The sequence below is a fragment of the Wolffia australiana genome, chromosome 3 (genome assembly GCF_029677425.1).
Source record: "Wolffia australiana isolate 7733 chromosome 3, ASM2967742v1".
Taxonomy (NCBI): domain Eukaryota; kingdom Viridiplantae; phylum Streptophyta; class Magnoliopsida; order Alismatales; family Araceae; genus Wolffia; species Wolffia australiana.
Genome location: NC_135837.1, coordinates 1048699 through 1191589, shown reverse-complemented (window position 1 = coordinate 1191589; position 142891 = coordinate 1048699). Strand labels below are relative to the sequence as shown.

The 142891-nt window shown below is 39.8% G+C and overlaps 9 protein-coding genes across 20 annotated transcripts in view; 1 reads left to right on the top strand and 8 right to left on the bottom strand.

Annotated features, from left to right (window-relative positions):
• LOC144701465 (pectate lyase-like) overlaps positions 1 to 1522 on the bottom strand; it is a 2782-nt gene extending 1260 nt beyond the window's left edge. Inside the window, exons 1-2 of the mRNA XM_078573272.1 lie at positions 834 to 1522; positions 1 to 4 (exon numbers count right to left, since the gene is read on the bottom strand). The exon at positions 1 to 4 is cut by the window's left edge and continues 239 nt beyond it. Coding sequence (XP_078429398.1) covers positions 1 to 4; positions 834 to 1454 — 625 coding nt within the window. The 5' untranslated portion in view covers positions 1455 to 1522. The remainder of the gene's footprint in view (positions 5 to 833) is intronic.
• A 21740-nt stretch (positions 1523 to 23262) lies between these two features.
• On the bottom strand, positions 23263 to 30751 carry LOC144700552 (ABC transporter A family member 7-like). The gene is made up of 17 exons (XM_078571982.1): positions 30483 to 30751; positions 29668 to 30046; positions 29505 to 29584; positions 29267 to 29414; positions 28386 to 28505; positions 28170 to 28297; positions 27905 to 28063; positions 27572 to 27734; positions 27363 to 27488; positions 27196 to 27279; positions 26756 to 27120; positions 26475 to 26675; positions 26081 to 26190; positions 25914 to 25998; positions 25010 to 25244; positions 24837 to 24925; positions 23263 to 23702 (listed from the first exon to the last, which is right to left on the bottom strand). The coding sequence occupies exons 1-17, from the start codon at positions 30711 to 30713 to the stop codon at positions 23397 to 23399; spliced, it is 3009 nt and encodes a 1002-aa protein (XP_078428108.1). The 5' UTR covers positions 30714 to 30751; the 3' UTR covers positions 23263 to 23396.
• A 612-nt stretch (positions 30752 to 31363) lies between these two features.
• On the top strand, positions 31364 to 36776 carry LOC144700551 (ABC transporter A family member 2-like). Its single transcript, XM_078571981.1, has 16 exons — positions 31364 to 31802; positions 32056 to 32287; positions 32404 to 32573; positions 32658 to 32843; positions 32912 to 33007; positions 33092 to 33292; positions 33382 to 33541; positions 33607 to 33830; positions 33900 to 34017; positions 34086 to 34162; positions 34238 to 34327; positions 34395 to 34538; positions 34613 to 34924; positions 35570 to 35650; positions 35740 to 35913; positions 36380 to 36776. Exons 1-16 carry the CDS (start codon positions 31395 to 31397, stop codon positions 36641 to 36643), a joined length of 2937 nt encoding a protein of 978 aa, XP_078428107.1. The 5' UTR covers positions 31364 to 31394; the 3' UTR covers positions 36644 to 36776.
• Positions 36777 to 42326: 5550 nt separating this feature from the next.
• LOC144700550 (ABC transporter A family member 7-like) lies at positions 42327 to 52665 on the bottom strand. Its single transcript, XM_078571980.1, has 18 exons — positions 52355 to 52665; positions 52064 to 52232; positions 51084 to 51462; positions 50919 to 50998; positions 50688 to 50835; positions 47314 to 47433; positions 47111 to 47238; positions 46443 to 46601; positions 46107 to 46269; positions 45907 to 46032; positions 45734 to 45817; positions 45294 to 45658; positions 45006 to 45206; positions 44332 to 44441; positions 44170 to 44254; positions 43868 to 44102; positions 43661 to 43749; positions 42327 to 42741 (listed from the first exon to the last, which is right to left on the bottom strand). Exons 2-18 carry the CDS (start codon positions 52124 to 52126, stop codon positions 42439 to 42441), a joined length of 2838 nt encoding a protein of 945 aa, XP_078428106.1. The 5' UTR covers positions 52127 to 52232; positions 52355 to 52665; the 3' UTR covers positions 42327 to 42438.
• A 16550-nt stretch (positions 52666 to 69215) lies between these two features.
• On the bottom strand, positions 69216 to 82916 carry LOC144700548 (2-oxoglutarate (2OG) and Fe(II)-dependent oxygenase superfamily protein). 12 transcript variants are annotated; one of them, XR_013580788.1, is made up of 18 exons: positions 82627 to 82883; positions 82248 to 82496; positions 82059 to 82136; positions 81773 to 81822; positions 81632 to 81685; positions 81466 to 81518; positions 81128 to 81200; positions 80829 to 80890; positions 80505 to 80573; positions 80311 to 80416; positions 80055 to 80125; positions 79835 to 79935; positions 78825 to 78920; positions 78511 to 78578; positions 78300 to 78345; positions 78048 to 78211; positions 69503 to 69684; positions 69216 to 69404 (listed from the first exon to the last, which is right to left on the bottom strand). XR_013580788.1 is itself a non-coding variant. In XM_078571978.1 (17 exons), exons 2-16 carry the CDS (start codon positions 82317 to 82319, stop codon positions 78080 to 78082), a joined length of 1119 nt encoding a protein of 372 aa, XP_078428104.1. In that variant the 5' UTR covers positions 82320 to 82496; positions 82627 to 82914; the 3' UTR covers positions 74813 to 75059; positions 78048 to 78079. The 12 variants fall into 12 exon arrangements, 10 of the variants coding, with proteins under 10 accessions (XP_078428104.1, XP_078428096.1, XP_078428095.1 ...); XR_013580787.1 differs by lacking the exons at positions 69216 to 69404; positions 69503 to 69684 and adding exons at positions 74720 to 74798; positions 74968 to 75059 and having other exon boundaries at positions 82627 to 82878; XM_078571978.1 differs by lacking the exons at positions 69216 to 69404; positions 69503 to 69684 and adding an exon at positions 74813 to 75059 and having other exon boundaries at positions 78825 to 78908; positions 82627 to 82914.
• A 785-nt stretch (positions 82917 to 83701) lies between these two features.
• Positions 83702 to 88625, bottom strand: LOC144700547 (uncharacterized). The gene is made up of 6 exons (XM_078571968.1): positions 88430 to 88625; positions 86261 to 86479; positions 85018 to 86177; positions 84793 to 84913; positions 84528 to 84587; positions 83702 to 84441 (listed from the first exon to the last, which is right to left on the bottom strand). Exons 2-6 carry the CDS (start codon positions 86477 to 86479, stop codon positions 83764 to 83766), a joined length of 2238 nt encoding a protein of 745 aa, XP_078428094.1. The 5' UTR covers positions 88430 to 88625; the 3' UTR covers positions 83702 to 83763.
• Positions 88626 to 97254: 8629 nt separating this feature from the next.
• On the bottom strand, positions 97255 to 99775 carry LOC144700465 (palmitoyl-acyl carrier protein thioesterase, chloroplastic-like). The gene is made up of 6 exons (XM_078571863.1): positions 99653 to 99775; positions 99388 to 99521; positions 99161 to 99274; positions 97922 to 98093; positions 97726 to 97794; positions 97255 to 97572 (listed from the first exon to the last, which is right to left on the bottom strand). The coding sequence occupies exons 1-6, from the start codon at positions 99773 to 99775 to the stop codon at positions 97321 to 97323; spliced, it is 864 nt and encodes a 287-aa protein (XP_078427989.1). The 3' UTR covers positions 97255 to 97320.
• A 15245-nt stretch (positions 99776 to 115020) lies between these two features.
• LOC144701464 (palmitoyl-acyl carrier protein thioesterase, chloroplastic-like) lies at positions 115021 to 117573 on the bottom strand. Its single transcript, XM_078573271.1, has 6 exons — positions 117472 to 117573; positions 117203 to 117336; positions 116976 to 117089; positions 115766 to 115937; positions 115474 to 115542; positions 115021 to 115316 (listed from the first exon to the last, which is right to left on the bottom strand). The coding sequence occupies exons 1-6, from the start codon at positions 117496 to 117498 to the stop codon at positions 115065 to 115067; spliced, it is 768 nt and encodes a 255-aa protein (XP_078429397.1). The 5' UTR covers positions 117499 to 117573; the 3' UTR covers positions 115021 to 115064.
• A 15282-nt stretch (positions 117574 to 132855) lies between these two features.
• LOC144701463 (palmitoyl-acyl carrier protein thioesterase, chloroplastic-like) lies at positions 132856 to 136474 on the bottom strand. Its single transcript, XM_078573270.1, has 7 exons — positions 136008 to 136474; positions 135366 to 135767; positions 135097 to 135230; positions 134870 to 134983; positions 133664 to 133835; positions 133352 to 133420; positions 132856 to 133192 (listed from the first exon to the last, which is right to left on the bottom strand). The coding sequence occupies exons 2-7, from the start codon at positions 135747 to 135749 to the stop codon at positions 132941 to 132943; spliced, it is 1125 nt and encodes a 374-aa protein (XP_078429396.1). The 5' UTR covers positions 135750 to 135767; positions 136008 to 136474; the 3' UTR covers positions 132856 to 132940.
• Between the last annotated feature and the right edge of the window lie 6417 nt (positions 136475 to 142891).

Sequence of the window (142891 nt, the reverse complement as noted above, 5' to 3'; positions counted from 1 at the left end):
TCACCTGAACAAAACCCACTTCTCTCTTGTCAGTCCAACGTATCAATCACTCATAAACTTGGCCGTTCTGTTCTGTTCGTTTTAAACAAACAGAAAATTCGCCCAAAAGAGCCGCACTGGGCCTTTTTCAAAAACGAAGTAAACAAAAGAAAACAAAAGAACCGCACACAGGTGCATGTGATGTTCTGTTAGAATTTATTTTTGTTTTGTTCGGAAAACCGTACAGAACGAACACTTCGCATAAACTCGCACAAAAAGAACAGAACGATGTTGACCAGCTGGAGCTCTCAGGCTCCTACTTGACTCCCCCAGACATGACGGGATGAAGATCACCCCGTCCTACATCCCAATATTTAAAGGTTTGTCCGAATCGTCCCATCCAGAGTTCATCCCATCCCAAATATTTTCATCCACGTCCCACATCCACAACACCTGTGTTGGCCAGCTGGAGCTCTCAGGCTCCTAATTGACTCCCTGGGGACACATACACCGTCCCATCGGTCATCCAAAGCCCCAGACGGGACAATTATTTCATCCGCAAACAAAAAAATCTTCCCATCCAGAGACCGGCGGACAATTCTACGTCCAATCATTCGTCCAAACTCCCAGACGGGGTGATTTTTTTGTCCACAGACGAAATAACCATCCCATCCGCATCCGTGCACTATATTCTAACGAAGCAGAGTTTGATGGACGAATGGAACGGAACAGAAATCGGCAAGAGATTTCCTTTCAGTTTCCGTTCCAATATCAACACGGACGAAATTAGAAAAACTAAAAATCATAAAACCAAAGAAGATAAAAAAAAAAAGAAGGGTCTGTGAGGAGAGAACCTCGTTGTGGCGGGTGAAGTGGTTGTTGGAGATGGTGATGGCGGTGGAGGCGTTGATGGCATCGATCAGACCATCCATGCAATTGGACATGGAAACATGATCAATCCAGATATTAGAGGCGCCGAAGAGGGAAATACCATCGCCGTCGCTCCTCGTGCGGAGGCCAAAGTGATGGGCAGAGTCTCTGATCAGACCGCCATTGCCGGCCTTGATATCATGGATATGAACGCCGTGGACGATGACGTTCTGGACGAACTGAAGAGTGAGGCCGGCGCCGCCGGCGATGTGAACGTTGGCGCCGCGGCCGTCGATGGTTTTATTGCTGTTGATGATCAGCTCTTGGGTTAATCTGATGATCATGTCGCGGGCGAAGATGATCCAGAGAGGCTCGTCTTGGACGACGCCGTAGCGGAGAGTGCCGGGTTTGGGGTTGACGAGGTCGGAGTCGGACGGGTCGGTGACGACGTAGAAGCGGCCGAGGAGGCCGCCGGTGGTGCGGCGGCCGAACCCGAGGACGCACCGGACGAGCCGCTTGCGGTCGGCGGCCCAGTTGGACCGGCAGCGCCAGCACCGGTCGATGGGGTTCGTCGCCATGCACCGCTCCCCTCTGTGCTTACCCATCAGCTGCCTCCTCGTCGTCGTGTTCCCCGCCAACGCCCTATCACGTACAGAGGAAAAAATTAACTGCGGAAGGATGACGGATGAGTTAGTGTGGGATGAGCCTTTTTCTTGAGTTATGGCTAAATTTGGAAGACTGGAGAGAAGTAGATGCTCTAAATTTTTTGTTTGAAAAGAATAGTTGTGGATGAAGGATGACGGGATGACGAATGAATTAGTGTGGGATGAGCCTTTTTTCTTGGGTTATGGCTAAATTTGGAAGACTGGAGAGAAGTAGATGCTCTAAATTTTGTTTGAAAAGAATAGTTGTGGATGACGGATGACGGGATGATGAATGAATTAGTGTGGGATAGCCTTTTTTTCTTGGGTCATGGCTAAATTTGGAAGAATGGAGACAAGTGGATGACAGATGACGAATGAGTTAGGGTGGGGTGACCCGTTTTTTCTTGGGTCATGGCTAAATTTTGAAGAATGGAGACAAGTAGATGACGGATGACGAATGAGTTAGGGTGGGGTGAGCCATTTTTTCTTGGGTCATGGCTAAATTTTGAAGAATGGAGACAAGTTGATGACGGATGACGAATGAATTAGGGTGGGGTGAGCCGTTTTTCTTGGGTCATGGCTAAATTTTGAAGGATGGAGACAAGTAGATGAGGGATGACGAATGAATTAGTGTGGGTGAGCCTTTTTTCTTGGGTTATGGCTAAATTTGGAAGAATGGAAAGAAGTAGATGACAGATGACGAATGAATTAGTGTGAGATGAGCCTTTTTTTCTTGGGTTATGGCTAACTTTTGAAGAATGGAGGGAAGTAGATGTTCTGTAAGTTTTATAAGTTGTCTTTTTTGAGTCTGAAGTTTCTTTTTTTGAAAAGTATAGTTGTGGAGGTGGTTTGAGAAGTTTGTAACCAGTGGAGTAAGATAAGGATGACGGGACGCATGACGAATAAATAGGATGGTTGAGGTTTTTTTCTTGGGTTATGGCAAAGTTTGGAGGAATGGAGAGAAGTAGATGGTCTCAATTTTGTTTGAAAAGTATAGTTGTGGAGGTGCTTTGAGAAGTTGTAACCAGTGGAGTAACCTAAGGATGACGTGACAGATGAGGGGATGGATGAGGATTGTAGAGGATGTTGAGCCTCTTTTGTAGATTTATGGCCAAAATTGGATGAATGAACATAAGTAAATGTTCATAAAGTTTTAGAGGTTGAGTCTTTCAATACTCTAAAAGTTTGTTTGGTAGTGTAGCTGTGATGAGGGTGCTTTGAGAAGTTGTAACCAATGGAGTATAAATTATATATTACCGTGTGGATGAATGTTATGATGTTCTTTCATTTATGTAATATATCACAGTCTCTTTTGTCTTCTATTTTATGTGTAAATCAATAAGGACATACACCATTTAGAATAAGGGATAAGTCTGTAGGATGAAGAGACAGTAAAATAGTCTGAACTTGGAACAATGGTTAGACGTAGATGTTCTATAAGTTTTAGAAGCTACTTCTTTCATAACTTTAAAAGTTCTCTAAAAAGTAAACTTATAAAGGTACTTTCAGAAGCTGTAATAAATGGACTACAAATATGCATAGCATGTGTTTGATGAATGTAGTGAAGTTCTTTTTCTAACATGAAAACTAGCCAATTATGAAGGGATAAGTCTTCAAAAACATGCCATGTACATTTATAGTCCACTGGTTACAACTTTTAAAAGCACCTTTAAATGTAGACTTTCCAAAGACTGGAAATTACAACTTCCCAAATTCCTAGGGCTCAAATTCTTCAGAAAACATCTAAAACAAAGGAATTTTGCACAAATTTAGTAGAACTTGTCCCTTCATCTCTAAAGGGACAAGTAATACGCAAAAAAGTTGAGCCCGCCAAATACATACAAAAACTTACATTGTAATCACAATAGCCATAGTTTGATAACGAATCAAAACATACCAATAATAAATGACAGATAATTAATTAACTAGCCTGAATAAAAATAAAAACGGTAAATGAAACAATCTTATCCAGATCGGAAACGAATGGACAACAATAATTCACCGAAGCAATAAATAGGCAGAGACTGAGTCATGTATATTTGTGGACTTTTAATGAAATTAATGATTTATTCTTGCTCTTTATGGATTTAATAAGTTATGTTTCTACGCGTTGAATGAGTACTTGATCATTAATAGAGCATAATAATGAAGGGTATGAAGGCATTCATGTTTTTATTCTTCGCATGCGTGCATGATCATTTATATTGGAAGATGCCGATGATGAGTATACATGGCATGCATGTTTCACGTGCCACATTCATACATGATCATTTATAGTGGATGACGACAAAGGGTATGCATGGAATGCATTGTTCTACATGTATGAACATTTATATAGGATGATGATGATGATGATGATGATGAGGGGTATGCATGGCATGCATGTTTCTACGTAAAGCGTGCGTACTTGATCATTGGCTGAGGATTATAACGATGACGGGAATGCATGGCATGCATGTTTTTATTTGTCGTATGCATGGATGATCATTTATAGAGGATTACAATGAAGGATATGCGTGGGATTCATGTTTTAACGTATCGCCCACATAAGTGATCTTTTATAGAGGATTATAATGATTCATCGAGGGTATGAATGACTCTACTTTTCGCATGAGTGCACGATCATTTCTTAAGGACGATGATGCTGGCGGCTATGCATGGCATGCATGTTTCTACGTGCCGCATGTATACTTGATCATTTGTAGATGATTATAATGAAAGGTATGCAATCCGTGCATAATTCTACATGTCATATGCCTGCATGATCATTTCTAGAGGATGATAATGATGATGATGATGATGATGATGATGAGGATGCTGATGAGAGGATGCAGGTTTGTGTTGGAGAGTAGCGTACTCGTTGACTTAGGCGTTGAGCTCGTCGATTATAATGAAGGGTATGCAAGGCATGAGTAATTCTACTTGTCATACACGCGCATGATCATTTCTAGAGCATGACGACGATGATGATGATGAAGGGTATGCAAGGCATGCGTAATTCTACACGTCATATACGCGCAGGATCATTTCTAGAGAATGACGACGACGACGATGATGATGAAGGGTATGCAAGGCATGCGAAATTCTACATGTCATATACGCGCACGATCATTTCTAGAGCATGACGATCATGATGATGATAATGAAGGGTATGCAAGGCATGCGTAATTCTACATGTCATATACGCGTACTCTCATTTCTGGAGCGCGCACGATCATTTCTAGAGCATGACGATGATGATGATGTTGATGAGAATGATGATGGTGATGATGATGATGATAATGGGGATGGATGTTTTGTGGAGGAGAGTCGCGTACGCGTTGACTTTTGCGTTGAGCTCGTCGTTGATGGATTCGGGGTTGGGGTGGAAGGCGTCGGCGGCAGCGGCGCGGGCCTGCTCAGCGCGGCGGCGCCACTCCTCGTCGAAGTCGGCGATGTGGGCATGGCAATGCAACAACGCCCACGACCCCACCAACACCACCAGAAGATACAAACTTTGGAACTTCATCGACAGAGATCTCCCCATCTCTCTCTCTATCTTTTCCTATCTTTCTATATCTCTCTCTCTCTCTCTCTTTTCATATCTCTCTATCTCTCTGGCGAGAAGAGGGAGGAGACGGGGTAAAACGAGGGATAGCGAGGGTGGGTAAAGAGAAAGAAAGGATGTATCGTTTTCTCTTTCTCTCTCTCTCTGGTTGTGTCTATATCTATCTGTCTGTGCTGGGGAAATGCGTTTCGTTGAGCATGAGAGGAGACGCGGAAGAAACGGGGCGGAGGAATCATTTTGAGAGGGGTCTTCAGAAAGGAAAACTGGTTATCTCTCTCTCTCTCTCTCTCTCTCTCTCTCTCTCTCTCTCTCTCCCTCTCCCTTTCTCGATCTTTCTCTCTCCTTCCCCCTCTCGATTTTTCTTTTCTCTCTATTTCTTACTCATTCTCTCTCTCTCTATGTTTTTTTTGTCACTCTCGTTTTCTCTCTCTCTCTCCCTTTCCCTCTCTCTTTCTCCCTCAATCTTTATTCGTCTATTTATCTATCTCTATCTATAAATAAATTTGGATGTCGTACTCTCTGATTTATTCAGTTATACAAGAGAGGAGAAGCGGATTAAACGGGGGACGTACGATAGAGAGAGGAGGATACAGAGAAACAGACAGACTTGGACTTCTCTCTCACTGCATTCATCTATCTATTTATCTACGGTTTATTTAGATTTACTCGAGAGATTAAGCAGACAGAGAGGACAGGAAAGGCTGTCGGAATGAGCCCTTTTTAAGTACATGGACTGTCATTTCTCTGTACATAAATAGGTAAGGGTATATTATATGGAAATGGGAATAGGTAGGAAGGTAGGCACTGTTGGAAAGTCAAGGCTGTCTCCTTGTTTCCACCCAGAACAAGACAGACAAGACAGTAAGGGAAATAAGAGAAATGTAAGAACTTTACTTTTTTCAACTAGACATTACATGCAAATTCATAGTGTATAGATACAAATTTTCAAATCAACCTTACAAAGAAATTCTAAAGAAATGAAATAGAAACCTTCTGAAATTACAGGAAGACTTGAAACTCTCCATCCTGACTTTTCAAACCCTTAAATGTCACCTAAACTGCCGTTTTATGCATAAAGATTATATTAATTCAACAGGCACCAGCAAAGTTTTAAGAGTGTACAGAGGAGAGATGAACTGGTACCAATTGCATCACCTAGAATGGGTTGGCCTGTGTGAAACACAAACATTTGAAGAGAGAGAGAGAGAGAGAAAATGAGATAGAAATAGAGCAAGACCTCTGTTGAGAAAAGACAATCTAGATATCAACACATCAGTACAGTCTTCAGCTTCTTTCCCAATTTCTAACACTCAACCTTTCTTCCTCTTACTCTGTCTCTCAATTTTGGTTTTTTCACTCAATCAAGACTATGATTGAGAATTCCGATGGATGGGAACAAGGAGATCATGATCAAATGGTATAATATCATAAGCATGATTAAATGAACTGGAATAGATCCTAAGTCAAATCCTCAAAGCCTTGATCTACAAGACCATCTGTGAACTGAATTCACAAAACAATCAACCTGATGGGGGACCATTGCGATGACACCGACAGCGCCACGGGACGTGTTCGACCTCTCCGAGCCGCTCGTGCCGACGCACGCCACCCCGAATTCAAGTATTCTTCGTAAGTCTTTTATTATTTGCTTATTTGCTTATTTGTGATAAACATTCGGACCTCGCCGTGTTAGGCCTCGTCCGTCCTTTTACGCCTTGTTCTCTTTCATTACGTGTAAAGAGGAGGGCCACGTCAAGCGACGGCCTCTTGGCACCCTTCCCCCTCCCATATAAGGGGAAGGCATGCCCAAGGGCAGGGGCAGAGAACCTTTTGAGAAAAGAAACAATGTCCCGTTCATTTCCCCTTTCTTAGTTAAAAAAATAGTAAGTTCATTTTTCCTGTCATCCTCTTCCTCCAGCCGACTGCTCGTCTCCCCACCTCCATTCCCCTGCGGCCCCAGGTACGAAGCTAGCGCCGCCACCCACCACTCGGATCGCCCGTACGTGGAGGTCTCGTCAGGTCGGTCTCACGGGGACGAATCCGGCCGCTCGTCGTGACCTCCCCTCGCCGGTAGCGCGGCCTTGAGACGTTCCGCCGCCCCTGGAAGAGCACTCCGCCGGTTGTTCCCAGCCCCGGCGCTGCTCCTGTGTTCCCCACGGCCTACTCCAGCAGGCGCCGCCGTGTGGTCGACCGGCCCGAGCCGGTCCCTCGCCCCTCGAGCCCGCAGTCGCCATTGTCCCTCGGGCGTTTGTACGCGCGCGGTGGTTGACCGCCGCAAGTCCTCGACCCCGCCCCTTCCGCGCACGCGCGCCCGGCTTTCCACCACCAGTCGCTCGCCCTCTCCGCTCGTAGCTGCACTCGCTCCCGACGGCGCAGCCCAGAGTCGCGCACCTGCCTAGCGGTCAACGCCTGCGTCTGCGCGCGCCCGTGGCCGACTGATCCGCCTTGGCGCGCGCACGTACCTCTCGACGATCGGCGCTGTGACTGACTCTGCGATCGTCCCCTGTCACTCCTCCGGCGCCACGAGCCCCTCCAGACTTGGAGCGACGCCTCTTACCTCCTGCCGATCACTCGCCCAGCGCCACTATTCCCCAAGAATTCGAAGTGGTTATTCCAGGTACCTACTCGTTCACCCCTCCTCTTTCACAGTATCATTATTTTCTCCAGTACCGTCTTTCTCTATCGAATCCCGCCGCCGATTATTATCGCTCAAGTACGGATAGGTTAGCCACTTCACGTCGAGAGGTAGGATATTCTCGAGATTGACAACTGATCATTGTCGTCGTGGGTGAACTCTGCCGGGCCGTCAAACGCCCCTCACATCGTGCTCGATCGTGAGATTCCATGGGTCACTTGGAGTCGACCCGGACCTGTTCGTCCCTCGTAGGATTCACTGTGCCCTCGCCCCACCGTCAGACCATCCTCGTAGCTCTTGAGACTTTTAAAAGGTGCATTCATTACCATAATCGTACTCGCGTCGTGCATCATTGTGACGTAATACGAGCCGTCGATCCCGGCGTTACCGTATTACATCATATTGGTATCAGAGCCGATCGTGCTAACCTCCGTGCTTAGCACTGTCGGTCCGGAAAAAAAAGAAAAAATAAATAATACAAAAAAAATTATTTATCTCTTTCATCTTTACACATCTTGCACGCATTCATATTTTCAAAATTCATAGCATGTGCATTCATACGTATACTCGTCATCTCATCATTTAGTAGGAGTCCCCTACCCTTTCCGTAGTAACTGGCCATGACGATGGTTCGTACTCATAGTGGTGCTCAAGAGGACTTCCCGTTGGCTCAGGATTGTGAGAATGACGCTTGTATTTACGACCTTCCTTTAGAAGATCAGGTTTCCACTCATCGTCTCGGCACCTACCTTGAAGATGATGGTCTAGACACCCATCCTGAGGATAGGGAATCCTATTTATGTGATTGAAGCACGCCTCTGAGACAGAGACAGCCTCGCCGGAAACCACCGCCGCTATCGCCGGAAACTGCCGTCTCCACCACCGTCGCCGGAATTCCGACGACCGTTCCTAAGGTTGCCCAGCGCCGCCAGCTGCCCCTCCGGGCCACCAGCGGCCGCCGAGGGTCGCCAGCAGCCGCCCACGGCCACCAGCGACCGCCCACGGTCGCCACGGCCGCCAGCGGCAACGCGGCCGCCAGGCGTCGCAGCGCCAGGGCGTCCGCAGCCGCCAGGGCCAACTGCGCCGCCGAGCCTCGCGCCGCCCGAGCCACCGCTGACACCCGAGCCACGCGGCGCCTCAGGCCTCCGCGGCCGCCAGGGCCGACTGCGGCCGCCTGCCGTCGCGGCCGCCCCAACGCGGCGCCGGTGGCATCCGCAGCCGCCAGGGCCAACCGCGGCTGCCCGAGCCTCCGCGGCCGCCCAAGCCACCGTTGCTGCCCCAAGCCTCCCCTGCGCCAGCGGCGACCGCGGCCGCCCAAACTTCCGCGTCCACCAAGCCAACCGCGCCTGCCAGGGCCGACCGTGGACGCCGTCCCTAGATCGCCAGGCCCGCAACTGCCCCTCGGCCATCCGGGCGCCGTCCTCTCGGAGGTGCCGTCCAATCCTGCAGGCACCCCACAGTCTCCCTTTGGACGCCTCGTGCCCGCCCCGCGAGTTGCGCCTCGGTCAGCCCCAGCATACAATCTCGGCTGATCGTGGTACCGCCGCACCTTGTTGCTCGCCTTCCACGGTTGCCGAAGAAGACACCCCCAAGCCTATCATTCCTGGTACGCTCTTTGACTTCCCCATCGGCGTTATATTATTTCTTTCAGTGCCTCCGAACGTTTTCTCCACTGCCGGGGCTAGACTAGTGATAGATAGGATTCAAACTCTGAGGGTTAGGATTTCCTTCGAGACTTCCTTGGTTGGGACCGTCGAGGGTGTGTGCAAAAGTGGCATTAGCCGAGCTCGCACCGTCGGCTTTCAACCTGATATCCGGATCATCGGGAGCCTAGTGGCATTCCCAGGTCCTGCTTGCCGTAGCCTAGTGGGTGTTGGCGCTTGTCGACACCGAATTCATACTTCTCATCGAGTTTATTGTCGTATTATCATTAACATGACATCATCATTACTCGTCCCTGCTCTATGATATAACCGCACTAATCCTTCCTTTGGTGTAACACGAGTCGTTCGATCCAAGAACCTGATCATGTTACATCACAACCTTAACCCTTGAGTAACCAAAAATATTGATATGTCCATGAGTCTTAAAGGAAGGTGGGCGTAAAAAGAGAAGAACCAGTAATAAAACCCATAGAAGGAGAAAAAAGCTCGATGAAGGAAATAAGTAATGAATCCTTAACCTAATTTTTCTATTTCATAATTTTTCTAGGTAAAATTAGGGCCCTCAATAAAATAGAGTTTGGATTACTTATCGGATTGAATATTGGTGTGTGTAGATGGAACTGGGTGTCTGATCTAATCAACTTGTTGAGAATATGATAGGCGCCAAATAAATATCCAGTAAGCTGATCTCTTATTTTACCTATCCTAGACAGTCAATAATTATCCAAAGGTATCTATTATCTACAGACGTATAGGTTGAGGTGGGGTCATGTGGTTGGATACCCCAGAGTCTTATACCAAAATGATCACATCAAAAGTAGATGAATGAGTTGGGATAAAATTGGAAAGAAATGATGAATCATAAATTTTAGTATACTCACGTTGCGATTGCAAAGGATTCAGCAATGATAGTGATGATTGGTTCTTGATCTTCCCCAGTTTTCTAAGCTCATTTTTAATAAATAAATGAATATAACTAAAATCTTGAATTTCCTAATAACATCATATTTCTAATCTTGAGTGTCCTAAAAACTAAAATCTTGAATTTCAGTAGGAACATCATATCTATAATCACTAATCTCATAGCCAAGAAATATCTTCCCATATATCCTTGATTTTCCGCTGATTTTCAGGATCCCTCTCTATCAAGTCTTTGATGCTGACGGTAATCACACCAAATGGCATCCTTCGGATCTAAACTTTTGCTTTCAAAAAAATATAAGAACATCATTTTTCCTTCTCTATGGTTGATTTTTCAACTTCTATTCCATAATTTGCATTAACAAGTGGAATTGAATCACTGCAAATAAGTTATCTTGAGGCACTGTAAGTCAGTTTACTCAATCATTTTTTGTCATTAGGATTTGAATCTGACACTGAAATAACAGGTTTTGGAATTGAATCTTCACAGATGGCCTTAGCTAGATGAATGCTAAACAGATCTTGGAACAATAAATATTCCAATTATCTGATTTAATTAGGTATTTCTAATCACAAAGTGTCAAATCCAACAATTTGTGAAAAAATCATGTCTTTTGTACCATTTAGCGCATGAATTTAGAGCATCCTTAAAATAGAAGAGCACAAAGACAGTAAAATTTTAGGAAAGTAAAATCTGACCTCGCCAGTAGTATGGTAAACATTTCATTCCGTTGCTAGTATCAAGAATTCAAAACTAGAACATCATATTATAAAGAATGTAAATAAACTCTCGTTCTATGGATTATAATTCATGTCTTATCATCCAATGTAATAATATCATACAAATCCCAAAAGCTATCTCAAGTTCTCGAGTAGAGAATATACAAATTCACGGTTTTTATCTCTTCATGGGGTACCCAAGAATAGCCCCTAAATGGCTTTAAAACATCTTCCCCGTATGTTTTTAAGTACAAACTGAACTTCACATCTACACATTTACACTTACAAATAGAAGAGCACAAAGACAGTAAAATTTTAGGAAAGTAAAATCTGACCTCGCCAGTAGTATGGTAAACATTTCATTCCGTTGCTAGTATCAAGAATTCAAAACTAGAACATCATATTATAAAGAATGTAAATAAACTCTCGTTCTATGGATTATAATTCATGTCTTATCATCCAATGTAATAATATCATACAAATCCCAAAAGCTATCTCAAGTTCTCGAGTAGAGAATATACAAATTCACGGTTTTTATCTCTTCATGGGGTACCCAAGAATCGCCCCAGATCGACTTTCAAACACTTCCCGCCTCTGTTTTGAAGTACAAACTGAACTTCACATCTACACATTTACACTTACAAATAGAAGAGCACAAAGACAGTAAAATTTTAGGAAAGTAAAATCTGACCTGCCAGTAGTATGGTAAACATTTCATTCCGTTGCTAGTATCAAGAATTCAAAACTAGAACATCATATTATAAAGAATGTAAATAAACTCTCGTTCTATGGATTATAATTCATGTCTTATCATCCAATGTAATAATATCATACAAATCCCAAAAGCTATCTCAAGTTCTCGAGTAGAGAATATACAAATTCACGGTTTTTATCTCTTCATGGGGTACCCAAGAATAGCCCCTAAATGGCTTTAAAACATCTTCCCCGTATGTTTTTAAGTACAAACTGAACTTCACATCTACACATTTACACTTACAAATAGAAGAGCACAAAGACAGTAAAATTTTAGGAAAGTAAAATCTGACCTCGCCAGTAGTATGGTAAACATTTCATTCCGTTGCTAGTATCAAGAATTCAAAACTAGAACATCATATTATAAAGAATGTAAATAAACTCGTTCTATGGATTATAATTCATGTCTTATCATCCAATGTAATAATATCATACAAATCCCAAAAGCTATCTCAAGTTCTCGAGTAGAGAATATACAAATTCACGGTTTTTATCTCTTCATGGGGTACCCAAGAATAGCCCCTAAATGGCTTTAAAACATCTTCCGTATGTTTTTAAGTACAAACTGAACTTCACATCTACACATTTACACTTACAAATAGAAGAGCACAAAGACAGTAAAATTTTAGGAAAGTAAAATCTGACCTGCCAGTAGTATGGTAAACATTTCATTCCGTTGCTAGTATCAAGAATTCAAAACTAGAACATCATATTATAAAGAATGTAAATAAACTCTCGTTCTATGGATTATAATTCATGTCTTATCATCCAATGTAATAATATCATACAAATCCCAAAAGCTATCTCAAGTTCTCGAGTAGAGAATATACAAATTCACGGTTTTTATCTCTTCATGGGGTACCCAAGAATAGCCCCTAAATGGCTTTAAAACATCTTCCCCGTATGTTTTTAAGTACAAACTGAACTTCACATCTACACATTTACACTTACAAATAGAAGAGCACAAAGACAGTAAAATTTTAGGAAAGTAAAATCTGACCTCGCCAGTAGTATGGTAAACATTTCATTCCGTTGCTAGTATCAAGAATTCAAAACTAGAACATCATATTATAAAGAATGTAAATAAACTCTCGTTCTATGGATTATAATTCATGTCTTATCATCCAATGTAATAATATCATACAAATCCCAAAAGCTATCTCAAGTTCTCGAGTAGAGAATATACAAATTCACCGGTTTTATCTCTTCATGGGGTACCCAAGAATAGCCCCTAAATGGCTTTAAAACATCTTCCCCGTATGTTTTTAAGTACAAACTGAACTTCACATCTACACATTTACACTTACAAATAGAAGAGCACAAAGACAGTAAAATTTTAGGAAAGTAAAATCTGACCTCGCCAGTAGTATGGTAAACATTTCATTCCGTTGCTAGTATCAAGAATTCAAAACTAGAACATCATATTATAAAGAATGTAAATAAACTCTCGTTCTATGGATTATAATTCATGTCTTATCATCCAATGTAATAATATCATACAAATCCCAAAAGCTATCTCAAGTTCTCGAGTAGAGAATATACAAATTCACGGTTTTTATCTCTTCATGGGGTACCCAAGAATAGCCCCTAAATGGCTTTAAAACATCTTCCCCGTATGTTTTTAAGTACAAACTGAACTTCACATCTACACATTTACACTTACACATCGAACACCACAAACACAGCAATATCCCAGCAAAGCGCTCTTCCGACCCGCCAGTAGTATGGTAAACATTTCATTCCGTTGCTAGTATCAAGAATTCAAAACTAGAACATCATATTATAAAGAATGTAAATAAACTCGTTCTATGGATTATAATTCATGTCTTATCATCCAATGTAATAATATCATACAAATCCCAAAAGCTATCTCAAGTTCTCGAGTAGAGAATATACAAATTCATGGTTTTATCTCTTAAGAATAGCCCCTAAATGGCTTTAAAACATCTTCCCGTATGTTTTTAAGTACAAACTGAACTTCACATCTACACATTTACACTTACAAATAGAAGAGCACAAAGACAGTAAAATTTTAGGAAAGTAAAATCGACCTCGCCAGTAGTATGGTAAACATTTCATTCCGTTGCTAGTATCAAGAATTCAAAACTAGAACATCATATTATAAAGAATGTAAATAAACTCGTTCTATGGATTATAATTCATGTCTTATCATCCAATGTAATAATATCATACAAATCCCAAAAGCTATCTCAAGTTCTCGAGTAGAGAATATACAAATTATCTCTTCATGGGTACCCAGAATAGCCCCTAAATGGCTTTAAAACATCTTCCCCGTATGTTTTTAAGTACAAACTGAACTTCACATCTACACATTTACACTTACAAATAGAAGAGCACAAAGACAGTAAAATTTTAGGAAAGTAAAATCTGACAGTAGTATGGTAAACATTTCATTCCGTTGCTAGTATCAAGAATTCAAAACTAGAACATCATATTATAAAGAATGTAAATAAACTCGTTCTATGGATTATAATTCATGTCTTATCATCCAATGTAATAATATCATACAAATCCCAAAAGCTATCTCAAGTTCTCGAGTAGAGAATATACAAATTCACGGTTTTTATCTCTTCAAGAATAGCCCCTAAATGGCTTTAAAACATCTTCCCGTATGTTTTTAAGTACAAACTGAACTTCACATCTACACATTTACACTTACAAATAGAAGAGCACAAAGACAGTAAAATTTTAGGAAAGTAAAATCTGACAGTATGGTAAACATTTCATTCCGTTGCTAGTATCAAGAATTCAAAACTAGAACATCATATTATAAAGAATGTAAATAAACTCGTTCTATGGATTATAATTCATGTCTTATCATCCAATGTAATAATATCATACAAATCCCAAAAGCTATCTCAAGTTCTCGAGTAGAGAATATACAAATTCAATCTCTTCATGGAGAATAGCCCCTAAATGGCTTTAAAACATCTTCCCGTATGTTTTTAAGTACAAACTGAACTTCACATCTACACATTTACACTTACAAATAGAAGAGCACAAAGACAGTAAAATTTTAGGAAAGTAAAATCTGACCTAGTATGGTAAACATTTCATTGCTAGTATCAAGAATTCAAAACTAGAACATCATATTATAAAGAATGTAAATAAACTTTATAATTCATGTCTTATCATCCAATGTAATAATATCATACAAATCCCAAAGCTATCTCAAGTTCATCTCTTCATAGACCCAAAGATAGCCCCTAAATGGCTTTAAAACATCTTCCAAGTACAAACTGAACTTCACATCTACACATTTACACTTACAAATAGAAGACACAAAGACAGTAAAATTTTAGGAAAGTAAAATCAGTATGGTAAACATTTCATGTATCAAGAATTCAAAACTAGAACATCATATTATAAAGAATGTAAATAAACTCTCGTTCTATGGATTATAATTCATGTCTTATCATCCAATGTAATAATATCATACAAATCCCAAAAGCTATCTCAAGTTCTCGAGTAGAGAATATACAAATTCACGGTTTTTATCTCTTCATGGGTACCCAAGAATAGCCCCTAAATGGCTTTAAAACATCTTCCCGTATGTTTTTAAGTACAAACTGAACTTCACATCTACACATTTACACTTACAAATAGAAGAGCACAAAGACAGTAAAATTTTAGGAAAGTAAAATCTGACCTCGCCAGTAGTATGGTAAACATTTCATTCCGTGCTAGTATCAAGAATTCAAAACTAGAACATCATATTATAAAGAATGTAAATAAACTCGTTCTATGGATTATAATTCATGTCTTATCATCCAATGTAATAATATCATACAAATCCCAAAAGCTATCTCAAGTTCTCGAGTAGAGAATATACAAATTATCTCTTCATGGGGTACCCAAGAATAGCCCTAAATGGCTTTAAAACATCTTCCCGTATGTTTTTAAGTACAAACTGAACTTCACATCTACACATTTACACTTACAAATAGAAGAGCACAAAGACAGTAAAATTTTAGGAAAGTAAAATCTGACCTCGCCAGTCCTCGCCAGTAGTATGGTAAACATTTCATTCCGTTGCTAGTATCAAGAATTCAAAACTAGAACATCATATTATAAAGAATGTAAATAAACTCTCGTTCTATGGATTATAATTCATGTCTTATCATCCAATGTAATAATATCATACAAATCCCAAAAGCTATCTCAAGTTCTCGAGTAGAGAATATACAAATTCACGGTTTTTATCTCTTCATGGTACCCAAGAATATCCTCTAAACGGCCTTAAACAATCTTCCCCGTATGTTTTTAAGTACAAACTGAACTTCACATCTACACATTTACACTTACAAATAGAAGAGCACAAAGACAGTAAAATTTTAGGAAAGTAAAATCTGACCTCGCCAGTAGTATGGTAAACATTTCATTCCGTTGCTAGTATCAAGAATTCAAAACTAGAACATCATATTATAAAGAATGTAAATAAACTCTCGTTCTATGGATTATAATTCATGTCTTATCATCCAATGTAATAATATCATACAAATCCCAAAAGCTATCTCAAGTTCTCGAGTAGAGAATATACAAATTCACGGTTTTATCTCTTCATGGGGTACCCAAGAATAGCCCCTAAATGGCTTTAAAACATCTTCCCGTATGTTTTAAGTACAAACTGAACTTCACATCTACACATTTACACTTACAAATAGAAGAGCACAAAGACAGTAAAATTTTAGGAAAGTAAAATCTGACCTCGCCAGTAGTATGGTAAACATTTCATTCCGTTGCTAGTATCAAGAATTCAAAACTAGAACATCATATTATAAAGAATGTAAATAAACTCTCGTTCTATGGATTATAATTCATGTCTTATCATCCAATGTAATAATATCATACAAATCCCAAAAGCTATCTCAAGTTCTCGAGTAGAGAATATACAAATTCACGGTTTTTATCTCTTCATGGGGTACCCAAGAATAGCCCCTAAATGGCTTTAAAACATCTTCCCCGTATGTTTTTAAGTACAAACTGAACTTCACATCTACACATTTACACTTACAAATAGAAGAGCACAAAGACAGTAAAATTTTAGGAAAGTAAAATCTGACCTCGCCAGTAGTATGGTAAACATTTCATTCCGTTGCTAGTATCAAGAATTCAAAACTAGAACATCATATTATAAAGAATGTAAATAAACTCTCGTTCTATGGATTATAATTCATGTCTTATCATCCAATGTAATAATATCATACAAATCCCAAAAGCTATCTCAAGTTCTCGAGTAGAGAATATACAAATTCACGGTTTTTATCTCTTCATGGGGTACCCAAGAATAGCCCCTAAATGGCTTTAAAACATCTTCCCCGTATGTTTTTAAGTACAAACTGAACTTCACATCTACACATTTACACTTACAAATAGAAGAGCACAAAGACAGTAAAATTTTAGGAAAGTAAAATCTGACCTCGCCAGTAGTATGGTAAACATTTCATTCCGTTAGTATCAAGAATTCAAAACTAGAACATCATATTATAAAGAATGTAAATAAACTCTCGTTCTATGGATTATAATTCATGTCTTATCATCCAATGTAATAATATCATACAAATCCCAAAAGCTATCTCAAGTTCTCGAGTAGAGAATATACAAATTCAGTTTTTATCTCTTCATGGGGTACCCAAGAATAGCCCCTAAATGGCTTTAAAACATCTTCCCCGTATGTTTTTAAGTACAAACTGAACTTCACATCTACACATTTACACTTACAAATAGAAGAGCACAAAGACAGTAAAATTTTAGGAAAGTAAAATCTGACCTCGCCAGTAGTATGGTAAACATTTCATTCCGTTGCTAGTATCAAGAATTCAAAACTAGAACATCATATTATAAAGAATGTAAATAAACTCGTTCTATGGATTATAATTCATGTCTTATCATCCAATGTAATAATATCATACAAATCCCAAAAGCTATCTCAAGTTCTCGAGTAGAGAATATACAAATTCAGTTTTTATCTCTTCATGGGTACCCAAGAATAGCCCCTAAATGGCTTTAAAACATCTTCCCCGTATGTTTTTAAGTACAAACTGAACTTCACATCTACACATTTACACTTACAAATAGAAGAGCACAAAGACAGTAAAATTTTAGGAAAGTAAAATCTGACCTCGCCAGTAGTATGGTAAACATTTCATTCCGTTGCTAGTATCAAGAATTCAAAACTAGAACATCATATTATAAAGAATGTAAATAAACTCTCGTTCTATGGATTATAATTCATGTCTTATCATCCAATGTAATAATATCATACAAATCCCAAAAGCTATCTCAAGTTCTCGAGTAGAGAATATACAAATTCACGGTTTTTATCTCTTCATGGGGTACCCAAGAATAGCCCCTAAATGGCTTTAAAACATCTTCCCCGTATGTTTTTAAGTACAAACTGAACTTCACATCTACACATTTACACTTACAAATAGAAGAGCACAAAGACAGTAAAATTTTAGGAAAGTAAAATCTGACCTCGCCAGTAGTATGGTAAACATTTCATTCCGTTGCTAGTATCAAGAATTCAAAACTAGAACATCATATTATAAAGAATGTAAATAAACTCTCGTTCTATGGATTATAATTCATGTCTTATCATCCAATGTAATAATATCATACAAATCCCAAAAGCTATCTCAAGTTCTCGAGTAGAGAATATACAAATTCACGGTTTTTATCTCTTCATGGGGTACCCAAGAATAGCCCCTAAATGGCTTTAAAACATCTTCCCCGTATGTTTTTAAGTACAAACTGAACTTCACATCTACACATTTACACTTACAAATAGAAGAGCACAAAGACAGTAAAATTTTAGGAAAGTAAAATCTGACCTCGCCAGTAGTATGGTAAACATTTCATTCCGTTGCTAGTATCAAGAATTCAAAACTAGAACATCATATTATAAAGAATGTAAATAAACTCTCGTTCTATGGATTATAATTCATGTCTTATCATCCAATGTAATAATATCATACAAATCCCAAAAGCTATCTCAAGTTCTCGAGTAGAGAATATACAAATTCACGGTTTTTATCTCTTCATGGGGTACCCAAGAATAGCCCCTAAATGGCTTTAAAACATCTTCCCCGTATGTTTTTAAGTACAAACTGAACTTCACATCTACACATTTACACTTATGAACTTACTCTAAAAGTTTCTTCTCAACTCTTAGTCACGACTCCTCTTCGAAATATCATCTTCACCCAATCATCTTTGTCACTCACATTAACACAATGTGATACTTCTGATGCAGCGCATGCCACATGTCAAAGACAAGCCAGTATTTAGCATGATAAAAGGGTTGAAAATATTTTCAAGACCTAGAACTAAATGTAAATTTGGATTGTTAATTTGTAAATTGAGATTGTTTGTGTTCTGTGAGATGCGTTATTAATCTTCATTGCATACACCATCCAAATGGAATGCCGCTATGTTAACTTGTATGATAATTTCAAATGGACTTTGTGTCATTATTTTAATCTAGACTTTAAAAAATATCTAGGATATTTTTTCACTAAATCCTCTAAAAATAATATACATTAATGTAGGTCCTCTCAACTCAAAACTTCAATAGCACTACTTTTCTAAGCTTACGTGTGAAAATAATATTTTTAGAAAAACGTTTTGGTGTTTTGAAGAATGTATATTTCAACTAAAGAATAAAAACTAATTATGCTAAATATATTCATTATTTTAAAGGAAATATATATTTATTTCTTTCAAGAAGTTTGATTGCTAATTAATATTTTGAAGTCCAAGGCATCCATAAGGTTTGAGGAATTAAATTAAATGACAATGAATGGGCTGCAGGACTCCATGTGATTTTTAAAGCTATTTAGCTAGGCTAGTGGGCCAAACTGGAGAAATTTTGGTTTTTGGGTTTCATATGAAAATTTTTAGGGTTGTGGGCCCTGTCCTAGACCCCTCCAAAATTCTTTTTTAACTTTCAATTTAAAGAGTAACATGAAAGTCTAATGAAAAACCTTGAAGTGTTCAGACTCAACCAAAGAGAAAGGAGGAAAACATAGTAATGCCCACAAATGAGGGTTAGTTAAAATGAAGGATGCTTAGTTAAAAACAAATATTTATGTGAAGTTGTATTGGTTAACAATGCCCAGCATTTGCATCAAGCAAGTTTTCAATAATATTCATAAGGATTTTAAATGTTATAGCTCATAACATGATATATTCAATATCTACATGCTCAAATTCATGTAAGATACATGTAGTCATAGTCACATTTATCATATTATCATGCCTCAATATCTATGAATTCTTTCATCAGTTTCATTTCTACGTACACATCCTGAGCAAATCGATGCTTGACATTTTTCCTACCACGATATGGTTGTACCAAATTCATAGAATCATAACAAAAATTTTATTTTTATGTTTATTTATTTATTTTAGATTTAAATTACATTTTGATCGGAATTGTATCATTCCAAGATACAACTTTCTTGATAAACGTGTTGTTATAAATAAATGGGAAACCTATTACCTGTATTTCAGGATTTTTGAAATTGATAAGGGTAGGATACTGAGTCACTCTATTCGGTGATGAAAATCTTACTTCCATATTGGACTGGTTAGACATATCTAGACATTCAAGAAAAATAAATTTAGGTTGACCTCTGAGTTTTAAGCTAAATGACCCATTAAGGCAGATAGGGCACCAGGAGGTTTAAATTTTTTTGGTGTGATTCTGAGTAAGGTAATTTGTGTTAAATATTGAATGGCTCAAAATATGTGAGTCTCTTTCATTATCTTATGTTGAATCAAAGCTCTCTGTTGTCGTCACCATATGGTTGATGAAAGGAAAATGTGTTTGTAAATTTCCATTTCAACACAAGATTCTGGTTAGATTAATCCATTACTAAAAACTCATTTAGTTAACATCATATTCTAGTAAAACATTTATAATTCGAATTCTGTTGTAAATATTGTATTAATCTGAGCTGTATTTCTGAAAACATTAACTGCTAAAGGTCTAAAAGTTCTTTTGTTTTGACTTTTTGTAATAATTAGGGAATGATATTTTTCTTTTATATATGTCAATATGTGTGGAAAAAAATCTGAGTTCTATTTTCTCTGATTGGAAAAAACTCTAAATTGCTTCATGAGTAGAAATCATTCTTCTGTTTAACGCATATATTTCATGTCTTATATGAAATTTTCTTATAAACAATACATATGATTTGAGTAAAATTCTCTCCATTAGAATTTATAAATTTATTTTTTTGAATCATGTACCTAATGTTGCTCGATTACGGTACAAATATTGATTCTATCTGCCAGATATTTCAGTAGTAATGATAATATTTCCATAAAATTCAAAACTCATGAGGTCAAAGATCTATTCCAATTCTGACTAAAAAATTCTTATTTTCCTTTTATAGTTTATTTGAAAACTCGTTAATAAATGAACTTGAGAATACTACTGTTTAGATTTCATATGGAATACAAAGCCCAATCAACTGATTTTGTATAATAAATCCATATTTTCATATTTTTTTTGAATTTCATATTTTTCTATATAATAAACCCAATCAATTGATTTTATTTTTTTGAATTCATTTACTTTAAGAGACTTTGGTACATTATTTTACTGTAATAATATTTTTTGTTTTCATACATAAATGCATTTGAATAGCAGAACAGCAATAGTAGCTAAAATTTGATGAGCTGTGTTGGATTGATCAGTTATGCACATACTTTTGATCCGTTTCTCTGGACTGGAATTAAATTATTCCGTTAGATTACTTTATAATTATGTATCTCTAGAAAATAAATTAATTAGAACTTTTGGAAAATAAATTGATGTATCAATATCTAATAAGATAAACATATGTATTTATGAATACCCAGTCCTTGATCAAAATTTTGCTTAATATTATTTCTCAATGTAGTAAAATATTGGTCATCCCTTCAATTCACAAGAGATGTATTTCAATATTGAATACTAATTGTTTTATTATAATTAAATTACTATTGAAAATGAGAAGAACATACTTCTGAATCATTAATTATAGTCATATTTGATTATAAACTAAGCTTTTTTTTAAAATTTCTGACTCATACTTGAATTCGAACCAAGGAAAAGATATAAAATATCCATACAAAGGAAAAAGAGTGTTCAGAGTTCAGGGACGACACATAAAGATTAAGAAGGCTTATTCATAAGAGACTTATGAGGATTTAGGGGGTGCAAGAACTTCAGGGACTAGCCAACATCAGGACGGGAGTAAGGAGCAGCTAAATTTGCTTGTGAATGTGACCCAATTTAGGCAGTTGCGGATGTTTTTCTCCAATTGACATTCTGAACAGCATTACAAGATGATAGTGGGCAGTTGCACAGATTCTGTAGCGAAATTGTATAATCACTTAGGATTTTCTAAATGTTGAGTGATGTTGGTTTGACCTATTAGAGTGGTCCTCAAACCTGGATTAAGCCTCTTTATCAATTTAGGAATTGGATCACAGATTTAGAACAATAAAAGGATATTAATAAAATCAATTCAATCCCCTTCTTATTTTGTTCATTATAAGTCAAAGACACCCAGTAGAACCCATGACTAGTTTATTGAAAAACATAAGTTATCTTAATCATCAGAACTAGAATTCCATTAAAATCTGAGACTATGTCTCCTATGTTAGTAGAAATCATGATAACCCGAAAGCCATCTCACAAAATAACTTGACGAAATTATTGAAGAGACACATGAACAACAAGAATCCCGGGCATATTTGGTCATAATGATGCATATTAATAAAAAATTAACAATTCATAGACCTACTATTGAATTAACTATTATACTCATCTATCAGCTCGGCTAGACAATTTTCCTGATTGAAAAGTATTACAAATCACATTAACAAACACGGTTGGATCTTGACCATACAATTGATCAATATTTGCGGGCACTTTGATCCATCAGCTGATAGTTTGCCAAACAAATAAAAAATAATTCCAATTTATGAATTTGTGATCTTAATAGTTCTTAGTGGAAAATTATTGAAAGGGATACAATGATGAACTCAGATGTGCTCTTCAGTATCCAAAATTAGGGTTATTCATGCAATCGGGCGGCAAATTATTTGATTTGATGAATTTTATTTTAACCATAAAAGGCACTTGAGTGATGAGCAGGGCAATTAGATTAACAGCTCAGGCAATATGTGGTGGCATCAGAGGGACCAAAAACATAAAAAGATAGAGAGAGAAAGAATGAGAAACAGTCAGTCGATCAACAAGACCAATATCTATTTATTCCCAAAAGCACCTGATGAGTGGGATCCGAGTGTAATTGGGATATTTGTGCTCGCTCCAGGCCTATTAACACTTGTAAATAATCTATTTAATCTATAAAATACCCCCATGGTGGCGTCCAGGGCACGGCTCGTTCGGTCGACAGGCACAACCACAGGGTTGGTCGTACCCGACACGGTGATTTTGCCAATTTTATAAAAAAAAGGGAAAAAAAATCTAAGATCACAAATGAGTGATGATAAAGAGGAAAACAATACTCATCAGATTATGTACAGTAAAAGTATCTAAGAAGGCTTATTAAATAGAAACAAACTACATGCTGGAACTGAGAGGTCTGGGGGAGTATGCATGCAAGAGTCAGAGAAGTGTTTTATGATAGGAGAGAGGACTGGGAAGAGGAGGAAGAGAGTGCAACTCTGATGAAGACGTCTTCGAGGGTCGTGTCGGCGATGCCCCAGGCTTGTACAGGCATGCGAGATTTGGCCGCCTCCACGGCGTGGAAGACGTCGGATATGCGGACATCATTCTTTGGGAGCTCAAAGCGCTGGGTGCCGGCAATGTGGTACACTTTGGTGGCGCCACCTGAAAGCCCCGCCGCTATGTTGTCCACCTCTGCTTCGTGCTCCAATGACGTCGTCATCGTGAACACATACGAACCCCCGTACCTTGCCTTCAACTGTCTCACCAACCAGCATGGGTTTATGTGAGTTGAAGAGACAAAGAGAATTGTAGAAGGGAAGTAGACAGAGATAGAGACAGACATTGATGCAAAAAGAGAGAGGGAAAAGGAAAGAGACAGGCTGAGACAGAGTGAGAGACAGAGAGATAAATCAAAGATATAAAAACAGAGGAAGAATGATAGAGAGAAGAAGAGAGAGAATGGCAGAAGGAAAGAGTATATTAGTGAGATGCAGAGAGTTTGTGTGACAGAGAGAGTGGGAGACAAAGAGATATAGAGAAATATAGATGCGAATGATGAGAGGGAGAAGAAAAAAAGAAAGACTGAGACAGAGTGAGAGACGCAGAGAAAATCAAAGCTATAAAAACAGAAGAATAATAGAGAGAGAAAGTTAGAGAGTGACAGACGGAAAGTGTCTATGAGTGAGATGCAGAGCGATAATCAAAGATATAAAAACAGAAGAAGAATGATAGAGAGAAAAAGAGAGAGAATGGCAGAAGGAAAGTGTATATTAGTGAGATGTAGACAGTGTGTGTGGGAGAGAGAGTGGGAGACAAAGAGAGAGAGAGAGAAATATAGATGCGAATAATGAGAGGAAGAAGGAAAGAGACAGGCTGAGAAAGAGTAAGAGACAGAGAGATAAATCAAAGATATAAAAACAGAAGAAGACTGATAGAGAGAAAAGAGAGAGAATGGCAGAAGGAAAGTGTATATTAGTGAGATGCAGAGAGAGTGTGTGCCAGAGAGAGGGTGGGAGACAAAGAGATAGAGAGAAATATAGATGCGAATAATGAGAGGGAGAGGAAAAAAGAAAGACTGAGATAGAGTGAGAGACAGAGAGATAATCAAAGATATAAAAACAGAATAAGAAGAAGAAGAAGAATAGAGAGAGAAAGTCAGAGACTGGCAGACGGAAAGTGTCGATGAGTGAGACAAATATAGATGCATAAAAGACAGACAAGGACTGAGAGAGAGAGGGAGAGAGAGAATAAAAGATATAAAGACAGAAGCAAAAGAAATAGAGAGAGAAAGGCACACAAGCACCTGTCTTGAAAAAATTATGTGGTAAATACACAAAGAGGGAGAGACTATTGCCATGGATTTAGAGAAGGCATATCGTGAGAACGTTACCTCTTTAGGGTTGCCTATGCACTGCAAGCTGCCATCTACAAAGATGCCAAGCCTATCACAGAGAACTTCTGCTTCTTCCATCGAGTGTGCTGGAGATGGCATGGGATGATAAAGGTAAGAGAAGAGAGATAAATAAGAGAGAGAAAGAACCTAGAGAGAGAGAGGATCCATACTTGTGAGGATGATGGCACGGTCCTTCTTGGCCTGTTTCACAACTTTCCAGAGGTTGTTCCTCGAAGCAGGGTCAAGGCCCGTGCTGGGTTCATCCATATACACAACCTTTGGATCGCCAATTAGAGAGATAGCCACACTTAGCCTTCTCTTCATTCCCCCGCTGTACTTGCCCGCCTGTTTATCCCCTACCCCGCCATAGAACAAGTTGACGCTCTTCAGAGACTCCTCTACTGCCTGCAGGACCAGTAAAACATCAAAATTTAACTATAAATTTCTTTGTAGAGAGAAAACAATGTACGAATGGAGTATAGTTCCGGATCGTCCTGGACGTGGACGATGCACAGGACGGGATGAATTTCGTCTCGTCTGACGTCCGGAGTAAGTTCAGGGACAAAGGACGGGACGGTTTTTTGTCCAACGATTAAAAAACTGTGCAGTCCAATCATACCTGGACGGGTTTTCGTCCGGAAATTCGTCTCGGATGAAAAAACCCATTTTATATTTTTAGTATGCTAATATAGATTTTTTCAAGTTTTTTAAGGAATTACTGAGGAGATAGAATGCAAAGGGACATATGTACAAGTATTTCTGAGTGGCGTCCATTTGCACGCGCGTAAAAATACAGGGACTTTGATGCAAATTGTCATAGCGAGGCCACGTGGCAACATCTCAACCGTCGGATGTGAATCCGGCGGTTCTTCCGTCCAGATTCGTCCGTCCATCGTCCGAGACCTCTGGACGGACAGTTTTTTCGTCCCACGGGACGAAAACCGCCCGTCTGGTGGTCCCCGGGACGGATTTCGTCCCAAAATTTGTCCGTATCCTCGGACGGGACGATTTGTTTCGTCCCGAGATGAAAAAATCGTTCCGTCCATGTCCCTGCACTATAGAATGGAGTCTCACCTGGGTCAGCTCAGGGCCCTTGAGATTCTTCAGCCTCCCGTAGAACAGCAAGTGCTCTCTCCCAGTCAACGTCTCCCACAGCATGCTGAAAGTCAACGATCAATTGTCAAAGGTCAGAATTTCTTCATCTCTCAAAGAGTTCTTTTTGGTGGGATTGAGTTGCGCACTCATGCTGGGGGCAGACGCCCATGCTGGTGTAGACTTTGTTCATTTCTGTCTCTATGTCAAATCCTCGTACGCAAGCGTTTCCTGATGTCGGCTTCGTCAGCCCAATCATCTATTAATAAACAAGAAATATTTGAATGGAGTCATCGTCTCAAAAAGGAAGAGATAGACATGGAGAGAAAAGAGATAATAAACTGTAGAATGGGGAATAAGGAGACAAGTAGAAGAGGATGAATAATTATCAAGAAGATGAAGAAGCTGAAGATGATGATGAATGAGAAGATGAGTATGAAGAGGGAGAAGAAAAGGATGAATATTAAGATGAAGATGAATTATAAGAGGTGGAGAAATGGAGGCAGAGAGAGGAGAGATATTATGGGAGCGGGGAAGATGTACCATATTGATGAATGAGGTCTTGCCAGCCCCGTTGGGCCCGAGCATGCCAAAGCATTCTCCAACAGGCAGAGCTAAGGACACGCCTTGGACGGCAAGCTTTTCTGGGTTTCCATCCCTCCCCGGATAAACTTTCTTCAAATTGTTGCAAACAACAGCATAATCGCTGCTAGGCTCTACAAGAAGCTGCTGAACCACCTCCCTCTGATAATTCCAAAAAAGTAAATTTGAGTGAAAAATCCCAACTTTGAGAGGAGCTGATTGAGTAAATGGAGTTTGCGTACTTCCTGGACAACATCTGCTTTTTCCATTTCAACATAGACTTTGGAATCCTGTCTGCCAAGGTTTGGTCTTTGCTGCGGCATTGGGATCTTCCCACGGGCATATTTGAGAAAAGATAGTGGACTGCTGATACGGTTTCCCACGGAGGAAGCTTGATCGATGTAGTACGCTATCGGAAGGAGGACCGCCCATTCAACAAACATGATGATCAAAACCTCCCGCATTCCATTAGAATCATCGTTAAGGCTGCTCCACTTCATTCCAGAGATATTCAGGTAACTTCCAATGAAGGCATATTGACCAAATTCATAAAGGCCGCGGTAAAGTGCGAAGGCAGGGAATATTTCCATGACTATTGTCCAAACCCCTGCAACATCAATGCCATGGTGTCAGGAAAAGAATCAAAACACTCAACTCGACATGCAGTATAAAGTTAACTCACTGGGAAAGGAAGCATCCTGGACAAAAGGCACAAACAGGAAGGCAGCAAGAAGGCCAGACCCAAAGATATAGACGTAAGAGATTGCTGCAGAAAAGGTATGTATCCACGGAATATTGCATCAAATTGTAATTTTTTTAATTATAATATAGAAAGGAGATGACACAAACCTTGGGCTGTTCTGACATCTGAAAAAGATGGGGTCACAAGATATGCAAGTACGATCTGCAAGTTGATGTACAGGAAATAGAACACAAATTGTATGCCATAGTCGTTCGACCTGAAGAACTTCAATCCTGGATGGAAAGAAGAGTAACCATATGAAATGACATTAAATGCATTGTAATCAAGTAATCATCCCCGGTGTGAGGTTTCTTACCAATAATGGAAGCGAATATGATCAAAAGCAGCATGTAAACAAAGGATAATACAAGAAAATAAGAGTATGAGATGACCCAGTAAGGTCTATCCCCTAGTCCATGCATCTTCATCATAAGTCTCAGCTTGTATTGCTTCTCGTAAACCAGATATGTCAATATAACCTTCATGGAAAGAGAGTTTTAGAAAAACCCCTGAAAAAATACACTGATTGGTTTTCACAAAATTATGCAAAAAATTATTTTTTCAATGTACCGACTCGGTTGCATGTTCATTTAATATTTTAATAGATTTCCAAAATGTGAAGAAGATGTAAAGCCCTGGGCATGCATACCGGCAGAAGAAAAGACACGACCCATAAATAGAAGGTAGGCCCGATAATAGAAGAAAAGTCTAAAACTAGTCTTGTAGCAGGTTTCGGCATCTCCTTTATGAACTCTAGCTGCAAATTCGCATCATCACCGACCAAGTACTGGAGATAAGCATTGGAAATCTGAAATAACACAAGAAAAACTAAAGTCAACTGCTTTGTGCCACATTTCAATATTTTTAGAATACCACATTTGAAATAAATTAAAAATAGAATAATAAATACTTACCACATTTAGAGACCGGGCTACGCGGACAATTCCATAAGGCATCTGGAATGAGGACTCGTTCCTGAATGTTGAGTTGTACCAAATTCTCACATTATAATTCTTGGCATCCGAATCCAAGAAATCATAAGCTGAAAAAGTAACATGATGCTTCAGATTTGTCAATAGTGATAAATAAAACAATCTATTTAGTGCTAAAAGTTGAAGATAACGCCAAACCTGTCAGGATTTCGTTGTTTTTCCTCCCCGGATTCCCCTGTCGGAACCCCTTATACAGTTCATCATTAACTGCTGAGCTACTGTTGCGCCATAGAGTCAATCCTTCAACACATTTGACCTCTGTTTCAAGTCATCACCGTCATTCTGAATTCCAATCTCCTCAAGTTTTAAAATAATATCTCCCAAGTGAACTCTTAAGAAATTCATTTCATAGTAAGCTAATGGCGTAAATTTGAATAAATGGGATAAATACTGCCTAATTCATTTGATATTCTAAATTTTAAGCTTTGTCATCTCGTCAAACATCAAATATAATCCCCTTCGTCTCCCTAAAAGACTGCATCTTTCCGATGTATAAAACCAAATTAAATGTCACCGGGGCACATGCAAGGGAACCAAGAGATCAAATAAATCCATGGAAAGTGATATATTATGAAGTTGCGAGCTACACTGAAAGCATGGAGTAATCAAACCAATGGATAGTCAAGTGAGATAAAGAAATGGTCAAATGATTTAATGATTTAATGAGGTGTGAAATCAATATTATGTGCCCAAAGAATTACAAAAATATTACAGGATCTAAAGTAAATAGTCTTTTCCTAATCTTTCTCCAAACCCCACCTCGAATAAGAACGTTTATAGGTTTGAATATCATATCTATACATGCCAAAACAGGGAAAGAGTCATATTTATCCAGACAGCGTCAAATGCTCTTTGGGTACATAATATTGATTTCACTTAGTTTAATTCTAAAAGGCAGAAACTTAGAGTTGACCGTTTTGGAGCGTCAGAGTTAACCAGATGGCGTCAAAGGCTTCTTAACTAAGAGAAAAAATGTAAATCATGTATTTTATTAGAATTAATTAGTTACAGAACCATACCTTTTTGTGAAAAAATAAAATTTCCAACTCCAAATGGAATCTGAAATGTTGCGTTCAGGAGACATCGATTCTGGATAGTAAATAAATCTCTGCTTGAGAAAAAACCAGGTTCAAGGAAATTAACAGACTTTGCAGCCGCATTTGTGCCCTGTAAAAATGAAAAAAAAAATCAATGGAATGGAATTTCGAGACATATAATATCCATAATTCAAATTAAATTCTTTGAATAAACACTCACCGAAACAACAGCAGACAAACTACTCAAGTAATCGGAACTATTTTTGGGGAGAGTGCGAGAGAAGAATTTCGAGGCCACGTCTGATGAGAAGCAAAAATAGGAAAAGCGTTCAAAACTGAATTGTGGAAAGTTGAAAGTAAAAATCCACAAGGATTTCGCATACCCTGAGATAGAGATCTGTTCCCCCCAGTGAACAGCACAGTCGCAGGGCACGACTGTGTTCTCCTGCAAGATTCATCTGGATAGTCTGTAAATGGAAACCCATCTGTCCTGACTGCTCGAAATTCTTGGCTGGGCACTTGTAGCAGAGCAGGCCACTTTGGCGGGCTAGGAATTTCACACCTGAATACTTGATCTATGGTTGAGTATTGAGCCCCACATACCTTATTGCATGACCCATTTCCCGTTGGTATGCATCTACAACCGCACTGATTTTCAGGCTTATTGAACTGGCTGTCAATAAGCTTCTGTATAACTACCAGCAGCAGGCAGATCCCCACGGGGAATAGGACAATGAAAAAGTTCTTTTTTTTGTTCCGTTTCTGCAGAGAAGAAAAGGGGACGATAATTTAATTAGAATATCATATCGACCATCAAACCAATTTTTCTCAAAAAAAAGGGCCGAAAGAAGATTTATTTGGGAAACTATGTTGATTTGGATCTGTCTAAGCCGTTGAGATCTGCCTCTAATTCAAAGACGATTCAAGCATTTGCTTGATCTTGATGATTTGCAAGTAGAAACTCATCAGAAATAATAACAACGTATCATTACTTCTGATGAGTGGAAAAACTACAGACTTTGGGTCGAAAATCGACGAAAATATACAAAATTTTCGACGATTCTCAATAATAGAACAATCAAATGAGACGGAGATGATTAACTGAAGTCTCATAACTCCAATTTTACCATCCAAATTAGCGGCAAAAGCAGACAACGATAGTTAACACAACAAGAAAAGTCCTTCACATCACAAAAACCTGAAAAGTGAGATTCTTCCGTAACAAAGCATTAGCCTGCGTGGCGAAGCTAGCACGCCCACGGACGGCGTTCCCCGCAGCATCACCCATGGACACCACTCGTTCTCCAGCAATCTCAAAACTTCCAAAGCCGTGCAATCGCCGCGCTGCTGACGAAGAACACAACAAAGGAACACAAAATAAGCATCTGACTCCTGCCTTATCCCACAGCCTCACCTTTAAATCCAGCATCTAGATTCGCATCAGTGACGACATCATCGCTAGAAACCACGAGAATTACAATATTCTACCTTGATCTTGGACTTTCGCCATCGAATCCAACGTTTATTCCAGCAATGCCAATGCCACTCCGCGTTGATTGAAACGGCATGACTGGCGCCTCCTTCAATTTCTTCGAGATCTCTCCGCGATCCGTGACGAAACCGACGCGAAGATCCCTCCATCGGCGCCCATATTGTCAACTCTCTCCTTACCTTCGATTTCAAATTTGAACAAGACGATGGTCAACGCAAGTTTGACCGCCACGTGTCGAAACGCACGGCCATGGCGCGCCCACGTCATCATGGATTTCTTGGCCGGTAAGAAACAGGAAAGCACGACAGTTCGTTACGCTTCTGCCACGTAGGACCTTTTGGTCTGAACCGTTGACATTGGGAATCGTGCAGGTGGTCTTTTACTCGTAATTTCCCATTTTACCCCTGATTAAATTTTCCACACGGGGATTCGTCGTTGTCGCCGCATTTAAGCGCGATGCGACATTATTAATCGTTGAAGGCGACGACACGGGAAGGACAATGTCGTAAAATGGTTGGAGTCAAGGGGTAGTATTGTCTTACCAGGTTGTTCCGAGCGGGGGTATAAATATGGGAAGTAAGTCTACTTGGTTATTTGTTTTCCTCGGAAGATAGGCTCATGCTAGAGAGGAAGAGAGTGAAATCGGCGGAGGAAGGAATGGAATTGTTGCAGGGATTTCCACTGTTCCGGCAGCAATTGGGGGCGTTGATAAGGAAGAACGCGACGATAACGTGGAGGAGCAAGAGATCGGCGTTCGTGCAGATCTTCTCTTCGATATTCTTCATTTTCATCATCTTCCTCGTCGATAAGGCCACGCGATCGCGGCTCGCGGACACGACGGCCTTCAAAAACGTGTTTGATCCGGAGGCCTTGGTGGATCCACCGATTCCGCCCTGCGAGGATAAATTCTACGTGAAAAATCCTTGCTATGATTTCGTCTGGAGCGGCAACGAGAGCAGCCGCATCAAGAAAATCGTCGATTCGATTATGGTTAACAATCCAGGGAGGCCGATTCCTGCAGATAAGGTCAGTTCTGGGGCTACTTACTCGTTTAGCCTTTTGGATTCACTCATCAGGATGGATTTTTCAACTGAATTTTATCAAGCGATGGAAAATTATTTGCTCGTAAAATTCATTTTTGCCAGAATTTATTTTGTCTTCAAGAAAATAGTTTTTTAGCTCTTCAAGGAAAGCTAGTAAAGTAAAGATATCCCTTGAAGCCTAGTTATTCAGAATAACAGTGGTCAGAGAGAAAGGCCTAACTCGTTGACTGGCGCAGGTTCTTTCATTTAGGACTGCTGATGACGTTGATGTGTGGCTGCTAGCCAACCCGATGCAGTGCCCTGGCGCTTTGCATTTTACCGAGATAAGCTCAAAAGTCATAAGCTATGGAATTCAAACAAACTCCACCCCTTTGGCAAAGAGAGGACTTTTCGAAGATCCGACTTTCAAATTTCAATTCCCACTTCAGATTGCTGCAGAGCGTGAGATTGCAAGGTCCATCATTGGCGGTGCGGCCCTTTCTATAATAATCTTCTTCTTAAATCGAACGAGACTCCTCTTTTGATTTTTTCTCTATCTCCATGTACTGTATAAAATTTACAGTTTCGTATGTTCGATTCTTCAGATTCGAGTTTTAGATGGTCCGTCGGAGTGAAGGAATTCGCACACCCTGCCATTCAGACGTTCTCTGCCGTCGGTCAGGCTGGCCCTACCTTTTTCTTGGCGATGGCAATGTTCAGTTTTGTGTTTCAAATCAGTAATCTTGTCACGGAGAAGGAACTCAAGCTTCGTCAGGTGAATGATTAATTCCAATTAATTCCAGAAAAAAAATCTATTTTTAGATAAAAATCCTGAATCCTCCCATGTTCTGCACTCCAGGCAATGTCAATTATGGGATTATATGATTCAGCGTACTGGTTGTCCTGGTTGATCTGGGAGACGCTTCTGACGTTCTTTTCTGCGCTTTTCACTGTGCTGTTTGGGATGCTGTACCAGTTCAATTTTTTCTTGAATAACAGCTTTGGGGTCGTCTTCTTCACGTTTTTCCTCTTCCAGTTCAACATGGTATGCAATAAATCACTTTCTTGCCCAATAACTTTGAAAGATATCACTCATGAGTACCCTTCTTGCAGCTTGGATTTGCCTTTATGATATCCGCTTTCATCAGCCAGGCCGCTTCTGCCACCACCAGAGGATTCGCAATTTATATTGTCGGGTTCTTAACGCAGGTAATTTAAGCCTTAATTTCCTCCGATAATGACTCTTTCCCGGTGACTTATTCGCATTAAATTTTGATAATGTTTCTGCTACAGCTTGTGACCACGTTTGGATTTCCATACGCGTCGAACTTTCCGAAAACATATCAAATAATTTGGTCATTATTCCCACCGAATCTCTTCGCCCAAGCGCTTAATTTGCTCGGCGATGCAACCGCCACGTCCGAAGATGACGGCATAAGCTGGCGCCGACGAGGAGAGTGTCCATCAAGTAACACCGACTGTGTTCTGACCATCGTGAGAAAATTACAGTTTTAAAAAACAATTTTATCCCCTTCAGAGGATAAAGCTGACAGAAAAAAATATTCGGATAATCTTCGTGGCAGGAGGACGTCCACAAGTGGCTCATTTCCACATTTTTCTTGTGGTTCCTGTTGGCGATTTACTTGGATAACATTGTCCCCGACGCAAACGGGGTCAGAAAATCAATGCTCTACTTCTTGTGGCCTTCTTACTGGACAGGGAAAGGAGGAAATAGAGTGGAAGGTAAGGGCTGGTTGGTTCTATGATTTAATTATGCAAATAAAAAACTAACTTTGGTCTGTTCTCAGGTGGAATCTGCGGCTGTGCGGGTTCGATCTCTGCGCCTGACGACTCTGTCCCAGACGACGAGGACGTCCGTCGAGAGGAAGTCTCAGTTAGAGCCCAAGAGGTCAATCCTGGTCAACGCTCTGACGTTGCCGTCCAACTGAGAGGCCTTGCCAAGGCTTACCCTGGCTCAACGTCTCTGGGCTGTTTCAAATGCCGAAGAACTCGGCCTTATCATGCTGTCAAGGTAAACTTAGATTAAAGCTCTTAATATTTCTGAAAATACGCGTAAGTTCTAATGTTTTTTTTCTCATAGGGTCTCTGGTTAAACCTTGAGAGAGATCGTCTCTTCTGCCTCCTCGGCCCCAACGGAGCAGGCAAGACAACGGCGATCAACTGTTTGACGGGAATTACTCCAGTCACCGGCGGAGATGGTAATTTTAATCCGCTCTCTCCCTCGGTCATTTCAAATCAGGAAAATTAATTAATTAATTTTGGGCAGCTCTTATTTACGGGTATTCCGTGCGGAGTTCCACTGGAATGGCGAACATTCGTCGGATGATTGGAGTTTGTCCCCAGGTAGTTACTACTCGACCGGATCTAAATCGGATCCTTCTCGGGTCCGTTGCTGATACGCTTCTTTACTCTTCCCAGTTTGACATTCTCTGGGATGCTCTATCGGGGGAGGAACACTTGCGTCTGTTCTCTTCCATTAAGGGCGTGCCGTCGTCAGAGATCAACTCGGTAACACGGAATTAATAAGGAATTATTTCAGAAAAAAATCTGGGTTTTTGATTATTCGGGGATGCAGGTGACGGAAACGTCGCTGGCGGAGGTGAAGCTCTCCGAGGCGGCTACGAGGAGAGCAGGGAGCTACAGCGGAGGTATGAAGCGCCGGCTAAGCGTTGCCATTGCCTTGATCGCTGATCCGAAGGTGGTTTTCTTGGACGAACCGGTAAGTTTTCTTCACATATTATAATAATTTATGTTTCTTGGAGGAGGCTTATCTTAGTTTTGTTGGCCGCTTAGACGACGGGGATGGATCCGATAACGAGGAGACACGTGTGGGATATTATTGAAAATGCAAAGAAGGGGAGGGCGATAATTCTGACTACGCACTCGATGGAGGAGGCGGATGTGCTGAGTGATCGAATCGGGATCATGGCGAAGGGGAAGCTGCGCTGTCTGGGGACCTCGATCAGGCTTAAATCGAAGTTTGGCGCCGGGTATGTTGCTAATATAAGCTTCCTTGGAAATGAGCCTGGAAAGACCCCCAAACAGGATGTCTCTGACGGCAGTCTTCAGCCTCCGGTAGGCGCCGTGAAGGAGTTCTTCAAGGAGGTACGCTTCGCGCTCTTTCTCTCTCTAAATTTCAAGTTAAAAAATAGCACTGCCCACTTCCGGATGAAACATGCTGTAGCTTCTCCATGAAAATGACTCTCTCTTTCTCTCTCTGAATCTCTTCCACTCCTCTCTCTCTTCGTCTTAGTCTCTCTCTGTCGCCTCGTCATAGTCCCTCTCTTCATCTTAGTCTCTCTCTGTCTCCTCCTCTTAGTCTTTCTCTCTCTCCGTCTTAGTCACTCTCTCTCTCTCTCTCAGTCTTCTGTCTTTCTCTCGCCCAGACGTATTTCTTTCTCTCTGCCTCTCTCTTTCTCTTTCCTCTGGCCGAGTTCCTTTCTCTGTTTCTCTGTCAGTCTCAATCTCTTTGGCAGTTTCTCTCTCTCACTGTTCCTGACTGTTTCTCCATCCCAGCCTCTCTCTCACACTCTTTGTATCTGTTTCTCTCTTTTTCAATCTCTCAGTCTTTCTCTCTCTTTGTATCTGTTTCTCTCTCTCTCTCTCTCTCTCGCTCTGTGTGTATGTGTGTATGTGTGTGTGTGCGTGGACAGGGGCATGCGAAACTTCCTGAAGTGTTAAAGGATATATTTTCTAGATTATTTTGTAGTGTCTGGTCGAATATATCTGACCTTTATATGGAATCGACAGCGTCTGGGCATAATGCCTAAAGAGGAGAGCAGGACTATGTTAACCTTTGTCATCCCTCGGGAGAAGGAGAGATTTCTGACGGTAAATCTCCTATTTAAAATCCGAAGAGAAAAAAAAAACAGCAGTGATCTCAGTTCTTTTCAGTTAATAATTCGTCCACTCTATCGCAGGGGTTCTTTGCTGAGCTGCAAGAAAGAGAAAATGAGTTTATGATATCAGACATTCAGCTTGGCCTTGCCACTCTTGAAGAAGTCTTCTTGAACATCGCCAAACAAGCTGAGCTGGAAAACTCTTCATCTGAGGGAAGCTTAGTCACGTTGAATCTGCCGTCTGGCAACATTCAGGTTTACAATGCATTTCCTCCATTTATTTTTTTCGTCTATTTTTCTAAACTGTTTCAAAATATAGCATGCACCATAGTAAGTTGAGCTGGAAAGCATTAAATCAAAGTTTAGATAGTTCAAAATTATTAAAGTTGTAAGAATATTTTGATGAGTAAAATACAAGAGAAGAAAAACCAAAGTGATGACTAGCAAGCATTTGATTGCTTCCCCAGTTTGTTTTTCTATAATCCCTCCATTTTTTGCCAAAGTTAATGTGAATAGATGACGCTTTTGGAGAAATAATATGTTACATGAACCAGTATTTATGTATGCCCAAAGAGTGGACACAGTCATGATTTAATTCCTTACTTTTTCCATCTCTACAAGATTCATAAAATGTTATTTTTTCACTAGTAGGTTAGATATAATGATTTTTGTAAGATAAATATTAGATATATTGATAATTAAGATAAATATATTCATGCAGGTCCCAAAAGGAGCCAGGTTCATTGGAATTCCCAGATCAGAGAATGATGAGAATCCAAATGGGCTAATGGTGGAGGTGTTCTGGGACCAGGACGAGTCTGGCAACTTATGTGTGTCCGGTTACTCTTCTGAGATGCCGATTCCGGCCAACGTGGCTCGGCCCACTTTACAGCCCGTTACGAGGACCCTTTTTGGTGGCTCTGCCATGCCAGTTGGATTTGTAATTGACCCTAACCAAATCCACTCTCATTCAGACCAGCAATAGGCCAGACCCCTCTGTGTATTTGTATCCTATGTGGATAAAATGTTTTTTTTTTATGATAGTGTATGTCAATAAAGTACAAATAATGTATATGTGATGTTTTTACATAGTCATTATATGAACATCTTACGAGGAATCGAATGAATTTTGTGACGAAGGAAAAGAGTATTGAGATGGTTTCGCCGGTTTGTAGAGATGTATGCTTTGCGATGGATTGGGGAAATTATTTAAAAGTTGCAAAGAGGTAGAAGACACATGAAAAAATTGTGTGGTGTTATGAAATGGCTTCAAATTCTCCCAAAACCCACTTTTCGAGGGTAGGTTTTCTTTATAGTATAACAAAGGGAGAACATATAGAAATGGAGAAAAATAATGACACAACGATAGGCTAATATCTCATTTACATAAAATTAAGTGAAAATATAATCATCCAAGTAATGGGGTGAATCTGAAAAAATAAACAAACGGGCACCTCAACTGATGTGAGCATCATTCCGTTATTCAACAGTCCATTTGGAAAAAAAATATTAAAATATAAATTGATGTATAGATTGAGTTAACTGATCAACATAATATATATATATATATGGACAGGTTGCATAGTGGTATGTATTGAAAGGTACATAAAAAAATGAATATATGAATATTTATATTTTGGTTTATTGTATAACCTAATATTGGACTGAATTCTGTTTTTTAATATTTTGGTAAATAAGCCTAAGTTTCTAATCTAATTACTGTATGTATTCTAGAAGAGGAGGATTATACAGGTTACATCTAGTACCTTGTGTTACGACCCTAGCTTAAAGTCTTATGCAAAGTTCTTGTTGCAAGATGGAAATGTAATGCAAATTTTATTGATTGTATAATTTTATCTATTTATAAGTTTTATGTAAAGTAGGAAATATTAATAACTATATTTTTTGGATTAAAACTCCATAGTTTTCGTAGACCTAAAGTAAAGGACACAAAAATTTCCAATTTATTTGGTGTATTCTGACTTATTAATACCCCACTAGCACGCCCTTAATCAAGCCTTACATTGTATTATGTGTCTACATTTTAAACTCCCTCAATATTTGTAAAAAATATATATTGCAGCGTAAAACTGATATCTTTGTGAGGAAAATATGAAGTCCATTACTATCTGAACTAAAATCTTTTTTCCAATTCCTAGTAAAGTAATCTCAATTTTTTAAGCTGTGTGTGAGAGATCCAATCATCAGGAAGCAAAAATAGTTTGCCTCAATACAGTTCCTACATTCTTTACTTATGTGAATATGTGGCATTTTGAATACAAAAACTATATTATAATGAGAGTCATTTATAACAGTTCTTTCTATATCTATTAAAATTAGATACATGATAAATTTTAACCATTTTATCTTCTTTATTGTCCATTGATGGTTTAACATGAGCCTTCTTTCGATTCCCCATCTTCACTTGGTGATTAAAAGAATGCTAATATACATAAGAAATCTCTTAATATTTAAAAAGACTTATTTATTTTTTCAAGTTGTTTAATCAGTTAAAAATTATGAATCTTGAATTTCTGAATCATTTCAACATGTTGAGGTCATGAAAATTCATGAACTAATGAAAATTCAAAAAAACACACAAACTAATTAACTCATGAAAATTAAATTGTCTAATACACATAAAAATTCAAAAAAACATACAAACTAATTAACTCATGAAAATTAAATTGTCTAATACTCATGAAAATTCCAAAATACACAAAATAATTAAAATTTTAAATAATCTTGAAATGAATTTTAAACCATAAAATTTAAATACTTATATTGAAAATAATTGGTAAATATCATGTTTTATCATTGATTAAAAACTATATCATTCAATAAATGCGTGTGGTTAATTCTGTACAAGAAACCTCTAACATGTCAAAGCTGACATGTGGTAATTAAAAACATATCAAACAATGTAAACAGATATTCTATTAGGACTCTTACTAGTACTCAAATAAAGGTTGAATTTAAATTTTTTTGATTCATTTTTCACTTGTCTATTAATATTAAATATTGATCTTAAACAACTATTTACTTATAGTAAATATTTGATAAAAAACGTTGTCTATTAGACTGACTATCTGGATTTATTTGACATTTCTCTTACTGATTAAATATTAACACTATTCACTTTATTTATCTGATACATTCATTCCGACAAGTTTGATATAAGTAACTTACTGATCGTTATGGGATTGATTATGAAGATTGTGAACAATGATCGATATATAATTGGCTGATGATATTAAGCTATATACTTACTATGTTGACTCACTGTTGAAACATATTGAGTCTTGGTGAGTTAATTTGTGTCCTTTCAGAACTCAAAGAGAGTTTCATGAAAGGTCAATTTGTGGAGGGATTTTTTTTTTAGGATTTTCATTGTTTCTAGCTAGTTAAATAGAAAATCTTATGCATGAAGAAAAAGGTTAAAATTATTCAAAATCTTCACTCAGACATTATAATTATTCTAAATTCTGAGATTTTTTCTGTAATTTATACATTTATTTAATAGTGAAAGGATTTATTGAATTTGCAATATGTATTTCAAACTTATAATCATATTTTGGGCTCACTAGATATGTATATTTGTTTTTATGGTTTAGGGATGTCGACCAATGGACTTTCAAATTGACCTAATAGCCCAAGAGGTGAAAACTTAATCTAATCAATCCTAGTCAAACTAAAACCCCCTAAACATAAGTATATTTTTGACATTCAAAATATTATTTGTGTGTTACTCTCTAAGGTCATGTATCAGTATAGTTAATGGCTCTAACCGCCCAATAACCTTTAATTAACTATAGCATCATCTAGATTAATTAATGACCGATTGATTTAACCCAATCAATAGGTCGAATATCTAGCTTGTGGAGTGCCAAGCTATACCTAATGATTGAGAAGATACAAAGGAGTGTGTATTGGATCACTTGTGGAACCTGTCATCGATTACTATGCACATATAGTCCTCCATCTACTTGATGCTCCTAGGATGACTTAGGATATGGTCAATTGTCAAAACTTAACCAGCTATCCGAATTAGTATTCAAGCGTTCGGAACTCATAGTTACAATACTTCACTATTGTGTCCATGGACTTTATCGAACTCTTTTAATTGAGTTGTCTCATCTCATATTGAGGGCAAAAGTCTCATCTTGACTATTCAATCATCTTGGTGAACTTCTTGCTACATATGAGATAAGACTGTTTAGAATATCTATGGGCAACAACTCATACGATCATAGTCAAATTACAATTATGCATCTACAAGATGTCTCAGGTTTACGGACCACTTACACAATTATGACTTGTGTCAACTTGATTGATATTATGGTACAATATCACTGAGGGACTTTTACAAAACAATTTAGTATGGTATAATATCTTGTGTCATCTCATATGATGATTTAGTTCACTCATATCTTGTGTGGTATAATATCACGAAGGTTGATGGCTAATCTCACGAAGAGGTGGCTGTGGATTAGACACAGATTACGAAAAACTCAGCCGGAGAGGGTTGATGGCCAAGGCTAAGTGAGCTTCAGAATTGAGCTTAGTTGACTAGGACTAGTTTTCTTGCTCAGAGGAATGGAACTGGACCAGTTTGCCAGTTATGTATTTTGTGGTAAGCCATGCAGGTCAGGATGACTCTTACAGGCCATTCTGTAAGTTTTTACCACAGCTATATGTCATTGATGGAAATAGTTTTTAGGAAGAAAGGAAGAAATGCATCCATAATTTGATACAAGCATTTGATAGACATAATTAGGTTCTAAAACCCTTGGGCACGAAACACCGTTTGGCGTGCCTGTTGCAGGGCATGGTGCCTGCACATTATGTAATACCCTATACTATGTATGGCATGTCCTATTACCGGTGGTGCTTTCCTTTTCAGGATCTCAACCGGAATTACATTCTATGTGCAAAGTGTGTACTCATTGAGGACCACCGCTGATTGTGTGATCCATGTCGTGCCGCCACTGTATATCATGCTAGGATTGGAGATTTATTTACTGCCATGATTGTAAAGGGCGAAGAAGCACACCAAAGCTAGGGGTTGACGATCGGCATCCCCACCCCCGTTCCTTTATTCAGGGTGGATTTGATAGTTCTTAAGCTCATTCTTGTTCCAATCAAGTAGAAAAACAGCATAGATTTGATTCAAGTTATTTCAATCACCAAACTAGTTTGCTTTGATCAAAAGTCAATACTGCAGTTTCGTTCAACCATTTCATCGAGCACCTAGTGTTTATTCGAAGATATTAATCGATTTACATAAGTTCATCCTGATTCATCCTTATAAAAACATATGTATACATATATATCTAAATATAAAAAATCGTAGTAAATCATCCAGTATTTCGGTCTCTTTGGATCATTCTGTTGAACATCTCCAAGGTGTTCGACAGAACTACCCCCCTGGCTTCTGATTTTCTGCTATATAAAAGAATATAAAAATATATTTATAAAATATAAATACATATATATATATAACTTTATAGTAACTACACCATCTATATATATTGTAGCCTACTCGTATAATCACATTTTTAATCACATGTAGTCATTCTTATTACTCTTCTTAGTTTCTTTACTTGCTCTTAATCTCTCTCTCTTCCAATCTAGCTACTTAGTTATATTATAACTTAGATAAGTCCTTCATCTCTCCCTATCTTTCAAAATCCTACTCCCATTATTCATTCTTCCTCTTACCTCTTATTGAAATAACTATTCTTATTAATTGACTACTTATATTCGATTATTATAACTCCTTATTCCATATCCACCTTAGGTCTTAATATCATTATCCTTACATCCACTTCATATTTTCATATAGATAATTACTAATTAGTTAAATACCCTCCTAGTATCTATTCATAATATTTTACTATTCTATCTATCTTAGTAGTCTTCTCTACCTTTTCCACCACCTACACTAATATCATGCTTAACCAAAATTCTCTTCATCTTAATATCCGACTTTCTTATTATCTTTAAGAAGTATAAAAACCTCTAAATAATATCTTATATTTTCTCTATTTGCCTTGTTCTCTTTCTTATCACTTACTATAGTCACTATCCTTAATAACTCAACAATTAAACTCACATCTAAAAGCCAGTTCCTGTGGAGACAACCTTGCTCTAACTTATACGTCTGAGCGAGTTTTTATATTTTTATCACATTTATTTTGATCCAGGCAACTTAAAAATTACAATGACATTACAATTGCATACACAATTTGCCTTAGTCACTGGCCTACCCTGTGTCGTTCCTGGTTATCCTGCATCATTTAATCTTTCTCTCCCACATTTTATCTCTCTTTCACCCTCTCTTCTATCTCTTTGGTCTCATTTCTATCAGTTCTTTTTCTATCACTCCCTAGCTCTTTCTCTCATTTTAAGTCCATTCTCTCTCTAATCCCTTCTTTCTGTAAGAATGTATCGCTCTCTCCTCATGGACTACAATATCATGGTAGTTTTATCTTCATAATAGTACAAATGCAGAAGTATTAGTTGCAGGTCATCAAAATACTTTGTTGACATCTAGATCTGTTCAATAGATAGTACCAGGCAGAGAAAATGGTTCAACCCATTAACTGGTCTTTACTTGCATGTTTCATTCGATTGGACCTCAAAACAATAGTAAGAGACCATGACCCTTATTCCTTGAACTCCAATTCTAATTACCCTTTTAAGTATTTCCACATAAACATACATTATGGTTGAGGGGACAAGGTGGGGGTAATATGTACCTTTGGTTGGGGATGTCAGTTAAGAGAGGAGAGAGGAGGGTGAGGAGTAGGAGAGAGAAATCTTGATGAAGACTTCTTCAAGCGTAGTGTCGGAAATGCCCCATGCCTGAATGGGAATGCGTGCCTTGGCCGCCTCCACAGCATTGAAAACGTCACATATGCGAACATCACTCTTGGGTATCTCGAAGCGCTGTGTACCAGCAATGTGGTACACCTTGGTGGCACTTTCAGAAAGTCCCACGGCTATATTCTCCACCTCCGCCTCGTCCTCCACGGCTGTCGTCATCGTGAACATGTACAAACCCCCGTACCGCACCTTCAACTGTCACACCAACCAGAATGCATTCCAATGCGTAAGACAGAAAGAGAGAGAGAGAATGTGAAAGAGCAGGTGAGAGAGAATGAGAGGTCATGTGAGAGAAAGGGTCTGAGTGTGAGGAGAGAAAAGGACAAAGTATCTGTGTCTTTGAGTGAGAGAGGGAGTGTATGTACCTGTGAATAAGAGAGAGAGAGAGAGAGAGTGTAAGAGAGAGAGAGAGGTGAGTATGAGTGTGGGAGTGAGAGAGACAGAGAAAGCAAGCGTATGCGAGTAAGGGGTTTGTGAATGGTAGGGAACATGTGAGAGAAAGTGATATAGTGTGTGTGTATGTGTGCGTCTGTGCATGATAGTGAGAAAAAAATTGAGTGTCAATGGTTGAGATCAGAGAAGAAAGTGAGAGGTTCTATGCCCATGAGCAAGAGTGAAGGACAGAAATAACATCTGTGACTTGAACTAAAAATACAGAAAGTGAGAGACATGAGTGAGAGTGTATGTGTGTCTGTTGCTGGGGTGAGAGTGTGAGAACAAAAGAATAGAACAGAGTGTATGTGAGAGTGTGGAAGAGAGAGAAAGAAGCAAAGAGAGTGTCTGTGACTGAGGGTGATAGCAAGAGAGAAAGAGAGAAAAAAAAAGGAAGAAAAAAAGGGTGTCTAGTGGTGAGAGAGAAAATGAGAATGATACAAAGAAATAAAGAGATGACAGAAACATGAGAAAGGAGAGGAACAAGTAGAACGTGGATGAGACAGTAGTATCACGAGAAAGAAAGATAGAAACACAGTGAAAGAGAAAAGATAAAGGGAGAGACGGGATAGAGATAGAATGAGAAACAGAAAGAAAGAAACAAAGAGACTGAGATATATATAACATGAAGAAAGAACGATAAATGTCGTGGATTTTGCGAACGCCGACTGAGAGGCTTTACCTGTCTTGGGTTCCCTATGCACTGCAAGCTACCATCTACAAAGATGCCGATCCTATCGCAGAGGACTTCGGCTTCTTCCATCGAGTGAGCTGATTTGTCAAGGGATGATAGAGATCAGAGTATGAAGACAAAGACAGAAATTTTCAAAAAAAAAAAATGAAGACAAAGACAGAGACAGAGACAGAGAGAGAGAGAAAGGGTCAGTACTTGTGAGGATGATGGCTCGGTTCTTCTTAGCCTGTTTCACGACTTTCCAGAGGTTATTCCTTGAAGCAGGATCGAGGCCTGTGCTGGGTTCATCCATATACACAACCTTGGGGTCGCCGATAAGAGAGATAGCCACACTTAGCCTCCTCTTCATTCCCCCGCTGTACTTGCCAGCTTGTTTATCGCCTACCCCACCATAGAACAGGTTGACGCTCTTCAAAGACTCCTCTACTGCCTGCAGTACTGGTCAATTATTAAAATTGATTCTTGCTAGAAACAAAAGTGTATGAATGGAATCTCACCTGAGTCAGCTCGAGGCCCTTGAGATTCTTTAGCCGCCCGTAAAACAGCAGGTGTTCTCTCCCAGTCAACGTCTCCCACAGCATACTAAAGTCAACAACCAAGGAGGAAAGGGTCAAAGAGGTTATTCCTGAAGCACTTTTGGGAAGAAAAGATACACTTACTTGTGTTGGGGGCAGACACCCATACTGGTATTTATATTTTTCATGTCTGTCTCAATGTTGAATCCCTGTACAAAGGCATTCCCTGATGTTGGTCGGATAAGCCCGATCATCTGGTAAGTGGGAAATTTTTAAAGGTGTCATATTTTAGTGAAGGAAGACAAGAGAGTGATGGTTTAATGGAGACGATAAAAATAAGAAGCAAAAGAAGATTTTAAATTTGAATAAATTTATGATTTTTGGGTTCCAGACTTCAAACCCGGAACCTCCCTGTCACGACCTTAAGCCCACCACCTCTGGGCCATTGCATGTTACATGTAAGAAGATGATGATGATTATGGTGATGATGATAAGGATGAAAAAGACATAAATGAAGATGATATTGAAGAAGAAGAAGAAAACAAATATGATGATGATGAAGATGAAGAAGAAGATGATGATGATGATAAAAATGATGACAAAGATGAGGATGACGATGACAAATATACTGATGATGATGATGAATAAAACGATGAAGAAGATGAAGATGAATACAAAGATGAAGAAGCTAAACATGAATAAAATGATGAAGAATGGAATCATGGTGATGAAGAAAAAAAATGCTAGAGAAGATAAAGAGAAAAAAAGAGAATTGGAGGCAGTAAGAGGAAATATATTCTCGAGACAGAGAGATGTACCATGCTGATGAAAGATGTCTTGCCAGCACCATTAGGTCCAAGCATGCCAAAGCATTCTCCAACGGGCAGCGCTAGGGAGATGCCTTGGACGGCAAGCTTCTCTGGGTTTCCATCCCTTCCCGGATACACTTTCTTGAGATTGTTGCAGACAACTGCATAATCTCTGCTGGGCTCAAGAAGAAGCTTTTCAACCACCACTTTCTGATAGTTTCCAAAAATAAGTGAGTGCAAAAACTACAAATTTCATGAAATGGGAGGTTCTAATCAAAGTAAAGTAACTTTGCTTACCTCCTGGAGAACGTTTGTCTTTTCCCTTTCGACGAAGACTTTGGAAATCTGTAAGCGGCGGTTTGATCTTGGAAGTGATGCCGAGATCTTTCCATGGGCATGTTTTAAAAAAGAGAAAATACTGAAGACAGTATTACCGACGGAGGAAACTTGATCAGTGTAGTATGCCAGAGGGAGAAGGACCACCCACTCCACAAAGATGATGATTGAAACCTCTATCATTCCATTATGAGCATCATTAAGGCTACTCCACTTCATTCCAGGGCTCCCTGTGTAACCTCCACTGAAGGCATATTGACCAAATTCGTAAAGGCCGCGGTAAAGGGCAAATGAGGGGAGGATTTCCAAGACAATTACCCAGATCTCTGAAACGTTAACACCAAAATATCAGGAAACGAATCACAAGACTCATATCAAAATGGAGTTTAATGTTAACTCACTAGAAAAGGATGTATCCTGGACAAAAGGCACAAAAAAGAAGGCAGCCATAAGGCCGGAACCAAAGATATAAGCATAGGCAATGGCTGCAGAAAAGGTTGATAACCAATGAAACCGGTATTAACCTTTGTATTTTCTGGGTTTCAATCATATTTTAAAGAGTAAAGACAAAAACCTTGGGCTGTTCTGACATCTGAAAAGAATGGAGCAACAAGAAAAGCAAGGACAATCTGTAAGTTGATATATAAGAAGTAGAACACAAATTGAATGCCATAATCGTTCAACCTGAAGAAATTTAATCCTGCAAGAAATGATGTTAATTAGTAAGGACCCCAAATGCTACCTGGTTTTCGTGGCTTGTGCGAGTCTTCTTACCGATGATAGAACCAAATAAGACAAAAAAAAGCATATAAATTGAGGACAACCCAAGAAAATAAGAGTATGAGATGATCCAGTAGGGTTGATCTGATAGGCCATGCATCTTCATCATAAGCCTCAGATTGTATTGCTTCTCATAAACAAGATATGTTAATATAACCTGCACCAAAGGAGGAATTTTCAGAAAGACCCATGAATTGAGCAAAGAATGAAACTATTCTTCACAACAGTTGGAAAAAAATTATTATCAACACTGGCACCATTATTACTAATCATAATAGCTTAAAATACCTTTCTGAATATGAAAAAGATTTAAGCTCCGGACATGCTTACCGGTAGAAGTAAAGAAATGACCCAGTTGTAGAAGGTGGGTCCAACAATGGAAGAATAGTCTAAAGACAGTCTTGTTTCAGGCTTAGGCATCTCTTTAACAAACTTTAGCCGCAAATTCACATCGTCGCCGAGAAAGTAGCGGAGGTAAGCATCGGATATCTGTGTAGCGTATCACAAAAAAAAATATTAAACCACTGATCCATCAAACCAAGATGCACATCTGATGATGAAGTATACATCAAATTATATAGAAAAATAAAAAAGACCGCAGATCATTGAGAAAGTGTTATGGATACTAGTAAAAGGAAATCAAATATGCTGTGGGAGATTCCCAAAGAACTGTGTTAATTCTAGAAAGGATGATAGACCCCCCAATAATCACTTGTCAGCATCAGGCCACGAAGGTGGGCCAAGGCAGGCCAGCACCTCGAACAGAACAAGACAACGGGCCTGCCCAATGTTAATTTGAGGAGAGCCCCCTGATAGGGGACAGGAGTGAGAAGGCAAGGGAATTTAGTGGCGATGACAGTCTTGAGGGTTGTATCGCAATGACAGTAGTGTGTTGTCAGTATCATACTTTTGAGGAAACAAAGAAAATCATAACCATGTATTTTTTGCTTTGAGGGAAAAAGAGAAGAACTACCCAGGTTATAGATGTAAGTACTTACCAAATTTATTGAGCGAGCTACACGGACAATCCCATAAGGTCTCTGGAGGAAAGATCCTCTCCTAAATGTTGAGTTGTACCAAATTCTTACATTATAATTCTTGACATCAGAATCCATGAAATCGTAAGCTGAAATACAAACGATAATCTTATCAAGAAAAAAAAATAATTATTCACCACAGAAAGTTAAAGATGATTCCAAACCTGCCATGATTTGGCTGCTTTTTCTATGTTTATTCCCACGACGAAACCCCATGTACAGTTCATTATTCACTGCCATGCTGCTATTGCGCCATAAAGTCAGCCCTCTCACACATTTCACCTCTGTTTCAAATCATCAATGATATATAGAGTTCCAGTCTTCATTAAGCCTTACAATATTCTTTTCAAAGCCAGTAGAAGCTCAAGTAACTGTATTTAGCAAAGATGTCCACAAATATTTATTTCTAAATGATTTTAAGATTTTTGAATTTTTGGATTTCAATATTTGTTACATAAAATGTTGAATCCGGTGATAAAAATCAGGTTAAAACGCAGAAGAACTAAGACCAAAAGAGTCCCAACTAAGGGAAATAGAAAATATATATATAACAAAAAAGGTGAAATGGGGAGACACCGTTCAAGCCTCAATTGCCGTCATACATTGGGTTAATTGGGAGGGTCCAATAAACAGGTTGAGGCCCATGTCAATACTCCCCTCGAACTCCAACATCTCTTAATGTTAGTCATGGTGAAGATCAGTTCTCATAGATTAGTCCAATATCTTCAGTATCTTCTATATTGAGGGCAAAGTAGAGGTTGAAGTTTTTGTTGCACCAGCGATCCAATGTCTACTTCTTCTGACATTTGAACTTAATTCCCTTCTTTGGTGGCTCTCGATAGAGGAATAGATTGACCATTGAAATGAGATGTCTACAAAGGGGTCCCAACACATGGATGAGATAGTTGATTAGGGCGGAGAGGTAGAAGTTTACACATAATGAGAAAGAGAGATTTCATCAAAGTATTCCCTTTCGTCCTGGGGCATAAAACCTGCATATCTTACATTAGAAGTGCTCAAAATGTCTCATTTGCATCTGCATTTGAATCAAGGTGGCCCACATATTAGAGGATGAAGTCCAAAAGTTTATCTCTGGTTTTAACCCTAACTTTGGTACACTAATGAGTATGGTGATTAATAAGGAGTGTTTCCACCTTTCAAGAAGCAGTCTATTAAGAGTTACCTCGGAATTACCAAAGCAAACGATGAAGGAGGGAGGCCAAGTCACGTGCCAGCCTAGAGCGTGGGCGACCAACCGAATGAGAATGGAAATGTAGAAGGGAAATGAAGGGGGAATCTTGACAGAAGGAAGGGGGCTTTTTCATATTTAGTAACAAGGGAGATTCTCTCGAGGAGGAGGGAGCCGATTCAGCTCTCATAGCCACAGCAAGGGGGTGCCGATCCGGACTCTCCTGCTTCAACTATTTCATCCTATTCTAGTTCGTTTCCAGTTGTTCAGAGTACTCTATCTTGCAATCTTCTATTCTCCTGGGATCTTGATCAGAAAATATTTGCAATTAATCACATTTTCTATACGACTCGCCCGATTTGTATTCTACTAATCGTCTCAAGGAGAGGTTGTGTTTTTGGGTTCTCAGAGCATTATTTTGTTGCATGCAAGGAACTTATCACAGTCAATCTAGAAATCAGAAAGGAAAGTTGACTTGAGTCTCTAAGTACGGGACTGTCCCAACAAACAAAAATTTTGGGTCGAAGACAGCCAACCAAAAACCATCATCCATGAGCCTTAACCACAGGGGGAAAAACTTCAAATGGGATAGACCAGCCTTCTGCTTTGAAACAAAACAAGTGGCTAAACATTCATGCGCTAACCATTCTACCTCTGGTCTTATGCTGTTCTCAGCCATTTCTTTTGATTCATAGTGATAGCCATGTTTATCATGCTGTATTGATGATTTCACGTGAAACGACTTGGATCTATTTGATGACCCTGAACTGGAATCCTTTCAGATTATTCTTAACTTTGTTGAAATGATACAGTGGCAGTGTAATGCGGGGATAAAACATGTCAGGTAAGAAAAATACAAAATATAACATAAACGTGAAGCTTCAAAGGTTTTTTTAAGGTGCACGCGCTGTATATGAGACTTCATGTGTTAACACAACCCATGCATTACTTTTAAAGCATGGGCGTAAAATCCTGAAAAAAGATACATCAACGACTAGAATGAATTGAGTCCTGTAAAAGAGTGATGTTCAGGAATAAAAGGTAGGTTGGGAACCATTGGGTTGGGTTAGAACCATCACACTAAGATTTGACAGACCGTATTAGGTCGGGGCCTCAGGAGTTTCACCACTCACCTAAAATCCAAACATAGGGATTTGTTCAAGACATTACAAGGAGAAAACATACACCAGAATAGAGTATCAGAATCAATCTTAGCAAAGCAGCACGGTCATCCACCACGAAGAAACCTGCTCTAAACCCCCCAAACTAGCTTTCTCATCGAAGGGGGAAAACAACACCCTAAGTTGATAAAGGAAAAATGAATTTTTCATTGATTGAAAAATAAATACAAAAGGGGAGGCAATATGCCCCTATTAATAGGGCAGAATAGCAAAAGATTCAAGTTTAACTATGCCAAAAAAGACATTATCAGTCAGGGATATTATGGCATGACAAGAAGATATACATATGCAGTTACAGGAAGACATGGATAAAACATAGAAACATAAATATTTTCAATAGAACCCAGATAATAGTCAGCTTGAGACCTGGTCCGCTAAAATGTGGGAGACTGTTTGGTAACTATCTCTAGAGTCAAATAAGGGTATAAATACCCCAACTACAAGGAAGGGAGGAGCATCACTCATTCCATACTTTTTTACCATTTTGTCTCTTACATATCTCGTATCTCCACTACGTCCTCGGCAGGAATGTATCATGACTTGGGCAACATCTTTGATACCTCATACATATAGAATATTATTTGGTAATTAATTTGCCTCACACTTAAGGCATACATAACTTGTGTACTGCACCGAATCAGCCAATACAAGGACAAACCAAGAGATGCATTTACGAGTTGTCTATTGTGTCAAGAAGTGCATACAATCTGCACCACATAAGGGCCATTTCTGTCCAAGTCCCTCAGTTTTACATCTTCATGCCTTTTGAGATACTGCCTGGGCCAGCTGCCAAAGTCCCCATAAAGTCTGTCAAGGCATGTTAACTTTCCTTGGAGATTCTCTCATCTCTTGGGCATTCGTAAAAAAAGCAATGGTATACGTATATTTCACTGAAGCTGAGTGTTCTGCCTCGGCAGATACAGAAGCACGAGTTTTGTTTCCTCATTCGGATGTTGAGCAAGTAAATTAAATGCCACTTGGAGACCAGTAGGTAACTAGATCTAATGAAAATCACGCAAATAAACTTGGGAATAAATGAAACCTATGCTGGACAATATAAACGTAGACTATTAAATCAAAGGCTAGTTAAGTAAGTTATAAAAACTGTTAATCCCGCATCTCCTTTGAGTTCAATAAGGGGGAACATGGAAATACAGTCATCTCGTACCTTTTTGTATTGTTACTATATTTTCATATCCGAATGAAGTCGGAAACGTTGAGTTAGGGAGGCATTGATTCTGAATGACAAATAATTGTTTGTTGGGGACAACTGCGGGCTCAAGGAAGTTAATTGACCTCGTCCCTGCCTCTGAACCCTATTCATCAAAAAACCATTAAAAAATAACTCTAAGGAATCTAATATCTCCAAGAAAATTGAGTTTTGGCTCCGTAGACTCACCGCACCAACCTTTGACAAAGTGCTTAAGTACTCAGAAGTATTAGGGGGGAGACTGCGAGAGAAAAACATTGATGCCACGCCTATATGGGATATAAAAGTTGGTAAGCTGGGGTATGTGCGAGAGAGAAAAGCTGAAAGTTGATAGTCAAGATGGATTTCACATACCCTGTGCAAGAGTCCTGTTTCCCCCAGTGGCTAGAACAGTGGCAGGACATGACTGTGTTTTCCTGCAAGACTCATCTGGATAGTCTGAAAATAAAAACTCATCTGTCCTGACAGCCCGAAAGTCTTGGCTAGGTACTTGTAACAGGGCAGGCCACTTTGGGGGACTACTAATTTGACAAAAGAATACTTGTTTTATGCTCGAGAACCGAACTCCACAAATCTTATTGCATGAGCCATCACTTGAGGGGATGCAGCCACAGCCGCATCTATATTCAGGCTTATGAAGCTCACTTTCGACAAACTTCTGTAAACTTAACAGCAGTAAGCAGATCCCCATCGGACATAACACAACGAAAAGGTTCTTCCTTTTATTGCGTTTCTGCAGATGGGAACAGGAGATGGTATATCAATCCGAACATTATATGGGTTATAGAAGCACACTTCTCCAAGTGACAAAACATACAGTCCATATACAATTTATTTGTCCACTGAATAGATTCCAAAGGCAGAGAGAATTGATTTTTAAAAAATGGCAAGGCCATTAGGAGGCTAAGTTACAGTAGGATCTGTTAACAATGTTGAAATTTCGGACAAGCATTTAGAAGTTTGCTATGTTGGAATTCCATGAATATCCAGAGAAAAAACTGCGTTCAATCAAAATATCAGTGAAAACATTATTCTTGAAGTGATAGTTTTAGTCGCACAGAGAGGCAGGGGAAGATTAAAGTTAAAAACAACAGAGATTGGGCCGTGAACCAGAAGAACATTTGAAAGATTCCCCAAAATTTTCAATAAAAATGACTCAAACTTGGTTCTCCAGTTCATGTACTTCACATCTTGGCTTCTTGTCTCTTCAAATCATCAGAAATTTTCAAAAGAGATGAACCAGCATAAACAAAAAACTCTAATTACTCGACTTCTCCAATCCAAGAAAACAGAAAAAAAGTAGAACAATACCACGATATAGAGGAAACAAAAACCTGAAAGGTGAGGTTCTTCCGGAACAAGGCATTAGCCTGCGTGGAGAAGCTAGCGCTAGTCATGGCGCCGCTCACCGCTCAGAACGCTCAGAACTTCATCAGCCTCGAAGTTCACTTGCTATAAACAACTCTCTCACCTTCTCCTCCTTCGGCATCGTCAAATCACCGTCTGCAATCAATACAACAAGAACAGCACAATCAATCCTCTTCTTCCACGTTTCCAAACTTTCGCCTTAAAATCCGACGAATACCAGCCGAACGCGCGCAGAAATTCATCAAAAATTCACTCACCTGCTCCTCCTCCTTCGGCATTGTCAAATCACTACAATCGCTGCTATAAGAACACACAATCAATCGTCTTCTTCCACGTTTCCGAACTTTCAACTTCAAAATCCGACGAATACCAGCAGAGCGCGCTCAGAACTTCATAAAAAATTCACTCACCAGCTCCTCCTCCTTCGGCATTGTCAAATAACTACAATCACCGCAACAAGAACACACAATCAATCGTTTTCTTCCACGTTTCCAAGCTTTCAACTTCAAATCCGACGAACACCGCCACTCTCTGAAGATAGAGAATCTCATCCTTCTCTCTACTCTTCAATATCTCTCCGCTCGATCAACGTCAACTGAGCAGCGTCGTCCTGTCGCATCGCTATGAAGAACACCTCCACGTGTTCAATCCGCACCTGGACAGAAAATGACAGCTAGCCACTCCCACTGCCACGTGGCAGCCACGTAAGCGGATCTTCTAGAGGAAGATCTAATTAAACTGACGTTTTTAATTAATTCGGATAATACTGACGTTTTTAATTAATTCTGAAAGAGAAATTAATCAAGACGCGGTCTACGGTTTAGGCGCGGCCATTTAAGGGCGGCTGAAAAAAAGAACTGAAAATTATAGTAAATATCCCTCGCTTACAGATAAAACAAAGAACTGATTTTATTATATATATATGGCTATTGTATGGATGTATGTATGTATCAAACCATCGATTAATCGATTGTTTATATGAATGTATGAATCTAACTATCTATCCATCGATTGATCAATTATATATGAACGTATGCTTCATTTATCTATCGATATATCGATTGTATTTATGAATGTATGTACATATCTATCTATCCATCGATTGATCAATTATATATATGACCGCATGTTTTATTTATCTATCTATCGATTGATCGATCGTGTATATGAATGTATGTATCTATCTATCCATCGATTGATCAAGGATAGATATGAACGTATGTTTTATTTATCGATCTGTCTATCGATCGATCGATTCTATGTATGAATGTTTGTTTTATTTATCTATATATCGATTGATCGATTGTGTATATGAATGTATGTAGCTATCTTTCAATCTATCGATTTATCGATTGTGTATATGAATGTGTGTAGCGATCTATCAAACTATCGATTGATCGATTGTATATATGAGTGTATATATGTATCTGTTGATTTATCGATTGTTAAATATGAATGTATGAATGTATCTATCTATCGCTTGATCAAGTATGTATGAATGTATGTTTTTTAAATCTATCAAACGATTGATCGATTGTACATATGAATTTATGTATGCATGCACCTATCTATCTATCTATCGGTTGATCGATTGTATGTATGAATGTATGTATCTATTTATCGATTGATCTGGTATTTATGAATGTATTATCCATCAAACGATTGATCGATTGTTCGTATGAATTTATGTCTGCATGTATCTATCTATCTATCTATCGATTGATCGATTGTTTATATGAATGTATGTATCTATCAATCAATTGATCAAGAATATATGAATGTATTATCTATCAAACGATTGATCGATTGTACATATGAATTTAAGTATGCATGTATCTATCTATCTATCGATGATCGATTGTATATGTGAATGTATGTATCTATCAATCAATTGATCCAGTATATATGAATGTATTATCTATCAAACGACTGATCGATTGTACAGATGAATTTATGTATGCATTTATCTATCTAACTATCTATCAATTGATCGATTGTATATTATGAATATATGTATCTTTTTATGTATCGATTGTATCTATCTATATATCTATCAATCGACTGAGTGTACACACACACACACACACACACACACACACAATATATATATATATATATATTCGGTCGTATGTATGTATCTAGATATCTAGACGTACATAGATGTATGCGGTTTATAGTTTAACTCAACGTTTTTATTAATATGCGGTTGTTAAACTGGAATATACAATAAAGTTGATATGTTATAATAACAAGGATTTTTATGCATGATATTTAATGTGGATATTGAGTTAAAGTATTGTGGTCCACTGTTTGGGTACAGCAAACTCGAAGACCCATTAAATGATGGTTTTTATCCAATAAACAACAAAAGATCAGACAGAGTGGAAGCTATGTTGGTAGTTAGTTGATAATATAAAAAATTATATAGTCAACGGATTATTAATTTGTTCTATTACTTTCCCATGAGGCTCAGATGGACGAATTTGTTGTGTATAATATTAAAAAGTAAACGTTGAATTTAGTAGTTTACGGTCTTACTTAGGAAGAAGAGGAAGACAGACTAAAAACGAGAGTGTCAAATATGAGAGAGAGATGAGAGAGAAAGATGTGAGACGAGAGACGAAACAAGAGAGAGAGATGAGAAACACGGAATAAGATAGGAGAAAAAGAGATGATAATCAATAGATGGGAGGTAGAGGTGAATCGAGAGAAACGAGAAGAGAGAGAGATAAGAGTGACATGAGCACTGAGAGAAAGAGATAAGAGAGAGAGGGAGAGGGAGAGATGATCACCGAGAGAAAGAGAGGGGAAGAGAGAGAGAGAGAGAGCGAGATGAGCACCGATAGAAAGAGAGAGGAAGAGAGAGAGATAAGAGATAAAATAGAGAGATGAGTACCAAGAGAAAGAGAGAGATAAGAGATGTAAGAGAGAGAGAGAGAGAGATGATCACCGAGAGAAAGAGAGGAGAAAAGATAGAGAGAAAGAGAGGGAGAGAGAGATAAGAGAGATGAGGAACGAGAGAAAGATAGAAGAAAAGAGAGAGAGATGGAAGCAGACATAATAGAGAGGATAGCACCGAGAGAAACAGAGAGGGAGAGAGATAGAGAGAGATGATGAACTTGAGAAAGAGATAGGGAGAGAGTGTTAAAACTATCCATGGCTCTTGACTGTGAAAGAATAGTAGAGAAAGAGGGGAAGAAAGAAAGAAGGGAGAGTAGACACAGACGAGAGACAATGGAAGATCGTTGTTAGAATCCGCGCAGTTTACATTCATTGTTGGTTCGTATTTATATGAAATATGGTTATAACATATATTGTTAGTTTGTTATAACCATAGCTGTTATAACGAGTTGTAACGGCTAGTTTATAACAAACAGGAGCCGTTGGATCTTTATGTGGCCTATCTATGTGTGATCCTATCTATGTGTATTCCTATCTATGTGTATTCCTATCTATGTGTGATCCTATACTAAGTTTGAACTTATATTGAATCCTAAATCTAAACCTCTAACGAGTATATGGGGTACGTGTTTATTTTTTACTAGCTACTTCTTTATTAAGATTCCTATTGGTCCACGTTGTGGTGACTCTGATTCTCTGGGTCCCGTTTCGCTGTCGTGGCGTCCAAGTCTCGTTCTGACGAGTAAAACTCCTTATCAGAGAGAGATGAAAGAGATGAGAGAGATGCGCACCAACAGAAAGAGAGGGAGAGAGATATAGAGAGATGAGGAACGAGAGAAAGAGATAGGGAGAGCGAGATGAGAGAGATGCGCACCGACAGAAAGAGAGGGGAACAGAGAGAGAGAGAGATACGAGAGATAAAAGAGAGAAGAGCACCAAGAGAGGGGAAAAGAGAGATAGAGAGAGAGAGGGAGATACGAGAAATAAAAGAGAGAAGAGCACCAAGAGAGGTGAAAAAAGAGTTAGAAATAGAGAGAGAGAGAGAGATACGAGAGATAAAAGAGAGAAGAGCACCAAGAGAGGGGAAAAGAGAGATAGAGAGAGAGAGGGAGATACGAGAAATAAAAGAGAGAAGAGCACCAAGAGAGGTGAAAAAAGAGTTAGAAATAGAGAGAGAGAGAGAGATACGAGAGATAAAAGAGAGAAGAGCACCAAGAGAGGGGAAAAGAGAGATAGAGAGAGAGAGGGAGATACGAGAGATAAAAGAAAGAAGAGCACCAAGAGAGGTGAAAAAAGAGTTAGAAATAGAGAGAGAGAGAGAGAGAGAGAGATACGAGAGATAAAAGAAAGAAGAGCACCAAGAGAGGGGAAAAAAGAGTTAGAGATAGAGAGAGATACGAGAGATAAAAGAGAGAAGAGCACCAAGAGAGGGGAAAAGAGAGATAGAGAGAGAGAGAGAGAGAGGAGAAAGAAAAGAGAGAAGACCACCAAGAGAGGGGAAAAAAGAGATAGAAATAGAGAGAGAGAGAGAGAGAGAGATACGAGAGATAAAAGAAAGAAGAGCACCAAGAGAGGGGAAAAAAGAGTTAGAGATAGAGAGAGATACGAGAGATAAAAGAGAGAAGAGCACCAAGAGAGGGGAAAAAAGAGTTAGAAATAGAGAGAGAGAGAGAGATACGAGAGATAAAAGAGAGAAGAGCACCAAGAGAGGGGAAAAGAGAGATAGAGATAGAGAGGGAGATACGAGAAATAAAAGAGAGAAGAGCACCAAGAAAGGGGAAAAGAGGGATAGAGAGAGAGAGAGAGAAAGATAAGAGTAGTTGGGGTCCCACCCTCAAGTGATACAAAGCTTGTGGAGCCCAGATATTATACTTCCAATGAAATAAAAAAATTTGCACCAGATCTATTGTTACTAGAAGGATCAGCATATGCACACAGTCAACAACTTAAATGAAGAGAAGATCATGAATGATTAATGGGATGTGTACCACCGCCAATGGTATAAAAGCATGCCAATCTGTCTTGACATGGTGCACATATCACTAAAGACAGACCTGAATATTTCCTCCTCATAATCCCTCTGAACAAGGGCTCTCTGCAGAAGCACATTTGAAGTATATTATATTCACTAATGTTAAAGTCCCCCACAGCCTCTTAAAGAGGCTGGGATGGGATGGGAGAAACATGTACTTAATTGATCAACTTTGAAGACTGGCATTCAATTTGAGGGGTCATCATCTCCAGGATCTAACTTATCGTAATTAAGTGCTACATAGGTCTAGCCCACTATCTGCCCCCACAGGATATAGACATTGATATCGTATTAATTCTCGAGTGGCTTTGCACCATGGGACGGACTCGAGTACACTGGGATACTCTCTTACTGTACTTCAAATTAATTGCATTTGAAATATTTTAGAGGATCATGTAGGGAGTTACGGACAAACCAGGTGGAGTAGGCCCCCAAATGAAGAAGGAAGAGGCTGCAACCCAAGCCTTCCTCCCTCATTATACTCTACATATCTCCCTAGTCTTTACTCAGCTCACATGTATTTTGTACTCATCAAATGGATTATAAGTATATTTGATGATGTTCAGTATATACAATGCCTTGACCACCTTCCAAACATGGAACAGTGTGATTTTCTTCCCCCTTTAAATAAATGTGTGTTCAACTTTGTCGAGGGCATTCCAATCAACAAAAAATTGTGATGAGGCCTTAGAGCATCTATCTGTAATTATTTACATAATTGTATCAAACTATATCTCCAACAGTTGGTGGAGGTTGGGAGGAGGGCCTTTTGGGGATGACAAAATACTTCAGATTTTTTCTGACAGGCTAAACCTCCATCTTATGGCCTTCACTCAGCTCTTGAAGAGAGTCAAACCTCTGTTTGAGGCCCTAAATATGATAATGTATCGAGCGTGGAGGATAGATGTAGTCCTGATGCATTGAATATGGTGCATCATTTTATTTAGTTAAGCAATACCACCATCCATGCTCAACCTTTGAATATGAGCAAGCTGTCATCATCACAGTTGTCCATCACTGGTGAAATTACTAAATGTTCTTGACTTCTGCCATCTGTGATGGGCAAGTGGTATTGGGGGAGGAGGGGGAGCAGGGAGGGGGGGAGGGGAGAGGAAGGGGGAGCTAGTGGGAGGGATGTGTGGGAGGGTTCAAGTGGGCCACCGTATAGATTATTTTCATTGTTAATTATACCTGTGGCGAAGTCAATTAATTAAATAAGTGTCATTTATCAATAACAATAATAATACACTATATTATTGTTTGTATAGTATGTGATAATGGTTTTTAATGATGATCTGCATACCCATCTATGATATTTTTGAGAATTTAAACCATTCTCTTAACCTATACTTTAACTATTTTTGATATCATGTACAAGATTGACAAAAAATAGCAGTCATTATGTTTGCAGCTAAGGGCCTTTTGCAAATCTCTAAAAATATTTTTCTTTACGGAATGGCATGCATGTTGGGTTTTCTGTCCATGTGGTAAATGATAAATAGCTATTGATGGAGATAACCAAGGAAATAGTATGAAGATGTGAGACCAAAACAACAAAAAATATACTAGCCTCGTTGTCACATGCCCAACACGCCAACTGGTGCTTTTATCCACTTGACTTGATCGAATCATTGCTCCTTCAATCATTTGCCCCTGAAACATGAGAGCCAAGTCAAACAAGATTTTGAATGAACAAAACATGACTAGTTACAATTAGGAATAAAATACAGGGGTTCATTTTTTTTGAGGAGGAGGTCTATTTATATATCCTAAATAATGGATGGATATAGAAGGTAAAGATGGAAATACCCTCAAAACATTTTATGCTCAAAACTCTTTGATAATTGATATCTTTATTTGAAATAAAATCAATGTGAGACAACAAATTTCTCTCTCCTCTATCATTAGTGTTGTGGATTTCCAATATGGCGCAAAATTTTTGGGAACACTAGAAAAAATAAAAAAACTCCTTTAAGCTATTAAAATAAATTCAAAATCATAATTTATGAATTATAGTATTATTTATTATTTAATTAAAGTAATAAAACTCCATAACATGCATTAAATTGAGAAAATAAAAAATTATTATAAGTTATAATGAACCCCTATAAATATTTGAATAAATCCAAACATATATTTTTGTGACTTGATATAAAAGGATGAAATATTCAAAGAATATGTCATTGATATTATTAACTAATTATTATGATCCATTGGTTCATACAGAATCCATGTCCTAGGTATATCAATAAACAGTCTTTCACTGAGCGTGTATAATAAAATAGAGTGAAAGGTAAAAAATTATTTATGCATTTAATGTCATAACGTCTATAAAAATACCAAAGAGTAGGGAAATCATAATTTCAATACAAAACTATAATGAAAATATAAATATAAATATATACATATGTACATATATACATAAACACATATATACATATTAACTTCTAAAAACATTTTATTTGTAAAATAATTCTCAAAGTTCGGTTAAATTGGCAGTTACTGGGATAAATCTGAATTACAATCTAAAAAACATAATATATAATTTTAAGCATGAATGGCATCAATTTTTTTATCATATCAATAATACTAGAATAAAATACATAAAAATAATATCAAAATTATCATATTATTTGTGATTACCACCATGATCAACAATCAAAAGATAATTCATGCATTGGAAGAAGTACTAGTCAAAGTGTATCTTTAAATTTATAAACAAAAATGATGATGAACGAAACTGTTTGGGAGGAATCAAATCACCTGATATTTTATTCATTAAATGAGTCATTTTAAACCACACATTTTTTACCTTTAATCATATCCAAGCAATTCTCCCCGACTCAAATATCATCATCTTCTACTTAAAAACAAATGACTTTAACCTAGGATGATTTTCTCACCGTTCTAGTCATAGTGGAAAGGGAGTGGCCCAAAGGAGAAAAGGATAATAGTAAGGGGACACAGAAATATATTCATGGGCCTTTTGTCTTTATCCATTGATGCTTTTGATAACATCAAGTTTGAGCAATAAAATTATTCTAACTTGTTCTTTACCACATATTTTTAGATGTGAACTACAATTATTCACCGTTTAATAATAAAATGAGAAATTCATGATTTACTTTGCTAAGCTCAATATTTATATATTTTATTGATTTTTTAGACTAAAACCATTTGACTCCTTAGGATCAAGTGGATTTGAAATAAATGGAGTTTTACTTGAAAAACAGGAACTAGGTAAAAACAATGGTGCATTTGGGGTAAAAATGGGGGGAAAGAAGATACCTAAGCCATCTAATAGATTATAAGAAGAGTTCCAACACACAAGAAGCCCACGTTATAAACCCATTCAAACCTCCTTCAGGACCGGGTCAACTAAAGAAAGAATTGTGTAACTAACCCACAATTTGAATTTGAAAGGCCTTTTTCAAACATGGGAAGGAAATAAAGAAATCCTATACCTCCAAACCCTTGGAATTAAATCCAATTGCTGGGAGAATTAGGGCACTTCTATTTATTCTCTTCTCCCCTCTCTTAGTATATCATCTTGGATTTCTGCTCACAACTTGTTATTGCAGGCCTACTACATCACATTTCTTTAATCTATTCTTTTTCTATAAGAATGTGGGGGAGAGAGTTCAAGGGTGATCAGACTCTTGGAAAAACATCACCACTTGGCCCTTGGGGGAAGTGACAACAAGGTTCGTGTGATCTCCTGAAAGTTTGATTTGAATTTACTCATCATTTTCTATACGTAAATCCATAGGATAGCCTAGACTTCAAGCTTTCTAATGCATCAAAGCGCACTAAAAATTCCTCAACCTGCAAAAGTTACAGAATTTTTCATCCACTACTCCTTTTTGCTGCAATTTCACCATGGAAAGTGCAGCCTAAGGTTATATTTGTCCTGAAAGTTGATTTCTTGCCCTAAAAAATACCGCAAATTATTAAAAGAGGTAACAAATTTTATGTCGTACCAGAAACACCATAAATATATGTTTCGTTTATCTTTAGTATTTTTTACTTGTTTTCCATCATTTAGTTGATTTTCTCTTTAGAAAGTAGTTAAAAAACCATGAAATTATAAAATCACCTAAAAAATTATTTTAAAGTACATTTGAATTTTAATTTACCCTGTCATTACCTGCTCCATGTGGATTTGACCCTTACTCAACCTATAAGTAGGAAAAATGTTATGAAAATTGTTGCATAAATCAGATCCTTAAAACCACTTATTTAATAAACTTTGTAAGAGTTTTTCATAAATATTCCTTTACTTCAGGTCAAATTTGCAATAAACATGATACATTTGTCACTCTGGGCCTATGTATTAGTACATTTAATGACTCCATTTTCCCATTGGCACTTTATTAACTTTCTTAATTAATTAACTATGTACAACATATTGATTAATTTATCTTGGTTAAACTGTACCCTGTTTATAAGTAAAAAAACAAGGCATGAGGTTTCATGCTACACCATGTGCACCAGATGGGAAAAATGAGCTCATCAATTCTTTTAGTGACACATACACCTAATCTCTCATCCTTGTGATACTCCTAGAATAATTTAGGGTACGTTCAACTATCAAACCCTATTTAGTCATCCTAGTTAGTATTCATATATTACTAAGTCCTCTTAAAACTCTTTCTGTTAAAATTTCTACTTCTTTGGCTGTGGAATTCATCACATATTTTTATTTAATCAGTATCCTTCTATACCAAGGGATAACAATCCCAATTAGACGGCATAATCATCTTCATAGACTTTTGGTATGTCAGAGCTAAAATTATCAAGAATTTCACAATTTTGTACTCATACATTATACTCAAAACATAATGATCCATCTAAAAGATATCCTTAATGTCTTAGGTGTAAGTACAACTTTCTTAACTATGACATTATATTAATCAACCTTGTTGAAAGTATGTTGTGAAACTACCTAGGGAGTCATAAATTAATTCAATGAAATATTTCCATAAATAACATCTACTATCTATCCTAAGGGACTCCACACCAATGGTCATACGATCAACTATGGTCACCCTATGAGTAAGATTAGAAAGTTCTATTACGTTTGGTATTTTCATGTCCTCGAATATCCTAAAAATAATAATATATTGGATATTTATTTAAAGATAATTAATTCTCTTATTGTGATGATACAAGTCACCTATCACTACACTCATCCATAGACTTCATTATAAGCAGCACATGTGCATTATAATCAATTTAAAAGTGATGTACATTATACAAGTCACATGTGCATAACAACTTACTTAACTATGACATTACGACTATGAACTTAGCCCAAGAAATTTCATAGGTCATATTGTCATTGGTGACCACAACCATTGTACTGTCTTTATTAGATTTGACCTTGAAGCGGATTTAAGGAAGGCATGGTGCCGCACTACATGGACAATTAGTGGATCCATTATGCATACATATCATTCAACAATTGAGACGACGAGTAGCTCCCGTGACCAATATCCTCATTTTATCCTATCTTGAGTTGTCTTCCCTAGCCTACGAACCCATTTTTTCATGCCCAATGGTCTTGTGTCATTAGCCAACGCCATTGGAACATTTATACGTGTTGGAAAATACATACATTTGTTCAATCACCCTGGATATGCACATGTTTGTGTAGAGATTGACCTTTTTGAGCATGTCCACTGTATGATCCTAGTTAGGAATGGCAATGACCTGATCTATCAGCCCATTGTGTACGAGAACTTACCACAATTCTGTACACACTGTACTCTCCTTGGACATACTATCCACACTTGTCGCCAAAGGGTATGGAGGCTACCTCAATGACCATACCAGAATTTCTCCCCCCCCCCTTACCCTAAAAAGACTACATTGTAGAGGCAAGGAACACTATATTGGGTCATCGCATAATCGGCATCTGCCTCCTACCAACTAATCTCATCCTACAGTACGGTCAGAGACAAGTGCGCCACCAGCCACACCCACTCAAGTTCAGCCTCATGTTGCCTCTTCCTCTACCTAGCCCTCGTCTATAGCTCATTAGTGGACGACGAAGGGTGTTGTGAAGCATCTTAAAACTCTCAGTAATTCTATAGATGTACCACCTCTTGCCTTGCCATCATGCAAGGGCAAGGAGGGGATTCTCCCTACACTAACATCAAATCTGTTTTCCCTTTTAGCTGCATTAGATCAGCTTGATACTAGAGGATGTGTCGAAATAGAGCATGGCTGACCTAGTCAGCCATACTTCTCTACTAGACATACTACAAGTCGATCCCCCCTAGACCTTCTTGTCCTTCATCACATCATACCCCACCATCCCTCTTATTAGTCCCTCATCTCCTCCACCTCTGCCTTCCTATGCCCTCCCAACATTTACTTGTTCCCGTTGACCCTCTGTTGTTAGCCCTACCATGCATTATCCCTTAAATCCCCCTCCATCCTCTCCATTTCACTCCCCTTCTATCTTATCTACCCTCACATTGCCACTTCCGCATTCACCCAACCTAACCCCCATTTTGTTTTCCACGCTTGATCTCCATCCATCCCATGTACCATTTGAGATGAAAGAATATTCGACCTATCGTCAAGCCTCTCTCGCTTCTTGTACTAATGAGGATACTTAGGAGGATACTAATGGACTCACCTCCACAATCCAAAAGGGGGATGTTAGACCCGTATCAGAGGACTTAGACACTAACACGGTCCCTCCTAATAGACATCATTCAGACACCCCACCTTCTGTTTGCATCTACAACACCCGATCATGGGTGCATTATTCAAGCCGATAGGTCTTATGATTCCAAATCTTATTTGGAATCGTAGAGGGATTGGTAATCCTCACACTCTATCTCATCTTCTTTCACTCATCCATAAGCAAAAACTAGGAATAGTTGGGCTTATCGAATTGATGATTAAATCAGACACTATACATTCCATCATAAGGAAACTCAGAATGGATCATGCCTATTGTCTTTCTGCAAATAGGCTTTGGTTATAATGGATGAAAGATTATTCATTGGATTTACTTGCCGAACGAGCCCAATACATTACCTCCACAATAGCATATTCCTCGCAACCTTAAATGCTCACAGTACCCTATGCGTCACATTGAGACCTAGTGCGTGAGGCACTATGGGGGAACTCAAACATCATATTCATGACTACCCTTGGCTTGTTGATCTCCCTTGGTTAATGAATGCTTGGGTGGACTATCACTTAGGTCAAGGTCCATGCAAGCTTTCAATGACTTCATACACCAAACATCAATTGTTGAGCCACCAACTATGGGCGAGATTTGGACATGATGCAATGAGTGCCAAGTAGATGCTCATATAAATGAGCAGCTTGATCATTGTTCTACCAACAACATTGCCCTCATGCAATGCTCTATAATGGTTACGCTTTTACAGTAATATTATTTCAATCATTCGCCAATCCTCCTCCTTCCGAATATGAGTGCAAGAGTCTCTAGACATCCTTTCCGATTCTAGACCCTATGGCTCCAACAAGAGGCTTTCCACAACATTGTAGGACACCATTGGCATGGAGAGATTTCTACATCACCTATGGAGAACTTTAGTATCAATTGAGGAATCTCAAACTCCGCTTGAAATGGTGGAATATATTATGTATTTGGTAAAATGCACTTACAAGTTGAGACGCTAAATATGAAGCTTGAAGCAATCAAGCACTAACCTCAAGGAAATTGGAATAATATAACTTGCGAGAGAAAGATTATAATTAGCGAGCAGCTTGAGGAACCCATGCAACGACATGGGATTTACTTTCTCCACAAATCATGTGTCTAGTTGGTTAGAGAGGGTGATAGAGATACACGCTTCTTTCATGCAAAGATTCGACACAGATCTCAACCTAACCATGCGACCCTACTAGGGATCTATAATCAAGATTGATAATAGTTGGCGATAGCTGGTGTTACCTACTTTCCTTCCCTTATTACTTATCAACAGATAGACATGATCGAGGACATACTCTCCTCCATCCCTCACCTGGTTACTAACCATGAAAACTCCATACACAAAGACCCTCCTATGCACGTAGAGATCAAGGAGGTGGCCTTCTTGCTAAGTAGGAACAAAACCATGGGGCTAGATGGCTTTTCAGCCGAATTTTACATAGCTTTTTGGGATATCATAGACACAGACTTACAAAGAGTCTATCAAGAGATTCTCTTGCACAAAGTCTTTCATATAAGTTGGAAATTTGCTTTCCTTGCATTTATCCCAAAAGTGAATAACCAAGTTTCTTTTAAGGAATTTGGACCCCTTAGTCTTTCTAATGTAAGCTACAAGGTTATATCTGAAATCATTACAAACCGACTTGGGACCTTCCTTGATTGACTCATCCCTCTTGAGTAGTGTGGTTTTATCAAGGGCTGACAAATCTATGACAATACATGCTAGTTCAGAAGTTAGCACAGTCATTAGACTCATATTTGAGGCCAAATGTCATCATCAAAATCGGCATGGAGAAGAAGGCCTTTGATAAAGTCGAATGGACTTTCCTTACTAGATTGTTGTGATGCTTTTGGTTTCATTGATGCATTCATCGATCTCACTGATGGTTGTATTATAGACAATCATTTCTCTCTATTGGTGGATGGAAACTCCACTCATTTTTTCAATAGTATGACAAAGTGACCATATCTCACCCACCCTTTTTATATTGATAAAAGAGATCTTCAGCCAATCACTCACACAAGCGATCACCCAAGGTCTCATCAAACCATATTTTTTAAAAAGGAGTTGCCCGATTCCTCTCGCATTCACTATTCACAGATGATGCAATTCTTTTCCTTCATGGATCTTAAAAATCCATTCAAGGGCTTATGAGTGTACTCATCAATATCTCGAAAAGCAGCCTTATAGTAGGACCATCTACAACCATGAAATGCTTAGAGATAGTCCATTATTACACTCAATATTCAAAAGGATGCCTACTTTTGGACTATCTTGGATGTCCCATATTTTTTGGTCACGCACGACATTATTATTTTGATCCCTTATCGCCCAATTTGATAAAGAAACTCAAATGATGGAAACTTCATTTTCTGTCCCTTGGAGTATGCATTCAAATCCTATTTGACATCCTCATTAGTGTTCTGCCACATGCCCTAGCAGTAAACTATACACCTCTCACTGGTGTTCGATCCTTAGAGCGCCTATGTGTGCATTTCCTATGGTTGGGTCACTTAGAGGGAGGCCACCACCATCATTGGGTCTCTTGGGAGACAGCATATCGACCAACGCATGCGAGGTCTAGGGATAGGCACCATCAAGACATCTAGCATATGCTTCATGAGAAACTTGTGTGGTATATACGTATGATGAGCTTGCCTCCTTGGCCTTATGTCGGATGGGCTCGAAGTGAATCTGACATCAACGGCCCCAAACAGTTGCGTACTTGCCACGCCACTAGCTATAAATATCCATGATGACCTGTTATCTCGTTGACCAAGGCACAATTAATGCCTAGTATGACACTTTGCTTCTGGGTAGCGCATTAGCTAACCATCCTACTTTTTTACACAAGCAACTCTAGTTGATCGTGGCCCGATTGTTAGCGGGGAACATAAGACTCTTATGGAAGCAACATGGACTTTTGTTAGACTTCTTATTGACGGATATGGTCATTGAGATAGGGACCTCCCTTGACTGTCCTGTCTGACCATTCACGCTTGATTGGAGTTGCTTGTCATTCCTCTTGTATTACCTCTCAAGAGAGAATTGCTAAGCAAGGTTGGGGTCACTGCGTTTGGTATCCAACAATTATTACACGCATCTCATTCTTCTTTAAGAGACTCATGCACCGTGGCCTAGGTATAGATGATCGAGTGACCCGTATTGGTCACCCCATTAATTCACATTGCCATTGTTGTCCCCTATCTCCTCAGGTTGCGACTATGGCACACCTTTTGTTCTATAGAGATATTACTATGGAATGTTGGCGCCAATTTACTCCCCATTGGCATTTGATTTTATGTTCCCTTACTACACTAACACTGCTAGAGTATTTTGACAGTATATTTATCTCATCAACACGCTTTAAGGTTAGCCCTTATCTACACTATACCAAAGCATACTTACAATGGGAGTTATGGAAATGGTGAATATCTTTTATTTTGCAAGATTCACACGAGCGCACAAGATGTCATGAGCCATGTCAAGCAATGGGTATGGTGAACTCATCACCTTGTGCCAACTATTGCACGACGCTCACTACTTGTGATGCCCTATGCACCTGGGGCATCTCGGTCGCTTTCACTTGCAATACCACTCGGCTATAGATTGTCTATTGGCACCCTTCACCAGTGGGTTTTCTCAAGCTCAACGTGGATGGTGTGTCCAAAGGGATCCCAGGTTCAACTGGTGGAGATGGTCTCCTTTGAGACCATACAAAGAGTATTACTTTTGGTTTCTCATATTTCTATGGAATTGAAACTAATACATCAACTGAGGCTATTATGTAGGGATGGTCCATTCGTGCGAACTAACAGCCGAATGTGCGATTGTGCGATGCGGTGCAAAATTTGCACACAGCACCACACAATATTATTGCACAGCGCACACCACACACAGGTTTGTGCAGTGCGATTATGTGCGAATGTGCAATTTTGTGAGAGCCCACACCGTCGTCTCCCCCCCACCCCTAAATCGTGCCGTCGGAGGTGAAGGCCACATTCGAGCACCCCCCCCCCCCCCCCCCCCAATCTGCACTAGGCGCTACTGGCTGTCACCTCGCCTTCATCTTCTTCGTTGGGGGCTTAGGCAGCCAGCCCTCGACAGCTCCTCCCCCCTCGCTGGTCGCGTTCGCCTTGGGCCCGGCACCACTATTGGTGGGGCCGTCGTGCTAGCCCAGTTGCTCTCGAGCTTGAGCTTCCTAGAGCTGGCCATAGCCGTCTCGAGCTCGCCTCCCGCCTCGCTTGCCGCCTGGTCTGGTGGGCACGTCACCATCTTCCTCCCCCCCCCCCCGACAACGCCATCTGGTCCTATTGTGCCGGCTGCGCCCTGGCCCGACTCGTCTCGGATCACATGGTATGAGAGCTCTTCCCGCTAGTGTGGCTCTCCTTCGTCGTGGGCGCCGAGGAGCAAGTTGTGAGAATGTATGCAATGTGGTGTGCAGATTTCTGCACAAATCCACACTAAACATCGCACGGAGCTTCTCGTGTAGTCACAAATTTGCACAGTCGGTGCAAATTTTTGCACCGCACCACATGCCCTTCCATACTATGGTGGTACGTGATGGCTTGCTCTTTTGTGAGCAGCAAAACTTTAAGGGTATCATCATAGAATTAGACACATAGTTCTTAGTCAATATGCTACGTGTACGCTCATCCTCCCAATGGCATCTCCGCGGCGTTTGGCGAGACATCACACAGTGTCACATATGCCTCACTGGTATTTACCACCAGCGACTAGTGGGGAATCAAACGGTAGATGCTGATAAGCCTAAAAATGCACGTAAAGATGTCGTTGATTTTGGATTTAGACTTATACAATAAAATTTATAATTTCCCTTAATCACTAAACATGGAATATAGACCAAGTAAGGGGTCGAACCACAGGGAGGCAACAAATGAGAATTTTTATCCAATTTCAATGAATTAATTCAAAGATGAATTAATTTTGCAATAAATAAATATTAATTATCCTTAATTATATTCTTTAATTAATCAAAATTAAGTAAGACTTAATTTTAATTTTTAATATTTTGGTCAGAAAATTCAAGATATGATTATTTTAATTTTAAGCTCAGATTAATTCAGATTATTAATTTCCCAATTATTATAAAATTTAAAACGATTTTTATGAATTAAAATTGGGAATTAAATAACCAAGAAAGGGATTTTTTAATTGGACTTCAAGATAGATGAATTTTCGAATCAAATTTTATTTTTAGGTTTTTTATATATTGAGTTAAATTCCTAAAAAATAAAAATCGAAATCTAGAGAGAGAAACTAGACAAATTAACCTAGAGAGAGAAGGTGAAGAATTTGGGGAAAAGATGAAATCCGACCCTAAATAAAAAATCTAATGATGCAGAAATATTCTAAATTAATTTAGAATTAAGGATCAAAAACCAGATCTTGAATCAGAATCAAAATGAAGTGCTAATTTCATTCAAAACAAACTTCTAAGGCATGTACATTTTCCCATGCCTCGGCGTTTAAGAATCGTTCAAGAAGATGATTGAAATACAAATCAGAAACTTACAATTTTGAGTGCAGAAGCAAGATCTGTCGACTTCAAGAACCCCTCCTGTGTCCTTCCTGGCCAATTTCTTGGGGAGAGCCTCCAAAAGTAATTTTTGCCCATTTCCAGACCTCCATTTAAAGATCCAACCGTCTGGACTATAGAGGGAGAAAAGACGACCATGCCCCAAAAATTTCAGTCCAATCTGACGGTTAGATCTCAAGATATCGCAGTTTTATTGAGGATTAATCCTAACCGTTGGATTATTTATCTCTCCTTCACGAATTTTGGAAATGCTCTTTTTCTATTGGTCGGCATCGGTATTTCTCATTTTCTGCATTCTCAAATCACGTGTTGACACTTTGTTGTCCGTGTCAGCCGCCCGCAATGATTGGAGATCGGAGGTCCTTTTGAATGGCTGAGAGGATACCACGTTACCTGAAATAATAAAAAAAAAGAAAAGGACAAAAGGTTCCTTTTTATATAATTTTTTTTAATTCTTCCCGCCGCAATTTTTGATCGCGTCCTCTAAAAAAATAATAAACAATTATGGAGGTAAGCTTGCCGGCGCTGTTTTCTTTTTTTTTTTTAAATGCGGCGCCGTTTTCTTTTAAAAACGCGGCGTTGATTTCCGCGTGCATTTTAATGCACGGGGCGAATCGACGCCGCATAAATAAAAAAAATTTGCACGTGCTTGTCGGTTGCCGCGTGCGTTAAATGCACGCGGCAACTCGACGCCGCATGCACGCGCTGCGCGCATGCATGTCAGTTGCGTATTTTTTTAAAAAAAAAATCTCTCTCTCTCCCCTTATTATTGGACAGTAATCATCCAATCATTCGCCCGAAGTTTGGGCGAATGACGTGGATGCCCTTAAGTATATATAAAAATGCCCAATAAATTAAATATGTATTATTTAAATATATAAAAATCATTTCTTGGCTATATAGAGGTTAAAAAATTACATAAAAATATGGGAAAAATCCAGAAAAATTTGTATAGCCCTTACCAACCTTCAGCCAAATATTTAAGGCCCTAAAGAAATATTTCTTCACTGAAATGAGGTTAAATTCCATGTAAAAAAATGATAAAAAATCAGAAATAACAGTAAAATGAAAGTGTAAGTGATTTATCTTTATTTTAATATGATAACATGCAAATATAGTCATTAAAACACATAAATATAATGTAATATTCATTAATTATTCATGTTAATTTGCAAGTTATCAGATGCCCTCACCAATTATGTGATACACTCTCATACCCATTCCTTATATACTACTTGGCATGATCCCTAGGAGGCCGGAGACAACCATCGCGTCAAGAGACTCAACCTGCCAGATCTCTGCACAAGCCAAACACTTGTGCCTACAACCCCCACGAGTGGTATATTGCGTGAAACAATGTACAGGGGAATGCATGGAGTACCGCCTAGAAATTGTACCTTTCACGGAGATCCAAGATGATACCTGATAAGCACAAACATAACACATGCTCCACGCATCACCAAATTAGGGGGGAGGGGGCATCAACGAGCTACTAGCCCCTGAGGTCTCCATAGCAATTCCCTTAAGCATCATCTCCTTTAAGCTAGAGCTGTTGGATGTATGTTGTATGACATTTGGACGACAGAACATGACTGAATGGACTTACATTTTGGTGGCGCACACAACCATACACCATTACCATATGTGACACCACTTACTACAAGAGACGTCCCATGTCATGACACATGACAAGTGCCAACTTAGCACCCGGGGTCCGAGGGTTAGTTAAAATAAGATTTGATTTTTATAGTTAATTATTTTTCCTATTTCCTCCAAGGCCTATAAATAGGCCAATGCTGTAATGAACTCCTTGGAGATTTTTTCTTTAGAATTAAAGTTTTTCTTCTAAAAAAAATTGCTATGGTCTCATCTCCGCCACCACTTATCGCTATTGCCGCCATTGAGAGGAGACCTGGGTACCCGCAGCCATCGTCAACGTGTCCCTCGCGACCACTGCACGTAGCAGCCGTCCATGCAACCCCACTTGCCGTCACCGCCCAAGCGCCGGCGATAAGAAGGGTAGCATGCAGCCCATGCGCAGCAGTGGTGTGCACAGCGGCTGCTTGCGCGGACTCTGCACAGAGCAACCACCCTCACCGCCAATGCGTGCAATTGTCGATCGCACGGTCACGGCATGAAGCTGTCTCCCGCATCTACACACCACAATCGATTTCGCGTCTGGCCTATCCAATCGCACGTTATCTGCTCGCACCACCAAATGCCTCCACAACTTTCTACATTTCCCTATCGCCCTACGCCAATGCTAAAGGTCCACCCTTCCCTCTTTGGTGATCCGCATTATTTTATCCAGTATTTTCTCCCGTATTTTTCCACTACCATCGGACTTCTTTGAATATGTTTGAATCTTCTTGTAATCAACCATATGAGATATTGGATTTGGAGCTTTGTTTTCACCGCGGTGGTTGTAAGACAGTCCTCCCGCCCTCGATCAAGGAAAGGGGCTACACCATCAACATTTTCTCTGACTTTAAATGTTCGAAGTCGATCGTGTTGATTTTTGGTCTGTTTTATCCATCCTTAGTTGAGTTAGCCTATCCTACTCGCATCAGTTGTAGTCATCGTGCATCAAATTGGTTATAGAACCTAACTTGTGTCTGCCTACCTTCCCTGCATTTTTAGATATCACACATCATCATTTCATGTTGCATGCATCGGCGTTTTGGCAAATGCGTCGTCGCCATGACTGACCCGTCCCTAGCCAACCGTAATGGTTCTATTCCTACAGGAGATTCGTAACCACCTCCTCCACCATCCTCATCACGTGGGAATGTAGCTCGTATGTTAGAGACTGTCAAGAACAGTTTTTGTGATGTGAATACATCTAACCAACATGGACAACCGTCTAACCAGTTCCATTGATGTGGTTAGTGAACAAACTCGTCGGTTAGAAACTCGAGGTCATGATAGGAATCATCAGGAGTGTGACCAACATTATCTACTTGAGCATAGACCTCAAGGTCAGGATCAAAATAATCTTGATTATGATGTTTCGTATCCACCCAAGGGTAAACCGGAGCTTGTGATCGGTATCATTCTGAGCGAGACGACCCGCATCTACCTGAGGATAGAACCATAGGTCGTGATAGGAATTGTCCTCTTCGTGACAATCTCTATTTTCCTGAGGATAGGCTCCTAGGTCATGATAGGACTCACCCACGTCTGAATCAAGTGAACCAGTAATCAAGTTTTTGAACCATTCTCTTAATCAAGTGAATATTTGAAAGTGAAAAAATAATCAAGTTTTTGAACCATTCTCTTAATCAAGTGAATATTTGCAAGTGAACAAAATAATCAATTTTTTGAACCATTCTCATAATCAAGTGAAAATGAAATCAAGTTGTTATATGTGTTTATGAACCATTCTCTTAATCAAGTGAAACAGAAATCAAGTTTTATATGTGTTTATGAACCATTCTCTTAATCAAGTGAATTTTTTCATGAAAAAGTAATCAAGTTTGGTGGATGTGGTTATACTTCTTTTGGGCCCTTCCCCCAATCGAATAAATATTTTCATGAAAAATAATCAACTTTTGTGGATGTTCTTATAGTTCCTTTTGCACCATTCTCTTGATCGAATGAAAATTTTCATGAAAATGTTATCAAATTGTGTGGGTGTTGAAATAGGCATGTGGAACTATTCTCTTAATCGAACGAAAGTTTTTATGAGAACTACTCTCATGGCATACCGTACAAGTATGATGGATCCCCGACACCCGATCACGCATATGATCATTGGGATCAAAACACGTCCACGACAGCAAGGGAACCTGATTTCTATCCACTAGACACAAAAGGGTTTTTGAAGTTGTTGATTTGCAACACCTATAGAAAAGAACAACTCTTGGCGTCCCTCGATGATTTACATGCATATCTTATCGAGTCGTAGCCCATACTAAAAAGGGGTGACATGAACAGTCTACGTGTTCCAATGATTGTAATGCTTAAGTTATGTAGGGACATGACCAATACCTTACCTCTTATACGTAGGGAATGTGAAGCTCATGAGATGTCTAAATTGAGACAAATGATCAAGAATATTGAAGACATCATACTTAGAGAGCACAAGGAGTTAGCCAATAGAATCCAGGAGATCACTTATGAGGATGATTATGAGGAGTTCTCTCATGATAAATGAGGTACAAAAAGACAAGATCAAATCAGTCCAATCACCTCCATCCACTTGAGCAAAGTGAATACGACACTTGTGGGTACCATGAGCCACAACACGAACATAGTTTTTCTCCCTTCGAATAGAAGAGAAGTCAGGAACTATATCACTCTCTCCCTAGAGAAGACTACTCATATGCCAAGGATGAACCTCAGTCATCCCTCATCGTGCAATCTATGCATGATATGATGATAAGATGATGGAGCAATTAGAACAAATCAGCAATAGATTAGATAAATTAGAATCTCATCATGATGATGACTCTCATCATAATTTTGGGAATGAACCAGAACATATCCCTTATCATACTTTGGAAGATATGTCGGGGGAGGACGTAAGTGCCGATATGGTGATGGAGCATCCACTCCTTGAGGATAATGTATATCAATGATTATCATTGATGACAAAAAGGATACATATGACTTAGGCGATCATACATATAGAGGAGATGACACACATTTAGATTCCTCTTGCGTTTTATTAGAAAATCTACCAAAGTAAGACTTACAATGCAATTTGGTGATTGAGCCTCCATATTATGAGGTTGAGGACAAAACCTCTGTGATCATTATAGATGAAAGGGAAGGTACATTTCAGGATCTTATATGCATAGGAGAGACCACATGTTTAGACCCTCTTGATTTTGAGGGTGATGAGAAGCCAACTTAGAGGAACCGCTTGAAGATCACCATTCTAAAGATTGGCTAGAACTTTTGAAGTATATTGAAAATCAATGTAGAAGGGAGACTTTTGGGTTCATTGAATATCTTTCAGAGGATAAAGAGCGCCTTGACTTCCCACTACTACTGAAATCATACTTGTTAGAAGTCAAGGGATTTGTAAAGTCAACCTTAAAATACAAGTATATACTCATGGGAATAGAATTTCTTTTATGAAATTCTATAAGTCTGACTGAAGACTATAAAATCAGTGCTTGCTGGGAGACTACCCAGTCCATTATCTTGAGTAGTTTCTACCTTTTAGTTATATTTGACTTTCTAGTTAGACTTTGCTTCCAATAAATTGCCGAGGAGTTCAAATCAGAGCCATCACGTGCCGTCGACCAAGCCGGCCATGAGGAAGCCAAGGAGCTAAATTCATTTGGTTCTTTCTAACCCTACTATTAGTGCTGTTCATGCATATCATCAACGAGCATGAGTTATCAATGGGGGTAGTGAATTTTATTCATACCATGTGCTGCATTAGATGCTCCTTCAAGTGCATATACACATAACCCACTTAAACATCCAAGTCGATAATTTCTTAGATGAAGAATGACCGAGGGATCTAGCAACTCTGGAACAGTGTGGTGAACCACCTGAGGAAGAGAGGTGAAACTAGGAATCTATCACACAATCATGATCAATAGTCCTTGGTGTCTCACTCAAGAGTATACGGTGAGTCAGTGTGTGATTCCCTGTATTACCTAGTGAATCAACATGACCAATCTGAATTTCTGAGCCTATTTTCTGGTCATTGATTCTCACCTTATAGCTTTGAGACGTGCTGTAAATCTCTCATCGCAAGCGTAAGCTCCTAAACGCATATCTTCATCCTGGAAGTGTTTAAACTCTAGCACCTACGAAAAAAGGTGGAAGCTTAGAAGAACAAGAAGCAGGATATGGATCAATGGCCAGAGAAATGTGTGATCTATGTGCTTCATATATTTTTAACCCGGGAAGTTAAAACAAGCCAAAGCAAAAATTAAAGGGGGAAATAGATATAAAAAAAGTTAAGAGGCATCAAGCTTATTCATCCACATTTTCTCAAATAGAGTGGACGACAGTATGCAAGCTCAGCTAGATGGCGAGTACTATGGGTATTGGATTGTACCAAAAGAAAGAGCGGGATTGGAATTTTACAAAGTGTACCGAGAAGCTCGTAGAGGACTCGACTCTTGAGGAGCCCAAGTAAAAAGAGAGAATGATAAGTGGTGAGAACTTCCCTGGCCAAACCCTCATCTTCACATGAAAGGGAGCTAACCCACATGAAAGAGAAGTAGATCCTAAAGTCAACCATCATTATAAGAAAATTTTTGACTTGGTTATGCATCATTGCTAAGGGACTAGCAATGTTTAAGTAGGGGGGTATTTGATAAACCCAAAATGTGTCATGTAATTATACATATTTTAAGGTCATTTTGTGATGACTTCATGTGTATTTTATCCAATTTTATAAGATTTTGCATCACATGCACTAAATAGAGAAAGTCATAAAATAATGCATTTTTATGTCATTTTCATGCATGTTCTACAAATCTAAATATTTCTTAGTGAAAATATGTTTAAGACATTATAGTTTTCTTATGCTCTATTTAGTATGTATATATGCTTTTGCAGGAAAGAAAACAGAGTTTCAGAAATAAATTAAAGAAAGAAATAGAAGAAAGGAAATGAAGAAAAAGAAGATATATAATTATAAAAATAAAAAAAGGGTTTGCTAATAGGCCGGCTAAGGAGCCGACCATGAGCGCCAGCGCCCAAAGCCAGCCACAATAGGCGAATGCGCAGGGCACTCAAGGCCGCCCGTGGCCAACCAGGGGCGGTACACCCGTCAGGCCAGCCCAAGACAGCGGCATGGAGTGCAGAGGCCTAGAGAGGCCCACAAAGAAGTCAAGGTCGCGCGCTAGAGGTATGTAATTTGGATTCAGTAGTTAAGAAATGCTGAAATATAGATAGTGATTTATGTTTTTAAAATGATCCATAAGGGATTTACAGCCCAGTCTATTTTATCGCCGCACGGGCCGAGCCACTGGGTGACCAAGAGATCGCGACCCGATGGGCCGCAATCTCAAGAAACAAAAGAAAATAAGGAGATTGGGCTTCGAGCCAGCTCGGCCCAAAGTACGTCTATTTTCAGGCCATTTTGAAAGACATATATGCTCTTAGCTGTCTGATCTTCTTAAAGAAGATCAAACATTTGAGATCTATTCTGTTTATTTAACTTTTTTCATATTTTTTTCTAGGCTCTGATTGGCCACGATTGCTGACACGGATCGCAGGGCCCTTTGGTTGACGAATCAAAGCACACGGAGCTGACGAGGCACGCTGATGGGACATGTTGATGGGGCAGGAGCAGGGGTACACCATAAGAGGGGTGCACGGCTGCGATTAACATCTATAAAGAGGATTGGACGGTCAAGGGCATTTCCGTCCAATTTAGCCCCTCGCCGGCGATAGGGGAAGTCTATTTACAGGTCTCTTCTGGAAAGAATTACACCGTCTTTAGGGTACCAACCTTAAATTTAGTTCTTCATATCATCCAGAGACTGATGGTCAATCTAAATAACCAATCGAGGTCTGGAATGCTATTTGAGATGTTTTGCATCTGAAAATCCCAGGAAATGGAAGAACTGGTTACATTGGGCCGAGTATAATTATAATACATCTATTCCATACGTCCATTCAGATTTCACACTTCAAAGCAGTATACGGACAAGAGCCACCATCCTTAATACGTTATGGATCAACCCCGTCTCCCTTTGACTCAATCGACCAGCTAGTGGACAAAAGGGATCAAGTTCTCATCAGCCTGAAACAACATCTAGCCAAAGCAGTCTCGTATGACATCTCAAGCAGATAAACATAGAAGAGATGAAGAATTCAGAGAAGGGGACATGGTCTACTTAAAACTAAGACCCTATAGGATCAAGTCATCGGATAAATTAGATTTACCTGAAACTGCTACTTTACATCCTGTATTTCATGCTTCTCTACTCAAAAGAGCAGTGGAACCACATCAACCTAACATCCAACCATTGCCAGACGAATTAAAAGATGACTATGTATGGCAGGTTTACCCGGAGGATATCCTTAAAAATCGCCGAACTCCATATGGAACAGAAGTCCTCGTCAAATGGTCAAATTTACCTCCGGAAGAAGCCTCTTGGGAGCAGGTGCATAGAATGTGAAAGGTATTTCCAGAATTTCAGCTTGAGGACAAGCTGAATCTTCATGGGGAGAGTATTGATATGCGCTACTCCAAGACTTACCGAAGAAGGAAGCCCAGATCTGGTCAACAGATGGTTGACCAGACTTAAGTGAATTGGGCGGGAACATTCTACATAGACCTATTAATAAAGGAGGAGTCTCCCAGATAAAATCACGATCCTTTTCTTGATCTTGAAGCCTCTTTCTCAGAGGGCAAGGGTGGAGCTGGGATCGCTTGCTCTGCTGACATCTTGGGGGGAGGAGTCTGAAGTCGAGGAGGGAGGACCCCCGCGATCACGAAGGAGCTCACGAGGCAAGACCCGTCGACATCAACTCCAAGATTTCTACATTTCGGTTTACGTGTATGGTTGAATAACTCTGTTCAAGTGGAGATTGGATTTCTTGAATTCTATACCTTCTTGATACTATAGCAAGTATCAGTACCTTTCTGGTCAAATGTCCAGAGGCCAAGAGGGATGACTGAGGGTGATCTGGAATGAAATAGATGACAGTTCATCATCCATCTACCGAGAAGGAAACATGCTAGCTTTTTCCATTGAAAAACAGTAATATTTATTTTTAATGCCTAAATATTCTGACTCAAGTTTGAGGATTCAAATGCGTTAATAGAAAAATACCTCATCCAAACAATGATTGCGGGTTGTAAATTTCATGCATTGACTTTCTCTTCCTCTATCTTATCTCCAGGAGCAGCCCCCCCGGAAACGCGTTGGTAGTAGTATTCATTGAGGAGGATCTCCGAGTACTGCCCAAAAGACAGGGTACTGCCCGATGGGATCATCTGCCCAAGAACCAGACAAAAACATAGACCAAATTTGGTCAACGCCTGCATTTTAACTTTGATCAGCCAATGGTGGAAAGACATTCACCTCTTTGTGCAGGCAAAACTCGCTTCCAAAGCCGAGTTGCTGATCCCTGAAAATTCAAAAGTTGAGAAGTCAACGTTACCGCCTTTCATCGGACTTTGGCTCCTCGAGGAGGGCTGGTCCCAAGGCCAGTGGGATCTATTTTCCCCTTATATTGAAACAAGATTGTTGTGGTACTAAATAAAGTTATAAAGGATGATTTTTCATCACACACCAGTCTGGTTGCATGAAGAGAGCGAAAGTCGAGCGCTCCACACCGATGGCTTCATCTCCTTCAGGGGCCTGCTCACCATAAAAAAATAAGACTTTTAATGACTTTGTACATTCAACTTGCGGGATTTAAATATAAAATTGGCAATCTTGATCTGCCTGTGCATTCCACAAATAGAAAATTTGAATTTAAAAGTCAATGAACAGGAACTTCACATGTAGATTCCACTTGTCGTAAATTTAATTCTACAATTAACGATAATGAACCTAACTAGATCACCAACATCAACAGATAAGTGCAGAGGATGAGACAAATGCCTTGACACAGTGGGGTGTCACACAGAGATGACCCTTCGATAGTATCTCAGTTGTTTCACCGATTTGGTAAGCCACTTGATCCTCCTGGAAGATGACCTGGTCACTCAACCGTGGTCAAAAAAGAAAATAAAAGAAACCAATTTTACATTAGTACTTTACATTTTAATTGTTGATTTAAAGAAATTTGACTTTTAATTGTAAATATATAGACGGCGAAGAGGCATGAATTGGGATTAGAGCAATGTTTCAGTAACAATTATGGCAAATGAACATAAATGTTTTAAAAGGCAGGAGTTGATCAGGGTCTTCTGGGACGAGCATGTTGTATATCAGATGACAGAAAGGCCATCACAAGAGAGGGTTGGAGAGTCTGATCATAGATGATGTAGGGATCGATCAGGGGACAATCTGGCCGAAGATCCAGTGTGGCAATCACATGGAGAAGGATTGTTGAATGATTACCACAATTTAAAGGGAAATAGTCAAGAAGTAAAATAACCAAAATACCCCTAGTACGATTGGAGATCATATGAGAAGTCAATGATGAGTAACTACAGCCATTGAAACACATGAGAAGGGTTTTTATTCGAAGTTCATTAACATATTATTGATACGAACCTTGTGCTAGGTTCGGATCGGAAGGGGAAAAGGACGAGGCGAGGTAGGAAATTCCCAGGGTAGAGAGGTGAAACGGGAAGGGTATGAGAGGAGGCCGAGCAGAGGGGTTAGGGACCGGCCGAGGACGAGCCGCCTGGAGATGCGGTGAAGCAGAGACAATCACGAGGACAGGGGTCGTGGGTATAGAAGAGACGAGAGGGAAAGGGAAACCAACTATTACTTAAACTCCAAATATTCAATATGCCCTCCTCAAAGGAGGGCTGTGTTATTTAAAGGCAACACAGAGAGAAAGGAAGCATAGAAACATGACGAAAATGCCCCTGACACATCTAGGGGAAACCTATCAATTATCCCTGGTTAGTCAACTCGAAATGAAGGGGAAGAAGAGCTACCTTCACAACCTCATCACTCCTTGTTCTGATATAAAGACCAGCTGCACTATCAGGAGGCAATATCTCGTCACCGTTTCTTGTGAACATGCCGCACGTCAACCCTGGTCGAATCAGAGATCGATGCTTAAAACACACATAATAAGACTTAATTATTTGTCAGCGAGAGTGAATCCCTCGAGCAAATATTTACAAACTTGGACAACAAAAAAGAGTATATCACCAGTGAGAGATCCATGATCAGTATGCCATCCACACCAGGATGCAGGGCCAAGATTGTCCTGTAAGCGTCCACTGCGGAAAAAAAGCGCAAACTCTTGTAACATTAAAGTGAAAATGTCAAAGAAGTACAAATAAAAAGGAATGTTAGGAAAGTTTGCATTACGTTTCATTATTTGTGGACTTTAAAATATAATAATATCTGAAATGATCAGTCACTTCATTCACTGGAAGTTTAAATAGATAGAAAACCATTTTACCTCTCCTGCCTCGGAAAATAGTATAGTAGACGGCCTTTATGACAGCGAGAGCGCTGGAGTATACCCCCCATCGACTCTGCAGGCTGAACTGCTTCGCATTTTGATACTGCTTATTGGCGACAAAATTACTAGATTAAAAAATTGAGACAGAAATAACATTCAGTCAAGTCATCCTTGAGAGAAATTCAACACACCATATTTATCGCAGTGGTACGCCAGAAGTAGCCCGATATCTAACATCAATTTTCCAAGAGCTTTGAATGCTGAGGAGTTGGATCATTAAGAGGATTGGAGTACAATTAATCATTTGCTTAAAATAGAGATGATTCAACAACTCTAAATCAACCTCTACCACCAATCTACAGGCGATAAACATTTGGAATGTCAGGCCCGAGTATCTTCATCTCATGATTATGGTAGCAAGAAAAAATTTTCCACTCAATCTCAGAAATTGAAATTAACTGTCTATCTTCAAAACTAAGAACCCTCAACGCTAGTTCGTTAAAGATTCAACCGACCTCTTTCAAGTTCTGGCAAACTATTAGCCGGCCATTTATTTGGTCTGCAGTAGGATGGATATCTGCAATAAAATATGGAACACCGTCGAGATGTATAGGAAAAAATGCATTGGGAGAGGAGAAAATGCGATTCAGATATAATGAGAAAAAGACTAGGTAAATTGTGAATTATGCCAGGACGTTGGATTGAAAACCCCGAGAGGATACAATAACCTTGGTAGGTTATTTGGAAGAAGAAATAAATTGAGAACAATCACAATAATATGGGAAACTGAAATTGTCCAGAAACCTTCGCCTACCTTTCAATAAGAGAGAGATCATTGGTCGGAACATCTAAAATTGGATTTGCATAGAAGGAACCTTTGAAGGTGTCTGCAAAACGTTTAGAAAAAGAATTATCGTTTCTATAGATATTCAGATATTCCGCACAGATATCATAAAATGTAATGAGATAACACGTGCTTGGGAAGAAACAGCACAATCGCATTCAACTATTTTTGTAAATCATCTTAACGCATTTTGTGCGATAAAAATCTATTTTAAAATGAACAATGGACATTCAACTTGAAATGATAAAATTACGCAAAAAATTATAGGAAATGGCTGAATAGCTCTCTAAATGGGAAGAGAATCAGACCCAGTTTTCCAGACTCTAGTTTCTCTTTTCCGTGACTCCATCCAAAATTGTACCTAAAGTCAATCACCTTGCGAATTAAAAAGAAATAAAATAGAGCTGGTCCTAAAAAATAGGGGTGATTACCGGCTGATAATTTATGCCGAAAAGATTAGAAAGAGGCTATTACCGGCTCTCTGGATCTTCAAGTTCTTCTTTATATTTCTCTGAAAGGCGTGCCAACCTAGGGAAAGGCATGGATGAATAAAAACAGGAAAAATCAATTTCAAATCTCTATTTCAGACTTGGACAAAATTTTGGGCATGATTACCTGGGGGAAAGGTGGAGAAGAGAGCGTCGAAGATGGGAAAATTCAGGTACCTGACAGGGCCATTCAAAGAAAGAGAAACATGGCAACGAAATGCCGTCAACATATTATCTACTGTAGCACGGTGGAATTGCGACCTCCAGTTTTTTAAAGTTCTCTCATTCTTCAAAATATCGAAATTTTAATCCTTTGCACCAATTAGTTCTTCAAAGAGAGAAATATATTGATTCGGGTTGAGCAAAAGTTCCCGAGATTTAGTATTTTGGAAGAGAAAATAAATCTTACGTACGTCGGAGATGGAGATAATTCCCAAACCGTGTGGCCCAAAGCCTTCTTTAATCTTTGCTGACAAATCCAACTCTGTATCCTGGTCCCATCCGCAATCAGGAAAGAAAGAATTGCGTTTAATCAGGATCAAACAAAATAAAAAATGAGGATCTACAGAAGAATAAAAACAGCACTTCGCATTTCTTCGGACCTGGAGCTCCGAATAGGAGATCGTGATGGCGACTTCTGTGCGAATGGCATTCCCAGTTACTTCGCCGGCCATTTTTCTACAGCAAGTACGAGGATAGCAGCATCGCGCGATTCAACGGATCGAGAAATCGGATGGAAGATCGATGAGATATAGAAACTCGCTCGGTCCTTTAATTCAGCCTTCGAAATCGGATCAACCAGCCACCAAACGAAATCTGTCTCAATTCCTCCAATTATGACCTTCTTCTCCCTGCATCAGGAAAATCAGTTCGAATTCTCCGCGAAAAACGGAGAAATCAAAGATGATTTCAACGTCGGATCTTAGGCGACATAGAAATCGCGGCGAAATAACGATAGTGGAAATTCATAAGAATAGAAACCTTTGCCAAGCGGCCAGTGCTGAAACTCCTTCCGCTTTCTACGTTTGATCAAAGCTAAGTAGCTAACTGACAGTTTTGGCGCAACTTCGATCGAGGTAATTCAAAAACAACTGTAGAGGAGAGAGAAATAACTTGCTGACGTAGCCTCGTCAAACGTGTAACGTTTTGAACCTTCCGATTCCCCAACACCTGGACAGATGATCAAGTACTGTCTGTCGATTCAGTGGATCCCGATCGTAGTGCGTAATCATTTTCGCGCTATCTTTTTCTTGAGCTCTCTTTCGAACGCGAAGCTGTTCATCCTCTATGTTCTACGCGCCGATTGATTTTTCCTTCTCCTCCTCCGTTTCCCCGAGGTCGATTTCTTCTTCAATAGCTTGTTTAGCCTTCATTTTTTTGCCTGATCATTCTCATTTTCCGGTGCTAGCGGCAAATCCTTCGCGCTTAATCGAACTCTAGCTTAATCCTTCTTCAATTCGCTTTTCGAAGATTGTCATCGTCTCGTAAACCTCCCTCAGATGATCAGAGTAGAACACGAAATCTCAATCTCCCTCTTTTTTCTTCCGACCGATTGATCATTCCTTCGATTTATTCTTCAAATTTTCTTGTTTTAGCCTTCATTTTTTTCCCAGACCACTCTCAATTTCCGGTGTTAGCGGCTAATTCTTCGCGCTTAATCGAACTCTAGCCTAATCCTTCTTCAATTCGCCTTTCGAAGATCGTCATCGTCTCGTAAACCTCGCGTAGATGATCACAATAGAACACGAAATCTCAATCTCCCTCTTTGTTCATCGCGCCGATTGATCATTCCTTCGATCTCTTCTTCAATTGCTTGTTCAGCCTTCATTTTTTTGCCTGATCATTCTCATTTACCGGTGTTAGCGGCTAACCCTTCGCGCTTAATCAAACTCTAGCCTAATCCTTCTTCAATTTGCTTTTCGAAGATCGTCATCGTCTCGTAAACCTCAGTCAGATGATCACAGTAGAAGACGAAATTCCCATCTATCTTTGCTTACCGACGACGACGGCTTGGGACGACGATTCCCGTCATCGAAAAATGGCAGAAGAAAAGAAATAAGAAAGCCTACCTACAAGCACTGAATTATATATCGTCGGTTACAGCGATAAAAAGATATATTAAAAACCTCGACTTCTATTTACATCGTATCTCCAGTCCATCACATTACGTTGGTCACCACCGGCGAACGTCCATGGCGGTGGCGGCGCCACCGCCGCCCGCTGCGGCTGCCACTCGGGAATATCATCGTCGTCCTCCCACGGCCTCTTGGCCCCCATCTGCCCGCCGTACTTTTGAATCAGCTCCCTCATGTGATAACCCGGCGGAGACGGCGCGGCCGCCGCTGCTGCCGCGACCGTCGTCGTCATCGTCGTCGTCGTCGTCGTCATCGTCGTCGCTGGCCTCTCCGGAGCAGCGGCGGCCGCCCCTCGGAAGTCGAATTCTGGGAGATCATCGTCCTCTCCAGCGCGGGCGGTGCTGCCGGGGCCGAAGCCCGGCGGCACGTCGTCCTCCGGGGGCGGTGCCTCCCTGGCAAGCGAGAGCCTCTGCTGTTTCTTAGAAAGGCTCGATCGTTTGGAAGACGCGTGTTTTGGGTGGTGCACCCGGGGGGACTCCACCATCGCCCTCCGCCATACAACTATCCCCACCATCTCCCCGCCGCCACCGCAGCCACCGTCGTCGCCCTCCCCTGCCACCATCTTCGCGGTCTTTCCTCCAGCCGGGCACACGTACAGCTCCACCCCGGGGCACGGCTCCACGTACCCCAGCCTACCGTCTGCCTCGTACGACTCCGCAGCCTGCCAAGAAGAACCTTACAAACATTACAAAACAAGTCTTTTTGAAACATTTAAAAAGCAAGAAAACTGAGGAAGACGACCAGCACCTCGAATAGAGCTTTCTGGCTGCCCTCAGACGAACCCTCCTTCCACTGAAGATCCAGCACCTACCAATTGAGACAATTAAACTTTTTACCAACAAAAAAAAGAGAATTCCCCTTTTTTTTCACAGGAAGAAAAAAAGAGTTTCTTGCTTATGGAAATTTGAAGGAGTTTTTATCACTCTTAATTTTCAGAACACTTTGCCATATTACTTCAGCGTTTATTGTTTTCTTTATTTATCAAATTTTAGTAAGGGAGAGGAGGTTATACCATGACGGCTCGGCTCTTGGAGAGAGGCAGGTCACGGAGGAACTTCTCAAAGGCCTCCACGCGGACTCTCCCTTTGACCTCAACGATTGCAGGCCAGTCCTTTGTCGACGCCCTCTCCCCACTGCGCGCAAGAAACACCAGTCAACGAGGCTCACACACACCCACGAGACAAAAAAATAATAATAACAAAATAATCTAAAGTCAACGCCAACTCTCATCTCAGACCTCTTGAAGAATGCCAGAACGGTGGTCAAAGAAGAAACAGACAACTGGACCATCCCCTCCCAAATATGCCCCTCTTTCTTCACCATCGCCATATAGGGAGAAGGCGAGGGCTCAACCGCCGAGGGGGAAGGCGAGGGCTCCGCTGTCGCCGTCGCCGGCAGCTCAGAGTCTACCGCTCCCATCAACTCGCCGAGGGAGACGATCGGCAGGAGCTCCTTGGCCACGGACTCCACCGGCGTCTCTGACAGTTGCCCGGCGTCTTCTTCCTTCTTGCACGGGTCGTTGACCAGCTTTGCATTGACCTTGACCTGGGCCATGATGAGGGGGAGGGTGTTTGACCCGACAGCGACCTCTACCGACGTGCTGTCGTCGTCGACCTCGAGCTGGACCTCCCCCTTGTGCGTCTTCCTCACCATGCGTCGCAGGTCAACGTCAGCGTCCTGGAGCACGACCATTTTGCCCAGTTCCTCTGCCTTGGCCATCCGCCACTCAGATAGTTCTTTCGATGCCAGCTCCTCCGCTGACATGGCGCACAGCCGCTGAGCTGTGATATCCCCCCTGACGACACGTGTCCTCAGCTCTGGGTTACTCAGGTCCTTGAGGTTGAACAGCAGGGACCGGGCCTTCTCCTTGTACTTTTTGTTCACTCCGCCGAACAACCTGAACAATTCCGTCTCGATGCCAGCCGCCAGGGCCCGAATTGGGTCCTCCCCGGGCCCGAGTCTGGCCCAAGACAGTCCGTTCTCCTGCAAGAGGTCATCCCTCAGGCAAGGAGAGGCAGCGTCCCCCGAGTCCGGGGACTTTGTCTCCATGGGAGACATGGGCTTCTCGCCCGTGACGAGGGCCAATGCCGAGGACAGGGACTCTCGGAGCTTCGACCTCACGGTATCCAAAATCTCGTTATGGGATTTTAATGGCTTTGTGGCAGCAGTGGTGGTGACGGTGACAACGGCTGGGATCTGGGGCTTGATGGGTTTCTCAGAGGGCGGCTTTCTCTTGGTTCTGGGCCCACGGGTATGGGAAACTGTCAAACCCTCCATAAGAGGTAATTTAAACGTGGGCAAGAAAGTGGTGTGAGCTTGCGGCTTGCTACAAGATAACGGTGCCTTCTGCAGCATGAGCTTGCCGGCCGATCCTATGGCCCTCGGAGACGGCTCCATCTATCAGTGCACATATGGTGGTCAGAATTTGAGGGACCCAATTCAAAGAAAACTTAAAACCATTGAGAGGAAAATGGAAATACCTGAATTAGGGAGGGGTTTCCAGGAAAATGAGGCATGCCCATGTCAGTGGCAAAGGACATGGAGGTTTCGATGCCGGTGAGGAGCCCGACTTGAGAGGGCTCTTGGTCCATGGAGAAGAGCGATTCCAGGCTGACGGAGACGGGGCCGTCACTCATGTAAACACTTGGAAGAGGATTCAGATCTGCAAATGCATCATGACTTTCACTGGTCGGATCCATCTGCAATTATCGATAAGCTTTTAGTAAGTCCATCAAAAATTCTGATCAGATATTAGCACTGATGAAAATTGAGATTTAAATTCGTGGGAATGAAAAGATACACGTTTAATAGAGACATATTAACAAGTTCAAAATAAATTTCTTAACAAAAAATCAGTTGAAAAGAATGCAAAACCAATCCCGATTTTGAATGCAAAAACAAATGGTATTATTTACGGCCGTAGCCAAAACATGTTTCATATCCGACATGAGCGTTAATTTTATCATTCATTTTTTTCACTAAATTAATTTACAAATTTGATTATCTACCAATTATAAACATGCGTTTCCGGTTCTGAATAAAGTGCCTTACTCGTGATTAGATTAATGTGGCACCACTCTTAAAATTTACAATATTGAGTCTAGTAATCTTAAAATTTTCTCAGAGCTGATGACTGCAGACAAGGAAACCTAATAGTGTGGATTAAAATCCGATTCATTTTAGGGACAAATCACCTTAAAAGGTAATACACTTTGTTCTGCCTGCCCGAGGAGAAAATTTTAAACATTCGTGGTGATTTCGTGTGAGGATTTAGCGCTTTGTTCTAGCTAATAGGACGTAATAGAATCAAGTAATATAAGATTACTAGACTCAACAACGAGACCTAGCGTCCTGGATTTTAGCACACTTGATTTTCGAGATAAACTTGCTAAAATAGTTCAGGAAAAAAGACATTTCTTACAAAAACTCATAGTTACGCAAAAAGAGAAAAAAATGATATAAATCTTGATTGCAAGAGGTTAATTTTGGAAAGAAACGGATGCAGTGCCGCCGCAGTTCATTCTTTGGGCATGCAACTGTAACGACAGGACCCAATCGAAAAATCTCATCATTGGATTATAAACCAATTGTAAACTGCACAAAACGATCAATTGCCGGAGTGGAAGAATGTTAACGACAATCGATTTTTGTAATAAATCGCGCAACACAGAAGAAGGCACGAGGAAACACAAAATAGTACTTCAATAAAAAAATGTAAGAATCGGGACGCATCTAACTTGTCTCATAAGGGCGAAGTATGAAAATTCATTGTATTTACACGATGATAGCATCATAAATCAGCAAAGTAGTTGAGATTTAAAGCCAATTCAAAGGGTGTCTAACACAAAATTTGAGAAAAACAAGAAGAAGAAGATCACAAGGAGGCGAATGGTGAGAAAGATTAAAAACCGCCAAAGCGACTTATAGTAGTTGGCAAGAAGACCCAAAAATGGAAGAAATATCCATGGAAGATTATAGAATCGGCTCGAAACTATTCCGTAAGAGAAGACCCAAATCAAAACGCCGAAAACCGTCAATCAAACTTCAACAAAAAAAAAAAATCTACGAATCTGAGTCGAGATATACATTCAATTATATAAATAAGTAAACAATCTAAGAAATTGAATTAATCACAAAAAAGGGGCCAAATAGTTGGTTCAGGTTAGGGTTTGCGCAGCACTTTCCGTCATCCACTAATCAAAGAAGGAAATCTGACAAATAGGTTTGAAGTCAAAGAACGAGAATCCGATATCAACCACGACTTTTTACCAGAATTCATAGAAATCTTGGCACAAATTGTACCGTCCCATGAATTAAAACAAGAACAATCCCATAACTCAAAATCATTCATGATTCAATCAAGAAAATCCCATAAACCACAAAAAGAACGCCCGCACGTCAGAGAGGCAACACGCATGTCCAACACGTTAGGGTTTCCGCACTTCCATTTACCCACTGATCAGTGGCATAATCACCGAACAGTCTCCAACACACAGTTCATACAGTAAAGGAACGAGAACCCAACGTCAATTAGTAATCTGTAGCCGAATTCCCCATGAACTTCCCACGGATTAACATCTCCGGGAAGGAAATCTTGGGGCAAAATCAACCGCCCGATGTCAAAAAAAAAACAAGAATCTACTCTAGACCTTTGAAATCCAACGCCTCAATAGCTGAAATTTCCGTTCTCCGCCGGCGGGATCTCCAGCGAGGTCGCAGCGCCAGGCAGAGCAGGAGCGACTCTTCGAGAAGCAATACACGGCCACAGATAAGGAAATCGAAACCCTAAAAAGGGTAAATTGGGTTCTTGATCAATCGCAAAAAACATATCTCAAGGATGAAAATTTAAGCAACTTTGTGGGTTTTATTGGGCGACTTGACATTAAATATCACAACGGTCCCACCCTTAGTTTAGAATAAAAATGGTAATTTTACATCGTTTTATGGGAAATTCTCAAGGAGTAATCTCAAAAATAATACTTTATGGGAAATTCTGGGGTATAATAAATTAATTTAGGAGTATAGTTATTATAGAACTAACTTTCAACATCAATCTAGGACCTTGCTAATGTTTTTCAAACTCTAGAAGATCCAGTGAATTATTGTTGTTGCATTTTGTTTACTGGTTTCCTGGTAAAAAAATAAATGGTTTCTTTTATATGCCACGAACTTAACTTTTGGCTTGCCATCATAAAATTTCATGTAATTGGACTGAATTTCCAAAAATTATTGTAATTTAGGAGTATAGTTTTTACATAACTAACTTTCAACATCAATCTAGTACCTTGCTAATGTTTTTCAATTTCTGGAAGATCCAATTCATTGGTATTGTTATGTTTTGTGTTGTCATCACCTGGTAAAAGAAATTTTTTTCTTTCATAAGCTAGGGGCTTAACTTTCTGGCTTGCCAAAATGAAATTTCGATTAAGTGGACTAAGTTTCCTAAAAATAACTTAATTTAGGAGTATATTTTTATAGAGCTAACTTTCAACATCTGTCTAGGACCTTGCAATTGATTTTCAAACTCTAAAAAATCTAATGATTTGGAATTGTATTTTGGTTCGTGGTCTCCTGGTAAAAGATATAAATGGTTTATTTCATAAACTAGGGACTTAACTTCTGATTTGTCAAAAATAAATTGCATGTAATTGGACTTAATTTCCTAGAAATATTTTATTTTAAGAGTATACTTTTACAGAGCTAACTTTCAACATCAACTTCAGACATAGCTAATGTGTTTAAAACTTTAGAAGATCCAATGAATTGGTACGAGTGTGTTTCATTTTGTGGTCTCCTGGTAAAAAAAATAAACACAATATAACTTCTGGATTGCCAAAAAGAAAGTGCATGTAATTTTGATTGAGAGTATGATTAACACAATATAATGAATTTTATGTATGAATAGTTTTGTCTTTTTTTGAAAAAGCTAGATGCAGGCTGAATCTCCACATTATGACTGATCTCTACAATATAAGTACAAGAATGCCTAAGAAAAATTCTGAACTAGAGAGACAAAATGAGAAATGCAGATGAAATTTTAAAGACGTACAATTATCTTATGTATTTGAATTATTCAAAGGATATCCAGGTGACTTGTGAAGGAATTTAAAGGCTGAACATTTCAGTTCATTCAAATGCATGACTTTTCATAGTGTGAAGAGGCACTAAGTCACAAATCTTTAAAATATTTTAAGAAAGTTGAAAAAGGTATGCCTTTATACCAACTAGAATAATTAAATTAACTCAAAATAATATTTTTTATCTTAAAAGCTGGTATTTTAAAAAGTATGCATTATAAGAACACAAGTGAAAAATATTATTCTTATAGTGGTATAAACATTTATCTTGATAATTCATAAATATATATCCAAGTAAATATTATTAAAATAAATTTAAATCACCTCTTCATCCATATGATGGTAAAGTAAAAATTCTTACCTTGATTTTTTGTCTTTGAATAAGTCGCAAACATCATGTCTCATTAACTGAAATTTGGATTTTTACCTACCGAATAGAATGTGAATCTTTACCTTTAAAGTGTCTTATGGTTCTCCCTTTAACATTGATCCTCTATATTGACTACTTTCTAACCTTTTAATCTGAATTGAAATAATTATAAATGAGAGATATATAGCCTAAAGTGGTTAAAAATATATTTTAAAATCGATGTTTTGATTTTTTATTTAATGGTATTGTAAGTGTTTTTCTAACATCATATTTTTAATTTTTTTTCCAAGTCAGCATATAATTTAATGAACCTTTTCTCCCTATATTAAGGAAATTATCAGTTTTCTTATTCGAAAACTATATTTTCAAATATTTTTATGAATTATAATTTATTTAAATGGAATTTATTTAATATTTTTGGGTCTTAATTCCACCTCTTCCGTGTGTCACTGTTTGATTTGATTGAATGGCCACCGACCACAATTTTGCCCTATGATTAGGACAGCTAAACATTCTAAAAAGCCCAATTATGGCATTTCAATTTGTAATGTCATAATACCAATGATTATCTGATGTTTATTAATTTTATAAATTTATATGGGTGATGTTGACCAATAAAAAAATAGCCATTAAAATTTTGCTAAATATGTGTGCATAGACGGATAAAAAAATAGTATTTTATGCAATATTTAAAGTTGATAAGTAAATAAAGTAGGCGCACTGGTGTGATGGCACTCAATTAGTGGATAAAAAAAGGACATGTTGATGTGGGACTGCAATATGCATCACCGCGTTATTCCAAAGGCTGTATTATATATGTATAGTTACACACATTCACTCATCATTCAATCATCACTATATGTTTTTTTCTTAATTTAGAGCAGGACCCATGTCACTCTCTAAACTACTGACTGTGGATGATGAGACACTGCTCCAATCATTAAAAAGGGACTTGGGGGGATTAAAAATCATTAAGATAAAATAATGAATCAACAAAGGTGTTGAAGAGGAGAGAGAATATTCAATCAGATGGACGCCCAGGATTTCTCCATATTTAATCAAAGGGGACAGAACATTTAGCTTGTATCCATATTATCATTAGCGCTTGCCATCACATCATGTCTTTTTACTTTCCACAGGGTCTTACGTCTTTCACATTATCATATCTTAATCAGCTTACCGTCATTCCACTTATGTAAAACTTGTTACCTTCATCTACTTTCCTACCTATCTATCCAAATTTATTTTCTCATCTCGTTATCATCACTTCATACTCTATCTCGCTCTTTCTCACTTACATCAATGTTTCTGATATAATATAATTTCTATTTATCATTTTAATATTTTTAATATATATCACCTTCTCATCTTATATTTTCCTCATTTCACAATTCAGGATTTTATATGTATCTTCCGCTGCCCAATTTATCTTCATTTATAGGATATTTAACCTGTAATTGCCATCATTGTCCAGGTTAATTTACATATTTATAATAATTTATTGATTGAAATCGAAAGCACGAACAATGAATTAAAACCCTACTTTTTGAGTTTATCACTACTATAATGTACAAGAAAATAAATGGAAATTCAGAGATTGGCCCATTATCTTTTTACCTATAAGGGGAATTTTCCACTTTCACCTCCTAGATTGTATTTTCACCTCCATATACCGAGTGGTGACTCCCTTAAATAATTGATCTTTTATGTCTAATATATATGAGTCTAGGATGTAAAATTTTTCCCGTAAGATAATTCTTATCACTCCATTTTTGGATTCTAGGGCCTTGATATGGATGAAAATTTTAGAAAGATTTTCACTCATTGACTTAAAAAAGATGGTAATGTCATAAAAAAAACATGAAATGAATCACCTACGCACAGATCACATCCAAGATTTATTGGATCCTTGAGTGAGATGATTCGTGCTGCTCATGTGCGCAGCCTCTAAAAGTGTCCACAAAGTCTATGGCACATCAAATCTCCTCTTTCACCTAGATGAGCTTTGCTCGCCCTCCATCGTCATCGCTGTGCCGTCCTGATCGCAGTGAGAATAGAGAGAAGTTATGGGGAGAAGGGAGAAAAGGGGAAGGCTTCTTAATAGTTCAAGCCTAGGTGAATTTTACTCAAGGCCTTCCCTAGTTTATAATAAGCAGGTATTTTTTACAAAAACCCCCAAGCTTTAAGTACATCTTCTAACGTCCAAAACACCATTTGTGTGTGACCCTCTCAGCCTATGTATTAGTCTAATTAACATCTCTAATGGCCTAATAACATTTATTGGCCAACCAAATCAATTAATGTCTAATAACTATATGAGCATAAATATTAATTAATGTCCAATTAATTTAGCCTAATTGATAGGTCAAGTCTCCAGCCCTTGGGTTTCTGAGCTATACTTGTGTTCAAGGATATACAAAGTGATGAAAATTTATGTGGCCAGTAAGCCAATCACACATTCCACATCTTGTTTCATGTTCACAAATACAACATGTTCATTATAGTGCATGTGTGATGCTTATAATGAAGTCCATGAATACATGATCGGACTTAGTGAATTATGATGAGATCCTAATACGGAGATCACTAGTCTTTAAGCATGTGTTCTAAATATTCCTATTCGAAGAATACGCGAGAAGGACATCAAAGTATTCGGATAGAATAGCACTATCTAGCCTCACTCATATGAGGAATATGGACGGTCATGTAGCCATTAGTGTGGAGACACTAAGGATAGATAGTGGGTGCTCTTTAGTGGAAAGAGTTCACTGAATTGATCCATATGAATCCTTGAATGGATTATACGAAACTGTCTATCAGGTAAATTCACGTCACATTTGTTTAAGTGGTCCTTAGACCTGAGACACCAAAGACGTCTTATGGACGGACTGTTGTACTTTGACTATGGCCAACGAATCTCTAATCATGGAATTCTAAACAGTCTTAGTTCGGGTCCATTAAGAAGTTCTCGACGACGATTGAGTGGTCAAGATGGGATCATCCACCTTCAGTATTAGAGGTGACAGCTCAAGGAAGATGATGCAATGAAGTCCTTAGCCAAGGCAGTGAAATATCGGAGAAGAGTTCTCCGATGATTTTTGAATGCATCAGTACTAACTCGGATGATCGATTAGGGTTTGAAAGTTGACCATACCCTAAGTCATCCAAGGAGCATCAACTGGATGAGGGATTATTCGTATGCGATAACCAATGGTGAACAGGTTCCATGAGTGAGTCGATGCACACTCCTTTGTATCTTCTTGAACAAGAGGTGTAGCTTGGCACCCAACGTGTTGGAGACTCAACCTATCAATTGGGTCAAATTGATCTGAAATTAATTTATCTATATGATGATATATTTAATTAATTTGGAATGCTAACAAAGGTTATTGGGCCAGTAGAGTTGTTAACTAGAGTGATACATGGGCCTAGAGGGTCATACACAAATGGTCTTTGGACATCGGAAGATATACTTAAGTTTTAAGAGTTTTTATGAAAAATACCCACTTAGTATAAGTAGGGGAAGGCCCTGAACAAAACTCACCCATGCCGGAATTGTTTTGGGACCTTCCCCTTCTTCTCCCCTCTCCTAACACCCCTCTTCATGCCCGATGCGATCAGAACGGCGGAACGACGATGGTGGAGGTAGAACAGGCCTCGTCAACGAGAAGGAGGAGATTCAACATGTCGAGGATCGCGCAGATATGTCTAGATGCTGAAAACTTGAGCAGCTAGACTCGTCTCACTCTGGGATCCAAGAAATCATAGATGCAATCCGTGCAAAGGTACATCATTTCATGTTTTTAATGATGACGTTCGATTCCGCAAAAGTCTTCCGCTGCATGTTGATTTGATTTCTTCATCCATGTCAAGGCCTCTATAACCCCACACAACGGAGGGTGTATTGACTCACTCATGGAACATATATATCATTAGTTACCACGTACGTATAGTTCTTCATCCACTTGATGCTCCTACCACAACTTAGTGTATGGTCAACTATCAACCCCTAATCGTATGTCCGAGTTAGTACTAATGTATTCAGAAATCATTGGAGAACACTTCTCCAATATTTCACTGCCTCGACCAGTGACTTCATCACATCATCTTCCATGAGATACTCATCTTTTACCGAGGGCGAACGATCTCATTTTAACCACTCAACAATCTTCGTGAACTTCTTGATACACCCAAACTAAGACTGTTTAGAATCCCACGATTAGGAACTCGTAGACCAAAGTAAAAATAAAACTGTTAATCCACAAGACCTCTATGGTGTCTCAGGTCTAATGACCGCCTACACAACCGTGACAGAGTGAGAGAGTGAAATAGAAAGAAAGAATATCATAGTGACAAAGACAGAAGGAATTCTAGAATGACACAGAGGGTCTAAATAACATAGTGTGAGAGTGATAAAATGAGAGTGAAAAAATAAATTTAAGGACGGAGAGAGGGAGACAACGAGAAAAATGCAAAGAGGGAGAGAGAGAGAGATGGCTAGAAATATTCATAGAGGGATAAAGTAACATATGGAGAAAGATTGAGAGAGTGTTAGAGTGAGAATGTGAGAATGAACTACATAATGAGAGACTGGTAGTAATAGAGATATAATCATAGAGGGGGAAGAGTGAGATAGAAAGATACTGATGGGAAGAGGAAGAGTGAGAACAAGTTGGGACGGTGCGAGGGAGAGAGCGAGTGTACAAGGAATGAGAGATAGGGAGAGAGAGCTCAACAAAGCAAGAAAGTATAGTTGATTGAGACTTATACTAAGTGAGAGAATAAGAATGGATGACAGATTGAGAAACATAGAGAAATGATGATAGATTAAAAGGATTAGAATGCTAGAATGAATGAGAGATTGAGAGAAATACAAAGTGAGAGAGATAGAGAATGAGAGATTGAGGTATTGAGAGAGAAAGAAATTGAGAGAACGAGATAATGCAAAAATTGAGAGAGAAATGGTGTGGGAGAATGACATATACGGCACGGGAGATTGAGAGATTGAGAGAGATAGAGAGTGAGAGAACGTCAGAGATAGAGACTAGGAGGATGAGACATTGAGAGAGAGAGAGAGAGAAAGAGAGAGAGAGAGAGAGAGAGAGAGAGAGAGAGAGAGAGAGAGAGAGAGAGAGAGAGAGAGAGAGAGAGAGAGAGAGAGAGAGAGAGAGAGAGAGAGAGAGAGAGAGAGAGAGAGAGAGAGAGAGAGAGAGTGAACAAGAGACTGAGAGAGAGAGAGAGAGAGAGTGAACAAGAGACTGAGAGAGATATAGAGTAAGAGAAAGAGAGATTGAAAGATTGAAAGATTGAAAGATTGAAAGATTGAAAGATTAATAGAGATATAGATGAGAGAATGAGAGATTGAGTGGGATAGAGACTGGGAGACACTTTCTCAAGCTTTCTCTCCCTTTCACTCTCTTTCTATCTCAATCTTTCTTGCCATCTTACTCTTTCCCTCTTTAACTTCATTTGTTCACTCTCAGACTATGTTATTTAAACTTCCTGTCTCACTGTAGCATTCCTTCTTACTCTCTTATTCTATTATTCTCCCATTCCTTCTCTCTTTCTCACTCCATTTTTATTTCGTGTCCTGTAACTATTCATTCATTCTCGCTCTCTCTCTCCATTTTTTTTTCTTGTTCCCTAACTCTCTCATTCTTTCTCATTCACTTTGTTATTCTTTATTGTTCTCTAACTCTCTCATTCTTTCTCACTATCTCAATCAGTTATTCTTTCTTTTTCTCTAACTCTCCCATTTCTTCTCTCACTCTCACTCCATTTTTTTCTTTCTCTTTAATTATCTCATGCATTCTCACACTCTCACTTACTCTTTCACGCTCTCACTTTCTCTTTCACACACTCACTTACTCTTTCACACTCTCACTTACTCTTTCACACTCTCACTTACTCTTTCGCACTCTCACTCTCCAACTATTCAACTCTCTCGCTCTCACACTCGCTCACTTTCTCACTCTCACTTTCACTCTCTCACTATCTCACTTTCTCATTCCCTCTCATTCCCTCACTCTATCACTTTCTCAAACACTCTCTCTTTTACTCTCTCCCTCTCTCATTCTCTCACTCTCTCAATTTCTCACTCTCACTTCCATTCTCTCCCTCTGTCATTCTCTCCCTCATTCCCACACTCACATTGTCTTCCTCTTTAACTCTCTCCCTCTCTCATTCTCTCATTCTCTCATTTTCTCACTCTCTCCCTCTCACTCATTCTCTCCCTCTCACTCTCCCTCTCTCTCACTAACTCATTCTCTCACTCTTCTCACTTTCATGTCACCTTCTCGCTTTCTAAATATCTCCCTATCACTCTCTCCATCTCTTCCTACCTCATTCCCTCATTTTCTCAATCTCTCACTCTCTCATGCCATCTCTCTTCTCATTTAATTCTTCAATATCTGATTCTCTCTCTCACGTTTTTTTTATTCAGGTCGAGAGACGGAACCTGCTATGAATCAATAAAGTTGAGTAAAGACGAGGTATTCTTGGGTTCTATTCAATTCTACAATTTTTCCTTTGACGTATGATTTATGCTTCTAGTGAAGAATAAATGATTTACACTATATGGATGAGTATGAAGAGCACCCAGAAATGATTTACACTTCTAGTCAACTTTAACTTTGACATTGACTAGTCAACCTGACCGAATCGATACCGGACTGAGATCTAGACGGGATGGAACTTCAGGTCTAGGTTTACGTTTTTTATAAAATCATACCACGCTCTTCCCTTCTTGTACTGTAGTGTTCTCACAATAGAAACTCTGAGATGTAGTAATGGATCTGTTGTTTAAATTGCAATAAAAAGAATACAATAATGATTCCCAGCTTTCAAAGAATATTGACAAGCAGAAAGGGAATAAAAAGAATACAATAATTTCAAAGAATAGCCATTGTTACTCTGGTGACTTCGCTTTCTGCTTTCTGCTTCCCTTCTTGTACTGTATTGTTCACTGGGTAGAAACTCCGAGATCTAGTAATAAATATGTTGTTTAAATTGCAATAAAAAGAATACAATAATGATTTTATTTCCTCCCATGGATCTCACCCCTTAAAAAGAATATTGACTGTTGGGCAACTACTCAAGCGAATTCACCGGTGTTTGCTGAGTTGGCGAGAGGTCTTGACCGCCACGTCGTCCTACCCCGGACGAGCTCCGGGCCACTCTCGAGCCGGAGAAGGTGGCTGCACTCCACGTCATCGTCCGCGTCAGCGTTGACGTGGCCTTCGATTATAGTGAGAGATCGAACCTCTTCACCCTTCTGACATTCTTTCCGATACTCCATCACCAGGCCGACCAGCACACGACTCTCCATGATCGACGCGGGGACGCTCTGTACATGTATTTAAACAGATCAATGTCATGATACTAAGTTTTTGTAAAAATATTTTTATATTTCAATGTCATCATAGTAAGTTTCCGATGAGAAGAATGATATATATATATATATATCAAGGGGGTGAGAAGAGAAAAAGTTGGTCGTTACATTCAGGAGCCAGTGGATGTATTTCACGTTGTTTACATGCTGGTTGCAGTCAAGGTCTGTCCAGCGGGCCTGAAATACCAACAGAGATGAATGGGTGGACGATAAAATAGATATATTGTTACTGCGGTAGGGAGAGAGATAGATAGATAGATAGATGGATAGACAGATAGATAGATAGATAGGTGAATGTTCTTACCTTTAAACCTGTGAGAACGTTAGTTGATTCCTCTTCGTCGATCTTCGATAGCTTCTTGTCGTCGTCTGGCATAATGGATTCTCTTTCGAAGAAGAATGGCATTATTTCTGCTTTGACCTCTTCAGGCATTTTAGACAGTCTCCTTGTGTGCCTGTTCATCATTACCAACGTGCTGCATCCCCGACCAAAAGAGTAAGAATAACAGGTGTATTCGTGTGAGAGAGAGAGACAGATAGAAGAAATAATTTTTTTCTTTAAGGAAGATAGATTGAAAGCGTAGAAGAAGAAGAAAACAAAGTAATTTCTCATCTCAAGGAAGAGAAACACATAAAATAAGAAAAAAATCATTTGTAAAACTCAGAGAGACAGAGAGAAAGAGGAGGAGGAAGAAGAAATAATTTACCATCCTAGGAGGGGGAGAAAGAGAAGAAGAAGAAGAAATAACTTACCATCTCAGGAGGGAGAGAAGAAGAAGAAGAGGAAGATGAGGAAGAAGAAGAGAGAGAGAGAGAGAAGAAGAAGAAGAAGAAGAAGGAGAAGAAGAAGAAGAGAAAGATAAGGAAGAAGTAAGAGCGAGAAAAAGAAGAAGCAGAAGAAGAAGAAGAAGCAGAAGAGGAAGAAGAGGAAGAAAAAGAAGAAGAAGAGAGAGAGAAGAGAGAGAGAGAGGAGAGAGGGAGAGGAGAAGAAAAAGAAGACAGAGGGAGAGAGGAGAAGAAGAGAGAGAGAAAAGAAGAGGAGCGAGAGAGAAGAAGAAGAATAGAGGAGAAGAAAAAGAAGAATTAGAGAGAGAGAGAGAGAAGAAGAAGAAGAATAAGCGAGAGAGAAAGAAGAACAAGAATAAGAGAGAGAGAAAAATAAGAATAAAAATAAGAGAGTGAGAGAGAAGAAGAAGAAGAATAAGAGAGAAGAAGAATAATAATAATAATAATAAGAGAGAGAAGTAGAAGAAGAAGAATAAAAGAGGAGAATAATAATAATAATAATAATAATAATAATAATAATAATAATAATAATAATAATAAGAGAGAGAGAAGTAGAAGAAGATGAATAAGAGAGGAGAATAATAATAATAATAGTAATAAGAGAGAGAGATAAGTTGTAGAAGAAGAAGAATAAGAGAGAGAGGAGGAGGAGAAGAAGAGAGAAAGATAAGAGAGAAAGAGAGGAGAGAAAGAGAAAGAGACAGAAGGAGAGAGAGATAGAAGAGGAAGAACAAGAAGAACATGAAGAAGCCATCACCTTGACGCACTGGCAATGGCTCTGCCTGTGCGAGCGTCCCGAAAATACCACTCTCGCCGCATTCCATGCTTTCCGGCGGAGGACACCCAACTGTCTATTTCCACAACATCCTCCCTGACAAAACACCGGCTACCATTAACTTTAATCAAAGCAACACCCGAAATTCCAAGATCAGAAAAAAAAAAAATCAATCGCACAAAAACTCCAACATTGAAAACTCAACTCACCAAACTGGGTAACGTTCCACGACCACCTGAAGCTTCGCCACAACCCAGACGAGCCCTCTCTTGCTCATTTCTTGCGTTACTCCAAACCCATCGTGTAACACGCCGGTAACTCTTGCGTGGTTCAACGATGTCTCCTGAACAAATAAAAACCAAAAAAATCATGGGCTACCACCTTGAAGTCCTCTCCTTACACCCACTTAAGAAAAACTTCAAATTTAAAAATAAGAGTTATCGGCGTTCAATCATTGTTCAGAATATCGCCTACCTGTAAATGGTTCATCACCGTCACCATTGAACATGTTTTATCAGCTCCAACTTCGTATGATCTGATGGAGAAGCTCTGCCTGAAGATTAATCCCCATGAACGAGCTCGCCCCGTCAAACGCATACGCTGGCTCTTCCTTGATTTGTCTGCTAGTTTCCAATAACATTGGATTGATTCCCAGAAACTAAGGACAGAAAGCCATCCTCAACGGTTAGAGAGCCAGTCTTCAGACTGTTCTTGCTTCCGTTGATTTCTTGAGCAGATTGCAAGCCGGCCTTAACGCGCATTCTCCCGGAGAACGACGTGTAACGTTTCGATTTCAGTCCCAGTTTCGTAGATTTAACGCAGACCTCTCCGGCAAGAACAGCGGCGGCGGCCATGGCTTGATAATAAAGCAGCTGATCAAGAAAACAGTAGTTAATACAGATTTTAATATGGACAAGAATCAATGGAATCTGGTTTATGATTTTTATCAGAGCACTAACGCCAGATTAATCCCGTATGTAAGTAGTTTAAACGAGGTGATCTATCGTTTAAATAGATAAATACGGATAAGGGAAATGACGACAGATTAAACGTTCGTCTACTCCAACCATTGATGGGGCTGATGAAATAAATACTAGGGAATTAAAACTCACCGTTTGAAGTTCTTGTTGCTTTTCTCCAACTTCTCAAGTGGAAACGATATTAACAAGAGGTGAGGAACAAGAAGAAGAATGCTGCGTTCTGCTGAGTGCAGATCAAGAACACCGGGCAGGGCATAAATATAGCTCTTGATACCATAACAATTATGGTATAATTTATTTATTCCCAGACTCGCCGCAGTCATCACACGATCTTGAATCTTGAGTGGTATAATTTATTTATTCCCAGACTCGCCGCAGTCATCACACGATCTTGAATCTTGAATCGGAGAAGTTAGTCTAACAAGGATTGCACTTGTTCTAAATTGTACGTCCGGAAACCAACGGCTGTCGTCCTTTTCTATGTTTGTAATTCTTAAATATTCTACAGTGGCGGCAAAAACAACGAGCTATACGCTCCTAGTTTTGGTTTTTGTTACAAATTTCATACCGCTCGTAGTCAAAATAAGAGTTCCATGGTCGAATATCTCACGACTCTGTGACTCGTGGCAATAATCGATTGAACAAAAGTCGACGTATCACGGCTCTAGCAGCGAAACTAAGGTGGGCCAGATGATTTGAACCTGTTAAGTCTAAAAAAAATACGTATTTGTCTTCAGGCAGATTTTTTTGAAGGTTGAGCCTGATAACCTCACCGACAAAAGATTAGGAATAATTTAAGGATAATATATTTGACTAAAATTTCTTCATATGCCTATGTGCGCACTATTTTAAACCTTATTTGAGTACATTGAGTTAGTGTGTTCAGTGCACGGTATAATTCATTTTGCACATATATATTATGTATATATATATATATGAGCTGATCGTTTTTAAGCTAGAGTTTTACTTTTATTGACTCGAGTTTGGATGTCTTATTTGAACCTGTTGTGTCTCAAAAAAAGACGTATTTGTTTGAAGACTGTTTTTAGAAGGTTGAGCCTGATAACATCTCCCATCATATTTTTGTGTTTAGCCATTTCTGAGTTAATCAATACAAGTTATAATACCTTGTAGAATGAATATTACATGACATGGACGATTTATCGGGATTCATGTAATTAAAACGAAGATAAATTAGATTAAACTAAAATGATGCAGCAGATGAATAATTAACAGATACAATAATTGATGATCTAAGATTCGAGGGTGGAGTCAAAGTCTATTGGAAGAAAACCCGTATTTTAGAAGTGATCATCTAATAGAATGTATATCAAATTGATCAAACGAGGAATTTCAACACAATATAACAAATTGAAAAATCTGATAGTATTCCAATAAATGGACTTATAATTAGGGAAGGACACGGTCTGGTCTCGGTCTGGTTTACCGGAAAGCTAAACCTAGACCTGAAGTTCGGTCCGGTCTCGGTCTCGGTCCGGGCTCGGTCGGGTCAGGTCTTCGGTCGGTCATGTTGACTAGTCAATGTTAAGTTGACTTGGTCATCTCACTGGCATCTAATGTCACCTCTGGTGCTGAAGCAGTGTTGAATAATGAGAGAGTGAAAGGGGGATAATGAAAGAGTGTGAGAATAAGAGAGGGAGTGACACTGAGATAGTGCAAAGGCAAAGAGAATACCACAGGAAGAGAGAGAGAGAGAGAGAGAGAGAGAGAGAGAGAGAGAGAGAGAGAGAGGGAGAGAGAGAGAGAGAGAGAGAGAGAGAGAGAGAGAGAGAGAGAGAGAGGGAGGAGGAGAGTGAGAGATGGAGAGAGGGGGAACGAGAGGGGGAGAGCCTGAGAGGGAAGTAAGGGGGAGAGAGGGAGGGGGAGCAGGCGAGAGGGAGGGAGTTCAATAGAGAGAGATTGAGAGAGGGAGAGAGTGTGTGAGAGAGAATGAGAGAGGGAGAGCAAAAGAGAGGGCGAGAGAGAGAGAGGACTAGAGGGAGAGAGGCGTAGAAGAAGAGCAGGAGAGAGGGTGACAGAGAAAGGGAGAGAGATGGAGTGACAGAGAGCGGGAGACAGAACGAGAGGAAGAGCAGGAGAGAGTTTGAGAGAAAAGGGGAGAGAGAGGGAGAGAGAGGGATGTTAAAGTCAATAACGCAGACACCTTGGCGGTAACGTGTTCTCCTGGTCATCGTGAAGATACGGCAAAAGAAGACACGAAGACTCCAACGGGCCTCACAGGCCATCATCGTCAGCAACTTCCAAGACACGCGCCTTCCCCATGTCTAAGCAATCATGACTTAACCTAACCACAGTTGAGTTAACCTTACCATGGTTGGGTTAAGGTTTACTCTCGTAGTCTATAAATACACATACGATGTACTGAACAACCATCCTTCTCCTTTCTATTATTTCCATCAAGTTTGTTTTTGTCTTCTCGTGTGAAGTTCTTCCTTTCTGTCTCTAAGGGTGTAACCCTAAAGTTTATCATAGTATCAGAGCGTGTGGTGGAATCGATGGATCAGGAGCTCCTCGGAGAAGAAGGTATCTCTGAAGCGTCGTCCACAGACCCACAGTCTGCTCCGAGAAAAGTCGTCACTCTAAAGGCTCCTTCCATGATACCACCCAATGTGGTTACATCGCTCAAACTGTCGAAAGACAACTACGACTGAATCTTAAAATACCATCGATTACTAACACACATTACAGATGCCCCACCTCTTGAGGCACGAGATCCCGAAGATGAATGGTGGGATCGTGACCAAAATGTCATGGGGTTTGTTTTGTCTATGACTGAATCAGTCATCGGTTGCGTCACCGAAGCATGAACAGCCAAAGCAGCATGGGATATTGTGGCAGAAAACTTGGCATCTTCATCCGAAGCTTGCATCCAAGAATTATTGGGGAGACTGCACACCCAACTCAAAGGTAATCATACGCTCGAAGAATACATTACACAGTTTTGCGTCATCAACAGTGCACTAGCCGCCTCTGTGGAAAAAGTGGATCAACGAACACTCACCCGAGCCCTACTCAGAGGATTGGGGCCTCAGTATGCACCAGTCATTACAACAGAGCTAGTGCACATCTAATGTCTCTTGAGACAGTAATCTCTCAACTGAGAGATCATGACTCTATGCTTGTTCGTCATCAAGCCCACAAGGAGCCTGATTTCCCACCAATGGCAAATCAAGCTCAAGCAACCACAATCGGCAACAACATCCAAAGAAAAGCTAGAACTGACAACAATCGAGATCGTGGTGGTTTTGGCAGGAATGACAGTCGAGGATGGGGAAGACACAACAATCAAAGTCGACAAGCTCTGAGAAATTCCGAGAAAGAAGAAGGGGCGAGTTTATGAGCGAAAAAACTGATATTACGCAATTGTTACTGTCCATCTTGATCAGCCGAGTGAGTGAGCGTTTAGGCGCTTAGCGAGCATGCAGATTTAAGTATTTAACTGTATTCTACTTCTTGGGGTTATTTATTCCGTGACCTCTGACAGATGCACAAAGGTTATGAAAGAACCTCATATATACCTTGACAACTCAATCCAGAAACAAGATCAGACGTTATTCCGGTTCGTCTCCATTTTCGTGAAACTATTAGTCCACCCCGGTGAAATGCGGTTCCGACGTGCCTAGAGGTCAGAGGCGAATCCATTCACGCTCGTTGCGCCTCCCTTCTTTATTCGCTTTGCCCCTTCAGAACCTTCGGACTTCGTACCATGCATCACCTTCGGTGATTAGAATCGCAATCCAACAACTCCATAAAGAGGCGGCTGCGGTGGGAGTAGGCTCTAAAGTCAGAATGGAGGGCCCCCATTTTGGAATATAGGTGTCCGAGAATGGAACCGAGGTTATGGGAGTAAGTGGAGTTGGGCGGCGTTCAATTTCTATAAGGGATAGATACTTCTTCCCGGCCGGCGGTATCATTGATCGCCCGCTATCTGGCTGAGAAAAAGGTGGTCCAGAAGCTTGCGTTCTTGAAGAACGATCAGATCTTTCGTTTTGATTGACAAAATTTGGACCTAGCGAAAAGGATCACTTTTTTAATTCAAACCCCAATCTGCTCTCGCTTGCTGCTACTGACGGGGTCTCGGTTGATTTCCTGGAAGCGGAGAATCTTCAGATTCAGACGCGACTGATGGAGCTATGAGCAGGAGCAAGAACTGGTCATCGAGCACTAGAATGTTATGATCGATATAATCGGTCATTCATACCACAAGATCCTCGCACGAATCAGCAATTCTTCACTGGCAACATAAGCAACTACAACCGTCAAGCAAATCAATTTGAGCAACACCGTCCACCTCCTCCACAAGCCTACATCACTACTTCCTCTGTATCTCCATCATCCTCGTACTGGTACCCAGACAGTGGGGCAACCCATCATGTTGCGGCCGATCCCAACCTGCTGATCGATCCACAAGTATACATCGGCAATGACAAACTCTTTATCGGAGATGGATCAGGTTTGCACATTCTTACTTCTAGGCATGCATCCTTACAAAGTTTGTCTAGACCACTAACTCATTAAAACATCCTGCATGTACCGTCAATCACCTGAAATTTATTATCTGTTAGACAATTTATTAATGATAATAACGTTTACATTGAGTTTCATCCTGATCAATGTCTGGTTAAGGATCGTCATACCGGGCAGGTACTTCTTAAAGGACACACTGAAGCGGGAATGTATCGTCGAGACACCGCAAGTCAGCCACGAGCATATGTCGAGGAATACATAACAACAGATCAATGGCACGAATGCCTTGGTCATCCTTCTTTTAATGTTTTATGCACAATGATTTCTCATTTTGGTTTGCCTTCTAGTCAACTACCAAAACCTTATGTTTGTTCATCATGCGCTTTATCTCGTTCTAAAACCTTTGAACCCTTACAACTTATTCACCTAGACTTATGGGGTCTCGCTCCAGTTAAGTTGCATTTAAATTTTCATTATTATGTTATTTTTATTGATGACTATAGTAAGTACACCTAGCTCTATCCGTTGAAATCAAAAAGTGATGTATTCAATATTTTTCTTCAATTTCAATCGTTTGTCGAACGTCGGTTTTCGCAAAAATCCTCTCCTTCCAATCTGACTAGGGATGAGAATTCCAAGCACTCCATAAACATTTCAAAGATTGCGGCATTCATCATCGAGTATCCTGTCCGCACACGCCTCAGCAGAACAGAACGCTGAGCGCAAGCACCGTCACATCATCGAGACGGGTTTGACACTACTCAACCATGCTTCTCTTCCACAAACTTACTGGGATGAACCAGCTGCCACCGCAACTTATCTCATCAACCGCATGCCGTCGCCAGTCTTAGAGCACCAATCTCCTTACGAACGACTTTTTCAAGGTATGTGATAACACCGTAAATTCGGTCTTTATTTCATGCTATTAGCCCAATTTTATGCATTTAAAGAGCTTAAAATGGGGTTGTTATCATCCATTTACATGAAAAAAGCTATTTTCAAGTGATTTCTAATTTTTCCCTAATTTTCTGTTAATTCTATGAATTTTAAGGGATTTATTTGAGCTTGAAATAATTACTTTTGAATGAAAATGGCAAGATTAATATTTGACTTCGAGATTTATCAGTACGGGGATGAATCAGAGAATTTTCTAGGATTTTTTACGATTTTTTAGGATTTTTCTGAGATTTATTTGAAGAGGAAATGCATATTTCTAAGAAAAAAGGTATATTTATAAGGAAACAAATGAGTATTAAGATAATTTTCGAACTTTGAAGCGTTTATTGTAAATTTTTGTTGCAATTATACCCTCAAAACAGCTCTCGGTCGTGGTTGCAGGTGTAAAGATGTTATTTAAAATTTTCTAGGGTTTTATTGCAAATGATTTAATATTTGTTTTAATATTTTTTGGAAAAAAACAGGAGGAGAGAGAATGCGCAAAGGGCATATACACAAATATTTTTTGGGCAGCGTCCATCCGTAATTGCTTGTTTTAAAATGGGTTTTGCCGCAAAAAGGCCAAAGAGTTTTCGCGTGTCGACGTGGCGTCATGGTGGCCGTTGGCTGAGAATCCGACGGCGCTTGAGGAGGGGTCGGCGCCGGGAGGTAAGTTCACCGCCCGCGCGGTGCGTATAACGCGCATGCACGGGCGGTGACGTGGCGCTTGCGCATTCGCCCGCGTGGCGAGAAAGGCATGCGCCACGTGCGTGTTATATTTATACTCCTGATTTGTTTTACCTTTTTTCTGTCTATTTTTATTTTTCGCTAGGGGGTACGTAGCGCAACGAGAAGGCACCCGCCTGAAGAAGTTGAAACGTCCCCGCCAATGAAAAGACGACACCTCAGCGAGCGGTTAGAAGAAGAAAAAAAATGATTTAATCCAATGGCTAATATTGGTTTAAATTCATTTATTCATAACTTTTGATCCATAAGTCTGATTGAGATGAATTTTTTATAGATTTGCTCGTCTTGATCCCCTCCTTCTATCTATATGTTGGATTATTGAGATCAAGCCTGCATTGATAGATAAATTTTAATTACTCATTAGGGGTAAAATGGTAATTTTTGCCATTTTACATAGGTATAAAAGCCGAATTTCGAGAGGAGGGGGTCATTCTTGATGGTTCTCTATCACAGCTGCAAGACAGAGAGGAGCCCCAGCCTGGATCAACATGTTTGGTACATTTCCCTTCTTTGTATTTGAATTTTGGTGCATTTTGAATGAAATTAGTTTGATTTCTTGATTGTTCTTCTTGATTCTGGTCTGAAACTCTAAATCTCTTGGCTTGAGCGGCATGTACAATCCCTGATTAGGATTGAGAGGAGAAATTGAGAGATTTAACTAGGTATTCAACTGCATGCCCAAAGAAAACTCTAAAAAAAACTTTGAATTCTAGGGTATTAAAACTTTGTTTTTTTTTATTTTTATTATCTAATATTGTAGTCAGTTCTGAATTATCAATTCTACAAAAACAAACAAACCAAATCAAAACTTTCTTCTTAAATCCCTCTAAAGTGAATTCCTTGATCCTCTCATATGGATTAATTAATTCAACTTAGAGTTCCCTAAATTCTTCTTCTCTTCCCATCTCTTCTACCTCCCTCTCTAAATTCCCTTTTCTAATTAGGTTAAATTGATCTTCATTGAAGATCAAGTTAGTCCTAATTATTAAAAAAATCATCAAATTGAACTCCTTACTAGCCTCCCTTCGACGATACCTTCACTCATCATTGTGCATCTTAAGTGAGGTTTTAGAAATTTTATTGTATAAGCTAAAATTGACAACGACAAAGGTTAAAATTGCATAAATTTTATCCCTATTTTTGGCTTATCAGTATGCCCGACTTAATGTTTCTCAAAACATTTGGTTGTCTGTGTTTTCCCAATTTGCAAGCATATGCACCCAACAAGTTAGCAGCAAGATCAGACCGCTGCCTCTTTTTGGGATATAGTGCACATCATCACGGGTACAGATGTCTCTCTCTCACCTCTGGTAAGATTTACATTTCTCGCAATATTATCTTTGATAAAATTACTTTTCCATATAAACAATCTCAATTGTCATCGACACTCCGTTCTGTCCAAAATCCTTCACCTCAGTTAGCATGCACACACCCTGTTTCAACCTTTTAGCATTTATCATCGTCTCTCAGTTCTGTCGAGACCAACCAACCACCAATTTTGCCCACCATCTCTCCACCTCAGTCACCTATATTACCTTCACCCACGGCCTCTTCGAGTCAACCTACGTCTCATTCAACCGCTTCCGAACGCTCGCATTCTAAACCATCGTCCTCCAACACCAATAACTCTACATCATACTCTGCATCGCCACACTTCCGCTCTCTCAGTTCCATTTACCGCCAAACTAGTCATCTTGCCACCACTGCTCATCCCGCTACCTGTTTCACTGCCTCTACTCAACTCCGCGAACCTCAAACCTACACGCAAGCATTGCAGCACCCTTCTTGGCGAAAGGCTATGCTCTCCGAATACCAAGCTCTCGTTCGTAACCACACTTGGGTCCTTGTACCTGCTCCTGATGCCCGCTCCTCCATCCTCGTATGTAAATGGATCTTTCGTCTTAAAATGCACCCTGATGGCACCGTTGAACGCTACAAGGCACGCCTTGTTGCTCAAGGCTATCACCAGACTACGCGCATCAACTTCAATGAAACTTTCAGCCCCGTCATCAAGGTAACATCTATCCGATTATTACTATCTATTGTTGTGTCTCGCCGCTGGCATATTCATCAATAAGACGTCTCGAACGCATTTCTACATGGGGATTTACATGAAACAGTGTATATACGCCAACCACTGGGATTTCACCATCCCATGTTTCCCAATCATGTTTGTCTTCTTAAGAAATCACTTTACGGTTTAAAACAGGCCCCGAGAGCCTGGTTTCTCAAGTTATCCCAATATCTCATCAGTCTTGGTTTCACTGGCTCACGCACTGACTCATATTTGTTTTTTAAGATCACTCCTTCGACCTCGCTTTATCTCCTGATCTATGTTGATGACTTTCTCATAATTGGCTCGGATCGACGGGGTGTATCTGATCTTCTTTCTCATCTTCATAAAGTTTTTGCCATTCGTGATCTTGGTCCTGCCAGCCACTTTCTCGGCATTCAACTCCTCTCTCATCCCCAAGGATTATTTCTCTCGCAAACGTATTATATCCATACAATTCTAAACCGGGCCAACATGCTAACATGCAACCCCACCGTCACTCCGGCACCAACGTCTCTCATGACCCACACAACCGACACATGAGATGCCACATTGTACCGTCAAATTGTTGGGTCTTTACAATATCTCACTCTATCCCGTCCTGACATTTGTTTTGCTATCAACAGAGCCTGTCAACATATGCACAATCCGCAACCCACGTGTTGGAAGGCAGTAAAACACTTACTCTGCTATCTTAAAGGAACCCAACATGTAGGACTCATCTTTTATCGAAATTCTTATTCTTCACTAAGTTTATTTAGTGATGCAGATTGGGCAGGAGACAACAATGATCGTCGGTCTATGATCGGATACTTAATATATCTCGGCAAGAACTTGATCTCCTGAAACTCCAAAAAGCAAGACACCATTTCAATATCAAGCACAGAAGCATAATACAAGTCAATGGCCAAGGTCACCTCTGAATTCATCTGGATCCGATCACCTATGAACGAGTTACAGTTAAAAATTGAACAGACCCCAGTTTTATGGTGCGACAATGTGGGAGCAACTTACTAGCTCAAAATCCTGTTTTACATGCAAGAACCTAGCACGTTGAGATTGATTTCCATTTTGTTCGTGAATGGGTAGCAGTCAGTCAAGTCAAGATCATGTTCACCTCCAGTCAAAATCAACCGGCTGATATGCTCGCCAAGAGTCTGGCAAAGCAGCCTTTTTTGCGACTTCGACCCAAGCTCAACCTTTTTCCACACATGAGCTTGACAGGGGATGTTAAAGTCAACAATGCAGACACGTTGGCGGTAACGTGTTCTCCTTGTCATCATGAAGATACGGCGAAGGAAGACACGAAGACTCCAACGGGCCTCACAGGCCATCATCGTCAATAACTTCCAAGACACGCGCCTTACCCATGTTTAAGTAATAATGACTTAACCTAACCACGGTTGAGACAACCTTACCATGGTTAGGTTAAGGTCTCCACTGTAGTCTATAAATACACATACGATGTACTGAACAACCATCCTTCTCCTTTCTATTATTTCCATCAAGTTTGTTTTTGTCTTCTCGTGTGAAGTTCTTCCTTTCTGTCTATAAGGGTGTAACCTTAAAGTTTATCAGGGAGAGAGGGCCTTGAGAGAGGAGTGGAGAGCAGCAGGAGAGGGTGAGAGAGAGAGAGGGAGAGAGGAAGAGAGGGAGAAGGAGAGATGGCCTTGGGGGAGAGGAGGGGAGGGGGAGCAGGAGAGAGGGGGAGAGGGAGGGAGAGGGAGAGGAAGAGAGGGCGAGAGAGAGATGGCCTTGAGAGAGAGGAGAGAGGAGGAGAGGGAGTGGGAGAGAGGGAGACAGGAGGAGGGAGAGCGGGAGAGAGGGTGAGAGAGGGGGAGAGGACAAGAAAGAGAGAGGGGGAGAGGAAGAGCGGGAGAGAGCGTGAGAGAGAGAGAGGGAGAGAACAAGATAGAGAGAGGTGGAGATGGAGATCGGGAGAGAGGGTGAGAGAGAGGAGAGCGGGAGAGAAGGTGAGAGAGAGAGAGGGAGAGAATGAGATAGAGAGAGGAGGAGAGGGAGATCGGGAGAGGGTGAGAGAGAGGAGAGCGGGATAGAAGGTTAGAGAGAGAGAGGAGAGAAACGACATTGAGAGAGGAGGAGAGGGAGATCGAGAGAGAAGGTAAGAGAGAGGAGGAGAGAGCGAGATAGAGAGAGGGATAGAGGGAAAGAAAATGAGTGGAAGAGAATGAGAATGGGAGCAATGGAAAGAGGGAGCGAGGGATGGAGAGCGAATGAGAGAGAAAGGCCGGAAGGGAGAGGGAGAGAGAGAGAGGAAGAGCGGGTGAAAGAGTGAGGAAGAGAGGAAGGAGAGCGGGAGAGAGGGGAGAGAAATAGAGGGAGAGAATGAGATAGTGAGACGGATAGAGGGAAAAAAAACGAGAGGGAGAGAGTGAGAACGGGACAGAGGAGAAAGGGTGGGTGGGAGGAGGGAGGAGTGTGAGACTGGAACAGAGGGAGAGAAAGAGCGGGAGAGAGAACGAACGGGAGAGAGTGAGAGAGAACGAGCGGGAGAGAGGGAGAGACAACGACAGAACGAGAAAGAGAGATAGGAGAGAGAACGTGCAGGCGAGAGGGAAAGAGGACGACAGAGAGAGAGAACGAGCGGGAGAGAGGGCGAGAGGACGAAAGAGAGAGAGGGAGAGAGAACAGGGGGAGAGAGGGGGAGAGGGAGAGGGAGCAGGTGAGAGAGTAACGGTCTTCGGTCCGGTTCGATGTGCGAACCGGACCCAGACTGGAAGGTTCGGTCAGCCCAAAAAAGGCTGACCGATGGACCTGTTCGGTCCAGTCTGACCGAACTTCGGTCAGACCGTGTCCTTCCCTACTTATAATTAGAGGAGGTAAAAGTCACTGAACGCTCATTGTCCCCTCCAAACTTCATCTCACCTCTTCTAGATCTCTCCCTTTTTTAGGTTAACATCCATTTGATTTAGCCCCTCAGTTCATCTAGTCTAACAAAAAATTAACCTATCCTCAATGTCATTTCATTCAAGCTCAAGAGAAAATACGGTTACCATTCATCTACCTAATTTACTGCTAATAAGTAAAATTATTATGTTTTTATTCTGAGCTCATAGTCTATAACCTTAAATTTTTCTCATTTCCTTCTTTATTTTCCTTGAAACATTCCATCTGATTTTTTGTCTGGATCTTATCTTCTATGATTGATATTAAAAACATTTAGAAATACTGACTAATACAATAGATATTTCACTTATGATTTTGAGGTGATCTTTATGTTTTCCTTTCGATTTTTTCATGTTAATTTTTCCTGCTTATTTCTTATTGTTTTCTGTTTTAGTCTTCTTTATCTCTGATATTCCTTTTTTAAGCTTGAATTTTGTGTGATCTTCCTGAAATTCAACTATCAGCACCCAAAAGATAGAAAGAAACTATTGTTACTGTGTTTGTCAAGGATAAGAATAAGAAGAGAAGAATAGCCTGAATGAGAGGGGAGTGGGGCGCAGAATTTTGGATGAAGGCCCAGAGTTCAAACCCTTAGATTTTTAATTGCTCTTGGAACATTTAGCCTCCCACCTAGGCACCCTCTTTAGAAAGCTCCAACATTTATACCTGAAACAGACTAAAAGAGAGCAAGAGAACGTAAGAAGATAATTAAAAATGGAGTTTTCTGGGAAAAGGGTTCAAAACGGCAGAAGGGTCCAAAATAATCTGAATGGTTAGAACAATTTTTAGGGCCCAATCTTGATCTGTTCCAAGGGATGACCTGATCCATAGGCAAATTAATTAATGGGTTGTAGATCAGATCAAATATTTAATGAATTTGATCCAAAGGCCCTTCATGCATGATGAGCCCACATATCCAACCATAGAATTGCTTTTTAGACACCAAAAAATGTGGGTAGGGTGGCCCAGTTTACTGGGACCTATCATATTGGGCAAACAGGTTGATCTAATTAATCAGATGTTCAAGCATATCTGATACCTTTTATCCCAGCATTCGTACAAATGGGTTATGTGAAGCTTTAAATTTAATATTTCAAATTATAAATATGAATTCTTCTTATTTATATTTTAAATTTTACTCTAGAGGCAAGTGGAACATGGATGACTATTATGTCGTTCCCACACGTGATCCAACTGAGAAAAGTGTTATATGAGGACCTTGAGATCAAATATAGAATGTTTCTTGCCATTCCATGTGCTACTTATTTCTCCAAAACACAAGATCCAACGCATAACCCAAACTGGATTCCTCCTTTTTATTCTCCTTTGGGGGAGGGATCTAGGGAATTCGATGAATTGAGGATGTTAAGAATTTCTTCATCTTTTAATGCTTGAAAATCAACTCAAATAAGCTATCAAAATCATGAAAACTAAGAAAAAATATTTTAAGCTATCAAGGTCTTCATATCTCATACTTTGTAGTAAAAGCAGGTGAATTGATTAATCGCAATGCTATGCACTATTTTTTGCCTTTTAAGCTTTAAACTATGTATTCACATACAAATATTCTTTTGTGAATTAATATAGACAAACTATAATTAAATAATATATTAGGCTGAAATATGATAAATAAATGCTATTATGATGGATGTATCCCATTGTCAACAGCATTTTCTACTTTTAGTAGTTTCTGAATATTAAATTTGTCCCTGTCATAATTATTTTAATGTCAAAATTATTTCTCCTTTAGAAATATGTACTATGATACACCTGATAATCATACCTTATCAAATTTTCACTCAATTGTTTGATGACATGTTAATCTTGGTCCTCATTAGTCTTTCAAAATGGTCATCATCCTGGTTCAAATACTAGTTGTCTTAAGAAAAAAAGTAAACCATGATAAATTTTACCGAATTACTCTAAAACCATGAAGAATAAATTTCATAAGTAAAACTTAAAATTTACCGAAAAGATATGAAGGTTTTTTAGAGTTTTAAATTTTGAATAGATCTTTTGTTCTTAATTATTCCTTACGTAGAAAATTATTGCGAGTTTTAAAACACTACGAAATAATTGTGGATACAGAGTGAGAGAACAAGAGATCTAGAGATATTGAGTGCCATAGAACAATGGATTGAAAGGTTGATGGAAATATAGATAAGAGAATGAGAGATTGAGTGGGATACAGTTCCAGAGACACTCTCTCAATCTTTTTCTCTCTCACACTCTCTCCCTCTCTCACTCTTTCTTCCCATCTCACCCTTAACCTCAATAATTCATTTTTTTCCATCCTCTTACTATATTATTCAAACCACCTGTCTCACTGTAACATTCCGTCTTACTCTTTCATTCTGTTATTCTCTCATTCTTTCCCTCTTTCTCACTCCGTTTTTCTTTCTTGCCCTCTGACTCTCTCATTCTTTCTCATCCTCTCACTTCGTTATTCTGTATTGTTCTCTAACTCTCTCATTAATTCTCACTCTCTCACTCATTCTTTCTTGCTCTCTAACTCTTTCAATCCTTCTCACTTTTCTCACTCTGTGTTTTCTTTCTTGCTCTCTAACTCTCTCATTCGTTCTCTCACTCTCACTACGTTCTTCTTGCTTGCTCTTTAATTCTCTCATTCATTCTCACATTCCAACTTTCTCACTCTTTCACACTCTCACTCTCCAATTATCTAACTCTCTCCCTCTCACACTCTCATTTTATCACTCTCTCACTCTTTCAATCTCTCACTTTCTTACTTTCTGAAACACACACTCTCTCTTACTCTCTCACTTTCTGACTCTCTTTCTCTCTTACGCTCTCAATTGCCCTCTCTCATTCCCAATCTCTCCCTCTGCCACTCTCTCATTCTCTCAATCATTCTTACACTCACACTGTCTCCCTCTTTAACTCTCTCCCTCCCTCTCTCTCACATTCTCTCGCTCTTCTCACTTTCATGTCGCTTTCTCTCCATCTCTTCCTCCCTCATTCTCTCATTTTCTCAATATATCTCTCTCTCACACCATCTCTCTTCTCATTTTATTATTCAGATCGAGAAACGGAACCTGCTACGAATCAATAAAGTTGAGTAAAGCCGAGGTATTCTTGGGTTCTATTCAATTTTATAATCTTTCCTTTGACGTATGATTTATGCTTCTAGTGAAGAATAAATGATTTACACTATATGGATGAGTATGAAGGGCACCCAGAAATGATTTACACTTCTAGTCAACTGTAACTTTGACTAGTCAAGCTGAGCGAAATGATACTGGACTGAGATCTAGACCGAACTTCAGGTCTAGGTTTATGTTTTTGCTAAAATCATACCGCGCCCTTCCCTTCTTGTACTGTAGTGTTCTCACAATAGAAACTCAGAGATGTAGTTGAATTACAATAAAAAGAATACAATAATGATCCCCAGCTTTCACTCTTTCCCTCAATTTTATTTACTCCCATGGATCCAAACCCTTCAAAGAATATTTACAAGCAGAAATCCATAAATGTCGGCGACTCAAGCATAGTCACCAGAGTAACAATGGCTAGTCAACCTGATCCAATTGGTAACAGACTGAGATCAAGACTGGGCTGAACTTCAGGTCTAGGTTTAGTTTTTTACTAAAACCATACCACACCCTTCCTTTCTTGTACTGTAGTGTTTGCAGGATAAAAACTCCGAGATCTAGTAATAAATATGTTGTTTAAATTGCAATAAAAAGAATACAATAATGATTTTATTTCCTCCCATGGATCTTACCCCTTAAAAGAATATTGACTGCTGGGCAACTACTCAAGCGAATTCACCGGTGTTTGCTGAGTTGGCGAGAGGTCTTGACCACCACGTCGTCCTACCCCGGACGAGCTCCGGGCCACTCTCGAGCCGGAGAAGGTGGCTGCACTCCACGTCATCGTCCGCGTCAGCGTCGACGTGGCCTTCGATTGTAGTGAGAGATCGAACCTCTTCACCCTTCTGACATTCTTTCCGATACTCCATCACCAGGCCGACCAGCACACGACTCTCCATGATCGACGCGGGGACGTTCTGTACATGTATTTAAACAGATCAATGTCATGATACTAAGTTTTTGTAAAAATATTTTTATATTTCAATGTCATCATAGTAAGTTTCCGATGAGAAGAATGATATATATATATATATATATATCAAGGGGGAGAGAAGAGAAAAAGTTGGTCGTTACATTCAGGAGCCAGTGGATGTATTTCACATTGTTTACATGCTGGTTGCAGTCAAGGTCTGTCCAGCGGGCCTGAAATACCAACAGAGATGAATGGGTGGACGATAAAATAGATATATTGTTACTTCGGTAGGGAGAGAGATAGATAGATAGATAGATAGATAGATAGATAGATAGATAGATAGATAGATAGATAGATAGATAGACAGATAGATAGATAGATAGATAGATAGATAGATAGATAGATAGATAGATAGATAGACAGATAGATAGATAGATAGGTGAATGTTCTTACCTTTAAACCTGTGAGAACGTTAGTTGATTCCTCTTCGTCGATCTTCGATAGCTTCTTGTTGTCGTCTGGCATAATGGATTCTCTTTCGAAGAAGAATGGCGTTATTTCTGCTTTGACCTCTTCAGGCATTTTAGACAGTCTCCTTGTGTGCCTGTTCATCATTACCAACGTGCTGCATCCCCGACCAAAAGAGTAAGAATAACAGGTGTATTCGTGTGAGAGAGAGACAGATAGAAGAAATAATTTTTTTCTTTAAGGAAGATAGATTGAAAGCGTAGAAGAAGAAGAAAACAAAGTAATTTCTCATATCAAGGAAGAGAAACACATAAAATAAGAAAAAAATCATTTGTAAAACTCAGAGGGACAGAGAGAAAGAGGAGGAGGAAGAAGAAATAATTTACCATCCTAGGAGGGAGAGAAAGAGAAGAAGAAGAAGAAATAACTTACCATCTCAGGAGGGAGAGAAGAAGAAGAAGAGGAAGATGAGGAAGAAGAAGAGAGAGAGAGAGAAGAAGAAGAAGAAGAAGAAGAAGAAGAAGAGAAAGATGAGGAAGAAGTAAGAGCGAGAAAAAGAAGAAGCAGAAGAAGAAGAAGAAGCAGAAGAGGAAGAAGAGGAAGAAAAAGAAGAAGAAGAGAGAGAGAAGAGAGAGAGAGAGGAGAGAGGGAGAGGAGAAAAAGAAGAAAGAGGGAGAGAGGAAAAGAAGAGAGAAAAAAAAGAAGAGGAGAGAGAGAGAAGAAGAAGAAGAGAGGAGAAAAAAAAGAAGAAAAAGAGAGAGAGAGAGAGAAGAAGAAGAAGAATAAGCGAGAGAGAAAGAAGAACAAGAATAAGAGAGAGAGAAAAATAAGAATAAAAATAAGAGAGTGAGAGAGAAGAAGAAGAAGAATAAGAGAGAAGAAGAATAATAATAATAATAAGAGAGAGAAGTAGAAGAAGAAGAATAAAAGAGGAGAATAATAATAATAATAATAATAATAATAATAATAATAATAATAATAATAAGAGAGAGAGAAGTAGAAGAAGATGAATAAGAGAGGAGAATAATAATAATAATAGTAATAAGAGAGAGAGATAAGTTGTAGAAGAAGAATAAGAGAGAGAGGAGGAGGAGAAGAAGAGAGAAAGATAAGAGAAAGAGAGGAGAGAGAAAGAAAGAGACAGAAGGAGAGAGATAGAAGAGGAAGAACAAGAAGAACATGAAGAAGCCATCACCTTGACGCACTGGCAATGGCTCTGCCTGTGCGAGCGTCCCGAAAATACCACTCTCGCCGCATTCCATGCTTTCCGGCGGAGGACACCCAACTGTCTATTTCCACAACATCCTCCCTGACAAAACACCGGCTACCATTAACTTTAATCAAAGCAACACCCGAAATTCCAAGATCAGAAAAAAAAAAAATCAATCGCACAAAAACTCCAACATTGAAAACTCAACTCACCAAACTGGGTAACGTTCCACGACCACCTGAAGCTTCGCCACAACCCAGACGAGCCCTCTCTTGCTCATTTCTTGCGTTACTCCAAACCCATCGTGTAACACGCCGGTAACTCTTGCGTGGTTCAACGATGTCTCCTGAACAAATAAAAAACCAAAAAAAAATCATGGGCTACCACCTTGGAAGTCCTCTCCTTACACCCACTTAAGAAAAACTTCAAATTTAAAAATAAGAGTTATCGGCGTTCAATCATTGTTCAGAATATCGCCTACCTGTAAATGGTTCATCACCGTCACCATTGAACATGTTTTATCAGCTCCAACTTCGTATGATCTGATGGAGAAGCTCTGCCTGAAGATTAATCCCCCATGAACGAGCTCGCCCTCGTCAAACGCATACGCTGGCTCTTCCTTGATTTGTCTGCTAGTTTCCAATAACATTGGATTGATTCCCACAGAAACTAAGGACAGAAAGCCATCCTCAACGGTTAGAGAGCCAGTCTTCAGACTGTTCTTGCTTCCGTTGATTTCTTGAGCAGATTGCAAGCCGGCCTTAACGCGCATTCTCCCGGAGAACGACGTGTAACGTTTCGATTTCAGTCCCAGTTTCGTAGATTTAACGCAGACCTCTCCGGCAAGAACAGCGGCGGCGGCCATGGCTTGATAATAAAGCAGCTGATCAAGAAAACAGTAGTTAATACAGATTTTAATATGGACAAGAATCAATGGAATCTGGTTTATGATTTTTATCAGAGCACTAACGCCAGATTAATCCCGTATGTAAGTAGTTTAAACGAGGTGATCTATCGTTTAAATAGATAAATACGGATAAGGGAAATGACGACAGATTAAACGTTCGTCTACTCCAACCATTGATGGGGCTGATGAAATAAATACTAGGGAATTAAAACTCACCGTTTGAAGTTCTTGTTGCTTTTCTCCAACTTCTCAAGTGGAAACGATATTAACAAGAGGTGAGGAACAAGAAGAAGAATGCTGCGTTCTGCTGAGTGCAGATCAAGAACACCGGGCAGGGCATAAATATAGCTCTTGATACCATAACAATTATGGTATAATTTATTTATTCCCAGACTCGCCGCAGTCATCACACGATCTTGAATCTTGAGTGGTATAATTTATTTATTCCCAGACTCGCCGCAGTCATCACACGATCTTGAATCTTGAATCGGAGAAGTTAGTCTAACAAGGATTGCACTTGTTCTAAATTGTACGTCCGGAAACCAACGGCTGTCGTCCTTTTCTATGTTTGTAATTCTTAAATATTCTACAGTGGCGGCAAAAACAACGAGCTATACGCTCCTAGTTTTGGTTTTTGTTACAAATTTCATACCGCTCGTAGTCAAAATAAGAGTTCCATGGTCGAATATCTCACGACTCTGTGACTCGTGGCATTAATCGATTGAACAAAAGTCGACGTATCACGGCTCTAGCAGCGAAACTAAGGTGGGCCAGATGATTTGAACCTGTTAAGTCTAAAAAAAATACGTATTTGTCTTCAGGCAGATTTTTTTGAAGGTTGAGCCTGATAACCTCACCGACAAAAGATTAGGAATAATTTAAGGATAATATATTTGACTAAAATTTCTTCATATGCCTATGTGCGCACTATTTTAAACCTTATTTGAGTACATTGAGTTAGTGTGTTCAGTGCACGGTATAATTCATTTTGCACATATATATTATGTATATATATATATATGAGCTGATCGTTTTTAAGCTAGAGTTTTACTTTTATTGACTCGAGTTTGGATGTCTTATTTGAACCTGTTGTGTCTCAAAAAAAGACGTATTTGTTTGAAGACTGTTTTTAGAAGGTTGAGCCTGATAACATCTCCCATCATATTTTTGTGTTTAGCCATTTCTGAGTTAATCAATACAAGTTATAATACCTTGTAGAATGAATATTACATGACATGGACGACGATTCGGGATTCATGTAATGAAAACGAAGATAAATTAGATTAAACTAAAATGATGCAGCAGATGAATAATTAACAGATACAATAATTGATGATCTAAGATTAGGGTGGAGTCAAAGTCTATTGGAAGAAAACCCGTATTTTAGAAGTGATCATCTAATAGAATGTATATCAAATTGATCAAACGAGGAATTTCAACACAATATAACAAATTGAAAAATCTGATAGTATTCCAATAAATGGACTTATAATTAGGGAAGGACACGGTCTGGTCTCGGTCTGGTTTACCGGAAAGCTAAACCTAGACCTGAAGTTCGGTCCGGTCTCGGTCTCGGTCCGGGCTCGGTCGGGTCAGGTCTTCGGTCGGTCATGTTGACTAGTCAATGTTAAGTTGACTTGGTCATCTCACTGGCATCTAATGTCACCTCTGGTGCTGAAGCAGTGTTGAATAATGAGAGAGTGAAAGGGGGATAATGAAAGAGTGTGAGAATAAGAGAGGGAGTGACACTGAGATAGTGCAAAGGCAAAGAGAATACCACAGGAAGAGAGAGAGAGAGAGAGAGAGAGAGAGAGAGAGAGAGAGAGAGAGAGAGAGAGAGAGAGAGAGAGAGAGAGAGAGAGAGAGAGAGAGAGAGAGAGAGAGAGAGAGGAGAGGGGGAACGAGAGGGGGAGAGCCTGAGAGGGAAGTAAGGGGGAGAGAGGGAGGGGGAGCAGGCGAGAGGGAGGGAGTTCAATAGAGAGAGATTGAGAGAGGGAGAGAGTGTGTGAGAGAGAATGAGAGAGGGAGAGCAAAAGAGAGGGCGAGAGAGAGAGAGGACTAGAGGGAGAGAGGCGTAGAAGAAGAGCAGGAGAGAGGGTGACAGAGAAAGGGAGAGAGATGGAGTGACAGAGAGCGGGAGACAGAACGAGAGGAAGAGCAGGAGAGAGTTTGAGAGGAAAGGGGAGAGAGGGGGAGGGAGAGGGATGTTAAAGTCAATGACGCAGACACCTTGGCGTGCGTGTTCTCCTGGTCATCGTGAAGATACGGCAAAAGAAGACACGAAGACTCCAACGGGCCTCACAGGCCATCATCGTCAGCAACTTCCAAGACACGCGCCTTCCCCATGTCTAAGCAATCATGACTTAACCTAACCACAGTTGAGTTAACCTTACCATGGTTGGGTTAAGGTTTACTCTCGTAGTCTATAAATACACATACGATGTACTGAACAACCATCCTTCTCCTTTCTATTATTTCCATCAAGTTTGTTTTTGTCTTCTCGTGTGAAGTTCTTCCTTTCTGTCTCTAAGGGTGTAACCCTAAAGTTTATCATAGTATCAGAGCGTGTGGTGGAATCGATGGATCAGGAGCTCCTCGGAGAAGAAGGTATCTCTGAAGCGTCGTCCACAGACCCACAGTCTGCTCCGAGAAAAGTCGTCACTCTAAAGGCTCCTTCCATGATACCACCCAATGTGGTTACATCGCTCAAACTGTCGAAAGACAACTACGACTGAATCTTAAAATACCATCGATTACTAACACACATTACAGATGCCCCACCTCTTGAGGCACGAGATCCCGAAGATGAATGGTGGGATCGTGACCAAAATGTCATGGGGTTTGTTTTGTCGTCTATGACTGAATCAGTCATCGGTTGCGTCACCGAAGCATGAACAGCCAAAGCAGCATGGGATATTGTGGCAGAAAACTTGGCATCTTCATCCGAAGCTTGCATCCAAGAATTATTGGGGAGACTGCACACCCAACTCAAAGGTAATCATACGCTCGAAGAATACATTACACAGTTTTGCGTCATCAACAGTGCACTAGCCGCCTCTGTGGAAAAAGTGGATCAACGAACACTCACCCGAGCCCTACTCAGAGGATTGGGGCCTCAGTATGCACCAGTCATTACAACAGAGCTAGTGCACATCTAATGTCTCTTGAGACAGTAATCTCTCAACTGAGAGATCATGACTCTATGCTTGTTCGTCATCAAGCCCACAAGGAGCCTGAGTTCCCACCAATGGCAAATCAAGCTCAAGCAACCACAATCGGCAACAACATCCAAAGAAAAGCTAGAACTGACAACAATCGAGATCGTGGTGGTTTTGGCAGGAATGACAGTCGAGGATGGGGAAGACACAACAATCAAAGTCGACAAGCTCTGAGAAATTCCGAGAAAGAAGAAGGGGCGAGTTTATGAGCGAAAAAACTGATATTACGCAATTGTTACTGTCCATCTTGATCAGCCGAGTGAGTGAGCGTTTAGGCGCTTAGCGAGCATGCAGATTTAAGTATTTAACTGTATTCTACTTCTTGGGGTTATTTATTCCGTGACCTCTGACAGATGCACAAAGGTTATGAAAGAACCTCATATATACCTTGACAACTCAATCCAGAAACAAGATCAGACGTTATTCCGGTTCGTCTCCATTTTCGTGAAACTATTAGTCCACCCCGGTGAAATGCGGTTCCGACGTGCCTAGAGGTCAGAGGCGAATCCATTCACGCTCGTTGCGCCTCCCTTCTTTATTCGCTTTGCCCCTTCAGAACCTTCGGACTTCGTACCATGCATCACCTTCGGTGATTAGAATCGCAATCCAACAACTCCATAAAGAGGCGGCTGCGGTGGGAGTAGGCTCTAAAGTCAGAATGGAGGGCCCCCATTTTGGAATATAGGTGTCCGAGAATGGAACCGAGGTTATGGGAGTAAGTGGAGTTGGGCGGCGTTCAATTTCTATAAGGGATAGATACTTCTTCCCGGCCGGCGGTATCATTGATCGCCCGCTATCTGGCTGAGAAAAAGGTGGTCCAGAAGCTTGCGTTCTTGAAGAACGATCAGATCTTTCGTTTTGATTGACAAAATTTGGACCTAGCGAAAAGGATCACTTTTTTAATTCAAACCCCAATCTGCTCTCGCTTGCTGCTACTGACGGGGTCTCGGTTGATTTCCTGGAAGCGGAGAATCTTCAGATTCAGACGCGACTGATGGAGCTATGAGCAGGAGCAAGAACTGGTCATCGAGCACTAGAATGTTATGATCGATTCAATCGCTCATTCATACCACAAGATCCTCGCACGAATCAGAAATTCTTCACTGACAGCAAAAGCAACTACAACCGCCAAGCAAATCAATTTGATCGACATCGTCTACCTCGTCCACAAGCGTACAGCACTACTTCCTCTATATCTCCATCATCATCCTACTGGTACCCAGACAGTGGGGTAACCCATCATGTTGCAGTTGATCCCAACCTCCTGATCGATCCACAAGTATACACCGGCAATGAAAAACTATTTATCGGAGATGGATCAGGTTTGCACATCCTTACTACTAGACATGCATCCTTATAAAGTTCGCCTAGACCACTAGCTCTTCAAAACATCTTGCATGTACCATCGATCACCTGAAATTTATTATCTGTTAGACAATTTACTAATGATAATAACGTTTACATTGAGTTTCATCCTGATCAATGTCTGGTTAAGGATCGCCGTACCGGCCAGGTACTTCTCAAGGGACGCACTGAAGCGAGAATGTATCGTCTAGACACTACAAGTCAACCGCAAGCATATGTCGGGGAATGCAGAACAACAGATCAATGGCACGAACGCCTTGGTCAAACTTCTTTTAAAATTTTGCGCACAATGATTTCTCGTTTTGGATTGCCGTCTAGTCAAGTACCAAAATCTTATGTTTGTTCATCATGCGCTTTATCTAAAACGCACAAATTACCCTTCTCTTTATCTCTTTCTAAAACCGTTAAACCCGTACAACTTATGCACTCAGACTTATGGCGTCCAGCTCCAGTTAAGTCACATTTAAATTTTCATTATTATGTTTTTTTTATTGACGACTATTGTAGGTACACATGGCTCTATCCGTTGAAATCAAAAAGTGATGTTTTCAATATTTTTCTTCAATTTCAATCGTTCGTTGAATGTCGGTTTTCCACAAAAATCCTCTCCTTCCAATCTGATTGGGGAGGAGAATTCCAAGCACTTCATAAATATTTCAAAGATTACGGCATTCATCATCGAGTATCCTGTCCGCACACGCCTCAGCAGAACAGAACGCTGAGCGCAAGCACCGTCACATCATCGAGACGGGTTTGACACTACTCAACCATGCTTCTCTTCCACAAACTTACTGGGATGAACCAGCTGCCACCGCAACTTATCTCATCAACCGCATGCCGTCGCCAGTCTTAGAGCACCAATCTCCTTACGAACGACTTTTTCAAGGTATGTGATAACACCGTAAATTCGGTCTTTATTTCATGCTATTAGCCCAATTTTATGCATTTAAAGAGCTTAAAATGGGGTTGTTATCATCCATTTACATGAAAAAAGCTATTTTCAAGTGATTTCTAATTTTTCCCTAATTTTCTGTTAATTCTATGAATTTTAAGGGATTTATTTGAGCTTGAAATAATTACTTTTGAATGAAAATGGCAAGATTAATATTTGACTTCGAGATTTATCAGTACGGGGATGAATCAGAGAATTTTCTAGGATTTTTTACGATTTTTTAGGATTTTTCTGAGATTTATTTGAAGAGGAAATGCATATTTCTAAGAAAAAAGGTATATTTATAAGGAAACAAATGAGTATTAAGATAATTTTCGAACTTTGAAGCGTTTATTGTAAATTTTGTTGCAATTATACCCTCAAAACAGCTCTCGTCGTGGTTGCAGGTGTAAAGATGTTATTTAAAATTTTCTAGGGTTTTATTGCAAATGATTTAATATTTGTTTTAATATTTTTTGGAAAAAAACAGGAGGAGAGAGAATGCGCAAAGGGCATATACACAAATATTTTTTGGGCAGCGTCCATCCGTAATTGCTTGTTTTAAAATGGGTTTTGCCGCAAAAAGGCCAAAGAGTTTTCACGTGTCGACGTGGCGTCATGGTGGCCGTTGGCTGAGAATCCGACGGCGCTTGAGGAGGGTGGCGCCGGAGGTAAGTTCACCGCCACGCGGTGCGTATAACGCGCATGCACGGCGGTGACGTGGCGCTGCGCGTCGCCAGCGTGGCGAAAGGCATGCGCCACGCGTGCGTGTTATATTTATACTCCTGATTTGTTTTACCTTTTTTCTGTCTATTTTTATTTTTCGCTAGGGGGTACGTAGCGCAACGAGAAGGCACCCGCCTGAAGAAGTTGAAACGTCCCCGCCAATGAAAAGACGACACCTCAGCGAGCGGTTAGAAGAAGAAAAAAAATGATTTAATCCAATGGCTAATATTGGTTTAAATTCATTTATTCATAACTTTTGATCCATAAGTCTGATTGAGATGAATTTTTTATAGATTTGCTCGTCTTGATCCTCCTTCTATCTATATGTTGGATTATTGAGATCAAGCCTGCATTGATAGATAAATTTTAATTACTCATTAGGGTAAAATGGTAATTTTGCCATTTTACATAGGTATAAAAGCCGAATTTCGAGAGGAGGGGGTCATTCTTGATGGTTCTCTATCACAGCTGCAAGACAGAGAGGAGCCCCAGCCTGGATCAACATGTTTGGTACATTTCCCTTCTTTGTATTTGAATTTTGGTGCATTTTGAATGAAATTAGTTTGATTTCTTGATTGTTCTTCTTGATTCTGGTCTGAAACTCTAAATCGCTTGGCTTGAGCGGCATGTACAATCCCTGATTAGGATTGAGAGGAGAAATTGAGAGATTTAACTAGGTATTCAACTGCATGCCCAAAGAAAACTCTAAAAAAAACTTTGAATTCTAGGGTATTAAAACTTTGTTTTTTTTTATTTTTATTATCTAATATTGTAGTCAGTTCTGAATTATCAATTCTACAAAAACAAACAAACCAAATCAAAACTTTCTTCTTAAATCCCTCTAAAGTGAATTCCTTGATCCTCTCATATAGATCAATTAATTCAACTTAGAGTTCCCTAAATTCTTCTTCTCTTCCCATCTCTTCTACCTCCCTCTCTAAATTCCCTTTTCTAATTAGGTTAAATTGATCTTCATTGAAGATCAAGTTAGTCCTAATTATTAAAAAAATCATCAAATTGAACTCCTTACTAGCCTCCCTTGGACGATACCTTCACTCATCATTGTGCATCTTAAGTGAGGTTTTATAAATTTTATTGTATAAGCTAAAATTGACAACGACAAAGGTTAAAATTGCATAAATTTTATCCCTATTTTTGGCTTATCAGTATGCCCGACTTAATGTTTCTCAAAACATTTGGTTGTCTCTGTTTTCCCAATTTGCAAGCATATGCACCCAACAAGTTAGCAGCAAGATCAGACCGCTGCCTCTTTATGGGATATAGTGCACATCATCACAGGTACAGATGTCTCTCTCTCACCTCTGGTAAGATTTTTATTTCTCATGATGTTCTCTTTGATGAAAACAGTTTTCCATATAAACAATCTCAATTATCATCACCCGTCAGTTCTGTCCAAACTCCTTCACCTCCGTTATCATGCACACACCCTGTTTCAACCTCTGATCAACTACACTCTCTCATCCCACACAACCAGCCACCAATTTCACCCACCATCTCTCCACCTAAATCACCTATATTACCTTCACACGCGTCCTCTTCTAATCAACCTATGTCACATTCAACCGCTTCCAAACGCTCTCACTCTAACACCATCGCCACATCCAATCCCAACATTTCTACACCATCATCGTCCAACCCCAATAATTCTACATCATCCTCTTCATCAACACACATACGCTCCCTTAGTTCTCTTTATCGCCAAACTAATCATCTTGCCACCACTGCTCCTCCCGCTCACTGTTTGAGTGCCTCTACTCAACTCCGTGAACCTCAAACCTACGCGAAAGCATTGCAACATCCTTCTAGGCGAAAGGCTATGCTCTCTAATACCAAGCTATTGTTCGCAACCACACCTGGGTCCTTGTCCCTGCTCCTGCCACCTGCTCATCCATCCTTGGATGTAAATGGATCTTTTGTCTTAAAATGCACCCTGATGGCACCGTTGAACGTTACAAGGCACGCCTTGTTGCTTAAGGCTATCGCCAAACAGCGGGTATCAACTTCAATGAAACACTCAGCCTCGTAGTCAAGGTAACATCTATCTGACTATTACTATCTATTGCTGTGTCTCGCTGCTGGCATATCCATCAATTAGACGTCTCGAACGCATTCCTACATGGGGACCTACATGAAACAGTGTATGTGCGCCAACCACCGGGCTTTCACAATCCCAAGTTTGCTCGTCATGTTTGTCGTCTTAAGAAACTGCTTACAGTTTAAAACAGGCCCCCAGAGCCTGGTTTCTCAAGTTATCCAAATATCTCATCAGTATTGGTTTTATTGGCTCACGCACCGACTCCTCTTTATTTGTTAAGATCACTCATTCCACTTTGCTTTATCTCCTTATCTATGTCGATGATTTTCTCATAATTGGCTCGGATTGCCAGGGTGTCTCTGATCTTCTTTCTTGTCTTCATAAAGTTTTTGCCATTCAAGATCTCAGTCACCCCAGTCACTTCCTCGGCATTCGACTCATCTCTCATCCTCAAAGACTATTTCTCTTGCAAACGCATTATATCCATATAATTCTAAGCCGGGCCAACACGCTAACATACAACCGAACCGTCACTTCGGCACCAACGTCTCTCACACGCCGCACAACCAACACACGTGACGCCGCATTGGACCATCAAATTGTTGTATCTTTACAATATCTCGCTCTATCCCGTCCTGACACTTTTTTTTGCTGTTAACAGAGCCTATCAACATATGCACAATCCGCAACCCACGTGTTGGAAGGCAGTAAAACACTTACTCTGCTATCTTAAAGGAACCCAACATGTAGGACTCATCTTTTATCGGTATTCTAATTCTTCACTAAGTTTATTTAGTGATGCTGATTGGGCAGGAGACACCGACGATCATCGGTCTATGAGCGGATACTTAATATATCTCGGCAAGAACTTGATCTCCTGGAACTCCAAAAAGCAAGCCGCCTTTCAAGATCAAGCACAGAAGCAGAATACAAGTCAATGGCCAATGTCACCTCTGAATTCATATGGATCCAATCCCTTATGAATGAGTTACAGTTAAAAATTGAACAGACCCCATTTTTATGGTGTGACAACCTGGGAGCAACGTACCTTGCTAAAAATCCTGTTTTCCATGCAAGAACCAAGCACACTGAGATTGATTTCCATTTTTTTCATGAACGGGTAGCAAACGATCAACTGAAGATCATGTTTACCTCCAGTCAAAATCAACCGGCTGGTATCCTCACCAAGAACCTGGCAAAGCAGCCCTTTCTGCGACTTCGACCCAAGCTCAATCTTGTTCCGCACATGAGCTTGACGGGGGATGTTAAAGTCAATAACGCAGACACCTTGGCGGTAACGTGTTCTCCTTGTCATCATGAAGATACGGCGAAGGAAGACACGAAGACTCCAACGGGCCTCACAGGCCATCATCGTCAATAACTTCCAAGACACGCGCCTTCCCCATGTCTAAGCAATCATGACTTAACCTAACCACGGTTGAGTTAACCTTACCATGGTTAGGTTAAGGTTTACTCTCTTAGTCTATAAATACACATACGATGTACTGAACAACCATCCTTCTCCTTTCTATTATTTCCATCAAGTTTGTTTTTGTCTTCTCGTGTGAAGTTCTTCCTTTCTGTCTATAAGGGTGTAACCTTAAAGTTTATCAGGGGAGAGAGAGGGCCTTGAGAGAGAGGAGTGGGAGAGCAGGAGAGAGGGTGAGAGAGAGAGAGGGAGAGAGGAAGAGAGGGAGAAAGAGAGATGGCCTTGAGAGAGAGGAGGAGAGGGAGAGCAGGAGAGAGGGTGAGAGAGAGAGAGAGGGAGAGAGGAAGAGAGGGCGAGAGAGAGATGGCCTTGAGAGAGAGGGAGAGAGGAGGAGAGGGAGCGGGAGAGAGGGAGACAGGAGGAGAGGGAGAGTGGGAGAGAGGGGGAGAGAGAGAGGGAGAGAACTAGATAGAGAGAGGTGGAGAGGGAGAGTGGGAGAGAGGGTGAGAGAGGGAGAGTACGAGATAGAGAGAGGTGGGGAGTGAGATCGGGAGAGAGGGGGAGAGAGAGGGAGAGCGGGAGAGAGGGTGAGAGAGAGAGGGAGAGAATGAGATAGAGAGAGGAGGAGAGGGAGATCGGGAGAGAGGGTGAGAGAGAGGGAGAGCGGGATAGAAGGTTAGAGAGAGAGAGGGAGAGAAAGAGATTGAGAGAGGAGGAGAGGGAGATCGGGAGAGAAGGTGAGAGAGAGGGGGAGAGCAGAGATAGAGAGAGGATAGAGTGAAAGAAAATGAGTGGAAGAGAATGAGAACGGGAGCAATGGAAAGAGGGAGCGAGGGATGGAGGGCGAATGAGAGAGAGAGAAAGACCGGAAGAGAGAGGGAGAGGGATGGAGAGAGAGAGGAAGAGCGGGTGAAAGAGTGAGGAAGAGAGGAATGAGAGCGGGAGAGAGGGCGAGAGAAAGAGAGGGAGAGAATGAGATAGGGAGACGGATAGAGAGAAAGAAAACGAGAGGGAGAGAGTGAGAACGGGACAGAGGGAGAAAGGGTGGGTGGGAGGGAGGGAGGGAGTGTGAGACTGGAACAGAGGGAGAGAAAGAGCGGGAGAGAGAACGAACGGGAGAGAGTGAGAGAGAACGAGCGGGAGAGAGGGAGAGACAACGACAGAACGAGAAAGAGAGATAGGAGAGAGAACGTGCAGGCGAGAGGGAAAGAGGACGACAGAGAGAGAGAACGAGCGGGAGAGAGGGCGAGAGGACGAAAGAGAGAGAGGGAGAGAGAACAGGGGGAGAGAGGGGGAGAGGGAGAGGGAGCAGGTGAGAGAGTAACGGTCTTCGGTCCGGTTCGATGTGCGAACCGGACCCAGACTGGAAGGTTCGGTCAGCCCAAAAAAGGCTGACCGATGGACCTGTTCGGTCCAGTCTGACCGAACTTCGGTCAGACCGTGTCCTTCCCTACTTATAATTAGAGGAGGTAAAAGTCACTGAACGCTCATTGTCCCCTCCAAACTTCATCTCACCTCTTCTAGATCTCTCCCTTTTTAGGTTAACATCCATTTGATTTAGCCCTCAGTTCATCTAGTCTAACAAAAAATTAACCTATCCTCAATGTCATTTCATTCAAGCTCAAGAGAAAATACGGTTACCATTCATCTACCTAATTTACTGCTAATAAGTAAAATTATTATGTTTTTATTCTGAGCTCATAGTCTATAACCTTAAATTTTTCTCATTTCCTTCTTTATTTTCCTTGAAACATTCCATCTGATTTTTTGTCTGGATCTTATCTTCTATGATTGATATTAAAAACATTTAGAAATACTGACTAATACAATAGATATTTCACTTATGATTTTGAGGTGATCTTTATGTTTTCCTTTCGATTTTTTCATGTTAATTTTTCCTGCTTATTTCTTATTGTTTTCTGTTTTAGTCTTCTTTATCTCTGATATTCCTTTTTTAAGCTTGAATTTTGTGTGATCTTCCTGAAATTCAACTATCAGCACCCAAAAGATAGAAAGAAACTATTGTTACTGTGTTTGTCAAGGATAAGAATAAGAAGAGAAGAATAGCCTGAATGAGAGGGGAGTGGGGCGCAGAATTTTGGATGAAGGCCCAGAGTTCAAACCCTTAGATTTTTAATTGCTCTTGGAACATTTAGCCTCCCACCTAGGCACCCTCTTTAGAAAGCTCCAACATTTATACCTGAAACAGACTAAAAGAGAGCAAGAGAACGTAAGAAGATAATTAAAAATGGAGTTTTCTGGGAAAAGGGTTCAAAACGGCAGAAGGGTCCAAAATAATCTGAATGGTTAGAACAATTTTTAGGGCCCAATCTTGATCTGTTCCAAGGGATGACCTGATCCATAGGCAAATTAATTAATGGGTTGTAGATCAGATCAAATATTTAATGAATTTGATCCAAAGGCCCTTCATGCATGATGAGCCCACATATCCAACCATAGAATTGCTTTTTAGACACCAAAAAATGTGGGTAGGGTGGCCCAGTTTACTGGGACCTATCATATTGGGCAAACAGGTTGATCTAATTAATCAGATGTTCAAGCATATCTGATACCTTTTATCCCAGCATTCGTACAAATGGGTTATGTGAAGCTTTAAATTTAATATTTCAAATTATAAATATGAATTCTTCTTATTTATATTTTAAATTTTACTCTAGAGGCAAGTGGAACATGGATGACTATTATGTCGTTCCCACACGTGATCCAACTGAGAAAAGTGTTATATGAGGACCTTGAGATCAAATATAGAATGTTTCTTGCCATTCCATGTGCGCTACTTATTTCTCCAAAACACAAGATCCAACGCATAACCCAAACTGGATTCCCCTCCTTTTTTTATTCTCCTTTGGGGGAGGGATCTAGGGAATTCGATGAATTGAGGATGTTAAGAATTTCTTCATCTTTTAATGCTTGAAAATCAACTCAAATAAGCTATCAAAATCATGAAAACTAAGAAAAAATATTTTAAGCTATCAAGGTCTTCATATCTCATACTTTGTAGTAAAAGCAGGTGAATTGATTAATCGCAATGCTATGCACTATTTTTTGCCTTTTAAGCTTTAAAATATGTATTCAGATAAAAATATTTTTTTGTGAATTAATATAGATAAAATATAATTAAATAATATATTAGGATGAAATATGATAAATAAATGCTATTATGATGGATGTATCCCATTGTCAACAGCATTTTCTACTTTTAGTAGTTTCTGAATATTAAATTTGTCCCTGTCATAATTATTTTAATGTCAAAATTATTTCTCCTTTAGAAATATGTACTATGATACACCTGATAATCATACCTTATCAAATTTTCACTCAATTGTTTGATGACATGTTAATCTTGGTCCTCATTAGTCTTTCAAAATGGTCATCATCCTGGTTCAAATACTAGTTGTCTTAAGAAAAAAAGTAAACCATGATAAATTTTACCGAATTACTCTAAAACCATGAAGAATAAATTTCATAAGTAAAACTTAAAATTTACCCGAAAAGATATGAAGGTTTTTTTTAGAGTTTTTAAATTTTGAATAGATCTTTTGTTCTTAATTATTCCTTACGTAGAAAATTATTGCGAGTTTTAAAACACTACGAAATAATTGTGGATACAGAGTGAGAGAACAAGAGATCTAGAGATATTGAGTGCCATAGAACAATGGATTGAAAGGTTGATGGAAATATAGATAAGAGAATGAGAGATTGAGTGGGATACAGTTCCAGAGACACTCTCTCAATCTTTTTCTCTCTCACACTCTCTCCCTCTCTCACTCTTTCTTCCCATCTCACCCTTAACCTCAATAATTCATTTTTTTCCATCCTCTTACTATATTATTCAAACCACCTGTCTCACTGTAACATTCCGTCTTACTCTTTCATTCTGTTATTCTCTCATTCTTTCCCTCTTTCTCACTCCGTTTTTCTTTCTTGCCCTCTGACTCTCTCATTCTTTCTCATCCTCTCACTTCGTTATTCTGTATTGTTCTCTAACTCTCTCATTAATTCTCACTCTCTCACTCATTCTTTCTTGCTCTCTAACTCTTTCAATCCTTCTCACTTTTCTCACTCTGTGTTTTCTTTCTTGCTCTCTAACTCTCTCATTCGTTCTCTCACTCTCACTACGTTCTTCTTGCTTGCTCTTTAATTCTCTCATTCATTCTCACATTCCAAATTTCTCACTCTTTCACACTCTCACTCTCCAATTATCTAACTCTCTCCCTCTCACACTCTCATTTTATCACTCTCTCACTCTTTCAATCTCTCACTTTCTTACTTTCTGAAACACACACTCTCTCTTACTCTCTCACTTTCTGACTCTCTTTCTCTCTTACGCTCTCAATTGCCCTCTCTCATTCCCAATCTCTCCCTCTGCCACTCTCTCATTCTCTCAATCATTCTTACACTCACACTGTCTCCCTCTTTAACTCTCTCCCTCCCTCTCTCTCACATTCTCTCGCTCTTCTCACTTTCATGTCGCTTTCTCTCCATCTCTTCCTCCCTCATTCTCTCATTTTCTCAATATATCTCTCTCTCACACCATCTCTCTTCTCATTTTATTATTCAGATCGAGAAACGGAACCTGCTACGAATCAATAAAGTTGAGTAAAGCCGAGGTATTCTTGGGTTCTATTCAATTTTATAATCTTTCCTTTGACGTATGATTTATGCTTCTAGTGAAGAATAAATGATTTACACTATATGGATGAGTATGAAGGGCACCCAGAAATGATTTACACTTCTAGTCAACTGTAACTTTGACTAGTCAAGCTGAGCGAAATGATACTGGACTGAGATCTAGACCGAACTTCAGGTCTAGGTTTATGTTTTTGCTAAAATCATACCGCGCCCTTCCCTTCTTGTACTGTAGTGTTCTCAAAATAGAAACTCAGAGATGTAGTTGAATTACAATAAAAGAATACAATAATGATCCCCAGCTTTCACTCTTTCCCTCAATTTTATTTACTCCCATGGATCCAAACCCTTCAAAGAATATTTACAAGCAGAAATCCATAAATGTCGGCGACTCAAGCATAGTCACCAGAGTAACAATGGCTAGTCAACCTGATCCAATTGGTAACAGACTGAGATCAAGACTGGGCTGAACTTCAGGTCTAGGTTTAGTTTTTTACTAAAACCATACCACACCCTTCCTTTCTTGTACTGTAGTGTTTGCAGGATAAAAACTCCGAGATCTAGTAATAAATATGTTGTTTAAATTGCAATAAAAAGAATACAATAATGATTTTATTTCCTCCCATGGATCTTACCCCTTAAAAGAATATTGACTGCTGGGCAACTACTCAAGCGAATTCACCGGTGTTTGCTGAGTTGGCGAGAGGTCTTGACCGCCACGTCGTCCTACCCCGGACGAGCTCCGGGCCACTCTCGAGCCGGAGAAGGTGGCTGCACTCCACGTCATCGTCCGCGTCAGCGTCGACGTGGCCTTCGATTGTAGTGAGAGATCGAACCTCTTCACCCTTCTGACATTCTTTCCGATACTCCATCACCAGGCCGACCAGCACACGACTCTCCATGATCGACGCGGGGACGCTCTGTACATGTATTTAAACAGATCAATGTCATGATACTAAGTTTTTGTAAAAATATTTTTATATTTCAATGTCATCATAGTAAGTTTCCGATGAGAAGAATGATATATATATATATATATATATATCAAGGGGGAGAGAAGAGAAAAAGTTGGTCGTTACATTCAGGAGCCAGTGGATGTATTTCACGTTGTTTACATGCTGGTTGCAGTCAAGGTCTGTCCAGCGGGCCTGAAATACCAACAGAGATGAATGGGTGGACGATAAAATAGATATATTGTTACTTCGGTAGGGAGAGAGATAGATAGATAGATAGATAGATAGATAGATAGATAGATAGATAGATAGATAGATAGATAGATAGATAGATAGATAGATAGATAGATAGACAGATAGATAGATAGATAGATAGATAGATAGATAGATAGATAGATAGATAGACAGATAGATAGATAGATAGGTGAATGTTCTTACCTTTAAACCTGTGAGAACGTTAGTTGATTCCTCTTCGTCGATCTTCGATAGCTTCTTGTTGTCGTCTGGCATAATGGATTCTCTTTCGAAGAAGAATGGCGTTATTTCTGCTTTGACCTCTTCAGGCATTTTAGACAGTCTCCTTGTGTGCCTGTTCATCATTACCAACGTGCTGCATCCCCGACCAAAAGAGTAAGAATAACAGGTGTATTCGTGTGAGAGAGAGACAGATAGAAGAAATAATTTTTTTCTTTAAGGAAGATAGATTGAAAGCGTAGAAGAAGAAGAAAACAAAGTAATTTCTCATATCAAGGAAGAGAAACACATAAAATAAGAAAAAAATCATTTGTAAAACTCAGAGGGACAGAGAGAAAGAGGAGGAGGAAGAAGAAATAATTTACCATCCTAGGAGGGAGAGAAAGAGAAGAAGAAGAAGAAATAACTTACCATCTCAGGAGGGAGAGAAGAAGAAGAAGAGGAAGAGGAGGAAGAAGAAGAGAGAGAGAGAGAAGAAGAAGAAGAAGAAGAAGAAGAAGAAGAAGAGAAAGATGAGGAAGAAGTAAGAGCGAGAAAAAGAAGAAGCAGAAGAAGAAGAAGAAGCAGAAGAGGAAGAAGAGGAAAAAAAAGAAGAAGAAGAGAGAGAGAAGAGAGAGAGAGAGAGGAGAGAGGGAGAGGAGAAGAAAAGAAGACAGAGGAGAGAGAAGAAGAAGAGAGAGAGAAAAGAAGAGGAGCGAGAGAGAAGAAGAATAGAGGAGAAGAAAAGAAGAATTAGAGAGAGAGAGAGAAAAAGAAGAAGAATAAGCGAGAGAGAGAGAAGAACAGGGATAAGAGAGAGAGAAAAATAAGAATAAAAATAAGAGAGTGAGAGAGAAGAAGAAGAAGAATAAGAGAGGAGAAGAAGAATAATAATAATAATAAGAGAGAAGTAGAAGAAGAAGAATAAAAGAGGAGAATAATAATAATAATAATAATAATAATAATAATAATAAGAGAGAGAGAAGTAGAAGAAGATGAATAAGAGAGGAGAATAATAATAATAATAGTAATAAGAGAGAGAGATAACTAGTAGAAGAAGAAGAATAAGAGAGAGAGGAGGAGGAGAAGAAGAGAGAAAGATAAGAGAGAAAGAGAGGAGAGAAAGAGAAAGAGACAGAAGGAGAGAGAGATAGAAGAGGAAGAACAAGAAGAACATGAAGAAGCCATCACCTTGACGCACTGGCAATGGCTCTGCCTGTGCGAGCGTCCCGAAAATACCACTCTCGCCGCATTCCATGCTTTCCGGCGGAGGACACCCAACTGTCTATTTCCACAACATCCTCCCTGACAAAACACCGGCTACCATTAACTTTAATCAAAGCAACACCCGAAATTCCAAGATCAGAAAAAAAAAAAATCAATCGCACAAAAACTCCAACATTGAAAACTCAACTCACCAAACTGGGTAACGTTCCACGACCACCTGAAGCTTCGCCACAACCCAGACGAGCCCTCTCTTGCTCATTTCTTGCGTTACTCCAAACCCATCGTGTAACACGCCGGTAACTCTTGCGTGGTTCAACGATGTCTCCTGAACAAATAAAAAACCAAAAAAAAATCATGGGCTACCACCTTGGAAGTCCTCTCCTTACACCCACTTAAGAAAAACTTCAAATTTAAAAATAAGAGTTATCGGCGTTCAATCATTGTTCAGAATATCGCCTACCTGTAAATGGTTCATCACCGTCACCATTGAACATGTTTTATCAGCTCCAACTTCGTATGATCTGATGGAGAAGCTCTGCCTGAAGATTAATCCCCCATGAACGAGCTCGCCCCCGTCAAACGCATACGCTGGCTCTTCCTTGATTTGTCTGCTAGTTTCCAATAACATTGGATTGATTCCCACAGAAACTAAGGACAGAAAGCCATCCTCAACGGTTAGAGAGCCAGTCTTCAGACTGTTCTTGCTTCCGTTGATTTCTTGAGCAGATTGCAAGCCGGCCTTAACGCGCATTCTCCCGGAGAACGACGTGTAACGTTTCGATTTCAGTCCCAGTTTCGTAGATTTAACGCAGACCTCTCCGGCAAGAACAGCGGCGGCGGCCATGGCTTGATAATAAAGCAGCTGATCAAGAAAACAGTAGTTAATACAGATTTTAATATGGACAAGAATCAATGGAATCTGGTTTATGATTTTTATCAGAGCACTAACGCCAGATTAATCCCGTATGTAAGTAGTTTAAACGAGGTGATCTATCGTTTAAATAGATAAATACGGATAAGGGAAATGACGACAGATTAAACGTTCGTCTACTCCAACCATTGATGGGGCTGATGAAATAAATACTAGGGAATTAAAACTCACCGTTTGAAGTTCTTGTTGCTTTTCTCCAACTTCTCAAGTGGAAACGATATTAACAAGAGGTGAGGAACAAGAAGAAGAATGCTGCGTTCTGCTGAGTGCAGATCAAGAACACCGGGCAGGGCATAAATATAGCTCTTGATACCATAACAATTATGGTATAATTTATTTATTCCCAGACTCGCCGCAGTCATCACACGATCTTGAATCTTGAGTCGGAGAAGTTAGTCTAACAAGGATTGCACTTGTTCTAAATTGTACGTCCGGAAACCAACGGCTGTCGTCCTTTTCTATGTTTGTAATTCTTAAATATTCTACAGTGGCGGCAAAAACAACGAGCTATACGCTCCTAGTTTTGGTTTTTGTTACAAATTTCATACCGCTCGTAGTCAAAATAAGAGTTCCATGGTCGAATATCTCACGACTCTGTGACTCGTGGCAATAATCGATTGAACAAAAGTCGACGTATCACGGCTCTAGCAGCGAAACTAAGGTGGGCCAGATGATTTGAACCTGTTAAGTCTAAAAAAAATACGTATTTGTCTTCAGGCAGATTTTTTTGAAGGTTGAGCCTGATAACCTCACCGACAAAAGATTAGGAATAATTTAAGGATAATATATTTGACTAAAATTTCTTCATATGCCTATGTGCGCACTATTTTAAACCTTATTTGAGTACATTGAGTTAGTGTGTTCAGTGCACGGTATAATTCATTTTGCACATATATATTATGTATATATATATATATGAGCTGATCGTTTTTAAGCTAGAGTTTTACTTTTATTGACTCGAGTTTGGATGTCTTATTTGAACCTGTTGTGTCTCAAAAAAAGACGTATTTGTTTGAAGACTGTTTTTAGAAGGTTGAGCCTGATAACATCTCCCATCATATTTTTGTGTTTAGCCATTTCTGAGTTAATCAATACAAGTTATAATACCTTGTAGAATGAATATTACATGACATGGACGACGATTCGGGATTCATGTAATGAAAACGAAGATAAATTAGATTAAACTAAAATGATGCAGCAGATGAATAATTAACAGATACAATAATTGATGATCTAAGATTCGAGGGTGGAGTCAAAGTCTATTGGAAGAAAACCCGTATTTTAGAAGTGATCATCTAATAGAATGTATATCAAATTGATCAAACGAGGAATTTCAACACAATATAACAAATTGAAAAATCTGATAGTGTTCCAATAAATGGACTTATAATTAGGGAAGGACACGGTCTGGTCTCGGTCTGGTTTACCGGAAAGCTAAACCTAGACCTGAAGTTCGGTCCGGTCTCGGTCTCGGTCCGGGCTCGGTCGGGTCAGGTCTTCGGTCGGTCATGTTGACTAGTCAATGTTAAGTTGACTTGGTCATCTCACTGGCATCTAATGTCACCTCTGGTGCTGAAGCAGTGTTGAATAATGAGAGAGAGAGAGGGGGAGAATGAAAGAGTGTGAGAATAAGAGAGGGAGTGACACTGAGATAGTGCAAAGGCAAAGAGAAAACCACAGGAAGAGAGAGAGAGAGAGAGAGAGAGAGAGAGAGAGAGAGAGGGAGGAGGAGAGTGAGAGATGGAGAGGGGGGGGACGAGAGGGGGGGAGGCTGAGAGGGAGGGAGGGGGGGGAGGGGGGGGGGGGGCGGGCGAGAGGGAGGGGGTTCAGGAGAGAGAGATTGAGAGAGGGAGAGAGTGTGAGAGAGCATGAGAGAGGAGAGCAAAAGAGAGGCGAGAGAGAGAGAGGACTAGAGGAGAGAGGCGTAGAAGAAGAGCAGGAGAGGGTGACAGAGAAAGGGAGAGACGGAGTGACAGAGAGCGGGAGACAGAACGAGAGGAAGAGCAGGAGAGAGAGAGAGAGAAAAGGGGAGAGAGAGGGAGAGAGAGGGATGTTAAAGTCAAGAATGCAGACACCTTGGCGGTAACGTGTTCTCCTGGTAACCATGAGCATAGGGCGAAGGAAGACACAACGACGCCAACGGGCCTGACCAGCCATCATCGTCAGCAACTTCGAAGACACAAACTAAATACACGCGCGCCTTCCCCATGTTTAAGAAATCATGACTTAACCTAACCACGGTTGAGATAACCTAACCATGGTTAGGTGAAGGTCTCCTCTGTAATCTATAAATACACATACGATGTACTGAACAACCATCCTTCTCCTTTCTATTATTTCCATCAAGTTTGTTTTTGTCTTCTCGTGTGAAGTTCTTCCTTTCTGTCTCTAAGGGTGTAACCCTAAAGTTTATCATAGTATCAGAGCGTGTGGTGGAATCGATGGATCAGGAGCTCCTCGGAGAAGAAGGTATCTCTGAAGCGTCGTCCACAGACCCACAGTCTGCTCCGAGAAAAGTCGTCACTCTAAAGGCTCCTTCCATGATACCACCCAATGTGGTTACATCGTTCAAACTGTCGAAAGACAACTACGACTGAATCTTAAAATACCATCGATTACTAACACACATTACAGATGCCCCACCTCTTGAGGCACGAGATCCCGAAGATGAATGGTGGGATCGTGACCAAAATGTCATGGGGTTTGTTTTGTCGTCTATGACTGAATCAGTCATCGGTTGCGTCACCGAAGCATGAACAGCCAAAGCAGCATGGGATATTGTGGCAGAAAACTTGGCATCTTCATCCGAAGCCTGCATCCAAGAATTATTGGGGAGACTGCACACCCAACTCAAAGGTAATCATACGTTCGAAGAATACATTACAAAGTTTCGCGTCATCAACAGTGCACTAGCCGCCTCTGTGGAAAAAATGGATCAACGAACACTAACCCAAGCCCTACTCAGAGGATTGGGGCCTCAGTATGCACCAACCATTACAACAGAGCTAGTGCACATCTAATGTCTCTTGAGACAGTAATCTCTCATCTGAGAGATCATGACTCTATGCTTGTTCGTCATCAAGCCCACAAGGAGCCTGAGTTCCCACCAATGGCAAATCAAGCTCAAGCAACCACAATCGGCAACAACATCCAAAGAAAAGCTAGAACTGACAACAATCGAGATCGTGGTGGTTTTGGCAGGAATGACAGTCGAGGATGGGGAAGACACAACAATCAAAGTCGACAAGCTCTGAGAAATTCCGAGAAAGAAGAAGGGGCGAGTTTATGAGCGAAAAAACTGATATTACGCAATTGTTACTGTCCATCTTGATCAGCCGAGTGAGTGAGCGTTTAGGCGCTTAGCGAGCATGCAGATTTAAGTATTTAACTGTATTCTACTTCTTGGGGTTATTTATTCCGTGACCTCTGACAGATGCACAAAGGTTATGAAAGAACTTCATATATACCTTGACAACTCAATCCAGAAACAAGATCAGACGTTATTCCGGTTCGTCTCCATTTTCGTGAAACTATTAGTCCACCCCGGTGAAATGCGGTTCCGACGTGCCTAGAGGCCAGAGGCGAATCCATTCACGCTCGTTGCGCCTCACTTCTTCATTCGCTTTGCCCCTTCAGAACCGTCAGACTTCGTACCATGCATCACCTTCGGTGATTAGAATCGCAAACCAACAACTCCATAGAGAGGCGGCTGCGGTGGGAGGAGGCTTTGAAGTCAGACTGGAGGGCCCCCATTTTGGAATATAGGTGTCCGAGAATGGAACTGAGGTTATGGGAGTAAGTGGAGTTGGGCAGCGTTCAATTTCTATAAGGGATAGATACTTCTTCCCGGCGGTATCATTGATCGCCCGCTATCTGGCTGAGAAAAAGGTGGTCCAGAAGCTTGCGTTCTTGAAGAACGATCAGATCTTTCGTTTTGATTGACAAAATTTGGACCTAGCGAAAAGGATCACTTTTTAAATTCAAACCCCAATCTGCTCTCGCTTGCTGCTACTGACGGGGTCTCGGTTGATTTCCTGGGCGGAGAATCTTCGGATTCAGACGCGACTGATGGAGCTATGAGCAGGAGCAAGAACTGGTCATCGAGCACTAGAATGTTATGATCGATATAATCGGTCATTCATACCACAAGATCCTCGCACGAATCAGCAATTCTTCACTGGCAACATAAGCAACTACAACCGTCAAGCAAATCAATTTGAGCAACATCGTCCACCTCCTCCACAAGCCTACAGCACTACTTCCTCTGTATCTCCATCATCCTCGTACTGGTACCCAGACAGTGGGGCAACCCATCATGTTGCGGCCGATCCCAACCTGCTGATCGATCCACAAGTATACACCGCAATGAAAAACTCTTTATCGGAGATGGATCAGGTTTGCACATTCTTACTTCTAGGCATGCATCCTTACAAAGTTTGTCTAGACCACTAACTCATTAAAACATCCTGCATGTACCGTCAATCACCCGGAATTTATTATCTGTTAGACAATTTACTAATGATAATAACATTTACATTGAGTTTCATCCTGATCAATGTCTGGTTAAGGATCGCCGTACCGGCCAGGTACTTCTCAAGGGACGCACTGAAGCGAGAATGTATCGTCTAGACACTACAAGTCAACCGCAAGCATATGTCGGGGAATGCAGAACAACAGATCAATGGCACGAACTCCTTGGTCAAACTTCTTTTAAAATTTTGCGCACAATGATTTCTCGTTTTGGATTGCTGTCCAGTCAAGTACCAAAATCTTATGTTTGTTCATCATGCGCTTTATCTAAAACGCACAAATTACCCTTCTCTTTATCTCTTTCTAAAACCGTTAAACCCGTACAGCTTATCCACTCAGACTTATGGCGTCCAGCTCCAGTTAAGTCACATTTAAATTTTCATTATTATGTTTTTTTTATTGACGACTATTGTAGGTACACATGGCTCTATCCGTTGAAATCAAAAAGTGATGTTTTCAATATTTTTCTTCAATTTCAATCGTTCGTTGAATGTCGGTTTTCCACAAAAATCCTCTCCTTCCAATCTGATTGGGGAGGAGAATTCCAAGCACTTCATAAATATTTCAAAGATTACGGCATTCATCATCGAGTATCCTGTCCGCACACGCCTCAGCAGAACAGAACGCTGAGCGCAAGCACCGTCACATCATCGAGACGGGTTTGACACTACTCAACCATGCTTCTCTTCCACAAACTTACTGGGATGAACCAGCTGCCACCGCAACTTATCTCATCAACCGCATGCCGTCGCCAGTCTTAGAGCACCAATCTCCTTACGAACGACTTTTTCAAGGTATGTGATAACACCGTAAATTCGGTCTTTATTTCATGCTATTAGCCCAATTTTATGCATTTAAAGAGCTTAAAATGGGGTTGTTATCATCCATTTACATGAAAAAAGCTATTTTCAAGTGATTTCTAATTTTTCCCTAATTTTCTGTTAATTCTATGAATTTTAAGGGATTTATTTGAGCTTGAAATAATTACTTTTGAATGAAAATGGCAAGATTAATATTTGACTTCGAGATTTATCAGTACGGGGATGAATCAGAGAATTTTCTAGGATTTTTTACGATTTTTTAGGATTTTTCTGAGATTTATTTGAAGAGGAAATGCATATTTCTAAGAAAAAAGGTATATTTATAAGGAAACAAATGAGTATTAAGATAATTTTGAACTTTAGGCGTTTATTGTAAATTTTTGTTGCAATTATACCCTCAAAACAGCTCTCGGTCGTGGTTGCAGGTGTAAAGATGTTATTTAAAATTTTCTAGGGTTTTATTGCAAATGATTTAATATTTGTTTTAATATTTTTTGGAAAAAAACAGGAGGAGAGAGAATGCGCAAAGGGCATATACACAAATATTTTTTGGGCAGCGTCCATCCGTAATTGCTTGTTTTAAAATGGGTTTTGCCGCAAAAAGGCCAAAGAGTTTTCGCGTGTCGACGTGGCGTCATGGTGGCCGTTGGCTGAGAATCCGACGGCGCTTGAGGAGGGGTCGGCGCCGGGAGGTAAGTTCACCGCCCGCGCGGTGCGTATAACGCGCATGCACGGGCGGTGACGTGGCGCTTGCGCATTCGCCCGCGTGGCGAGAAAGGCATGCGCCACGTGCGTGTTATATTTATACTCCTGATTTGTTTTACCTTTTTTCTGTCTATTTTTATTTTTCGCTAGGGGGTACGTAGCGCAACGAGAAGGCACCCGCCTGAAGAAGTTGAAACGTCCCCGCCAATGAAAAGACGACACCTCAGCGAGCGGTTAGAAGAAGAAAAAAAATGATTTAATCCAATGGCTAATATTGGTTTAAATTCATTTATTCATAACTTTTGATCCATAAGTCTGATTGAGATGAATTTTTTATAGATTTGCTCGTCTTGATCCCCTCCTTCTATCTATATGTTGGATTATTGAGATCAAGCCTGCATTGATAGATAAATTTTAATTACTCATTAGGGGTAAAATGGTAATTTTTGCCATTTTACATAGGTATAAAAGCCGAATTTCGAGAGGAGGGGGTCATTCTTGATGGTTCTCTATCACAGCTGCAAGACAGAGAGGAGCCCCAGCCTGGATCAACATGTTTGGTACATTTCCCTTCTTTGTATTTGAATTTTGGTGCATTTTGAATGAAATTAGTTTGATTTCTTGATTGTTCTTCTTGATTCTGGTCTGAAACTCTAAATCGCTTGGCTTGAGCGGCATGTACAATCCCTGATTAGGATTGAGAGGAGAAATTGAGAGATTTAACTAGGTATTCAACTGCATGCCCAAAGAAAACTCTAAAAAAAACTTTGAATTCTAGGGTATTAAAACTTTGTTTTTTTTTATTTTTATTATCTAATATTGTAGTCAGTTCTGAATTATCAATTCTACAAAAACAAACAAACCAAATCAAAACTTTCTTCTTAAATCCCTCTAAAGTGAATTCCTTGATCCTCTCATATAGATCAATTAATTCAACTTAGAGTTCCCTAAATTCTTCTTCTCTTCCCATCTCTTCTACCTCCCTCTCTAAATTCCCTT

What these genes read in the sequence shown, in the direction of transcription:
- LOC144701464 (XM_078573271.1), bottom strand. Translation starts at nt 117,498, where the DNA reads ATGGTGACGGTGATGAACCATTTACAG. An exon ending in GTGGAACGTTACCCAGTTTG is followed by an intron (nt 117,090 to 117,202) that starts GTGAGTTGAGTT and finishes GTGTTTTGTCAG; the next exon opens with GGAGGATGTTGTGGAAATAG. An exon ending in GCCATTGCCAGTGCGTCAAG is followed by an intron (nt 115,938 to 116,975) that starts GTGATGGCTTCT and finishes TCGGGGATGCAG; the next exon opens with CACGTTGGTAATGATGAACA.
- LOC144700550 (XM_078571980.1), bottom strand. Translation starts at nt 52,126, where the DNA reads ATGACTAGCGCTAGCTTCTCCACGCAGGCTAATGCCTTGTTCCGGAAG. An exon ending in TATAGTAACAATACAAAAAG is followed by an intron (nt 47,434 to 50,687) that starts GTACGAGATGAC and finishes GATTTGAAACAG; the next exon opens with AGGTGAAATGTGTGAGAGGG. An exon ending in GGTGTCTGCCCCCAACACAA is followed by an intron (nt 44,255 to 44,331) that starts GTAAGTGTATCT and finishes TGTTGACTTTAG; the next exon opens with TATGCTGTGGGAGACGTTGA.
- LOC144700465 (XM_078571863.1), bottom strand. Translation starts at nt 99,775, where the DNA reads ATGCGTTTGACGGGGCGAGCTCGTTCATGGGGATTAATCTTCAGGCAG. An exon ending in GTGGAACGTTACCCAGTTTG is followed by an intron (nt 99,275 to 99,387) that starts GTGAGTTGAGTT and finishes GTGTTTTGTCAG; the next exon opens with GGAGGATGTTGTGGAAATAG. An exon ending in ACATCCACTGGCTCCTGAAT is followed by an intron (nt 97,573 to 97,725) that starts GTAACGACCAAC and finishes ATACATGTACAG; the next exon opens with AGCGTCCCCGCGTCGATCAT.
- LOC144700551 (XM_078571981.1), top strand. Translation starts at nt 31,395, where the DNA reads ATGCTAGAGAGGAAGAGAGTGAAATCGGCGGAGGAAGGAATGGAATTG. An exon ending in AGGAACTCAAGCTTCGTCAG is followed by an intron (nt 32,574 to 32,657) that starts GTGAATGATTAA and finishes TCTGCACTCCAG; the next exon opens with GCAATGTCAATTATGGGATT. An exon ending in TGGTTTTCTTGGACGAACCG is followed by an intron (nt 34,539 to 34,612) that starts GTAAGTTTTCTT and finishes TTGGCCGCTTAG; the next exon opens with ACGACGGGGATGGATCCGAT.
- LOC144700547 (XM_078571968.1), bottom strand. Translation starts at nt 86,479, where the DNA reads ATGGATCCGACCAGTGAAAGTCATGATGCATTTGCAGATCTGAATCCT. An exon ending in GAAACCCCTCCCTAATTCAG is followed by an intron (nt 86,178 to 86,260) that starts GTATTTCCATTT and finishes GTGCACTGATAG; the next exon opens with ATGGAGCCGTCTCCGAGGGC. An exon ending in GTTCTGGCATTCTTCAAGAG is followed by an intron (nt 84,914 to 85,017) that starts GTCTGAGATGAG and finishes TCTTGCGCGCAG; the next exon opens with TGGGGAGAGGGCGTCGACAA.
- LOC144701463 (XM_078573270.1), bottom strand. Translation starts at nt 135,749, where the DNA reads ATGGCCGCCGCCGCTGTTCTTGCCGGAGAGGTCTGCGTTAAATCTACG. An exon ending in GCCATTGCCAGTGCGTCAAG is followed by an intron (nt 133,836 to 134,869) that starts GTGATGGCTTCT and finishes TCGGGGATGCAG; the next exon opens with CACGTTGGTAATGATGAACA. An exon ending in ACGTTCTCACAGGTTTAAAG is followed by an intron (nt 133,421 to 133,663) that starts GTAAGAACATTC and finishes TTGGTATTTCAG; the next exon opens with GCCCGCTGGACAGACCTTGA.
- LOC144700548 (XM_078571977.1), bottom strand. Translation starts at nt 82,319, where the DNA reads ATGGCCGGCGAAGTAACTGGGAATGCCATTCGCACAGAAGTCGCCATC. An exon ending in CTTCTCCACCTTTCCCCCAG is followed by an intron (nt 81,686 to 81,772) that starts GTAATCATGCCC and finishes GCCTTTCCCTAG; the next exon opens with GTTGGCACGCCTTTCAGAGA. An exon ending in TGACACCCCACTGTGTCAAG is followed by an intron (nt 78,579 to 78,824) that starts GCATTTGTCTCA and finishes TATGGTGAGCAG; the next exon opens with GCCCCTGAAGGAGATGAAGC.
- LOC144700552 (XM_078571982.1), bottom strand. Translation starts at nt 30,713, where the DNA reads ATGCTGGATTTAAAGGTGAGGCTGTGGGATAAGGCAGGAGTCAGATGC. An exon ending in GGAAGAATCTCACTTTTCAG is followed by an intron (nt 30,047 to 30,482) that starts GTTTTTGTGATG and finishes TCTTCTCTGCAG; the next exon opens with AAACGGAACAAAAAAAAGAA. An exon ending in GGCGTCTGCCCCCAGCATGA is followed by an intron (nt 25,999 to 26,080) that starts GTGCGCAACTCA and finishes GTTGACTTTCAG; the next exon opens with CATGCTGTGGGAGACGTTGA.